Source organism: Castor canadensis, chromosome 19 (genome assembly GCF_047511655.1).
Source record: "Castor canadensis chromosome 19, mCasCan1.hap1v2, whole genome shotgun sequence".
Classification (NCBI taxonomy): domain Eukaryota; kingdom Metazoa; phylum Chordata; class Mammalia; order Rodentia; family Castoridae; genus Castor; species Castor canadensis.
In genome coordinates this window covers 22,269,351-22,407,711 of record NC_133404.1, presented here as the reverse complement: position 1 = coordinate 22,407,711, position 138,361 = coordinate 22,269,351, and the positions used below count along the sequence as shown (strand labels likewise).

At 36.1% G+C, this 138,361-nt stretch overlaps 1 protein-coding gene and 1 non-coding gene across 6 annotated transcripts; one reads left to right on the top strand and one right to left on the bottom strand.

Annotated features, from left to right (window-relative positions):
- Positions 1-27,973: 27,973 nt before the first annotated feature.
- Ube3a (ubiquitin protein ligase E3A) lies at positions 27,974-125,228 on the bottom strand. Of its 5 annotated transcripts, none has more exons than XM_020182937.2 (13): positions 125,091-125,228; positions 103,348-103,411; positions 100,723-100,842; positions 96,710-96,754; positions 60,400-60,701; positions 56,106-57,352; positions 47,380-47,524; positions 44,449-44,654; positions 43,668-43,832; positions 42,192-42,347; positions 42,011-42,084; positions 30,381-30,524; positions 27,974-29,443 (listed from the first exon to the last, which is right to left on the bottom strand). In XM_020182937.2, exons 3-13 carry the CDS (start codon positions 100,740-100,742, stop codon positions 29,323-29,325), a joined length of 2,625 nt encoding a protein of 874 aa, XP_020038526.1. In that variant the 5' UTR covers positions 100,743-100,842; positions 103,348-103,411; positions 125,091-125,228; the 3' UTR covers positions 27,974-29,322. The 5 variants fall into 5 exon arrangements, with proteins under 5 accessions (XP_020038526.1, XP_073917818.1, XP_073917817.1 ...); XM_074061717.1 differs by lacking the exon at positions 125,091-125,228 and adding an exon at positions 99,604-99,695; XM_074061716.1 differs by lacking the exon at positions 103,348-103,411 and having other exon boundaries at positions 125,091-125,225.
- On the top strand, positions 82,717-82,905 carry LOC141419364 (U2 spliceosomal RNA). Its single transcript, XR_012444140.1, has one exon. It is a non-coding gene; the product is annotated as a U2 spliceosomal RNA (small nuclear RNA).
- Positions 125,229-138,361: the final 13,133 nt, after the last annotated feature.

Sequence of the window (138,361 nt, the reverse complement as noted above, 5' to 3'; positions counted from 1 at the left end):
GAGTATAAGCAATAATAGGAAGGACCAAGTGTTCCTGCTAGTTGAGATAAGGATAGCTATACAGGCAATTGACTCTCATTGCTTTCCTGTACATGTGTGTTACCTTCTAAATTAATTCTTCTCAAACTAACCTTTTCTCTAGTTCCTGGTACCCTTCTCCTATTGGCCTCTGTCACTTTAAAGTATCTGCTTTAGTTTCTCTGCATTGAGAGCAACAAATGCTACCTAGTTTTTTGTTGTTCATATGGGAGAACATACGATTTTTGGTCTTTTGGGCCAGGCTAATGTCACTCAGAATGATGTTCTCCGGTTCCATCCATTTACTTGCGAATGATAGGATTTCATTCTTCTTCATGGCTACATAAAATTCCATTGTGTATAAATACCACATTTTCTTAATCCATTCGTCAGTAGTGGGGCATCTTGGCTGTTTCCATAACTTGGCTATTGTGAATAGTGCTGCAATAAACATGGGTGTGCAGATGCCTCTGGAGTAACCTGTGTCACAGTCTTTTGGGTATATCCCCAAGAGTGGTACTGCTGGATCACATGGTAGATCTATGTTTAGATTTTTAAGAAGCCTCCAGATTTTTTTCCAGAGTGGTTGTACTAGTTTGCATTCCCACCAGCAGTGTAAAAGGGTTCCTTTTTCCCCATGTCCTCACCAACACCTGTTGTTAGTGGTGTTGCTAATGATGGCTATTCTAACAGTGGTGAGGTGGAATCTTAGTGTGGTTTTAATTTGCATTTCCTTTATTGCTAGAGATGGTGGGCATTTTTTCATGTGTTTTTCGCCATTTGAATTTCTTTTGAGAAAGTTCTGTTTAGTTCACTTGCCCATTTCTTTATTGGTCCGTTAATTTTGGGAGAATTTAGTTTTTTGAGTTCCTTATATATTCTGGTTATCAGTCCTTTGTCTGATGTGTAGCTGGCAAATATTTTCTCACACTCTGTGGGTGTTCTCTTCAGTTTAGAGACCATTTCTTTTGATGAACAGAAGCTTTTTAGTTTTATGAGGTCCCATTTATCTATGCTATCTCTTAGTTGCTGAGCTGCTGGGGTTCCATTGAAAAAGTCCTTGCCTATACCTATTAGTTTCAAAGTATTTCCTACTCTTTCCTGTACCAACTTTAGAGTTTGGGGTCTGATGTTAAGATGCTTGATCCATTTTGAGTTAATATTGGTATAGGGTGATAAACATGGATCTAGTTTCAGTTTTTTGCAGACTGCTCACCAGTTTTCCCAGCAGTTTTTGTTGAAGAGGCTGTCTTTTCTCCATCGTATATTTTTAGCTCCTCTGTCAAAAATAAGTTGGTTATAGTTGTGTAATCCTTTGCTTTTAATTGGTGTGTGGTGATCATTTACATTATATGAACTATTGATATGTTAGTGCTTGAATATGCCTTTTTAAATTATTTGTCTTCTCTAGTTCCTTTCCCTCTGGAGTATTTTTGTTGTTTTTCGCTTCCTATGAATCACTTTAATTTTTTTGTGGTATTCAAGTTTGAACTCAGGATCTACACCTTGAGCTACTCCACCAGTCCTTTTTTGTGTGGGGCTTTTTTGAGATAGGATCTCTTGTACTATTTGCCTGGGCTGGCTTCGAACCACGTTCTTCCTGATCTCTGCCTCCTGAGTAGCTAGGATTATAGGTGTGAGCCAGCCACCAGTGCATGGCTAATTTTTTTAAAGCTTTCATGTCTTTAAGTGTATTGGTTTTTATATTTTCTTTAGTTCTAAATGTTACAGAATTCATGTACTTTATCAGTTTGATAGACATTCACCACTTCAAGTGGTATCATTACTTTCATTTAGATTCCCTTTTTTTCAGCATTTGCTCTGCATATTTTAAGAATCAAATCAGATGATGTATAATTTTTGCTTCCATTTTCATATATGATTTAAGTATCTTAGGACGAGAAGTATAATCTATCATATTTTTACTTCTCCAGTTACCAATTGCTATGTTCTGTTATTTTTGAAACTCCATGATATCTTTTGTCTTACTCTGTTACAGGATTTCCTATAGCCATTCTTTAATGGTGAGTTTGATTCTCATTGTTTTCCTTCATCTGAGAATGTTTTCATTTCCCCTTCATTCCTAAAGGATGGTTTTGCAGGATTTGTGGTTGATGCATCTGTTGTGCCACCTCCTCCATGCCTTCATGTTTACAGATCAGAAATATGTCACCATTTGAACTTCTTTTCCCTAAAAGCAATGTATCACTTCTTTCTAGATCTTTTCTCTTTTAGTTTTCAGAGTTTATGCTTGGGCATGAATTCATTTGGTTTAGTTCAGCTTCTTAAATGTATAACTTTATCTGTATTTTTTTTTCAAATTTGGGGAGTTTTTAACCCATTATTTCTTCAAATATTTTTTCAGATCTATCTCTACTGCCACTGTTATGTGAATATGAATTCTTTCATTATTGTCCAACATATCCCCAAACTCTGTTCATTTATTTTTTACTTGTTTCTGCTGTTCAGATTGTATAAATTTTTCATGTGTCATCAAGTTCACTCTGTGTGTGTGTATTTATGATGCTGGGATCCAACTCAGGGACTCCTGCATGTTAGCAAAGTGCTCTATAAGTGAACTGTATCTCCACTCCAAGTTCAATAAGTCTTTCACTCTATTTGAGCTCTTCCACCATGGCTTTAGTTGAACATTTTTTTCATTTCTGTAATTTGAACTTGTTTTTTTATAGCTTCTGTTGCTTTGCTGAAAACTATTTTTCATTTGTCACAAGATAATTCTTATTGCAATTTGTAGTAATTTGATAATGATTTAAAATCCATGTGAGATAATTTAAACATCTGATTCATGTTGATGGTAGCCCTTGTAGATTGTTATTATTGCCAGTCCCACTGACACCTTCCCAGCAAAACTAAGGCATCAGCTCAAACCACTTCATTGCCTCCAGGTGAGGATATAATTTCAGTTTCTTACTAGAACCTATTGGAGGGGGGATGTCCTTACCCATCCCACCCTGTCATGTTTATTTTAATTTGTCACGTTTGATTGGATGCTCAGATCCCCACTGGAACCACTGACATAGGATGTGCTTCAGGCAGGGTAGAATGAAGAGGAGTGATAAATAGCATTATTTAATTGCTAGTAAATAATATTAATAGCCTCACATTAATTCCTGTTGCTTGAAGGAGGGATGTCCAATTTCCCACTAAACCCTACTGACATTAGCCTGGTGGGAGCCAGGATCACTGCATTGCTGGTTAGCACTGGCAGGTGATGAATGTTCAGTTCTTTGCTCAGTCCAGCTGATGCTGCCCTGGCAGGGAAACTGACATACTCTCCTTTCTTCCCTGACATGGGAGATGACAGATCAACCTGCTAATACCACTCTGTGAGTGAACCAAGTTGTCACCAGTAATCATTTCCTAAGGCATAAATTATCCAACAGGACAGAACTTTATGCCACCAGAAAGTCTGTTACTCTAAAAACTGTGACACAATTTGATACATTGTAGCTTATAATACATTCAATACAAAACCATAACTATATATAACTGGAAGAAATATCTCAAGGTTAATACTGATCACAGAGGAGGAAAACAAATACTTTATAGGGAAAATGCTTCTTCACCCTCCTTCTCTATGAGCTATACAGTTGTATGCTTGTCCCTTTCCTCCTTTTGGTTCCTTGGGCCTGACATTATATCTAAACTTGGACATGGATCTGAACATTACTTAGACCTTTGCCTGTACCTAGATTATATAAGTGGGCCTTGGAAACTGAAACTTGAAGTTCGTTGTAGGAATTAGGAATTGGACTTGCACCTCAAATCTGGTCTCAACATTGGGTCTGGACCTTGACCCTGGATTTTGATATTGAACTCTTAATGTAGGAATTGGATATGTCTATGATCTTGAAAGTGCCAGTAACATACTTCCTTGTTTTGCACATGCACATGAAAATTGAATGTGAATGTGTAAAATAATTTTTTTTCTTTTTAAACGAGTTTTTACTATGTTGCCTAGACTTGTCTCAAACTCCTAGGCTCAAAGACTCACATGCTTTAGCCTCCCAAGTAGCATGAAGTACCATTGCTGGCTACAATGAACTTGAGCCTGAAATCTTTTTTTTTTTTCTTTTTTGTAGTAGAGCCTCAAATCTTTACCTCAACCAAGACACACACTTTGAACTTGGTGTTGAGTCTCTATACCAGACCTAAGACCTAGATTTGCCCTGGACCTTAGAATTGACATTATCTCTGACACTGGATCTTAAAACTAGACTTTGGACCTGACCTCCAAACTTATAAATGACCCCTAGGTCAGGATCTCCAACATGAATCTGAATGTGACCTTCAGTAAAGATACTGGGTCATAACCTGGGAGATGAGTGTGTATGCTTGTTCTTAACCTGACCTGTATTTGTACAGCATCTTGGATGTGAGCAGACCTGGACGTGGTACTTGGTTATAGGTCTGACATACTTGGAATTAACTGGATTTGGAACCTTGGCACTTAACATGGAACTCTAACTATTACAACCCAAGCCCTAAACTTAATGCCACCCATGACCTAAACTAACCCTAACCTACTCCCCTAAACCCTAACCCAAACTAACTTACAAAGAAGATATAATTGGTCTTTTACAAGGACAATTTTAAATTAGTCTCAAGCCTGTTCCCTATAATTTTTTCTATTCCCTGTTGACCATTCTTAAGAAACTTTAAAATTAACTGAATCAAAAACTCATTCAGCTGTTTTTCATGCATCTAGAAATAAACATTTATATATCTAAAACAAAAAGAATTTAACTTCCAAATAGACCTTAAGAAGCAAAATATTGCATATTATAAGGAATTACTAGCCAGTATAATATCAAGAAATAATAAGACATGTAAATTTGGAAAGGAATAAATAAAACCTTTTATTGCTAGATGCCATGATTTTCTACATGACTGTTTATAAAGACAATCCCAAAGAATCTTACCAAAAAACTCTCCTAGAACTAAATGTATAAGCTCATTGCCTTGACTGTGATTATATATATATTATATATATAAAACATATATAAGATATGAAATCTTGTCAAAATCTTTTCCAATTATTTCATTATGATGTACTCATGTATGTTGAATTAGGATCACTCCCTAAAACTGCCAAAATGCAGAGAGCTAGTCCTTGTCTTGTTTCTAACTGTAGACCAATGACATCACTCTAAAGCAGTCAAATATGATGCTTATATAAAGGAACAAATGCAAACTCTTTGGTGGTCTAGTTTCACCTACAGCTAAACTTAAGACACTAGAACTACTGTAATAGATGTCTACTAGGAAATCCCGACCTCTCATTTGCCAAAATCAAGATTAAAAAAAAACATCTCTATTGTCATATAAGATTGTACAGCTGGCAAGAAAAGCATTATATTCCTTATTACTTATCAAAGGGGATGTTTTAAGCATAAAACATTCATTTGAACAGAAGGCAAGACAAAGGAAAATTAAATGCTTTGAATGGGTGACCCAATAGCATAGAGGAACTTATATTTTTCACTTGTACCATATTTAGTTTTGCCTTTCTCTCAACTAGTCTGAATTTGGTCATTTGGTCTAGAATATAGTTGAAGTATGGTGTTTTCTTGTTGGTTTTCTGTCTGGATAATTGTGCACTGCCAAAAGTGAGGTGTTAAAAGTCCCCTGTTATTATATTGCAGCCTATCTCTCCCTTCAGATCTACTAATAATTGCTTTCTGTATTTATATGTTCTGATGTTGGGTGAATATATATAACTGTGATGTCTTCGTGCTGAACTGATACCTTTATCATTGTATAATGACCTGCCTGTCTCTTCTGTTTTTTGACCTGAAGTCTATTTTTAATCAAAGTTGCTTTCATGTGGTTTCCACTTGAATGGAATATCACTTTGCTTTCCTCCTTTTTGAGTTTACATGTGTCCATTCAAGTGAAGTGCATCTCTTGTTGGCAGCTTAAAGTTACAATTGTTTTTCAAATACACTCAGTGACTATGTCTTCATGTCATTTTTGTTGGCAGTACTGGGGATTGAAATCAATGCATCCTACTTTTTAGGCAAGCACTCTGTCACATCCCCAGCCCTTTTGCTTTTAGTTTAACCCAGACCAACTTTAGACCTTGATACTCATATTTCCATCTCCCCAGTAACTGGGATTAGACATGTGTCACCATATCCTTGTTTTGGAGATAAGGATTTGCTATCAACTTTTTGCCTAGGTTGGCCTAGAGTCACAATCCTCTTATTTCCACATACTGAGTAGCTGGGATTATAGGCACATACCACCATGCCTGGCTCAACTGTATGTCTTTTGATAGGAGAATTTAATCCATATACATTCAAAGTAATTGATAGGTAATGACTTAATATTGTCATTTTGTTCAGTGGTTTGCAAATCATCTTTCTTCATCTCTTATTGTCTTTTTTGATTTTCTGTAGTAGTTTGTTTTGGCTTTTTTGTCTCTATTGCAGCTTTTTTCTTCTTGATCACCAAGAAGCTTATTAAGAAAGATCTTATAGTTAAAACAAGTTACTAAAGTAACTAATAAAAAAGCTAGTAAAAATTTAAAAGTCCTTACACTTTTACTTTGCAATTCCCCATTTTGAGCTTTAATGTCAATGATTTACATCCCTTTATATTATGTACCCCTTAGCAATTATTTTTTTGGTGGTACTGGTGTTTTAATCAGGGCCTTTCACTTGTTAGGCAGGCACTCTATCACGTGTGCCATGCGCCTTAACCCCCTTTTGCCTTAGTTATTTTTCAGGCAGAGTCTCAAGTTCTTGCTCAGTGATGGCCTCAGAGTGCGATCTTCCTACATATAGCCTGAGCACATGGGATGCAGCTGAAGTTGTAGTCTTGCTAACTTTTTGCCCAGGATGACCTCAAACCATAATGCTCTCAATCACCACCTCTCAAGTAGCTGGGATTACGGAAGTGAACCTCTGTGCCCAGCTTCATAAATGTTTTATCTTTAAAACTTAATATTGAAGGTACCTTTACACCACCATTATAGTATTCTGAATTTGATTGTGTACTTACTTTTACCTATAAGTATTTTACTTTCAGGTGTTTTTTGTTAATCAACTCACTACTCCTTAGCACCCATTTCTTTCAACCTGAACTTCCTTCAGTTTATTTATTTATTTACGTGTGTGTGTGTGTGTGTGTGTGTGTGTGTGTGTGTGTGTGTATGTGGTAGGGGTTGTAGTGCTTGGATAAAACCAGGGGCCACATGTAGGCTAGGCAGCTGCTTTACCACTGAACTAAAAAGTCAGCTCCCTTTAGCATTTTTATAAGGCAGGTCTATTGTGAATAAAGTTCCTCAATTTTTTGTGCGTTTTGGGTCTGTGAAAATTTTTGTACTCCGTGCTGAGTATGTTATTTTTGGCAGATGAGTGTGTGTGTGTGTTACAGTTTGGATATAAGGTCTTCCTTCAAAAGGCTCATGTAGTAAAGGCTTTGTCCCCCAACTGGTGGGACAAACTTCTCCAATCATTGAGAAGTTATTGGATCATCAGGGCACTGATCTAATTAACGGATTAATTCATAATCTAAAGGCACCGGGAGTTGGTGCAAACTTTCAAAGGTGGTGCCTAATTGGAGGATATACGTTGCTGGAGACATATCCTTGAGGGATCTAACTTGTCCCAAGCCTCTTCCTGTGTCTCTTTCTGCTTCTTGGTGAGCAGCTCTAAGCCATCACATCATGATGTTCTGCCTCTCCATAGGCCCAAAGCAAATGACTCTGAGTTGAAACTGAGTAAATATAAATCTTTCCTCTTTATAAATATCTCTATGACATGGTAATGAGAAGCTAACTCATTCTTTCAAAATCTTGAAAAAAAATATATATATATACCATCCTATTTTCTCCTGGCCAGTAGTCTCTGTGAAGTTTGTTGTTATATGTGTAGAAGATGTACTTCTTTTATCTTGTTTTCAAGGTCCTCTGTTATTGTTGATCTGTGACAGTTCAATTACAACATGTCCTGGGCTATCTGATTTGCATTGAATCTGATTGGAGACATCTGACCTCCCTGTACCTGGATATTTCTTTCTCCAAATTTAGAAAATCATCTGCTATTATTATTTATACAGTTTTTGTAACCCTTTACCTCTTGAACATAAATCAAACACTTGCTTCTTTTTTTGTTTCCTTTTGTGCTGGGGATTGAGCCCAGGGCCTTGTGCATGCTAAGCACATGTCCTACCACTGAACTAACCCCCACGCAAACATCTGCTCTTTTAATGGTGTCCCACAAAACTGTAAGTTCTCTTCATTCCTTCGCAATATTTTTTTCTCCTCTTTTGTTTTCAAATAACTGAGTTCATAGATTCTTCTGCTTCATCAATTCTGCCGTTGATGTTCTCCTATTGCATTTTTAATTTCACTGGTTGTATTTTCAGCTCCAGGATTTGTTTGATATTAATCTCTTTGTTAAATTTATCCTTCTAGTCACTTACTGCTTTGGCCATTTTGTTGAAATGTGGTTTCTTTTTTCCTTGAAGTTTGCTGATCTTCTTTAAAATCGTTAATTTGAATTTTCATTACCTTCATGTCTATACATTTCCATCTCTTTAAGGTTACTCACTCATCCCTTGTTTTGTCTATTTTCTTTTGTAGGATTTCTGGGAAGTTTTTACACTCATACTCAAATATCAATATATTTCCCATGCATTGTCTACTTCTTTTGCATTTGCATGTTATTTGACTCTTTCCTTTCTTGTATTTAAAACAATTTGAATTGATACCAACTTAAAATACGCTGCATATAAAGTTTCTACTCCTATATAGATCACCTATTTATTTTAATGCCACAATTACATCTTTCTACATTGTATACATATTAACATGGATTTATAATTTTTATGTATTACTTTTTTCAAAAAATCCTGTAGAAAATACTGGGCTTTAATGTCAATGTTTTAGGCTTCACCATTCACAGTTACATCTTTATATGGGTTTGAGTTAGTCTTGTGTCCTTTCATTTCAACCTGAAAGATTCCACTTGGTATTTCCTATAGTGCAGGTCTAGTGGTAATCAGCAATCCTGGTTTTTACGTGCAAATGGCTTAACTTTACCCTCATTTTGAAGTAGTTTCCTTGGATATAGAACTTCAGTCTGCAAGTTTTCAGTTTTTTTCAGCTGTTCTGAATATATCCTTCCATTTCCTTCTGGCCTTCAAGCTGTCAATTGAAAGGATTTAGCTGATAATTGAGCCATATACATGAGCTGCTTTGCTTTTGCTGCTTTCAAGACTTGATCTTTGGCTTCTGATAGTTTGATTATGATGTATCTTGGTGTGGGTCCCTTTGGATTTATCTCAAGTTTGTTGGGAATTTTAAAAGGTTTTGAATTCATATCTTTGAAGATATTTTGGGTAGTTTTTCAGCCATTATTTCTTCAAATAATCCCTTCTCCTCTTTCTAGAGAACCTATGTTGGTTCCCTTGACGGTGTATCACAATTACCCGAGGCTACTCACTAATCTGCTCCTCAGACATAGTAATTAAATTTTTCTGTCTTTGAGTTTACTGATTCCCCTGCCAGCTCAAATTTTCTATTGAACCCTTTTCATAAAATTTTAAATTCAGTTACTGCATCTTAAGCTTCAGAGTTACTGTTTGGCTTCTTTTTGCAATTTGTCCCTTTGTTTTCTCATTTGCTTTAGTTTTTCTTTAGCTCTTTCAACATATTTAAGACATTTGTTTTAAGAGTCTTAAGTATAATGTCTATGCTTCTTCAGAAATGGTTTCTGCCAATTTTTATTCTCTTCAATTTGCCATGTTTTCTACTTCATGAACCACTCCACCAGCCCTTTTTTGTGATTTTTTTTTTCCAAGATAGGGTCTGTCAAATTATTTGCCTGGGCTGGCTTCAAACCAATCCTCCTGAGTAGCTAGTATTACAAATGTGAGCCACCAGCACCAGGCTACAACTTGAGTTTTGAATGAAAACTGGGCATTTGAAAATACAGCCAGTGTTCCCCTCTTTGCAGACTGCTTCTATACCAGAGATGGCCTTCACTGGTTAGCAGGGTACTAAGTGTAGGGATGAGCTGAAGTTAAAGTTTAAGGTTTTCTCATCATTCTTCTGTGCAGGCATCTTTCCTAGGACCGTGTGTGATTTTCTCAATTCCCCAACAGCTACTCTTTTGTGTCCTGAATTCATAGAGTCTCAATCTAGATTGTCTGGGCCTTAGATTGTTGTGTCTCCACCCAGTTTTTTGCCCCAGATACTTCTAGGTTTGTAATACCAATGCCTTTCACTACCAGTCACAACCACTCTTAACCCTCCAAGACCTGGTAGGCAAGACAGAGATTAAGCCCTTTCAACAGCTCCCAGACAGGCTAGAATGTTTCAGGTAAGGTCTCTCAGTCCCTCTGGACTGAGAATGAGAATTGGAAACTGTGTTACCATCTTTACCAGACCAAGACATACACTATGCTAGGAAGATAGTGGGGCAAATGCCAGCAAAATTGTAAATTCTTCTACCATTTTTTAAGGTAGCTTATATTTTTTTTGTCCTGTACTGGGAATTTGCCTGGTAGATCTTTGGTTTTCAGTGCTCCAACAAGGTTACTTCAGCCAGTTTCTGATTATCCTGATGACTCCACAGGGGACCATCATTTCTCTCAAGACTCTTATATTCACTTTTAAATATAATGATAATTATTTTAGGGCCCAGAATATTGTCTATCTTGGCAAATGTTCTATCTACACTTGAAAAGAATATTCCATTGTTGTTTTATGGAATGTTCTATAAATGTCATTTAAAGTGGTCTCTGTTATTAGGTACACAAACAGGAGTGTCATGTACTCTGTTAAATTAATCCCATAATGATTCTGAAGTAAACCTCATTATTGCTAATAGTCTTTGCTAGAAAACATACTTCACTATTAATATAGTCATTCTAGCTCTGACTAGATTTAGCATGGTATGTCTGTTTCTCTCCTTTATTTTTAACTTATTGTCTTTATATTTAAAATGCGTTTCTTTTTAAAAATTTTTGGCTTTTGGTGCAACTGGGTTTTGAACACAGGGCTTTCTGCTCGCAAAACATATGCTCTACTGCTGGATCCACATCTGCAGTCCAAAAAGTTCATCTCTTATATTTGAGTCTTTCTAAAAATCCAATGTGGGCATTCTCTGCCTTTTCAGAGTAGTTTTTATGTAATTTACATCCAATACATTCATTGTTATGGCTAAGTTTACCATTTTCTACCTGGCTTGTTAGACCCATCAGTTGTTTTTGTTTTGTTTGGTTTTTTGGCAGTACTGGGGTTGAACTCAAGGCCTTGTGCTTACTAGGCAGGCTCTCTACCACTTGAGCCATTCCTGTCTGCCCTTTTTACATTGATTATTTTTGAGATACAGTCTTTATACCTGGCCCAGCTTGGGCCAGAATTCTTCTACTGTGCTTCCCTGTCCAGCTGGGCTCAGCTGGGATGACAGACACGCTCGTGAACTTTTGCCCTGGCTGGTCTTGGATCATATGATCCTACCAGTCTCTAACTCCCTAGGAGCCAGGATTACAGACTTGACTACGACACGCGGCCAGGTTTCCCAGGACTGCTATAACAAAGCACTGTAAACTAAGTGGCTTAAAACAATAAAAATTTACTGTCTTGCAGTCTTGGAGACAAGTCATCGAAAATCTATAGGACAGAACCTTTCTTGTACATTCTAGGTTTTAGTGTTATCTTTGGCTCATAGATACATTGCTTCAGTCTCTGTCCCATCATCACAGGGCCAGCCTATTCTTATGTGTCTGGCTGTATTTCTCATTTAATAAGGACATCAGTCATACTGAGTTAGAACCCATTCTAATAACTGAATCCTAAATTGATCACATCTGCAAAGATCCAGTTTCCAAACAAGGTTATCTTCATAGGTATTAGAAGTTAGGACTTCAATATGTCCTTAAATGGGGACAGAATTCAACCCATGAAGTATTTTGCACAATTTAACTTTATCATTGTTGGGTTAGTAACTACAATGGTTTTAATTTAATGGTTGCTATCTTGAGGTGATATTATATCCCTTTGTATATAGTAGAAAAAATTTACCATAATGTATTATTATTTCTTCTCTCTGGCCTTTAGTCTATTGTTTTCATAATTTTATTTACACTAATTATCCCCACAACATGTAATTTGTTTGAAATCTCAGATTTAAATAAGATTTTATATATATGTGTGTCTGTGTGTGTGTTATGTATATACATTAACATATATACTCCATTCATTCATTGTGTAGATTCATATTTCCACCCTGTATCTTTTCCTTCTACTTGAAATCTGTATATAAAATTTTTCTCATTGCTATTTTTGATGATTGTGCATATTGATAGATTACTTCCAATACTTTGATGCTTTTAATTTTGTACACTTACAGTTTTTTTTATCAGATTTTAACATGTTTGGCTATTATTTCTTCAAATATTTTATCTGTGTCCTTTGATTTTTCTTCCTCTCATTAGACAACTCTGATTAATGCCTATATCAGGTTCCATCTTTTTTATCTCTGTGTTTTATTTTATGTAGTCTGATTTGTTATACTTCAAGTTCATTAATCTTTTCTCTTCCAGTGTCTAATCTGTTTTTAATCCCTTCCTGTGGATTTTTTTTTAATGTTAGGCATTGTGGTTTTAAATCTCTAGAAGTTTAAGACCTTAAAAAATCTCTTTCACATCTAACTTTTGAACATATGGAGTAAAGTCTGCGTAATTCTTTTTAATATTCTTACCTGTGAATTCTAACATCTTTTTAATATATCAGTGGCCATAAAACAAGTAAAAAGATGGATTATATAATTTGGCAACATGGCTCATACTTGTAATCCTAGCTACTTGAGAGGTGGGAATGGGGAGGATTGAGGCTCTAGGTCAGCCTAGGTAAAATGTTCATGAGTCCCCCATCATAATCAATAAAAAAGCTGGGCATGGTAATAAATGCCTATCATCCCAGGTCTACAGGAAGTGTCACTAGGAGGACTGCAGTCCAGGTCCATTAGGGCATAAACAAGAGATGATATTTGAACAATGAATAAAACAAAAAGGGCTAGGGGAGAGGCTCAAGTGGTAGAGCACTTGCCTAGCAACTTCAAATTCCTGGGTTCAAAACCCCAGTACAGCAAAAAAAATAAAATGTATATATATATATATATATATATATATATATATATATATATATATATATATATATATATATATATGTATGAATAGATTTTTAATTGGTTGACTTGGTAATGACTATGTTAGAAATTGGATTGCACTGGTGAAATTGAGGGCATTCAACATTTGTATCCTGGATAAAATACTTTTAGAGACAGTGTCCACCTTCAAAGAATAGGTATAGGAATAAAAGGAGGCATGTGGCCTGGCTCTCAGGCCTCATGTCAAACTTCCATTGAAGTGGAAGGCCCTGAATAGAAGACACAATTACAGCACCTCTTAGGTGAACACTCCTGTGTGTGCTTGCTAAGAGCTGTGTTCTAATACTGCATGTGGCACAATGTGGTGTGGCACTGGCTGTGTTTGCAGTGTGCTGCCAAGGTCTCAGAGAATAAGAATACCGAGCCCTTGCTTTCTGCCCTACTACACAGGAACCTATAGGTACCTACCACAAGTACTAAGAGCCAGCTATGCAGTCCAGAACCCCAGTGTGGTCAAAACACATGGACAGCAGAGCCAGGTTTAAGAAAATAAGTGTACCACAGTGTCCCACCAAGGGCAACTTTTTATAACTATGTAGGTCTTGAGTTTTAGACACAAGTGTTTCTAAGATTGTGGCAGACACATATTCTCAAAATTAAAGATGACTTCAAAACCATTTTAAAGTGTCACAAGAAATGAATACCTTATCAGGAAGGCTTCCAGTGCTCTGCCCAACTCCCTTAAGTGCCCCTTTCTCCATCCACCTTACAGCCCATGCCTCTCTCCCTATACTTACAATATTGGAGGGCAAAACTCACTGTTTAAGGAGGTGACAGAAGTGTGCTCCTTTCTCAATCTAATCTTTCCCTTTGCCTCCCCATTTCTGACATGATGTGTTTAACAAAAAGTTAAAAGACACTGGTAAATTAATAACATACTGAAGTTGAACTACATGAACAGGAGCAAGTATGCTTGAGTTGAAGGGTTTGAAGGATCTGTGCATTCTCTGGGGATCCCTTGGACCTGAAAAATCAGGTACTGCCTTTCCACAATACCTGTGCAGAAAAGGAAAGAGGAGACCTATACTTGTATTCGGTTTGAATAAAGGACTTGCTGTAGACACCTCATTGTGGACCTTGGGAGGTTGTTCCTCTGCAGCTATATTCATAAAGTGCACTCATGAGCCTTGCCTTGTTAGATGTCTTTCCAACAAGGCTATGACAGGTACTCAGTGCAGTTCAGAGTAATGGACTAGGAGCCTGAGATCAGGTATGAAATTCTAGATCTAGAGTTCTGTACAACTCTTTCAAGTTCTGTATCCTATTCGGGACATCATACACCCTCATAATTTGGATTATATGACCTCTAGTTGCCTTTCAACTTTCTTGCTATAACCTCAAAGCAGACTGGAGCTCCTGATGTCTTTAAGTTTTAGCAAACTATCACTAGCTAGAGAGAAGTTTCAGGCACTTTGTATCTTCTCAGAGCCAGCTCAGTGATAAGAGGTGATTTGAGTTGAATGCTGGATCTGGATATAGAGCCTGGATGATAAGGAAGGCCTAAAGAACCCCCAAGTTCTATAAACCTCCTCTCTGTGACTCTATTTTCTACTGACCAGCCTGGGGATATAGTTGGGTATACATTTTGGGTCATGTTCCAAATTGCTTGATAGTGATTCAGTAGAGGATGAATGGCCTGGATGTTCAGGGTAACCTGAAATCATCATGAAAACTCATTAGACTTATGTAACATTTTCTAATTTAGAAATCACTTTTACACAATCTAATTTTAATAATAAAAATACTACCTTTACCCTAAATATATGCCAAGGTTAGGATCCTCTTGGTAAGGAATGTGATGGAGCTCTTCCAGCTATGCACAGCAGTCACTATTAAGGAAGAACAAACATTGGTGGAGTCTTCTGTTGTGAAATTCGAGAAGAGACAGTTTCAAGGTTTTATGGGTCAAAGGACGTATTTCAGGAATACGGTGTTTAGGTAACAGAGACTGGGGTAGACTAGTCTTGAAGAGAATCTGGGAAATAGGAGTAAGTGGGATTGTAGGAGGAAGAAGAGTGTAGGTGATTTACAACTGCATGGACAACCATCAATGAACCCCAAGGAGAAGAAGATTATAGCTCTTTAAAGGTCAGACATTAAAAAGAAGAAGAAAGAAACCTTAACCTGTAAAAATTTTGAATTGCAAAGTAACTGGAGCCATACAATATACTACATATTTGGTAGAACAAATGCACCAGCTTATGTAACGGTACTCAGATTGATGGGGCTACAGTTTCAGGGATGACATAGCAGAACTAGGAATTCAGAGCCTCTATAGACTGGCACCTGAACCATCCAGGGAAACTGTGGTCCATCCTGCTATCACTGTGTCTGAAGACTACAAAAGATCTAACATTCAACCAGGGACACAGTTTCTGAACCTAGCATTCAGGGACAGACAGACAATAGCTGATGTGTCCTTCTTTTTTCTTCCTTTTCTGTCACTATTTTTTCCCCTACTTTTTGGGCAATTTCATCTTTGAATAAAGTTTATATTATAATAAATAAATAAATAAATTTATATATATTCACAATTATGGAAAGGGCCCAATTTCAACAACTTGATCAATTTCATCCTCAAAATATTCATACAATAAAACTACATAGTTACCATTTTCAACCAGGGTATAAAAAAAACTTTCCCTATTAGATGGTAACTCTAAATCTCTTATCTCTATTAATAACCTTTTTAACAACTTCCCTTCATCTCCTGCCAGGGAAATGCAGAGGGAGCCAAATTTATGAAATTTCCAACATCTGTAAGTAACCAAAAAGTAAACATGTAGGCTTTTCAGATGCAATTAGTCTCCCACCACAGAGCCATGGTAGATGGCCTTCAAATCCCCTTCCCCTGGGGTAGGAGACAGTTCTTGAGTGGAAAACAGGCCTGCAGTAAACAGGCCAATGAACAAGTATCTCAGGACCCCAACCCCCTAACCTTTGGGACAAATATTTGGCCACCAGAGTTTGAGTTCTGACAACGCACCACATTCTTAAGAACAATCACTGGAACCCAGAATAGAACCGTGGTCATGGTGCTCAAGGTTACTAAGCATCCTCATGAGTCTGATAACAACTCTGCCTGCCAAGTCCTCAGGTGGGCAGAGAAATGTCAGCAAGCCAGGCCCAACTGGGCATCATCTCATTGGAGGAGCAACCAGCAGAGCAACTCTCGGAGCTTGTCAGATGGTTCCATCCATCAGGGAAACAAGCACTATTGTGTATTTGGAGAAAGCATAAAGCTCATAGAGACAGAAAAGTCCTCCTCAATTCTGTCCTTCAACTGGAAAGAAGAGAAGCTGCTGAAAAAGAAACTCAGCTTTCTAGAGTCCATGAAGAAATATGAAGCCAATGCCTGGCTAATGGAGCAAAAAGCCTTTTATAAGCGATGTTATGCAAAGTTCCAAAGGTCAGAGTTGACACTTGCCCGGCTGCTAGGTGACAAGGAGCTAGTCAAGCAGATCACCTCCAAGAACATGTTCCCTAACTACAGCACAACCTTGGTGGATGAGACTGAGGCAGCAGTAAAGGCAATAATTAAGAATAAAGGAGGAACCGAATTTAGTCTCTACCCAGCTCTCAGGAGTGAGCCGCTTAATAAGGTGGAGGCCCAGGAAGCTTCCTGGGTGACCCTAAAGGCAGACTTCAAGAAAGCAGGCATGAAGGCAACTTTGAAAAAAAGGTCTCCCTCCAGATGGGAGAGAAAGCCAGGTCTACTTTTATCTTTACAGTCTCTGGAGAGTCCACAGAAAGGACAGCAACAGAAGCAGCTTTCTGTGGAGAGTAGCATACCACCATGGAAGGGGGAAAGGATGCTGAGGAACTTCTCCAGCAGGCTCTCAAGCACTGTGCAGGGTGATCTACCAGGTTCAGCCACTGGCAGAAAATCTAAAGACAAGCTTCTTAAATACATAATCCACGGAGAAAGAAGTATGGAAGATCCCAAAAAGAAAAGACCAAGACCCAGAAACAACCTCAATGGTCTACAGTATGTACAAATGGATCCACTACTGTTAGTATCTGGGGGAGAGATTCACAAGTGCCCCATGGCCCACACATTTCCACTTCCATGATTCCTTTTCAAGTAGTCCCCAGGGGAAAGAACCCGAAGGAGAACTTTGTGAAGGAGTCAGAAGGCATAGTGCAGGAAGAGGACAGAAAACAGTTCTTAAAGGCATTGGACATAATTCCATGAGTACAAAGAATGGACATTTTTTTCCCTAAGACATCCCTCCCCTTTCCATCCATTTATCACAGTAAACTGATTTTTAATACTTACCAATGAAAAATCTTACCCCTGATCTCAAGCCTGCTTCTGAACTCAGGGAGCAAAATGCTTTCCTCTTCTATAAAATCACAGCAATCAAGGCAGGACTTAACAGAAAGACAGTAGACCCAGTCTATGGCCGGCCCCGCGGCCCTTCAAATGGAGACACGGAGTTAAGCAGCTCTGAGAATGGGCAGCAAAGGAAGGGCAGGTTAGGCTGGGACCAGGGCATCTTAGACTTTCCACAACAGGCTTTATCCTCATACCAAATAGCTCTTGAGGAGAAATATCTACGAGGAACATGACTCTGGGAACTTTGTGGCAGTATTGCTCTTACTGTAAAAGAGTAAAATAATTTGGGGGATGTTAACAAATTTTATTCTTCAGGGAAGGGAATCTGGTTCTAATTTCTGATCTTTTAATAATAAAAACAATCCAATAAACGAAAGCCAGTTGATCAGAGAATTGATGACCCCCAACCCCCAAGCCATGCCCTCTGGGGAGCCTCCAAACTTTTAAGCAGGAAGTGCCCACTGAAGGAAGCTAAACTTAAACTGGCATACCACTGTGGGATGATCACTGAATGCAAGGCAGAGGTTCTGGTTTCCAGCTGCACGTATTTATATGTAATGGTCAGCGTGATCTTGGGCAAATGATTCATAGTTTGGATATTAAAATGAGGGTTGAGCGAGATGCTCTTTTAGGTTATTTTTACCTCCTTCATGAAGCTTCCAAAAGTCAATTATGTTGACTTGATACTGGACATCTGCCCTAGTGCAAACTAATAAACCAGTTTTTTTTCCCCTCCAGGGAAAAGTCAACATTTCAACCTTTTTCTCAAGTGTGATATAAGACAGTTAAAATCTTTTTATGAATTAGGTGGTCATGAGATAAATATGGGCAGGAATTGGTATTTGGTATTTAAGTGAATAGGCTAATGGACTCTCTTGACCATTATTTTTGTATATTTCCTAAATATTACATTCCATGAAGTAAAGAATAAGCTATGAAAGTTAAATTCACGTTGTAGAGCACATAAACAATTACAAGCTTAAAGTGTTGTATGTGGAATCAATGACTGAGGGAGGCCTCCCTGCAGGAAGAGGCTACCCCTATCCAATGGCATGGGCAATGTGCTATCCCACAAGGTTACTTCCACCGCACATGGACTCAGTGTTCACTTTATTAATTTTCTCTCTGGATTGGTTATGCAGAAGCATGGGTAAAGTAGATGGTTGGGATGAAAACAAAAGGTCATCCTTAAATGAATAATGGAATTACAAGTATGATGTGAGTGGTAGGGATACAGTGTTACTAGAGTAGACGGGTGGGGTGAAAGAAGAAACCCTTAAAATTAAAGTCACTTAGGAAAACATGATAGATTTACTTACCACCTTCATAGGAATATATGGAAAACAAGCTGGTTTTCCTTTTACTGTTTTTCCAAAACCAGGTGTGGTCATAAAGCAATGTGGGGTTGTGTGATCCCTGCACAGGGGGAAGAAGGTGTAAGGAGCATGTGAATGCCAGAAAAACTCCATCCAAGATGGCTCTTCACATGCAGGAACAAGTCTTGTACCACCTTGCAATGGTAGATTTGTAGAAATCTGGAAGTTTGGTTAACAACTCAAGCCCTTTATCTTTATAATCATAATGTTACTCATACATTCATTCAATAAATATGTATGGGGCATTGGGATAATGAAAATGAACACATTCCTACTGTCTTGGAGCTTACAATTTAAGGAGGCAGTTAGGCAACAATGAGGTCAAGATAGGAATAGATTGTGATGTAAATTCTGGAGAACACAATTTAAATTTGAAAAATCTTCCAGTCATATTATCCCAAAGATGAATACCATTCTGAGTGTAGGTGCTAGGTGCACACATATTGGGGGCAGCTTCTGAAATGCAGTCAAGAAATGAGACAACTTCCACTTGACAGGGCCCAAAAGCACACCATCTAGTTGTGGTGAACTGGAATCCTAATCAGTCTCATCTTGAAGCACTTGGAGGTTGCCTTCTTGCCTTAGGTGATTATCTCTAAGGCAAGGGATCCTCCTCATATGCCTCAAGAATAGATTTGAGGGCTTATGGCTGTAATCTCAGCTACTTGGGAGACAGGCCAGTCTAGTCAAAAAGTTAGCAAGACCCTGCCTCAACAAACAAGGCAGGCAGAGAGGCACACACCTATATTCCAGCTACTCAGGCACAGGTAAGAGGATCATGGTCCAAGGGTGACCTAGGAAAAAGCACAAACCCTAACTAAAACAAACAAACAAGGCAGCTAGCCACTAGGAAGTCAGAGGTCAGGAGGATCCGGCTTGAGTCTTGAGGGTAAAGAGCTATCGAGATTCCATCTCAGCAAAGAAGCTGGGTGTGATGGTGCACACCTGTAATCCCAGCTACAAGGGAGGAATCATAGTCTGAGGCTGGCTGCTGGCAAAAAAAACAAAACAAAACAAAAAAAAACAACCTTATCTGAAAAATAACTAAATGCAAATAATTGCTGAAGTGTGGCTCACCTGGTAGGGTACCTGCCTAGCAAGCTCAAGGCCAAATTCAAATTACCATACCACCAAAAAATAGAAACATCATGCAGGCTAGGGATGTGGCTTAGTGGTAAGTGCTTGCCTAGTATACCCGAGGCACCAGTTCCATCCCCAGTATCATCAAAAAACAAAGGGCTAGAGGCACGGCTCGTGGTATAGTGCCTGCCTAGCAAGTGTGATGCCCTGAATTCACACCCCCAGTACTACGAAAGCAAAAAAACAAAACGTCCTCCAGGACCCTCCCAAAAAAACCCCGAAAAGTACCCCAATCAGAACCAATCTGTGTTCTTTTGGATCCACTAAGTGAGACAAACATAGCAGTGACAAGGTGACGGGATCTAAACAGGTAACTGATGCAATTGATTACTGTGGAGTTAAACAATCCTAAATATTTTTATTTGGCTGATCTGTCTTTGTGTGATGACATTAAACATCTACCTGCCCTTTTTAATAACTACAGCAAGAATTGAGTGTGTGTGTTTGTTGGGGCAGGGGGTAGTCAATCAGCCAGCAGTATACAGTGACAGCAGGAAGGAAGAGGGGAAGTCAATTCTGAGACAGCCTGGCCATTATGTGGTTCCACAAAGCATGGTCACATTCTCATCTTGGCACTGGAGACATAGCCATGAGCAAGAATGTTTCTGTCTTCACGGAGCTTGGTCTGTTTATTGCAGAGATTAAAAACAAACCAATAAATGAAATTGCTTTTTCTCATTTCCCTTTCCAATGCTAACATTTCCAGGGACACTGTCCTTTTTATTGTCTTTCCTGGTAAAAAATATTCCAGGGAAACAGTGACATGATCAACATGCTAGGGTCATAGATTTTCATCTTCTGTATAGGCTTCTCTCCAAACCCATGTAATCTGCTTTGAGAGGTCCCCTTGGATATCTCAGGCACTTCTAATAAAACATGACCCAACGGTACTAATCCCCCCACCAAATCTCCTCTTCTGTTAGAACCAACAGCATTCATCGCCCAAACCAGGAATGTGGGAATTGTGTTTTGGTCTTCTCTTTCCAATACACTGTTACTCTCCCTTTTATCCGCAGGCTACCTGCCTTTCTAAAACTGTGGCAATAATCTAAACGCAAAGAACACAAGGTCACTTACTGTCTTCTAGTTCATAAGGGAAAAAGGTGCAAAATCAATCACTTTGCCTCTTACCATCTGCAAAATAAAGTCCAAAATCCTTGGTATAGTCTACAAAGTCCTTCATAATCTTATGTCTGCCTTTCAAATCAAGCCTTACACTCAGGGCTACTGAACACACTCCACCTATCTGACTATTACACATCTACCTATCTGTTAAGATTTAGCCAATCCTTCATTACTTATCTGAAAAAATTTTTGGATCTGAATTCTCAGCCCTAATTGCATTTTGTATATACATCTGGCCTGATAACATTGTCTATGTTATCCTAATAACATTATAATGTTAATATCCTAATATTGTCTTGATCCAACAAAGCAGCTCTAAATCAACCTGAAGGCTGTAGCACCCTGCAAAACATCAAACATTCAATAGTGCCTGAAAATGTTAAAGAACTTTCACACTTCAGTTGTAATAGAAGAAGCAAGTTTTGAAATCTCTCATAAAGATGTTTCCTCATGATAAGTATTCTTGTAAGTGTCCCCTTAATCAGTACATAGGTCTGTTGAATCATGAAAATTCTGAGTAAGTGTGGTATGCTAAGTGGGTTAGGTGCAGAACACAACTTTTGTCATTTTACCAGCCTACGGTTTTCTGTGGATGAAACCTCAACCCATGTGGCTTTTCTGGCCACTTTCAGGAAATAAAACATTTATTTTGCAGGTACCAAAAAAGTCCACAATTGTGAAACACCAAAATGCCAAACTCTCTTCATCAAAGGCATTAACTCCATCCCTTGGTCAGGCCTTCTTGCGGATGGAAAATCTAAATGGGTGTATCAATCTATTCTTTTCTCTTTCTCCCTCCACCTTCCTTCCCACTCAACAGGTGTTTCTGGCCCTTCTACAGTGAAGGGAATTAGAGAAAGGAGCTTGCATTACACCGAGTTGTTGCAGTTATGGCACTGAGCCATCCATAGTGAGAAGAGAGTGTTAATGACTTTCTTTCATGGAGTACACCTTCCTGGGAAGCCCAACTGAGATTTTCTGGTTTAACTGGTAGCTTTCAATCTCCCCTCCCCTGACAGCTTCTACACTGGATAGCACTCAGCTGTTGGGTGCCTGGTGTGAGGAAGGAAGCCTACTTGTGGCAAGGTAACTGTCAAGATGGCTCTTCTCTTAACGGTAATCACATGTGGTCCATGGGAACATCTGCCAGAGGCCACTTCACGTGTATCTTACCTTGGAACCCTTGCCAGAGTCAAATAGCATTTCTTATGTTCCCCAACACCGAAAGATCACAGCTCAAGGTATACTTCATTTGAAAAATACCTCACTGGGTTTAAGAACAGGGGAAGATCCCAACTTATGCTATGAGACCAGTATTACCTGATAGCAAGACCAGACAAAGACAACAAGAAAACTACAGACCAATATCCTTTATGAATATAGATGCAAATATTCTGAACAAAATACTAGCAAACCAAGTCCAGCAGCATAGAAAATGGTTTATGTAGCATAGACAAGTGAGATTATTCCAGGAATGCAAGATTGATTCAATATACAAAAATCCATCAATGTAATACAACATATCAATAGAATAAAGGACAAAAACTACATGACAACCTTAATAGATACATAAGAAGCATTTGACAAAATCCAATATCCTTTTCTGAAAAAAAAAAAAAAAACACTCAACAAAGTAGGAATAGATGGGAATTTCCTTATCTTGAAGCATCTATGAAAAATCCACATCTAACATCATACTTAATGGTGAAAAACTTGAATGCTTTATACCCCTAAAATCAGGAACAAGAAAAAGAGGTCCACTCTTGCCACTTCTACTCAATATTGTATTGGAGGTGCTAGCCAGGGCACTTAGGCAAGAAAATGAAACAAAAAGAATCCAGACTGAAAAGGAAGTAAACATATTTCTATTCACTGAGGCATGATGCTTTGTATAGAAATTTTTTAAAAAGCAACTAATGAGTTCAGAATAGCTACAGTAAACAAGGTCAATATACAAATCAATTGTATTTCTAGACACTAGCAATGAATAATCCAAAAATGAAAATTAGAAAATAATTGTAATAGCATCAAAAATAATAAAATACTTGGGAAAAATTTATCCAAAAAGGTCAAAGACATACATTGAAATCTATAAAACATCAAAGAAACTACAGACCTCAATAAATGGAAGGACACTCCACATTCATGGATTGGAAAATTTAATACTGTTAAAATAGCAACATTCTTCAATCTGATCTATGTAGATTCAACACAATCACTATCAAAATTCCAGGTGCTTGTTATGCAGAAATGAACAAGTTGATCCTAAAATTCACATGGAATGCAAGGGACCCAGAATAGACAAAATGATCTTGAAACAGAACAAAGTTGGAGGACTAACGAATCTCAAATTCAAAACTTTTCACAAAGCTACGGTAATCAAGACAGTGTGGTACTGGTGTAAGGACAAACATAAAGAACAATGAAATAAAATTGAGTCTAAAAATAAAATCTTATATTTATGGTCACTTGTTTTTTGACAAGGGTGCCAAGACCATTCACAAAGAAGTAAGCAGTCTTTTCAACAATTTGTTCCACTGGATGGGTATCCACGTTCCAAAGAATGAAGCCAGAACCCTACAATGCACCACATGCAAAAACAGATACCTAAATATAAGAATTAAAACCGTAAGATGCTCAAAAGATGTAACTAAGAGAAATAAAAACTTAGGTCCACAAAAAAAAAAAAGTGTACACAAATGTTCATGGTTGTAGTATTCATAATAGCCAAGAAGCAGAAACAACACAAGTATCCACCAACTGAATAAACAAAAAAATACAATATATAAATACAATGACATTATTCAGCCACAAAAGAAACAAAGTACCGATACATGCTACAACACAGATGCACTTTGAAAACATTACTAAGTGGGGGGGGGGGGGAGACAGAGAAGAGATACAAAAGGCCACATGTTGTATGATTCCACTGATATGAAATATCCAAAAGAAGCAAACCCATGGGCAGAAAATGGTTACCAAGGGCTGGGGGTTAAGAACAGGCAGTCACTTCTAATGGGTACAAGATCTCTTTTTACAGTGATGAAAATGCTCTGTAAGTATATAATGATGACAACTGCACAATTCTGTGAATATACTAACCACAATTTTTACACTTTTAAAAAGGGTAAATTTTATGGTATGTGAATTACATATTAATTAAACAAAGATGAGGAAAAGCACTCCTCATGAGAAGGTCAACTGTTGCAAAATAAGACTTTCTTACAAACATTTCCAATCTCAATATTTTTCCTTCTCGTGTTTAACTGGCCAATGTTGGGAGAACCCATCTCAGTCTCTCAGGATGTCTTGCAAGATGTTGTCTATACTGAATCTGAATCCTGAAAAACAGTGATAAGGTAGAATTGGGTATAATTCAAGCCAAGGGAATGGCTGGGCCAGAAATGAAAGGCAGAATCATGTCTTCTGCACCTTCAACCACTGTGTAGTTTCCCAGATACGTACCATCCCATTTTCAATGGTTTCCTGGGGACTAAAAGACAAATAGGATAAATATTCCAAGTTCTGTTCAGGTGAGCCTAACAATCTTGATTCGATGGCTGATTTTTGGCAATGGGAAAATGACAGATTTTAGATGGTGTAGGTTTAGCCCTTTGTTCATCTGGCTGACTTTGGGCAAGGTGTATACCTTTTGAGTCACCATGAACTAGTCTGTGAAGATGAAAAATCGTGTATATAATCTATTTGATGTGGACTGGAAGTTCCCTTCAGAACCTAAGTTAGTTGCTAAATTTGACTCATACAGAACAGAATTCGGTGGCAACAGCAGAATGGTGTAAGGTACCAGCCCTCAGCTTCCCTGGGAGAGAAAGTAAAGAGTGTGGCCACAGAGAAGTTGGCTGCAGAAGCTCCTGTTTGCTGGAGTACACCAGAAGGGCAGGGTGAGGAAAGTTACACAAAAGCCTTGCTTTCAAGGTCCCAGTCCTTTTCACCCCTCTTACTCATCTTCCTTTCCACAGGCTGATATGATACAGCCAGGAACTCCAAGGAGCCTTGTCTTTAAACAGTAAATCTCCAAATATTTCAAAATAAAAACCTATTTGGGGAGAAAGGAAAAAGACAAGAGGCCATGTTTAGTGAAAAAACAGGGAGCTTCACTAAGCATTCTTTTTCAATTATTGTGTTATCAGTGACAATCTGGTAGAAAGACGAAGACAAGCCTTTAATAATCCTAACGCACTCATTAGGTGTAGGCAAAAAGATTTAAAATTTCCACCATGATTCACTTCAACTCCAGGCAAGAGTATAAGAAAAAACTAGAGAAAAGGCTCAAAAACAAAGCTAAAATGTGGAAAGGATCTTATCAAAAGCAGCCCGAGAGACTCCCTAAGACCTCTCATTGTTTGGCTAATAAATCTGTACTACCATGCTGGGCTATCATGGTTGTGTAGACCGCTTGGAGACACTTTAGAGGATCGATGAACTCTTTATGGGCAAGGTGTTTTTAAAATCTGGTCTTAAAGGATATTTGAGAAATACAAAATAATTAAGCATGACAAGTGAAAATGCTGGGTAGGGATACATGGGGAGGTGCCTGTAATAGAAGGCAAAATTGGGAAGGTAGTGCAGCTACATCTGTGGAGGGTACTGGATGCCAGAAGTGGAGATTCATTCAAAGGGGAAAAAGTTGGGGGGCAGAGGGTATTAAAATTAGCCAAACTTCGTTTCAGCAGAATGAAAGGGATTAGAAGAACAGTTAGAGTCAGGGAGATAATCTGGGAAGCAAGCAGAATCAGAGGCTTAGGTCCTGACATGAAGTATGATGAAGGAGGAAGGATGAAGAGACCCAAAAGAGTTGACCACCTATGCCAATTAGGGGTTTCTATGATTAGGGTAAATATGGTACTTTTAAGGAAGCAACAAGAATAGCTGGCAGACTTGCCAAGAGGTACCAGAAAAACACCCTGGAGACAGAGTTCTGAGAAGATGATATGGAATTGGGGATGATTTTAGGGGAGTGCCTGAGATTGACCAGAGAGAACTGGTCAAGTGCAGACAAGAACTTTAAGTAGAAGAGTAGTGTTCACCCAAGAGCTGGATGAGGTAGGATAGAAGAGAAGCAACAGCCAAGTTTAGAGTGTTATGAAGGTTTAAAATGAAGAGTTCTTGATTTTGGAAATCAGGAGAATATGGATACCCTTGAACAGTGAATTTTAAGTGAAACAGATTTTCCTACAGTGAAATACAGCCCACACATGCATCACAAATCTTCTTGCTATGATTATAAATGCCAATCCACTGACTGGAATAGGAAAAGGAAAAAAAGGCCTAAGACCCTATACTTGTAAACCCTTTCCTCCCCAAACAATGCAATTTCTTATACACTGACAATGCGTAAAAGAAGGCAAGACAAGAGAGGCAGGTAGTGGAAGCTGTTGATTCTTTGGTGGTCCAGGGAAGGTTGGGAAGCAAACAGATAATCCTTAGATAGAGGCTCATGAAAAGTCAGAAAAAAAAGTTTTTGAGGTAAGCAGCTAAATGGATCAAGATCACAGTGCCTTAGGAAGACATCACTGGTGGTTATATGGATTAAGAACATTCTTAAAAATGGGCTTTTCAGTCCAATTACAACCATTTGTCCTTTTCAATAAGATATCTGTCACAAGGGAGAAATAGCAACAAAGGCTCATTTTCAAGTTTCTTTTTGCTATCTAACTCCCTACATGAGACCATATCCCAAAATAAGGCTAAAGAAATTGTAATTATATTTTATTACACAATTAACCACAGCCCAAGAAAGCAAAGTATAGTCTGGACATCCAACTCATTTGCTAGAGCTGCCAGGCTCCCAAAAGTTTGGCTGTAGGGTGTTTTCATTTTGTGTGTGTTGGAAAGGTTTCATAATACTAAAAGGTAAGAGAAAGCTTACATTTTATTTAGAATGCCAATCTGGTTTATAGTTCAATCCCCTGCCCACTAGGGCTTCCTGGAGATTGTGGGCCAATTCAAAGAAAACCAAAATATGTAAGAGTGACATTCTAGTAAATAATAGTGAAAAGGCAGTCACACTAAGTAATAACATGCCTGAATTAACTGATTACTAAAAAAGCAAGAGCAATGATCTTTTTTCTCTCAAAAAAAAAAAAAAAAGAACCAAATTTAAGGATTGGCTTATTTTCAACACTTTGTTGTATCTACTGATGTGATTGACTTCTGTATCTGATAACCTATACTTGATTCACTTTCAAACTTTTCACAAAGATACATTATTTTCCATTTGTAGTTAATACTACAGTGACAATAAATTTGAGAACTTAAGAGCACAAGTTTCTTCATGAATTTATTATATAAAATGTCCCCAGAGCAATTTAATTTCTCCTTTTATAGTCATAATACTAAGAAGCACAGTGGATGAGAGGCCCTTTAAGATGACTGTAGTCACATGAGGGTCCCTTGCATTAAGGTAGTGTATATACCATAACAGTGTTCTGAAGGCTGGCCCAGAAAAACCCCATGTTACCTTATCACAAGATGGAAAGCATTGTCTTCTTTTTCCATTAAATAATGGAGAAAATGCCACTGTTTTATTTAGCATTGCAGTACATAACAATTCTGTCTCAATTACTAAAAATTAAAATAATCCTGAAAGACATCCTTTTTCCCCTCCAATGATTTGTAAGCTACATTTTTCACGCCAATTTCAAACAAATTATCAGGATGATCTGCAGTAATCAATTAAAACAGTCAAGGCACAAGCTAGCACATTAGCTGTAGCCCTGTAGTAAAATGATTTATCAATATGTCTCTCCTTAGTTAAAAATACATAATCCTTTTATTTTATAATGCAATAAAAGAAATTAACATCACAGACACAGAAGACTAGGAATGGGGAAACTACTACCTTAAGTATCCAGAAATTTAAACCTATTTATACTTTTCTGTAGTACATGAAAGTAATCTTTAACACTTTTTGAAACAAAATTTATTCTTTGGGGATATACAATGTAATTCTTAGGAGTAATAATTCCATTCATTTCCAGGACTACTTACGGTATGACTAAGAAACACAAGGCACAGTAGCCATCCTGTCTATTATGTTGCAACACTGATCATGTGCCTTGATAAAGAGCTGATTAAACAATATGATGGCAAAATGAAGGGGAGACTTTGGATTGTCTATTTAAAATCTAGGTAATAATAGAAAGTTTATTTTAAGTGCACTTTCACATGCTTTTTGTTTATAATAAACAATGAACTTCCTAAGTTTGTTACAATAGGCTTAACTACCATATCATTTGGCCAAATGCACTTTCCCCAGTAAACTTAAAACAACAACAAGAAGAACAACAACAAAAAAAATCCCTGTCCTTTCATGTACTAAGAAAGAGGATTGGCTACTGAAACAGTTCATTGCAAGACACATGAAGACGACATACTGTGGCATGAGTTGTTTTTAATTTGTTGTGCTGTTACTAAAGTAAAGTTCTGAGGGTTGCGGTTTAAACATTCCAAGTTCTCCCTTCCATCTTTATTGATTCTCAAGATTTTGCACAGAAAACTCTTTGGGGGCTAGAACAGCAGTACTTGCATCACACTGTTTCCAAGACTTCAAGTTTCAAAAGCAAATCATTAAAAAAAAAAAAAAAAATACAGTTCCTGATTTGAGTTAGATACAGGGACAAAAGATAGCACAAACTTGAAGGTTACATGGTCTACAAATGGTGGCAATGTTTTCTTGGGAGAGTAGTTTTGTTGGTATATATATTTTAAATACTCAAAAAGGCTCAACCTCAAGCAGTAATAAACACAAGCAAAAGTGATTTAACCCTTAAAATAAATATTCAGAAAAACCTCTCTGTACATACAAGTGAAAGAATATGTAACACTTTCACGCAAAAAATAATTATAATAATAATAAAGGATTTGTTCATATATGTAGCTGAAATCTGCTGTTCCAGCCCACACGTCTCCAATAAAGAAGGGAGGCACAGACATGGATGACTACTGTGGTTCACTATCTTACAGCCTTTTCGTACTGTGATACTATCACCACCAAAATTTATCCCTCTTGTTATATTTATTTTTTTTTTTACTTTTTCTTTTTTTCTTCCTTCCTTTTTTGTTTATTTGTTTTGTTTTGTATTGATTTGATTTTGTTTTACAGCATGCCAAATCCTTTGGCATATGTGATGGCCTTCAACAATCTCTCTTTAAGTTTTTCTTTGCTTGAATATTCCGGAAGTAAAAGGACATTAAAGCAAGTATGAGATGTAGGTAACCTAAATAGAGAGAAAGGGGAAAAACAGGAAAATAGTAAGTCATGGCAAATATGCTCAGTATTAAATACTCCTATTTTTAGATGGTATATATAGTTAGGATGGTTTGCAATGAAGAACTATACTTTAAGGCAAATCATAAACATTTTGCTGTGCATCGACCAAGAACAGTGATGATAACATACTGTATCCATTGAATTGAGTTAGCACTCCATACCAGCTACTGTTTTACATATTTAACCCTTATAGTTGATTTAACTGAATCTTCTTACAACAAACGTACAGAATGGATATTACTAAACCCACTTTAGAGTTGAAGTCACTGACAAGTGTTAGACTTACTCTAAGGTGGAGAAAATATTCAAACCTAGTTTTAAAAATTACAAAGACTGTGTTCTTTAACGGTTATTAACCTGTTTGCATTATGATGATGAAAAATTCATTTAGTAACAAATATAAATTAACCATGTTAGCACCATGATGTACCAAAAACACCAAACCATAACATAAATGTGTCTATACACTTAAACTATTAAACATGGTGTTACTGATATATGGTCCTACCCCTCTAAAACCTTAAGGTACACAATAGGAAGAGAGTATAATTAAATAACTGAGGATTCTACCATAATCTAATGCTAAACAATCTCTTAAACCTCAATTTAACCATTCTACACAGATTATTATATAATGTGGCTTTCAATTAATAACTGTGAACCAAAGAAAGGAATCAAACCAATTTGAACATAGGCCCCATAATAATTTTTTAATAGGCCAGTTATTTTTAAAGTTCCTCAAATAATAACAAAATAGTCTCTCAACCTCATATGATTTGGAGATTTCTATATAAAACCAGAGAAGCGCTAAGAAGCTACAAGGACAGCTCCATGTGCATGATGTGGGATGCAGTTTTCAGTAGGTATGCAGTCACAATAATTACCTTTCTGTGTCTGGGCCATTTTTGGCTATAATCATCTTCAATTTTCCTAGTCCTCCCACAGGTGCTCTATCCGTGCCTGTTGTAAACTGCAAGAAGAGTCTTTTCTGCTCATCTGTAAATGAATGAACAATTTCCCAGAACTCCCTAGGGAGAAAAAGAGATAATATTGATTTTAATTTGGCATTTTTTGTAACTAGCACTAACATAACTAGCACTAACATAAGTTTATTGTGTGTTTTAAAACAATATTAGGGGACAACTTTAAAGGTAACACTGAGAATCAAAGATTCATACCTAGGCAAATTAATCTTAAGAAAGAGTGCTGAATCCATAAAACTTACTTCCAACACTACTTCATTTAGTAAGAATAAAAAACTGGTAAAACCTAGTAAGAAACGATCATGTAAACTACGTTACAATCATAATCTGCAGTTAGTAACAAAAAGCAAATCCTATGAATTGAAAAATAATGACAAGAATATTGTTAAAAATTAAGTCCCAACGAGGCCTTTCTTTACCCTTCCTCCCTACTCATCTCTTGCTCAATTTTATAGGTGAAAGGTGATATACATTAAGAACAAAAGAGAAAAACACAAAATTAAAAAGTAAAAAACTGATATTTAATAGCAGTAATACAAATGTATATAATTTTATAGGAACTAAAACACTTTTATCAAATAAAATGTACTGTGTGTAAGAGAATTATTTCGATAATAATATCACATGCAGTTTTTTTAAGAGAATGATTCAATCCTTGGCTTCCTAAAACATATGTAGTAAGTGTTATGATAGCTATGTTATTCTGAGTTCTAAGCAAAACACAAGCTCATAAAGAGTTTGTTATGTTTGTTTGAATAATTAGCTATCTATAAACTAAGTCACAACTAAAACTTTAAAAGATTTCAGGAAAAAAATCAAAGGTATTTTAGTTGGTTGCAGAATGCCCTTTAGCATTTATTTCAAAAGCTTTTTCCAGAATTGTGGCAAAGAATGCTATACTTCCCAAATCAGTAATTTTTAAAAATATTCCTGCATACTACTTTTATTACCAAAATGCTGACATTTTAATTGCTGTGACACCATTATTCTGATATATATCACAGTGTTTCCAAGACTTCAAGTTCCAAAAGCTTTATCAGACTTCTTGACTTTTTCCAATGTATTGCCACTTCCCTCCCCATCCCCTACCTCAATTCCTTCAAACCTATCTATCACTCACCTAGAGAAAACAAGATAGATATACCCAGTGACAGGAAACTGGACATTGAACTTGTAGAAGCATCTCTCAGTTGAAAAGGAAAAGACTCAGACCTCAATTTATGTCCTTCCTTTTGGAGGCTAACAAGAGAAAATGAGTTTGCTATAGCACTGAAACTTCTGCAAGGGCAAAAAAGCTTGGCTGCAGAGACAATAATACAGCCTCTTTACATTGCTGGCATACTGAGGCCTGACTAAGCCAACTCTCCCTGAGGAGGCAGAACCATAGGCACCACTGAAGAGAAACACAGACCCTGATGAAGTGGCAGACGAGCAGTGATCACAGATGATCATGTCTGGCTATATAATTTAAGAAGTGATTTCTTTGGCTGTATTTTCAAAAAAAATAAGAACTTAAAAAACTAATCACTATTAATGCTACAATTACTGAACAAAATTCTTCTGTGTTATGTGCCATGTTAAAACCTTAGATCGAACTAGAATGCATCTATTGAGAAAGCTAAGGAGGAAAAGAAGCTTCCATGTTTCTAAATCAATCACACATCCTACTCACATTTCCAAAATGTACCCAAATGTAAAAGGAGAGAAAATAAAATAAAAACACTCATATAACTTATGCCTACAGTAAAACAAGGAAATAGAATAATGAACTCCAAATGTGATATAATTTGGGAAACAAACACTCAAGTATCAGCAGAATTAGGGACCAGGAAGGGATCAGAAATGGCTGATGCGTTTGGAGAGGCACAGTACAGGTGTCCCTCGAAAGTTGTTTCTGGCTACAAAGAGTTGGAAAGTAGCTGGTGAAAATGGTGAAAAAGAGTTTTAATTAACCATGATCGAAGTGAAGAATTAGAAGTCACTGGACAACATAAAACAGAACTATATACCAAAGGAATGCTCTTTTCACAGTAACAGAGGACAGGTCCCTTCAACTGAGACCACTAAAGCAACTTAAACTCCTCCCTGCTATCCAATGAGAACCAGTAATAGCAAGCCCAGACAAAATAAGTGGGAAAAAACACAACTGTGAAGTCCAAATAAAGATGTTATGAAAGCAACTGAGAAGCAGAGCTTTCTAGCAGAAATGAAGTTTACCACAAAAAACTGAAGTCATAAGCCACATAACCACATACCAACATGAATGGAAAATGGACTGCAGATATTAAAGAACACCATTGACCAAAATATACAACTCTGAGAGACAAATTGGAAACCAATGATAATATTAAAAACTACTGAAGAAATATGGAAAATAACTGGAAAAAAGGATAATTTATGAGATGATCAAAAGAGAAAGAATATGACCAAAATTTCTGAGTCTAGGAACAGAAAAAGCAAGAAATAAACAAATCACTAAAGAAATAGGCCAGCTACTCAGGAGTCAGAGATCAGGATGGTAGTTCCAGGCCAACCAGGGCAAAAAATTAGACCAACCAACAAATTGGGTGTACTGGTATGTGCCTGTAATCCCAGCTCCTGGGAAGCATAGACAGGAGGATTGTAGTCCAAAGCCGGCCCCAGGCAAAAACAATGAGACCCTATTTGAAATAACTAAAGTGAAAAAGGGCTGGGGGGCAGGGCCCAAGTCTCAGAGGCAACCTAGCAGACAGAAGGCCCTGGATTCAAACTCCATTACTACCAAAAAATAAATAAATAAAATAAAGGAAAAATGGAAAAACGTAACAAAGCAGAATAGTGAGAAAAAAATCATTAACTATTTAAGTATATATATTTTCACATGGAAAAATATCAATTAGCAAAGTCAAAAAACAAAGCAAAAAAAAAAAAAAGTCTTTAAATTTATCAGAGGTAAAGAGCTAAAGAAAATGAACAGCCAGGTGTGGTGGTGCAAGCCTGTAATCCCAGGAACTTCAGAAGCTGAGCCAAGAGGACCACAAATTACAGGCAAGCCTGGGTAACTTAGCAAGACACTTATTCAAAATAATAGGGCGATCACTGACACAGTGCTTCCTAGCATGTGCAAGACCACTGGTTCAATCCCAGTACCACAAAACAAAACAGAGAAGAAAGAAAAGAGAAAGGATCTATAAATAGTAAAATGAGCAAAAGACTATAGAAAAAATACAACTAGATCATAAATACAAGAAAAGATAAATGCACTTATTTATAATGAGGTAAACTGAAATTACAGCCACACTTAAATACTTTTTTTCAACTGACAGTATCCAAGTTTAACAACTTATTTCTGTTTAGGAACTTGTAGGAAAAGATATACCCCTATATCCTACTGGTGGGAAAGCAAAATGTTACATTTCTGTGAAGGACAATATGGCAGTATCCAGCAAAATTCCACATGCATCTATCATTTGATGCAACAATTTTATTTCTAGCAATTTATTTTAATGATATATTACATATGTGATGAAAGATAAACACATAAAAAGATTCACAATGACATTACTATTAAGAGCAAAAAGTTGGAAATAACCACAATGTCCATGAATATTAAAAATCTATTCTGTATCAACACAGTGTGGTAGTATTTAGTTATACAAAAGGATGTGGAAGATACTGCGTGTACTGATACGGGGTTACTTCTCAGATATACTAAGAAAAATTTCTTTTTAACTTTGTCCCCTGAGAAAATCTACACGTACACACATTCAAGAGCAAATCTGACTTTCCCAACAATTTCATGGACATATGTTTCATTCCAGGCCAAGGAATGAGAATATTCAAGGTGAGCCAAATTTTCATAATCTAATGGAGTATGTTAAAAACACACCAAGACTCAGCAATTTGAGTATCATTAATAGTGACTGTGAAACACATCAAATATTTAAAAAAAAAAAAAAAAAAAAAAAAAACCACCCTCAGGTGGATTTATAAGATTCAAAGGCAAAACTCAATTTTTTTTAAAAACTGACACTATTCAAATTATTGTATTAATTCCTTACTCTACAAAACTTAAAATATAGTTTTATTTTGCCTTTTCAGTAGAACTGTTTTTAAGGTAATCAAATGCTACCCACTGATGAGGAAAAGGATGGCAAAATGGTATATGTCAGACAAATAGATGAAAAGAATGACTTTCTCCAAATCACCACTGCTGCAATCTGCAATTAATGGATTAACGTAATGATACGGATAGAAAGTATTATCAGGTGAAAGATCAAGAGTTCAGGGAAGATGATGGTGACATTGATAGTTATTTTGTTTTTGCTTCTTTTGCTTCCCAACCTCTCCCATATAAAGAGCAAACTGGATGGGACACCCAAACACCAACAATGAAACAAGCCAGTATATCATCCATGAATCCTTGCACATCAGTGTAAAGAAACAAAGCACCGATAGCCAAGTCCTGGTATCAGCATCTGTGGGTAAGGAAGCAAAATGGAAGTAACTGGGTTTCTTACAGTTCCAAAAACAAAGACTCTCCGAACTGCCTCCCATTGAAAACAAAAGCCAATGTGAGAAGAGTAGCTAAAAGTAAGGACTTCTACAAAATCCAATTTGCAGATGACTGCAAAGAGATAATAATTCAGTGAGCTCTGGATCTTCAAAACTCTTGAACAACCAAAATCCCCTTCTAAAACATATCTTGAACTAAGGAAAACTACTGAGAATAACATCCACATAGACCAGATCAAGAATTAAGAAAGATAAAGTTAAAATGCATATGGTCTAAGGGAGCAAAGGAGGCAATTTCAATTAAGTACAACCCATTAGTTTTTATCATTTTATAAAAGTAAACCTAGAAGCCTCCTGAAGCAAGACAAGCTATCTTGGTTCATCTCTGTCTCTTACAAGTATGGGAATGCTAATTTCATTAAAAAAGAAAAGAAAGCAAAAAGGACTACAGTAAAACACTGCCCAAGTTATTATTAAAGAGTTTGTGTATGAGAAGGATGTACCTTATAGAGAACGAAAGTACACCAAAAGATATGCCAATAAAACAGAAGAAAATTGTAAACAAATTTCAAACTGAGCTAAAATAATTTTAAAGCAATAGAGGGTATCAAAGAACTAAATCAGAAAAGAATTATTTTAGAAAAAGGCAACTGAAGAAAAGGAAGGTTTCAGAAGATGTGACACAACTAAGGAATAATTAGAAATAAATGAAAAAAAAATGTCAAATATACAGAAACTAAAACCAAACTAGTAAAAAACATTAGGGTAAATAGGGTTTCTAGAATGAAAAAAAATATCTTAAGAATTAAAAAGCACTGAAGAACCTGTAATTCCAGCTACTCAGGAGGCTGGGTGGATAACAGGATATCACAGTTTGAGGCTGGCCTATGCAAAAGTTAGCAAAATCCTATCTCAAAAAATAATCTTGGTGCAGTGGCACTTGCCCATGGTCCCAGCTATTCAGAAACCAAAGGTAGGAGAATGACAGTTTGAGGCTGGTCTATGCAAAGCAAGCACAAGACCTATCTAAAAAACAAACTAAAAGCATAAAGACTGAGGGAACAGCTCAAGCAGTAGAGCACGTGCACAGCAAGCACAAGGCCATGAGTTGAATCCCTAACACTGCACAGCACTACATGGGGTGTAAGGAGATCAATGAAGTTATACAAGATACTCTCCTAGATCCAGAGACAGAGTGCTGCTGAATAGTGGCAGGAGGAATTATGCTATGATTGTCTCTGGGCCTAAAAGTGTCTCTGTGAGCCTTAGAGTCCCCTCCTACATCAAAGAAATCAAATGGTAAGGAGCACTGCCACGGACGCCAACAAGGGAGATCTTACATCAGGCACAGAGTACATGAAGCATTCTCCAGCCCACAGAAAGCTGGCAGGGGGTGCTCTTCCTCCAAAGACATGATGCACAGCTCACACCCTCAAACAGCACAGGGGTGGGGTAGGAAACAGGGAAAAGAATATACACAAATATGTCAGGATGACTGCTTGTTAAAGTAAAAAAGTTAAATAGGACCCTGAATCTCTTGACATAATAGCCAAAATGTTCTTGATATGACAGATGATTTTCAGATTATAACCTGAACCACAAAAATCAGAGGAAGGAAAAGAAAATCAACTGACGCCAACACAGAGATGAATAAGATGTTTGATTTATCTGACAAGGGATTTAATGCAGTTATCATAAAAATGATTCGACAAACAATTACAAGTTCTGTTACAGAAACAATAGGTAATCTCAGCAAAGAAATAGAAGTTACAACAAAAAAGAGCCAAATAGAAGTTATACCCCTAAAAAATGCAGCAAGAGAAAAACAGTTATTGGATGGGCTCAACAGCAGAATGAAGATGACAGAAGACAGAAATCTGAACAAAAGAGAGAAAATAAGACTGAAAAATGAACCAAACTTCAGGTACGTGAAGAACAATAACAAATGACTCACCACTCTTATCAACAGAAGCCCAGAAAGAAAGGAGAAAAGAGAGTGGGACTGAAAGAGCATTTGAAGAAACAAAGGCTGAAAACTTTCCATGTTTGACAAAACACACAAACTCACATCTTAAACAGAGCAAACACCAAATAGCATAAATGAAATCATTCTTCAGGAACACAAAGGAAAATAAAGTCACCTTCGTATTAAAAGAATTTGTCAATAGCCAATGAACTTTGATGATCACTTAAGTGATAAAAGATGGAATCCTGAGGAATGAAAATAGACTACCATTCTTCTCTTGAATTCTATAAAAGATTTCTCATAACTAATGCAAAAATTTTAACAATATTAAGCTGGGAATGGTGGTGTACACATGTAATCTCAAAATGTGTGAGGCTTAGACAGGAGGATTACAAATTCAAAGCCAGACTGGGCTATATAACAAAACTCTGTCACCAAAACAAAACAAACGAAACAAAGTAAAACTCAAAGCAAAGCACTTAAAAGGGAAGATTTTACCAAAACAGAAGCAAAATTTCCACATTTTACACAACACAGTATTGAAATCAGTGAAGTGACAAGTCACATATGTATAATGCAATATGCACAATAACCACAAAGAAAACTATAGAAGGCAAAACACAAATAATGAATATAATAAATAAAGAGAAAATCCTTTAAAATGTTAAAATAACCAATTAATCCACAGAAGACAAAAGAAATAGACAAGGTACCAGAGAGAAAAGAAACAGAAACAAAATGATAAAATCACAAAATGAAGTCCTAGGAAATCAACAATATCCTTAAATGCAAAAATTACCCAACTATAAGCTCTTTACAAGAAATTCATTTCAAATTCAGCAACATAGGTTGAAGTAAAATAATGGAAAAATATCATGCAAATATTAATTTTAAAAACAGGAGTGGATTTAGTCATGTGACATTCAAAGCAAAGAAAATTACTAGATATAAAAGAGGCCTTATATAATGAATTATAAAAAACCAATCCACTGAGATGAAATAATGATTCTAAATGGGTAAGTACTAAATGACAAAGCCTTTTTAAGCAAAATCCAATAGACAGAGACAAATCCCAGAAATGTACCAAAACTAATATGCCTGAATGATTTTTGACATATGAGTAAAAGTATTTCATACCTAATACAAAATCCATTCACCAGCCTACCGATCAGGGAGTATACCTTCAAATTTCAAGTCTTATTAAGATACACATTGTGAAAAGCTGTTGCTGCCACAGTACCTCTGATGGATCTGGGCAAGGTAAACTGACAACTTTCTAGACAGAATTCACAATTGTGTATATTATTAAGAACATTTGTGATTCATGGAAAGAGGTCAAAATATCAACCTTATCAGCAATCTGGTAGAAGTTAATTCCAAACTTCTTGGATGACTTTAACAGGTTCAAGATTTCAGTAGAAACAAAACAAAAACCTGCCAAGCTGGTGGAAAAACAAATATAAGTAGGAGTCAAACCTAAAGATGCTGCATCTCAGGATAAAACCTAATAGGTAAGAGGATGCTTCTTATAAATAAGCAAAGAAAGTGGTTTCTTGAGTGGACTCTATTCCTGTTAAAGATGCTTTGAACATTGTGAGATGACAAGGGATTTATAGTAAACAAGCGTAATTGATAAAGCAGAGATAGGGTTTGAAGGCATAGACTCTACAGTGGGTAAAATGCTATCTAACAGCATCACATGCTCAAGAGAAATAATTTGTGAAATCAAGAGTCAATGTGGCTAATTTCACTGTTGACTTATTTTTAAGAAGCTACCACCGCTACTCAGCCTAACCAACCACCACTCTACTCAGTCAGTAGCCATCAACATCAAGGCAAAGTCCTCCATCAGCAAAATGATTAGGACTTGCTGAAGGCTCAGGTAATTAAGTTGATTTTTTTTAAGGAATAAAATTGTTTAAATTAAAATACACAGAGAGAAATTGTTGAAGGTGAGGCTCAAGTGGCAGAGGGTTTGCATAGCAAGCAGGAGGCCCTGTGTTCAAACCCTGGTAATGCCCCTCTCCCCAAAAAGACTAGTCATAATACTGTTGTACACTCCATAAACCACAGTAAGATGTAAACATAAAACTCATGCGACTCATTTTATTGGGATATTTGCTTTTTTAAGTAACCAGTGAAATACAGAAACTGTATTTTATAACATTGGATAACAACTGGAAAGAAGTAAATGTGCATGAGCTATAGGTGATTTGACGATTTAGAAATGAAATCCTCATAAATCTGTCAAAAAACACAAGTCAATATATGAAAATCCATTTACTTCCACCTATGAGCCAAAAAAACCCAAATGGAAAATAAAAAAGGACTAGTGATAACAGCAATGCTGAGAGAAACTAATGGCGATCTAAAATAAATGGAGAGGCATACCATGTTCAAGGTTTGGGAGGATTCACATTGCTAAAAATGGCAATTCTCACCAAAGTAACCTACCCAAATCAAAATCTCAGCAGGCTTCCCTCGTGTGTGTGTGTGTTGTGTGTGTGTGTGTGTGTGTGTGTGTGTGTGTGTGTTTGTAAAAATTAACAAATTGACTGTGACACTTAAATGAAAATAAAATAACCAAAGCAATGAAGCACAGTGAAAATAAGGATTCATAACATCTGATTACTTGCTCTGTAAAGCTAAAGGAATCAACATAGTGTGACTTAGGCAAAAGGAAAACTAAATCAGTAGCACAAAAATTAAGAGTCCAGAAGCAAGACTCATACCTAAACTGACTTTCAATGAAAATGCAGAGGCAATTCAATGGGTAAAGGAAGCTGCAGACTGGGGGAACATATTCATAAGATACATATAAGAAATGGGTATTCTGAATCTAGAATAGATTTTAAAAGAAAAAGTATATAATCAGTGGAAAGGCAAATGCTAATTAAAAATGGAGAAAACCCTTAACAAAGGACTAACTGACTAATAAACACATAAAGGTGTGTTCAGCATCATTAGTCATCAGAAAAATGCAAACAGAAATACCATTTCACATTCACCAAAATGACTAAAGTAAGACTACCACTACTGGAGAAGATGTGGAGCAACTAAAACTTTTAACACTGCTGGCAAAATGATATGGTCACTTTGGAAAATCATTCTTGCATTCTTTTACAAACAAATATATACCTATACACGACCCAAAACCTCCACTCTCTCTACATATTGGCACAGAGAAATGAAAACACTTCAATGGTAAAATTGTATACAGCTTTATCATAATAGCTCCTACATGGAGACAATCCAATTGTCCAATAGGAGAATTTTGAACAAATTTTGAACAAATTTCATTCATGCAACACTACTCTGCCAAAAAAACCAAACAAACAATGAACTATAAATTAATGCAATAACATGGACAAATCTCAAAGCTGTACAATGAATGATTCAACTTATATGAAATTAAAGAACAGACAATACTAATATGGCAGTAATCAAAACAGCGTTTGCCTGTGAGGGATTGAGACTGACTAGAAAGATGATAATTTTGCAACCCTTAATGGATTAACAGACCCAGGTGATCATAATCCACGATAAAAATTACTAAAAGAGCTAACCAAACTTAAAGTTGCTCTAGATAGAAATACAAACCAAATCCTATATAGTAGTTGGGAAGAAAACCAATTTCAAATCTGAACCTTTAAAATCAAGCCTTTGAAAGAGAAACTCTCAGTTTCTCCCCCCCACCACCACAAAAATGTGAGGGGGGAAGATGATTTGAAAAGATGTGTCTGATTAGTCAAAGAAGAAATGAAATCAAGAAAACATATGCACAAAACTTGCTTATACATTTTATTTTTATGAATTCTGCATATATGAAATAAACAGCAACCAAGATATTTGTGTTGTCATTTTATTTCTGGTATTATAAGCACTATTTAACTACTTTACTTCCTACTGGCTCTATAGTACAGAGAACATTTTCAACATATTTACAGTGACGAAATCAAGAAGCCTTTCATCGACTGTGAGGATGATTTAGAAGTTACTATATTGTCCTTTCACATAGTATTAGCTTGCCTTTCAACCATGCATTCATAAATGATCTTAAGGTATGCTTCAAGTAGTGAATATGTTGTTATAAAAGCTAAAGACTTTAAATTCAAAATAATTTCTCTATAAAGAGTATGATATTTCTATTATTCTCAAATAAGTATTAAGATGCTACTTTTCTCATAATAACTCTAGAAGTCCTATCTGTGAGCAATAATATTAGGGATACTGATGTGATACTACTTGTGGTTGACAAGTGATGTTTTCCCATCACTATGTTATCAACTGTTTTATGAACCACTTTGAAATTGAGTCAGTAGTAATATAATGTTCATTAAGAGTAAATACATTCACAAATGCTAAGAAAAATGACTTACTGTGTACCAGAATAGACAAAGTTTTGTACCAGAGTTACAAACCAGAGTTTGTACCTTCCTACAAACCATGATAAAGAACAAACATAACAAAATAATATAAAATAATATTTAATGCCAGATAACTAATATTCATTCTAATGTTTATATACTTTGAGTTGTAAAGCAATAACCTTCTAGCAAGTTAAGCATTAAAATGCCTTCTCACCTCACCCTACCATTGGGTGCGAAAAGGGCATCTGTTCCTTTTATCAATCTCAGTAGGGGATAGGGAAGTCTGCATCTTTCAGGATTGGATGACAAAGAAGTAGACAATACAACAGCAAGAGCATTTAACTGTGGGAAGAAAGTACTGGGAACACCTGCCTCGGAATTACTTGGAAATATGAGTAAATATAGTTCTTGCCATATTATTTTATGAATTAAATGAAGGAATGTACCATTTCACACAACACCAGGAATATTAGATGGCTTATAACCCAAATACAGAAGAAAAAATGATGCATAAAATACTTCCTTCATTAAATAAAGCATGAGTAACTATAAAAATGGATAATAAATACAGTTCTATGTTTATAGATAAGAATTTGAGAGTTTGCTTATTTGGGAAGTAGTACCTAGAGACAAAGGTCTGAAGCACAAATCACACACATTCTTATCAATCAAATCTTCGTTTTAAGAATTAAGCACCTTACCTAATCACAACAGAGTCCCTGGTATAGCCACCGTCATATTCTGTAGTTTCTTCTAGTGCCTGGAAATCTAGATTCTGCAAATCCAAGAAAATACGTCTTAACATCTTCTACACTTAATATCTTCTACATTACAAACAGTAAATCAATATACGATCATTTTTGCAGATATCTGCTTTCTTACCCGGCTTCCACATATAAGCAATTCAATTTCTTCTGGTCTGAATAAGTACTTTAAGGGAGATTCATTGGTCACCATATGAAAACCTCTACGAAAAGCCTTGAATTGTTTTTCTACTGATTTGTTGAGAATGTAGTCAGAATACAGATTGACAAATTCCTGTAGAAAACAGTAACCACAATAATTTCTTATAATATGCTATACAAATAAAACACAAGTTACTGAACTGTGTAACATTTTTTTCCTCAAGGAAAATACATTCAAGAATATTTTTTAAAAATAAAATTTTATATACACAAATAATCCTTATATTCTTCCCGTTCTCTGTGATAGTCAATATCACACTATAAAAAGGACATGTACATAAAATTGTTATATATGTAAAGTTCAATTTTGGTAATATCTCAAACAAGATTGAATAGAAAAGGTTGTTTTATGTTCCCCCAACTATGTATGCAAACATAGATTTAAGCCCTGTATAAACTTATAAAATTCAATTGCTTTAATAAAGTACAATGTACTGAATTTGACCAAACCACAAAGTCATGTTTTCTACTATAGATTAATTTGGTAAATTGTCTACTGTATCCAGTTCAGCAAAAATGCTGGAGTTTTTGCTTGATAAGCTAAGCTAAACTACTATACCAAATCATAAAAGGAAAAGGTACTTTGTATCCTGACACAGCATTTTTTATCAAAAAATTATATTGATATAAACATATTTCTTAAAGGCACACTATTTATTATAATTTTCCTGTTAAGTTCTGGGTTATACCCTATTTTCAGATGAACACTTTTTAGCCATTTGAAACCCAATCTGATGTAAAGAATGATTTTCAGAAGTACATTTACAGCTCAAATGGGAACTACATATGTACACTAAATGAAATTATTAGTTTTGTGATAAGGAACTTAATCTTGAAGTCCTGTGTACCTCTAAGCCTAATATGGGAAGACCGTATTTCTTGCTTTATACTGTAGCCACAATTAAGCTATTCGTTCTCTCCTACTCAGTGCCCTCTTTCTCTAAAAGGGGAAAAAAGTGCTCAACTATGTGCTTTCATATATTCTTATATCCAAGATTAAGCAAACTGTAGCTTGACCATTTATAAGAATTTGGTTACTTGATTTCTTTGGACTTTTTTTTTAAATTTTTTATTTATTTGTTCATTCATTCATTCATTTTGTGGTACTGGGGTTTTAACTCAGGGCCTATTCATTGGGCCACCCCACCAGCACTTTTTTAGGTGTGAAGGGTTTTTTCAAGTTAGGGTCTCATGAAGTATTTGCCCAGGGTGACTTCAAACTGGGATCCTCCTTAACTCTGCCTGAGTAGCTAGGATTATAGGTGTGAGCCAACGGCATCTGGCAATTTTCCTTAATTTTGGTTTGAACTATGTATTAGATGCTTCTTCGAAAACTACAAGCATAAATGCTTTGTATTTGTAAACAAAAGCAATGACATAAAAACTTTATTACCTTCCTGTTCTCATTTGTAATTGGAATTTTATCACCGTTTTCCTTTAGATCATACATCATTGGGTTACCAAAAAGATCTGTCTGCGATATCTGGAAAGTGATCATCATATCATCTTCCACATTCCCTTCATATTCCAGCAAGTCTTTTAAACTCTGATATAGAACCTAATAATCAGAAATGGAAAAATGGGGTTACCACAGAACTCTAAAATATAACAAATTAGCTTGTTTCACACTGATTAAAAAACAAAAAACTTAACAAGACTGAAAGCATAGACAGTATCCCTTCTGTCTCTTAAATAATTCATAACCAACAAAAAAAAAAAAAAACAAAAAAAGAAAAGAAAAACCACTGTCAGTCTCATTCTCTGCTAAGAAACATGATACCATCAATTCAGCAGCATATTTTACATTGTGCTCTATGAGAACCTCTGTGATGTCTCTGGTCTGGAGGTCAGAGTAAAGGGAGAGAAACAGACATACTAACTGTAGCCAACAAGTAGCCAGAGCAGCTGTTTTCATCTGGCAGACTCAAACTGTATTTAAGAACACTTTTCTATGGACTCAGTCTTAGTAAATTTGCCTGGTGACAGGAATCTATAAAAATTTCCCTGTTCAAGTTTTTAAGTGTTCATGGCACCTAAGCAATATTAAAATAACTTTATCAGGTATCAGTATCAACAAAGATTCCAAAGAAGAATGCAAATTGTTACATAAATTAAATTTTATCTTATCATTGAAATAAAATCTAAGAGATTGAATAAAAAAATAAAGAACTTACTGGGTGAGAGTCTCCCAAGTCACGAAAAGTTCCTTTTTTCCCCATTAGCTTCCTGTAGACAACCATGGGAAAATGTACATCCAGTATACAATTATTGTAAATAGCCAGACCCAGCACTATGCCAATCAGAGTAAACTGACCCTCAGTTTCAAAAGAAGATGGATTAAACCAAAATAATTTTGTAGATTCATCGTATGTGAACATACCTAAAAAAAATTATAAAAATGCATAATTGTTGTATTTTATGAAAGTCTAATGATCAACAAAACAAATGTAAACTTGAAATAATTATACATGTCAAATTTAAACATGGTTGGTATGTAAAAATTTTCTTCTATAACATTTGTACCTAAGAAAACAATATCCAAATATAGAATCTGATTGTTATAAAAGTGGTATAGAAAATAAAGTAATAAGTAATGTTAGTGGCATTTCTAGGAAAGTAGAAAAACTATTTCATTAAATTAAGTTTTCTAATCAAATAAAACATATGAAAAGTTAATTTACATTCATACTCTATCCACTCAATGGATTAAACATACAGGCAGAAACAATGTTATATGACTTCATGTAAATAATATTAGATGAACTTGATAAACCTGCATAATCAAAGCTACTTAATGTTAATTATGAGCCAATATGTATGTAAAACAAAAGAAGTTTTGTGGACTTTCAGCTTAACATAGTCTTCATTACTCAAAAATCAAACTGAGAAAGCTTTGTAATACTACTCTTTAGAAAAGAGAATTATTAATTTTATCTATTGAGTATTACTAATGATTTGTCTTTTTTTTACATAGAATGTGCAAAGGAAAAATTAACTCAATTTCTATATTCTTTTACTAATTGTTTCTCAGTTGTACTATGGATTTCAAAGAAAATATTTTAAAATTATGTCTGGAAAAAATTCGTAACTTTCAATAGAAAACAAAAGAATCTAGAGGCCAAATAATATAGCACATAAGTTTATTTTAAAATCAGTTTGTAAGAATTTTTAAAAGCATTAAAAATGTTCCTTCATTTTCACTTTCAGTTTAAGTTACAAACAAGAATTTTATAATGCCCCCTTGATCATGAGAACACAAATTAAGCCTAGAACGGTTTTTTAAATTTTAATTTAATGTTCATAAGTAATGAATAAACATTTTTAAAATGATCCAATTTGTAATTGAGTCTCAGTTTAGATCTAATTTTTTCTTAAAACAGGCCAAATTTTATCACCCATGAAAGTACTAAAAAAGCTTCAGTTGACAAGTAATAAATTTTATGAAATGTCACCAATGCATGTCTTTGGTCTCAACAACAGTATAGCCATTATCCTACTCTCTATATATGAAAGAGAACAATTGTGAAGGTCAGAAAGTTCCATTTTAGACATATTTTTGTAGACCCTGGAAGAAAAATACCATAAAGATTCCTAAAGTAAATTTGATATTCTGATTGTCATCATTTCAATTACCGCCTTACTATCAACTGGCTACTTAACATGTTTTTTTTCCTTACAACTATTTCTGCACATAATGCAATTATACTTTACAACTAAGGTTTAATATTCCTAGATATATTAGAAGCTACTGCTAAGGTTTACCAAACCCACAAAGTTCATGAACTAATTTCTATCTTACAAAAAGGGCATAGTTTTATATGTCCTTGGTTTACTGTGAACAGAACATGGACTTGTGATTAATAACAAACATTAGTTAGAATATAGATACTAGGTTTACCTTAACTGTATTTATATCATGAACCTAAAAATGTTTGCTTCTCTTTGTACATCTACACAAATAAATATATGATTAACAGTAGTAGAAAGGTCAATTTAATGTACACACAGTAGTAAGAATCCACAGGCTCAACTTTCAAAGCTAATATGAAATGATATACATTGTTCTATACTGTGTTTCTCACAATCTGATGGTACCTTTATTGGAAATTGTTTCCTAAAATATTCCTCAATTTTAAATGCAAACAGGCCCAATAATTATATGGTTATACTGTAGAAACTGAACAAGTTCAGAATTATCCAGTTAAGAAGACTATTCAAGAGGCTGTCTTTTCCCTATTCTACTTTGTCACATGGAAGAGGGATAAAAAACAAACTCTCATTCTTCATTTTGAAACTGATATATGTAATATGCCTTTCTCAAACTGTGTTCAAATAAAAATTTCAGAGGCAAATATTATCGGATATGGGGTGGAGAGTTCAGGAGTGGGCTGGAGGAAATATTATTATATTAAGCCCCAAGAATGTTTATTTGGTTTCAGGGATTGAACCCAAGACCTTGCAGATGCTGGGCAAGTACTCTACCACTGAGGCATATGTCGTGCCCCCTCTGCCCCCCTCCACCAAGAAATGTTATAGCAAATAAACTTAATTAATTTGATATGAGCTAGTATTTCTGAACTTTTTAGTATAATATACTTTGAAACAATCTCTTAACAAGTATTTTTAAACCACTATAGTTTCAGAAATACCATTAATTTGGTGACTATTTCTTTGCTCTAACAAAGAACAAAGAAATTCTTGCAGCTGTACTAAATATACCATTCTAAGGTAGTTCCAATTAAGTTTACCAAAGAGAGAATTTCCTTCATTAGAATATTTGACTAAGTGATCTAAATAAGACCTTGAATAAATGAATGATACAGATCAATTCCTAAGCACAAAAATTTAGTTATCTGTGATTAGATAATCCATACCAACATCGTTGTTCCTTTTTATACCTTAGAATATTTATATAAAACAAGGTGGACAAAATCTTAATTCAAAAAGATGTAACATGGCTGGTGGAGTAGCTCAAGTGGCAGAATGCCTGCCTAGCAAGCATGAGGCCCAGAGTTCAAACCCCAATACCACCAAAAAAGAAAAGAAAAGAAAAAAAAAAAACCAAAAGGATATAACACCATAGTCATAATCACTAAAACATTTACCAATATCTGGATTGAAGATTTCCTCCACGACCAGTTGAAAAAATTCTTTGGAAACACCTCCCTCATCCACTCCTTGCTCTCCTTCAAATTCAACATATAACTGTTTCTTCAAGTCTGCAGGATTTTCCATAGCAATCATCTCTAGCTAGTGATTGGAGAGATAAATGTAAAGATGACTGTCAGTACAGAATAAAAGCAAAATAAAAACAAGGAGCAGTGACAGGGAACAAATAAAAGATTTTGACATTTTGTTTCTACATGGATAAAGGAGGCAAACTAATTAATACAAAAGTGAAGACAGATTCAGTCTCACAAAAAAAAATGAAAAAAATAGGGTGGAAAGGGACAGAAAAGAAACTGGCGTAATAAAAATGTTATTTTCTAACTTTGATGATTTGTTAGGAAATTAATATATAGTAGAAAACTAGAATTAGATTTTCAGCTATTCTGGTAATAGGACATGGCGTTAAGACAGAAAAATGACTATTGAAACTAAGTCATTTCAGTAAAAACAATGTAGTACAGGAGCTTGATTTCAAAGTTGTTTAGAAGTAGGGCTTTATGTTTATTTGAAGAGAAACTCAAAAATTAAGTCTTATTACCCATTAAGTTATAAGTAAATTCATTTCAATTAAGAAAAACACACTGGATGAACAGGAATGCAGTTTATGTTCTCTCACAATAGCATTTAATATAAATTACCACTTTTTAACACATACAATGCATCTTATACCCACATTTTCATGAAAGCAGGTGAAACATGCTCTAGATGATGTCCCTACTGTTCTCAACTAACAGTTAACCAACACTACTATCTAGCATTTCTTAAACTATAAATCTTTTACCAGATACATTTCTATCTATATATACAGTAATTAATCTCAGTCCATTAAGGAAATAACCATCAATATGAGATTCTAATGCAAAGTATTTACAATAAAATTTATTTTATTTTACATATTTAAAATTTGTTACCAATATGCCTGATTAGTTATCCATACTATTTTCTAAATGGCTCTCAAGTATCTAATAAAAAAATTTCATTCTTCAAAATGAAAAGTTGCCAAAACAATATCTAAGAATGTTCAGGATATTTTAACTATTCGAAAGGGAATTTTAAGCATGGTTTTACAATGCCAGCTTTGGTAGGACGAGTGTATTATCTATAAAAAATAAAATCTCATAAATCCATAATCAGATCAGGTTGTCCTAAAAACCATGTTTTTCAAACCACCAACTACAACTTGTTAGTGGGTAGTTAATCCATTTAGTGGTTTGCAAACTATCTAGGTGAAAAAACAGAACAAAAAACAGGATTCATTCTGCCTAGTAACAGTACCTATAGTTTTGTGAACGTTTTGTTTCAATTAAGAGGCACAGATGAATATGCACTGTGTAAAATATTTCTTAAGAGGAGATATAGTCGAAAAAATTCTGAAAAACTGGCTGAAATAATCTCCTGGATATCTTCAAATCCAGGGTTCTATGGCTCTGTGAATTTAGTCTGTAGTGTTAAAGAATGAATGTTCTTATTCAACAGTGGTCTCTAATATCTACAAAATCATTTTTAGGTATCATTTTTTGGTTAATATGAATTAAGATAATTTATTTTTAACACAGCACTTTGTTGTTGAAAGACTGAGATTCAGAATATTCTTTACTAATCCCAACTGTCACTTAATGTAACTTTTAAACTTTAGTAAACTGCTCAGCCCCATTTTCTTGTCTGCAAAGGAAAACAAAACAAAACCAAACAGTACTCTTCATACTCCCAAGGTTGTAAAGGTTAATAAGAATACTGAGAAAGAATTCTAACAAGCAGGCAATATTATTAAGATAACACATTATGTTATCTTTTAAAATAACTTTGCTCTTTGAATAAGAGTCACAATTTTATGTCCCAAAATGAACCTGGGCTAGAACAGTTCCATAACACTAAAGTCAAATAAATGTATGACTTGAAATTAACCTTAGGGTAGGAAAATGTTTCAGCTGGAAGCCTGACAAACTATAGAGCAAATAAAATTTTGAAGTCTAAAATGACAATTACCATCTTAGCTCAAATTTGGGACCAGGACATCTCATATTGCTATATAATCCATTCCTAGTTTTCTCCTCCCGCTTCTCAGTTTGCTAGGTGTTACGGACGTAAGCAAATGGTTTTATTTCCTTTTCCATCACAATGTCAAACAAGCTTACATCAAATACGAATTCCAAAGTGAAAAAAATTAATGTCTGATATTCAGACTACACATTCTATTGCTTTTCCCATTTACACTCATAACTGAAACGGATTCCTTATCAATGTGAAATCTTTTAAAGGTGAATTTCTATAGGATTCAGAAGCCCTATGTTCTAGTCTTGGCTCCACTTAAGACATGTCATACGACAACTGAGACAATTTACCTTCATCCTTAATAAGATATTATATGTCTGTCTACTTCCATCAATCTCTACTCTGTGTTCTCCACCTTGGGTGCCAAAAGAATTTAATGCAATAAGTTCAGTTATGGTCACTATACACATATAACTTCAACCTATCTTTGCTTCAGCTTCATCTGTAAAATAAGTATAATAATATACCATTAAGTTAACATATATGAAATCTTTAAATTCCCTGTACAAAGTTAGTACTTACAAGTTTCTTGCTACTGTAATTATTACTTTGTTGGTTCTAAAACTTTTTCCAGGTTTATGTGAAAGACTAATCACCATGGTATTACAAAACATTGCATGAATAATAGAAACAATATATAGAATTTACAGAGCACAACTCATTTAATCTCTATAACAACCATATCAAGTAGGTAAGATTACTGATCCCGTTTTACAGATGGGGACCCTGAAGTAATGAAAAGTTAAATAACTTGCTCAAGTCACAGTAAACTGCAGAAGAGATTCCAATCCAGGGAGCAAGCTCTGAAATACTGTGCTTTACTGCCACTCCCTTCTGAGTGACTTTGGTTTTTCTATTTTTTTCATTTTTTTACAATAAATATAAATTGCTTTTAGAATACAGTCAAATGAAAATATTTTTTTAAATTTCGTAAAACAGTTAGCAACTAAAAATTTCCAGTTATATATTAAAGTACTATTTTCAAATGCACATTTTATAAAATAATGCATCATTTAAAGATAAATGGGTAGCTTGTCTTTGAAATTTTTCTTTTAAGTTGTGATAAATACAAAATATAAAAATTAGCAGTAACGACTTTGACAAATCCATTATTACGTAAGGGATGCATTTACTTTTTTCTTAAAATAGTAACTTTCAGAAATCCACTATTTAGTAATAAAATGATAGAGGAACACAATTGTAAATGTGTATTACTTGATGTCACAGCTTTCATTTAAAACTGAATTTTTAAAATCAAGTTGTTTTAAATATCTTACAATATTTGGAAACTATTCAATGTCAGTAAACATTCTGAGGAGAATCTGTAGACACCCCTGATCTTATTTAGTTGACCCATGAATTTTTTGACATACAGTATTTCTTAATAGTAGAGCATATATTTTGCATTTATTTTAATAGAGACTATTGGAGAAAATAAATAAAAATAGACTGGATATAATGACATCTGCCTCTTCCTTGTATGGCTTTTCTTACTAAGACCTAATTTCATCAATTGTCAGATAAAATGATTTTTAATGTCTGGACTTTTAGTTGGCCATGATTACAAAATCCTAGAGAGATGATTTTTACCAAACTGACCTGATTTGAAAGTATTCTCCGAACTCCTAGGTAGGATGACATCTCAATATAAAAATATCCTATACCAGATTTACAACAATCAAAAGAAAAGTCTATCACTTAGAATCTTTAATTATTCTGGGATATTACCTCAAATTCCACCTTATCTGTAATTGAAAAGGAAAAAAAAAGATAATGGTATGGATGTCTGAGTAGAAGTAGTACTCAAACTAGCCCTCTAATATTTAAGAATGCTTAGGAATTTTAAGAAGGCTGACTTAAACTAACTACTACTTCCGTCAACTGTTAAGTCTTCAAGGACAATAGTTTGCTAGCAAACAGTCTTAAATTACTGTTTAGAATGGGACTTTCAGGTTATCCAGAGATATTTTATTTTCTATACACAAATGGAGACCTGTTTGCTATGTCTTATATATAAAGTTTAAATGTTTGGGTAACAGCCAAACATGTAATTACATTTGTCCTTCAGACGTGGAATCCTGAGTTATACTTCCAACTCCAACATTAATTTTCTGCAGGTAAGACTGTCTCTCGATTTGTTTTCCTCACATGTAACACTAAGGAGATGGATGAATTTCATTGTTTTAAGTTATTATATGATACTGAGAATTTATGATGCTGGCTACTTCATTCTCATTCTAGTTATAAGAAATTCCTTTGAGGACATAAATCAAACAGGAAGTTCTTCATTTCAATTAGAATAAATCATAAGAAACAACGCAGCTGCATTAAGCACAGTAACAGAGAATAACATGCACATAAACACATTTAAATATTCCTATAAAACACTACTGGTGAAACAATGAAAGAATCAAGTTTAAGTTCTAATAATAACTGAAAGCATTTCACCAAGGATAATTACTGAAGCTGGGTTAGATGGTGCTATGAGACCTCAGATAAAATGAATCAGTGACTTTTAGAGAGGACTGAGCAGAATTTCTTGGTAGTGGGCCTTTGATTTGTACCAATCACTTTTATCTGTGCTGGCTTCTATTTTTGAACTTACCCATCTACTTGTATATCTTAGTCATTTCTTTTGTTTTTTAGGCTAACTACTCAAAAGTCCAGAACTCACTGACTAATCAGAGCAAAGTCTCACACCACTATCAAGGGCTATTCTAAGCATGTTGTCCTCATTATCCTCTTAAAAAGTCTGGCATCATCTTCTAAACATGTGTCTAAAAATGGCTTCACTAATATACAAACTGTACTATAGCCATTTTCCCAAATATTAGTTTGCAACCTCGTTTAATCTGAATATCTGGGAGTATTACTAGAAGTACAGATTCATAAGCTCCCTACCAAAACTAATATGAAGCTCTAGGGAGGACAGATTTTTGGTTTTGGTTGTTTTTGATAACTTTGCCATTCAAGTTGTAGAAGTTTGAGGCACCTCATAGGTAGCAAAACTGTCTTCCTCCATGATACAAAATCTCAATCTCCTACTCCCTCAAAAAATAATTTTTAAATTTTTATATATACACTATCCTTGGAATGCTTTGTTAAAATGATATAAGAGAAATCTGTAAAACCCACATCACAGTAAGACTGTTTTCATTCAAATGAAAGCAGAGCTCTAAACTCGTATTTACTACTGTATTATTTTCTAAGGAACAACAACAAAAAACAGTAAAAATGAGTCCTAGGAGAGATAACCCAGAAACTTAAGTGGGTGTAGGGTGGGAGGGTTCTTAATTCTGAGATATCTATAATTAAGATATATTTCACTAACTCTAAATTCACTTTCCTTTTCCACATTTTAGTATCTCTGAAACCAGCATATACCATACAATTAAAGAGCACCCTTACAACTGTTGGTAATTTTTCTTTCTTAGTAGAACTAATACTATGCCTTATAACCAGTGGTATCTTAAATTTAGTAAGATACTACAAATACTAATTCTTCTCTTGTCATCAAAGACAATTCCCCAGCTGGGGAAAAAAAAAGTTGCTAGTCTAGTTTGAATTTCATAGTACATGAGAGCAATAAACAAATTTTACTATTCTGAAAAACCTGTAATTATTAATTCAAGTTACTGACCCTCATTCTACCTCCAAGCCAGTCTTAAAATTAAAGTGAAAAATAAGATCCAAGAGAAAACTTACTCCTGAGTGTCAAATAATGTAGTCTCTACTTTGTAGACCTCACCTAGGAGGTCACCTTTAGTTTTTGAGGTCTGGGATCCTGTAACTTTAATGTAAGCTTGCAACAAAATTTCTCATTCCTTCTTCTCTGAACAACCCTATAGTGCAGTTCAAAATTACTCTACCGTAAGAAAGTGAACAATAAGTATATTCTGTTTGTCCAATTTTTATATGAAAGGATGAAGCTTACAAGTCAAAATAGATCCCTGGAGAATAAGCTGCTGAAAGAGTACTGGCTACTGTGAAAGCTCACCTGAGGGAATGGTCTTCAATCACTATTTGCAAAGAAGTCAACCTTCTGCTTTGTGATACTAAAATAATGTCACTTTATCACAATCACCACCTGTTGCTAGTTTTTTTTTTTTTTTTAAGGCAGATTATCAACTTGACTTCCAAGGCCTGTTTTGATTATTATTTTTCTAACCCTTTCACATTCTAGAGGGGAAGAAAGAAGTGCGGGAGAATAGGAGGGGAAAGAAGGGTAGAGCAAAAGGGGGAAAAGGGTGAACAAGGAAACTTAAGAGTAAAATCTGCTTAGTGTAAGCATTCAGAGCCTGTAAGAAGCTTTGTATCTCTACTGCTTATCAAAGTGCCTGTGTGTTAGGCAGTTTGAAGTGAATCGCTTTTATGGGCTGGCAATATTCTAATACAGGTAGGTATTATCGAGTAAATCCTGATTCATAACAGGTCAAATGACAATATTCAGTTTTGGCACAATTAAGCAGAACTCATATAAAAAAAGGGTTTGTTAGCATAATTATAAAACTCACAGTTGGGCTGGTGAAGTGACTCAAGTGGTAGAGCACCTGCTTAGTAAGCATGAGGCCTTCAGTTCAAACCCCAGTACCACCCAAAAAGCGAAAACAAAAATAATTTAAAAAAAAAAAAAAGAACTCACTTAATTTTATTCCAACATCTGTGAGAAGAAGGCTTAAAAACTGATAATGGTATTTCCTCAAATTTCTAGAAGATAATTTTTGAAATAAAATAAAGTATACAACACATACCTAAACTTTTATTGGTTATGAGGATTTACTTAAAAAAAAAAGGGGGGGAAGCAAGGAAGAAAATAAGGCAGGCAGGGTACAAGGAGAAGGCAGAAGGCAGATAGGGAAGGTGTATAATTCTGTTTAACCCTGAGTTGAATTTTACTAAGTTAGTTTCATTGGTTTTTAAGGCCACGGGCAGCTTTTACTGAAGATAGCTGAAGGGATCTCACCTCAAGAAGTGAAACATAAGCTATACAATTTTGGCATTTCAATCTCTGTTCTAACAGTGGATTTGCATTGACAGATCTCAAAGTACTTTACATAAAGTACTTATATTATAAAATACCCTATCATTCTGGTAAATTATGTAGAGTAAGTTTCTGATTGCCTAATGATCAATCACTAAGCATATTAATCATTCATGTAGCATAAAACTATATTAAGTAAAAGAAAAAGATCACTAGAAAGTAAGCAGTAATTATTATATTGGGCAGTTAAAACTCTCTTGTCTACTAAAAAACTGCTTGAGTTTCTTCAATAATGCAGAATCTTTCTTCAACACTAAAAACATATCTGACATTTTTTTAAAAAGTAATAATGAGGGCTGGGATGTAGCTCGGTGGTACAGCGCTTGCCTAGCATGTGTGAGGCCCTGGGTTCGATCCCAGCACCAAAAAAGAAAAGACAAAAATAAAACATCTCCCCAAAAAGTAACAATGAAAGGAAGCACAAAATCTGTAGTTTTTTAATTTTTGAGATGTCAAAAAACTTTTTTCCATTGGTTTATACTTTTGTGAATTCTTTGATTTAGACAAATCCATTCTAAAACCAAATATATTTTAAAATAAATACCACTGTTTACTAGTTGTTTGTCACAGGTTGATGCTTTAATTTTAGTTGATTTTAAATTTTACTTGAAGCTGATGAAAAAGAATTAGCAATGACAGGAATACCTAGTGCCCTGAATGCAGTAAAACCCTAGTATGTAACAAATGTAATTCTGGTTAAATGTGTCTGGACACTGGTTTCTGTTACTGGCCAACTCTACATTCTCAAATAGGGACACTAAAATCCTTACCATTTGTGGGAGAAACAAAGGAGCAAGGTGACATCAGAATCAAAACAAGATGGGGGCAGAAATGACCCAAACATTGTATGCACATATGAATAAAAGAAAAAATAATAAAAAAAAGAAACAAAACAAAAAGTTAGAAGATGGGAACTTGACGTGCAGTATTTTCCCTGCTCAATCTCCCTGAATTTGATTCATTATTCCAAAATTCTTGGTCCCCAGAAGTTTCAATACTTAAAGAGCTGTCCCTATAAATTTTTAAGTGAGAAAAACTACTGCAACCACAGTGTCAAAATACAGACATTCTGAGTGGCTCAGGAGGACTCCAAAGTCTTACTGTTAACATGCACTAATCTGCCCTGGTCACTTCATCTGGTTCACAGTAACGGGACTCTAAATTTTACATGCTGAAATTTGCTAGGCACTACCTACACCTTCATACCATGCTTTACTGTATCACTTCTCCTAATTGTATCTCCCCCTCCAAACTTAATACTGGGTACTGCCACATTTCCCTTATTCTTGTGTTGCATAGTTTCCCAATATTCTCTTCACTTCTGAATGGAGAAAGTTTTGGGACTCATTTTCATGATTCAGAAAATCTATTAGATAAGACCAATACCTTTGGTTATGAGCAACAGAAGTATAATGCTTCATATGGGTCAAAAACATCCAAGTGTTCTTAGGCTATGTAACTCACCACCTTTCTCGGTCATTTATCCAATGAATTAACTCAACTGTATCTCAATATCCCCATCATTAGATTTTTAATTTAGTACTGATTATAACCAGAAACTCAACTTACCCGAACAAGTGCATCATCTATGATATGGTCACGCCTGACTTTGAGTCTCAGATACGGATTCAACTGCTGTCCTTGAACTAGGCTGTAGAGAACAGTGATTCTTCGTTCACTGTACATGCGAATTCTATTGTCATAATATAATCCCAAATTCTTTGTGACAGCATTCAATATAAAGGGACATGTCATAAAAGAGAACTTGTTCTCTGTTTCTACTTTGAAAAAAGTATAATCTTTATCCATTTCTAGAACATCATTCAGTGGTTCATTAATGAACTCTTCAAAAGAGATAAGTGGTTTTCGACAATCCAAAGTTTTAACACCAAGTTCAGTTTCTAGTGGGTCCACTCGAGGACCTTTCTTGTTTCTTCGTTCCTCTCCCAAAAGCTCCTGAAGTGTCAATTCGCTTGACTCGGGGATGGGTTCTTCATCATCTTCTTCATTGTGATTTGTGTCCACTTCCCCTCCCACTACATTTGCATAGTAAACCATTTTCAAGCACTTTGAAGCAGCAACAATAGCATCATCATCATTCACTAGATTTCGACTGTTAAATTCATTGCTTATGACTTTGTAAGTAATAAGTTGCTGAAATGTTTCCATCATTCTCCGAATTTGGTCTGCACTATATTTAGACCACAGTCTAATCAGTTTGCCTTGGGCTGCAAGGGGTAGCTTGCTCATAGCTTTGCAAAATAATGGCAATGCCATTTCCAGATATTCAGGACTATGGAGATTTCTATTCTCCATTACAATAATGAACAAATTCAGATAATTAGGATCTCGGGAGTATACATTATGATACGTCAAGTCACATTCCACATTAGGTGACAAATATACAAGTGCATTGAGAAAGGCAGTTTCTATTTTTTCATTAGAGAGCAATCTGGTATAGACCCTTCGAATAGCATCAATATCCACAGAAACATCATCAGGGCCTAATTTTTGTAAATTGTTGTCTCCCTGTGAGCTATCACCTATCCTTGAGGAAGATGCTTCTGAGTCTTCTTCCATAGCAGCAGCAGAACATGCAGCTTTTTCCTTTTCATCTTCATCTTTGTCTTCATCCTTTCCTTGAAGAGATTTCAGTTCTTCTTTAGTATGCTGTTTGACTTTCCGAAAGCTCTGTACCAATGCCTCAGCACTTGAAAAAACTCTTCCAATAACACGGATTAAAGGAGAATAATCCTCTCTCTCTCTACATAATTCAAGAATTTCATATACCAGCTCTTCAGTTAAGTAATTCACATCTAGAAAATTAGAGAAAAAAAAAAGAACATTTGTTTTCCTAATACATACATGTTGAATTTTGCTGTAATAAATTCTGGTGAAAAGTAAAACAGCCAAACATTTTGGACTCAGTATCATTTATGAGTTAAAATTCTTAAAAAGAAAGTATCTATTATTTAGATTCGCATATCCAGATAGTATGCTTACCTATTCTTCTTTCAATGAATCACTAATACCAAAAACTTCACCTGTTCTTTCAACAACATATACTATTAACAAGATCATGATAGTTCAAACTCCCTTCACAAACAAGGTACATGTTGCACTAATTGAAAATATGAACTAATATATCATGTGCTGGTTCATGATAATGCTCTATTGCAACCTTGCTATAGAGCAGAAATAGTATTTTTCTGAAAGTTTTATCTTTTCTCTTTCTGTTTTCAAAAGGCAAGGTTTTAACGAAGGTTTTTTGTTGTTTGTTTTGGGGATTTTTTTGGTGGTATTGGGTTGAACTTAGGGCCTTGAACTTGCTAGGCAGGTGCTTTACCACTTGCGCTATGCCCCCAATCTTTAACAAAGATGATCTTTCAGAATCACCATTTGGAAACAGCTTTTTCTACTTCTGTCTGTATTAAAAAAACAAATTCGTTGAATTGAGGTATTCCTACTTTGCTCTAAGACTGTCATTCTGTGAGTAAGAAAAGACTATACCATTTCTCATAAACTCTGAATTTAAAATTGCTATCTGCAACCAGGAATCAGGTCAGAATCAACCTTAACAGAGTCACTGGAAATAGTCTGGGAACAATTAAAAACAAGCAGTGGGAAGAAGCAAGGGAAGTGGAGAATGTAGTTACCAAATTTGCAATCCTCCTACCTCAGCCTCTGAAGTGCTGGGATTAAAGCATATGCTACCATGCGAGGCTTTGAAGGTGTCTTTTACTGAACACTATTCCTCATCAGTGTGAAAGCACTAACTGGGAAACTATTTCTCATTATTCCAATTTGGAAAACATTATAGTTACTCTTACGTGACAGTGAAAAGGCCTGTCTTAATTCCTAAAATGTTAACAAAACACAGAAAATATTATAATAAGCAAACTGGGAGTTTAATCCCAGCACTAGAGAGGGAAAGGCAAGCAGATCGTAAGTTTGAGGCCTGCCTAGGCTACATACCATCCTGGGTTCCAGGCCATCCTGGGTTATATAATCACTCTGTCTCAAAATCAGAAAATAAACTGGACATTAAAACATTTTTGCCTCCTAGTCATCAAAATCATAAGACTAGCTTTGTGTGAAGTAATATAGCCTGAGAAAGACCAATAGAAAGACCCTCTACTGACATGTCATGCTTTCAGAAAATACTCATTAATTGATTCTGACATTCTACTAATCTACCTCAAATCCTATGGGTGTATTCTTAAATACACCCATACTTTTTCCAAGTAGTGTTTATTTAAAACGTTGAATTTAGTGCATGTGTAACATAATCAAAGAAACATTTATGAAATCTGGGTGTTAATAAAAAAGTGTTCTACTGAGGAAAAAAATAAAATAAAGGTTCATTTTTATAAGATTTATCTGTCCACATTAAGATATATGTGTGTTCCTGAAAAGTTTTTTTTTTTTTTTTGTTTCTTGGGTATGAGGGGCAGGGTGTATTTGTTTCCTTTGAGACAGGATCTTGCTATGTAGCTCAGGCTGGCCTGGCATGCAAGATCCTCCTGACTTTGCCTCCCAAGTGCTCCAATTAAAATGTATACCCACTCCTAGTTTGAAAATAGTCTTAATTCATAAAATTTTGCACTTAAAAAAAAATTTCATGCAAAGAGAGACTTGGGATAAACTAAACCATTGAATAACTTTGTGACTGGAGCTACCAGACAAAATAATCAAAATAAAAATAAAGTATGATTAAAACATCTCTAATTGTTAATAGAAAAATACTACAGGGAACAGTAGCATACTGAAGAAAGGTCAATATTTTTTCAATTATGTACACTTAAGCAAAAGTAGGAGAGGGGCATAAAGACTGGGAAGAGCCACAAAACTAAATACCAGTAAGAAGGAAAAGATGGCAAAAACAACAATAGGGCATCCATTATGTACCATTTTCCCCATGGCTGGCTACATTCAACTATGGTGGCACATTCTACTCTAGCTACTATTACTCTGGGAACATTCTTATTGGAGAGCTCATGCAGCTTCCGCCTTCTATGTACTGTCAACACTCAAGCATTCATCCAAAGCATGTGAGCTAATTCATGAAACAGAACAAACTATACATTTTGATTAAAAAAGTACTATAAAGGTATGAAAGCTGCTCTTATGTAGAAATGGAGAAGTCAGAACACAATTCCACTTCTCTTAACTCATTTAACATCAAATTATAATGTTACTAAAAAATTTAAAGGAATCATGTAACTTATACAGGTGCTAAACAAAAAGCTTCCTCCTTTAAAATACAATTCCCTCCAGTGGGATAAAGTCTGCCCATCTCAGAAATTCAATTACCTTATTGCTAATATTAATTACCCTTTGCTGAGGGAAAGAAAGGTTAGGAAGGAGAGGAAATTTTAAGAATTTTCAGAATATAGGACCATTTACAAAACCAAAGATGAGTGAACGCTGTCACTGGTAGGTGGTGAGTGTTGGCAGCATGTGTACACTAAATGCCAGGATGTGGGAAGGATGTATCAGAAGGAAAAGTAAATTATTTTTCATGTTGCTGTGAAATGTTGCCTTGTTCTGAAATGGAAAATGACTGCTTTTGTCTTTCTGCTTCTTTCACTGCAGAAATTTAGTCTAGCTATACTATAATTTAAATACACTTTGTGACCTAGTTTAAGAGATTAATTACAACTTCATATATCTGTTCTAGTGGAAAAAATTTTAAAGTTGTAATCAATTCATTAACAAATGATTAAATGTTTCTGATTAGCAATCAATTGGTTTCACTGTACTACTATGACTAAGGTCATATAATAAGGCAAAATGACAACAAAAACTCACACGTAAATTTTTAACATGGTTTTCAAGCCATTCTCCAAAAAAAGAAACTTACCTTTAAAATCAATTCTAGCTCCTTTTCCTTCCTTCTTGTTCATTTTTATCTCAGAGTTGTTAGGGGCACCTTTCGAGTTCTCAAGGTAAGCTGAGCTTGCTCCTTTCTTGGAGGGATGAGGATCACAGAGTTTTGCATTAATCTTATAAAGCTCCAGGGCTTTAATAGCTGCTGCATTGTTATCCATACGAAGAAAAGTTGGGCAGGAAGCACAAAACTCATTCGTGCAGGCCTCATTTCCACAGCCCTCAGTTAACTGGTGGTAGTAGCGTTCTATTAGATGCTTTGCAGCTGCTCGCTTCCTGTACCAAACATTCAAACAATAAGCACAGTGATTAGTACAGCTCAGAAACAAAGCTCAAAAGAGTATCAAGGCAAAAGTTAGTCAAGCACTGAAGTAATAAACTTGCAATATAAGCTGAGATGTAAAAAATGGAAATCCATTCTTTACCCACAACTTTAGAGTAGTGAAATATTTGGTATTTCCTAAGAAACTAAGATAAGGAATGTCAATCTTGTCAAAAGCATTGTTAATACATGATGCTCTTCTTTGATTAAAAAAGGGAAAGGGGGCTTATTCGGTGGTATATGTGCCTATTTATTTAGCACAACACCTGAAAACACCACAAGGTTCATAGCTAAGAGTTTTGTCACTTTATCACTTTAAATATTAACATTTAAAAGGTGAGACACTACTTAAAGTAAACACCAATCCAGTCCTTCCATCCCCATGGTGTTATGGATTAAATTCAGGGCTTTGTGCATGCTAGGTAAGTGCTCTACCACTGAACTACATCACCAGCACAGTTTTTCTTCCGTATAATCACTATTTCATTTCAGTAATTTGTAACACTTGATTTGAAGTTAAAACAGAATTTCTATCAGAAGTTTTTTAAAAAGTTATTTTTCCATTTATCAACCACACAAGAGATTTAACAATAACTTTACAACTATTACCTAAGACTTGCGTTACGGCAGGGCATGGTGGCTCACACCTGTAATTCCAACTATTCAGGAGGCAGAGATCAGGAGGACTACGGTTAGAGGCCAGCCAGGGCAAAAAGTTAGTGAGACACCCCCCCAATCTCAATACAGAAGCTGGGAGTGGTGGTACAAGTAGGAGGACTGCAAACAGAGGTAGGCCCTGAACTAAAATTCTAGACCCTACCAGAAAAATAAGCCAAAAAAGAAAGAAAGAAAAGAGGGCTGAGGGGCATGACTCAAGTGGTCCAGCACTTACCAAGCAAGCAAAAGGCCCTGAGTTCCAAGGGAAGGAAGGGAGGAGAGAAGGAAAGAGGGAGAGGAAAGGGAAAGGAAAGGTACTTCAAGAAAGTGATTCCAAATCATACACTACAAAACTTGTCACTAAATCTCCACATTAAATCCAAATTATAAAAACACTGAATATTTTAAGTCCATTAGGGCAAAATGTAACATTCCTTTTCCTTTTCTTGTGAACTTAAAACATATAGAATTAATGTTCTATTATAGCTATTCAAGCAGAATATTCTGTTCAAGAAGAATATTCTGTTCAAGAATACTGAACAAAGGATTTCATCAAGTTCTAAATTTCTATGCTTTTACTAACTAATGACATGAGATTTACAATAATTTAATAGTCTACTGGAGCCAAAGAAAAGTAATTCTGTTCCTTTTTTGTCCCAACTCACAAGCATGGAAAAACTAGAAAAGAATCAAATCTGTAACAAAAGAATTCACCGAATATGATTTCCAAAACATTCCTTGTAATTATCTTACTAACAGATAAGACTAAGTGGTCAAAAGCAGTGGAGTTTACATCATTACTCCTGAGAAAATCAAGAAAGTGACAAGTAAGGGACAATAGTAAGTTCAATTTTGTGTGAAAAGTAGGACTTTGACTCTAAACTTCCATGGCAGATGACAAAGAGTGACAATTCAAAATATCCAGTTCATTCCAGCGGTTATATTTCAAAATGTTCCATGCAAATTTACCACTCATGGCATTCAAACATATAAAAAAGAACCCCCACACACAGAAAACACACCAAAAATACATGAAGAAGACTTAAGAGATATTTTACTATATGTAGCCATAAACAATCCCATTTTTTAAAATAAAAATTACTAGTTACCACTATGCAAAATATGAAAACGACATGTAAGAAAATGATAGATTTATACATGTTCTCTCAAACTGTAAATAGATTTCCCTAAGAACATAAATACGTATATCCTTCCAGAAAGTAAATTATGAACACATGTCGAAAGTGTTACAAATATGAGTATCAGATGAATCAGAGATCCAAATTACAGAAAATAATTGGACAATTTACGAAAATGTTTTGTTTCTGTGAAATCTAGGAGAAAATCAGCATGCCCACCCAACAACAGAGGCTTTACGTAGATGAACTGGTAAGAGTTCACACAATAACTACAAGATCTGAATTTGTAAGTCTTCCTGCTGCATCCCTAACAAGAGTCAGTTACAAAGTTGTAGGTGTACAATGAACCCATTTTTATTTCAAAGTATTACATCATTTTCTCTGAAGGATCTGATTTGAGTTTTTAAATTCTTCCATATTTTGCTCCCAATTTATTTTTCTATAATAAGCTTATATGATAAAGATGAATTGGTACGAATGGTGAAAATGTTAGCAATTTCAAATGTTCATATATATATACTTAACTTGAATGTTTAAGTATCCATGTTCTTTTTTAAATTCAATTGTGAAATTCAAAATAGTAAAATACTCTATTTTTCTTGATAAGAATGCCAGATTTTGTCCTAATAAAACTAAAATATTAAACAAAAAACATCTGTCATATACATAATGCTTCTACATGTACTGAATAAAGGAGAGTTAACAGTGAAAATAAAACAAGACCAAGAAATCGAAAGAGCTCCAGTAAACATCAACTCCTTTTAAGTAAGTACATGATCTTCAATTAATTATGTAGGTCTCAATTTTCCAATCTTTAAGAGTCCCTTCAGTTTACTAGCAGTTGTTAAATGCCTGGTAACAAACTCAACAAACTGCCAGGCACTTTGACGTATTATTTCATGTGAATCCCATAATCCTGAATTGAGTCTATAGTCAATCACAGAGCCAGAATTAAAGGAGTCAGATTTTTTTGGTAGTGGTGTTTTTTGTTTTGTTTGAGACAAGGTCTCACTACGTAGCCCAGGCTGGCCTTGAACTCCTAATTCTTCTGCCTCAGCACCCCTGACCAATCAGTGTTGACATTACAGACTGGAGTCACCACACACAAAACAAGGGTCAAATCTTGTACCTAGTCACACAAAGGAATAGTACACAAACAGAACCAGAAGTCCAGAAGTCTTCCACCTTCAGAGGTAAAGTCATTTCTACTACATTGTTTTACAGATGATTTCACAATAACAAATTCTCTTCTTTTTTTTCACCACTTTGGAAGCTCTGGGATTTGAACTCAGTGTCTTGTGCTTGCTAGGCAATCACTAGAGCCTTGCTGCAATCTCTCTTTTGCTTATTTTTCACAGAAGGGTCTCATGTTTTATCCAACTCCTACGTACCTAGCATTGCAGTTGTGGAACACTATGACCAGCCTACAATAACTAATTCTTAACGCAAGTATTTCAGAGAACTTCTATGTGGAAAATATCATGTAAATAACCTGCAACTGAAAAAGAACTCAAAAACTTCTTTAAAAAAAAAAACATAACCAGCTGGGTGGTGGTGGCTCCCACCTGCAATTCTAGCTACTTGGGAGGCAGAGATCAGGAGGATCGCAGTTTGAGGACAGCCCAGGCAAATAGTTCTCGAGACCCTATCTTGAAAATACCTAACATAAAAAAAGGGCTGGCAGACTGGCTCGAGTGGTAGTGCACCTGCCTAGCAAGTGTGAGGACCTGAGTACCACACACACACACACACGCACACGCACACGCACACGCACACACACCCATCCACCACCACCACAAACAACAACTTGAATCTTCTATTTATGCATGTTAGCTGGTACCACATAGGCGTTTCATGAAGAAAAGGTAGCATTATATTCAGTAAAGTTAATGTATGTCTCATGAAGACCCATGTGCTAGAGTGTCCCACTCTAGAGGGCAGTTAAACTTTACAGTTAGAAGCTCCCACTCTTGAGTTGAGACTGCCCTTTCATATGCTGGCCCTGTATCTTATTAAGTATATGACCTTGAATGAGTTACTCAGCCTTCTTGTGTCTTGTTTTCCTCCTCATTATAATGTTTGTATATATGAAAATCATTGTGGTTGTGAGAATTAAATGTGTCAAAATATATAAAACGCTTAGAATATTACCCAGCACATTCTAAGCCCTATGTAGGTGTGAGCTTACACTATTGTAATTGTTACTATCAGTCTTGCAAGTGTGAGTTGGCTATAATAACCCCCATTCTGATACTCAGAAATTATATAAAAAGTCTAACATCTAATAAAAGAATTTAATTCAGGCTGTTGTTCAAAATTTGAACTTTTAATACTACTATGGGGAGGCTGTAGAGTTAAACACTTCAGATTGTTTTGTTTGTGCCCAGGTTACAAATAACAGCTACTATGATAAAACAATTAAAAGGAGATCAAGCCAGAACCTCGATACTGGTAGAAAAGACCATTATTAATTTGTTTGTTTGTTTTACTCCAATAACAACTTGAATTATCTCAGTACATCTAATTTAGGGCATATAAAAGGCCTCTAAATTGGAAAGCTGTATACTATTATGACTATCAAGGTGAATCCCTGACAGCAGGAGTCATCAAATCTAATTCCTCAGCCAAAACTCATCCCACCACCTGTTTTTCACAGCTCACAAGCTTATAGTATTTTGCATTGTTAAGCGGTTAAAAAAAAAAAAAGGGTGTGAGAATATTTTGTGTTCTGCCATGTAAAACTGTATGAAATTCAATTTTTGGTGTCTGTAATGTTTGTTAGAACATAGCTAATCTCATTCACTTACATATAGGCTATAGCTGCTTTCACAGTATTAACAGCAAGGTTCAATAGTTTTTAACAGAGACGGTGCAGCCTGGAAAGCCTAAAATAAATACAACATGGCATTTCACAAAAAGTTTTGCACACTCTTGAAGAGTTGCTCTCCAATGACCCTTTCATCTAATCATTTGGCTTTTCACTTTTCTCCTCAGCAAATAAATGCAATAAAATGTATGCCTTTCTCTATGAATTACTAAAGAAAAGGAAGGAGAGAGAAAGGGAAGTTAAATGTGAGGAAAAGACAAGAAGGTGAAAAGCAGCAGCAGAAAAGAAAAAGGAAGGAAATGACGTGAGGCATTTACTTGATACAGTCCCACTTGTGAAACCTTACCTGCCATTCACAAACAAAACTCCCCCAAAGGGGAGCTCTAACTTGCTTTCTATAGTTTCCTCTCATTACAACAACTTTGCTTACAAATCAAAAGACAATATACTTTACAATATACAAGATGCCTTTCTTATTTCATAAATAATGAAGACTGAGACCTTCCACTGAAAGTGCTAAAAGATAAGACAGTTGAAAACACTTATCCATTTAAATCAGGCAATATTTTTCATTTGTTTATTTATTTAATTTCTGTAATTGAATGAGTGAGGCTGTCCTCAAACTAAAATTCTATTAATGCTCAAATCTGGAACAACTTGACAGCGGTCTTCATAAAAAATAGTTTCACCTTGAAAAATGTGATGTCAGCAATTTACTGTGAAATGCATAAGAACATAAGAAGGATAAGTAATAAAAGGATAGATGTGGGATAAAGCAACATTAAAAAAGTTGGCAGTACTGGGGTTTAAACTCAGGATCTCATGCTTGCTAGACAGGCATTTTACCACTTGAACCATGTATGGCAAGTCTCCCAACACCCTTTTTTCTTTTTTTTAACTGAAATTATTTTTCAGCTAGAACCTAGTGTTTACTTGCCCAGGGCTAGCCTCGGACTTCGATTCTCCTAGGTATAGCATTCTGGTAGCTGGGATCCCGCAACAACACACCTGGCTTATTGATTGAGATGGGATCACCCTAACTGTTTTGCCCCAGCTGGCTTTGAACAGAGACCCTAAATCTTCACTTCCCACATAACTTGGGGTTACAGGAGAGAGCTACTGCACCCAGCAACAAAACACAGAAATAAAGTAACTATTAATAGCAGTATCTTCTGGGTAGCAGGCCCTTATGGGTGTCAGCTGTAAATTGTTTTGCTGTGTGCTTGGAAAGTTTTACAATAAAATGTAGAGAGGAAAACACTATTAACACACTGCAACTTTCTAGAAAGCATATCAGGTAGTAGACAAGAATGGTTTCCAGAGTGGCAGAAAAAGGAAAAATAACCTCAGTGTCATCAATGGCACTGATTCCATATCTGCCACTCTATAATTTGGTTTTTTTTTTCATTTTTCTTTTATTATTCATATGTGCATACAAGGCTTGGTTCATTTCTCCCCCCTCCCCCGCCCCCTCCCTTACCATCCACTCCACCCCCTCCCGCTCCCCCCCAATACCCAGCAGAAACTATTTTGCCCTTATCTCTAATTTTGTTGTAGAGAGAGTATAAGCAATAATAGGAAGGAACAAGGGGTTTTGCTGGTTGAGATAAGGATAGCTATACAGGGCATTGACTCACATTGATTTCCTGTGCGTGGGTGTTACCTTCTAGGTTAATTCTTTTTGATCTAACCTTTTCTCTAGTACCTGTTCCCCTTTTCCTATTGGCCTCAGTTGCTTTAAGGTATCTGCTTTAGTTTCTCTGCGTTAAGGGCAACAAATGCTAGCTAGTTTTTTAGGTGTCTTACCTATCCTCACCCCTCCCTTGTGTGCTCTCGCTTTTATCATGTGCTCATAGTCCAATCCCCTTGTTGTGTTTGCCCTTGATCTAATGTCCGCATATGAGGGAGAACATACGATTTTTGGTTTTTTGAGCCAGGCTAACCTTACTCAGAATGATGTTCTCCAATTCCATCCATTTACCAGCGAATGATAACATTTCGTTCTTCTTCATGGCTGCATAAAATTCCATTGTGTATAGATACCACATTTTCTTAATCCATTCGTCAGTGCTGGGGCATCTTGGCTGTTTCCATAACATATCTGCCACTCTATAATTTGGCTTTTAGAACAGTCTAGTACTACTTACTTAAAGAAATTACAATAAAATCGATAGTTACAAGCTGACTATAACTGTATACAGCAACTTAATTTACCCATCAAGAAGATACATAACAGAAAGGTACATTTAATGCCCTCCTATAAATGGCAAGCCATGAGGATGAGAACCACTGAAATGGCTGCCACTGACATTGGAGGCAGAAACTGACAAAGATCTTAAAGCGAATTAAAGGACAGAATATAAGCAATAAATACAAGCACTAAGAAGTCAAACAAATAGCAGCTGTCAAAAAGTGAGGACAAGACAGTGAACAATGAGCCAACAAATGAAATTAGAATTAAAACAGCAATGACAAAATAGATAGGGATGGAAAAAAAATGAAATATTTAGAAGTATATGGCTTAAGCAGTGTAATGTTTGTTGGTGAAGAAGATTGAAAATGTGAGGAATTTAGAAGACAGATAAGAAACAGAAATGATCCAAGCCTTGTATAATCAGTCTGCAAGGCAAATAACCACTGGTTAGTGGTTTCTCATAAGTGAATGACTATTTTGTTCCTTCTGGGATGTTGCCTTTTTTTTAATAACTCAAGTTCCACCAGGTATGTCCTAGTATTCAGGACAGTGAGATAGGAGGATTAGAATTTGGAAGACAGCCTGGGGTACACAACAAAACCCTGTCTCAAACAATCTAAAACAAAGACAAAAAACCATTCCCACTTCTTGCACCAAAGTTATTTTTAATGTAAAAACTTGAAAAGTGAGCAATGATATCCTAGACAGCCTAGACAGTTCTAGGCTTTATAAAAATAGACCTAAGGGCTATCTTGACATAGCTATATTCAGTATAAGGTAGAGTCTGTTAAAATAGGATCAAGTGAGTTTATTAAGTCTCAAGATAGAAACCTACAAGTATGAACCATTTAGTAACCATAAACCACCAAAAGGCCCACTAGGTATAGAACACGACAGACTTTTCATTTTTAAAAAAAAGGGGTGGATATAAATCAATAGTTTATTAGAACAATTAGTAACAATTCTATAACCCTTAGAACTATTTTATTCATATTTATAGTCTCAATGTCCAAGTGTTTGTTGTAAAAACAAACTTGTAACACTATTTACATAACATAATTCAACTTTAAAAATGAAAACCTGTTTTTTTAAGTACCATACATAGTTCATAGTTGGGAGAAAAATCCTAAATGGATAAAAAAAACAAGGTAAACCCAAAGCTAGCAGAAGGAAGGGGAATAATAAAAAAATAAGGACAGAAAAAAATAGAAAAAGGCAAACTCAAGAGTTGGTTTATTGAAAAACTCAACAAAATTTGACAAACTGTTAGCTAGGTAAGAAATAAAGACACAATTTGCAAAAACTCAGAAAGAAGAGATATTACAATTGCCACAGAAATAAAAAGGGTATGAGACTAATATAATATCTGAACAATTTTAATAAACTTGAAGAAATGGATAAACTTCTAGACACAAAAAAACCTAAAATGAATCATAAAAAAATAAAAACTCTAAAAGGACCTGTAATTCATAAATAAATTGAATGAGTAATCAACCAGACAAATTTACTACAAGAAAACTACAGGCCAATTCAGTGATAGTCCAATTCTGTAATTTTAGTACTTGTGGGGGCTGAGAAAGGAGAATTTTGAAATCCAGGCTAGCCTTGGCTACATAGCGAGAACTTGGAGAAGAGAAGGGAGAGGGAGGGTAGAAAGAGGAAAAAAAAAGAGAAAGAGAAGATAACAGGCTAATAATATCCCTGATGAATATAAATGGAAAAAATCCAACAAAGTAATAAAAACAATCCATTAAAAAGACGATACTTCATAAATCCCCATGTGGAATTTACTCAAGAAATTAAAGAACTACTCAACATACAAGAATCAATCAATTTCATATACTGCATTAACAGGTTAAAGGGTTAAAAAAAAAATCACAAAATGATCTCAACTGATGCAGATTATTCGATAAAACTCAATATACTTTCAAGATAAAAACATTCAAAGTAGAAAAGAGGGACATTCCTTCAACAAAATAAAGGCTACAATGTGGAAAGCCAACAGCTATCATACTAAATGGTGAAAACTTTATTAACGAGTTTCCCTCTGAGACCACTAGTTAAGACAAGGATAGGATACCCACTCTTACCATTTCTAATCAACACAGTACCAGAAGTTCAACCAGAGCAATTGGGCAAGGATGAGAGAAAAACAAAACAAAACTCAGAATAAGTAATGAAATCACAAACTGTTGCAGGATACAAAACTTAACATATAAAAAACAGTTGCTGGCCTTGCATGGTTGCTCATGCCTGTAACATCAGCTACCCCTGAGGTAGAGATCAGGAGGATCATAGTCTGAGGCTAGCCCCTGATGAAAAAGCAAGACCCTACCTAAAAAATAACTAAAGCAAAAAAGAGGGGTGAAAGGCCATACAGCTCAAGTGATAGAGTACAAGAAAATATAAATTGGAAGACTTATTATTCTAAGGTGGCAATACTACCCAAAGCCAAAATAATCTATAGATTCAATACGATCTATAAAAATACGGAATCATATTTTTATAGAAATACGGAAAAAAAAACACCTTAAATTCACATAGAATATCAAAGACCTTGAAAAGACAGAACACTATTGGAGAAAAACAAACCTAGAGGCCTCACATTACATGATTTCAAAACATTTTACAAAGTTACAGCACTCAAAACAGTATGATTATTGCATAAAAACAAACATTATAGAGCAATGGAACACAGTACAAAGCCTAGTAAACTCTTGAACTGATCAAAAATTTTCAACAAAGATGCTAAGGTTACACATGGGGGAAAGACAGGCTCTTTTGACAAACTGTACTAGGAAAACTGTATACCTCATGGAAAATAATGAAATTGGACGCTTACCTTACATCATATTAAAAACACTAATTCAAAATTGATTATAAAACTAAACCTAAGACTTCAAACTAAAATTTCTAGAAGAAAACAAAGAAGTTTCATGACATTACTTGACAGTGCTTTTTTGAGTATGATAAAAAAAAGCACAGGTAACCAAAAACACAAATAGAACTGGGGTGACAATAAAACTAGAACTTTTTGCACAGCAAAGAAAACCAACAAAATAAAAAGACAACCTGCAAAATGAAATTATTCCTATACCATCTATCTACTAAGTGGTTAATATCCAGAATATATGAAGAACTACTACAACTTAGCAATCAAAAACCCAAAAGATCTAGTTATAAAATGGGTAAAGGATCAGAAGCCATTTTGGCCAATAGGGTAAATGTTCAAGTCATGAATCATTAGGGAAATGCAAGGCAAAACAAGACATACCCTTCACACAAATGAAGGATGTGAAGGATGACCAATATCAAAGAAGCAAAACAGCAACTACTTGTGAAGATATGGAGAAATTAGAGCCCTTATGTACTGCTGGAGGGAATGTAAATGACAAAGGACACCAGGAAAAACTATAATAAAGTATCTTCAAAAATTAAAAATAGAATGGCTTCTGCTTTCATATGTAAAGAGCCTAGAACTCACCACTCTCCTAACAATAAGCAAAAACTGACAAACTGAAACACTTAAATCTTACAACTGTAAGAGAAGTGAGGTCACAGAGCAAATGTCCACAAAATCAGAACAGATGGACATGGGAAAAACAGAGAATCAAAATTTATCTGAGCCCAAAAAAAAAAAAAAAACCTATAAGCAGAAAGTACCAAGATAAGCAGCAGTGCGGAAACAGAAAAACCTCAGCTGCTATTGGTGAATTAATACAGACCCACTGTGAACAATTCTGAGAGCTAAAATAAAACAAAAAACTCCAGGAGACCTAGTTGTAGGGGGAACTCCACAATGGTATGTTTTACCTCCAGGAATATGGAGAAAAACCTCCAAAACCTCTCAGACAGTGAGGTGAAAAAGAACAATTTCAAAATACACCAGATTATGCTGCTTTTAACTAATTTATCTACTGGAATTGTATCAAAACCTAACTAACTTAGAGGCGAGGAAATAGAAACTCCAGGCCACTGTATTCATCTTTTTCTACCTAAGGGGACAAGATGAGGGGATAAGACTGAGAAACACTTGGGAAATTCCCTCATCCAAAACACCGGGTCACTAAAAGACTTGCATGGAATCAGAGATATAGAATGCTCTACCACACATTACAAAAGGGTCATTTACAGGAGTGCTTCTTATCCAGTACATCATGTCCCACTATCAAAAAAAATTATAAGGCAGAATAAAAGGAAAAGAAAAGTTTGAAGAGTCAGAGCAGTCATCAGATACAAACATGGTAAATATACAAAATTAACAAGCTGCACATTTAAACCAACTATGATTAGTATGGTAAGGGTTCTAATAAATTAAGTAAACAATATGCAAGAAAAAGAGGGGTGACATCAGCAAGATGGCCAAACAGAGTTGCCTGTCATTCCCACCACCCAAAAAAAGGAACAAAAAACTACATTCCAACTGGAATGACTGAGGAAGTATGCTGGAAGTAGTAAGAAAGTGGGGAGATCCCAGGGGAGCGTGGAAATTCTGGAGGGCACTGCAGGAGAGTGAGGCATACTGCCTAACAATGCGTCCCTCCCAGATCTGCTCAGAGCCAAGACAGACTTCTCCTTACAAGAAAGGGTAAGCTGAAGACTGCCGACGGTATTCACCGCAGCTGCAGATGCCTGCAGCCTTCATTAAGAGAATCATAAAATCATAAAAATGGAAAATACAATTACTACACTAGATGAACAGGTATCAGCATAAAAAAGGAAATGGCACCCAGACAACAGAAATACTCCCCAAGAAAAGGAAATTTACAACCTGCTACTTGAAAAGGACTTCAAAATAATCATCTCAAGGAAGCTCAGTGAAATACAAGGACCAACAAGAGATCAGAGGAAAAAAAAAATAGATCCAAATGAGAAATGCAACAGAGACATAAGAAAGAACCAAAAAAAATCTTACACCTGAAGAATTCTATGAATGAAATTAAAAACTATAATTTGAAATGACAACAGACTAAATCAAACAGAGGAAAGATTTTCTGAACTTGAAAAAAAGTCTTTTGAATTACCCAATCAGAAGGAGAACAAGGAAAAAAAGACCAAAGAGTAAGAAAACCAATGGGACCTATAGGACCTTATTTGTATTATGGTACTTCTGAGGGAGATGAGATGAAAAGCCCAGAAAGCACAGTTAATGAAATGTTAGCTGTAAACTTCCCAAATCATGGGAGATAAATGGACACCCAGATCCATGAAGTTCAAAGAAGCCAACTGTATTCAATCCCAAAGTCCTCTTCTAAAGCACATTATAAGAAAGCAGTAAAAGGAAAAAGGCAATGAGAGAATTCTGAAAGCAGCAAGAGAAAAATGTCAAGAAATGTATGAGGGAATCTTCATTAGACTAACAGCAGATTTCTCAGGAGAAACAGTACAAGTCAGGAGGGAATGGAATGAAACGTTTAGTTCTGAAAGGAAAAAAAGGGGGGGAGGAGCCATCTAGCAAACATTATTACATACAGAAATAAACTCTAAGACAAGCAAAAAAATGGCAGAATTCATCTCCCTAGACCAGCCCTAAAAGAAATGATTAAGAGAATGCTAGGGCTGGGTGTGGCACCTCACAACTATAATTCCAGCTTCTTGAGAACTGGAGGTCAGAAGTATTGTGCTTTAAGGCCAGCTCCTGCAAAAGTTGCCAAGACTCCATCTCAACCAATAAGCCAGACATGATACCTTTGTGGTCCCAGCTGCATGAGAGAACAGTTGAATGGCTGTCCAGACAAAATGGTAAGACCATATGTAAACAAAAAACAAAACCTGAAAACCCAAAGAGCTAGAAGCAAGGCTCAAGTGACAGAATGTTTACCTAACAAACTTTACAAGACCAAGTTCAAACCCTAGTACCACCAAAAATAAAACAAAACAAAAAATGACAACAAAAAGAGCCCTACAAAGAAGGAAAAGGAGAGAACTACTATCTATTATGAACACACAAAAGTATAAAATTCACTGGTGGTAGAGATTAATAAGGTAGAACACAGACACCCAGTACTTTCCTGTGTCTCCACTATTCTAAGATGTGTGGGCTCAGGGAGAGCACAGTGACAAGAAAAGGCTAGGGGGCAACAGCAAGTAGTTATTAACTAGATAAAATGCAGTAATACTGATCTTTCAATTTTAAAAGAAACAACAAACCCTAACACAGTACACTGCAAACATAAGAGAAGGGGAAGAACATCTGTCAGTGGAGTAACAAGAAAAAAAGAAAAGACAAGTCTCAGGAAGATGAACAGGTACACACCAGGAGGTATACAAAAAAAAAACAATTTAAGGCAGGAGGTTGACATACAATGCAATAAGCAGACACGAGTAGATGAGCCCATTAAACTTCCTAGCTCACTTACTGGTTCAAGTGGGGGGAATCATTGCACAGGAAGCAATTGCCAAGCTTCTTAGCTTGGGAGAGCAGTAGACTCTGCTCACCTTTTTACTTTTGCTTTGTTTTGTTTTGGTTTTTTCTTGTATTTCCAAACCCCAAAGACTTCCATTCTTTATTGCCAAAGTGTACAACCACCCTGAGAATTAGGTGTGAACCTAGAAAACTGGGTGTAACTTGGTCTCAGATTTATCAACACAATCTACATGAGTGAAAAATGCCAGCTGGAGCCTAGCTACAGAGCCAAGGACTAAAACACCAAAACAACAGTGCTGGAGCTACAACACAAACTGAACTCCAGTAAGAAGAGAGAATCCAGCTGTCTGCTGAAGAATATAAACCAGAATGCTAAGACAGAGAATTGTGAGGCTAAGATAATGTGATCAATTACAGTCCACTGCCTTGCCAACCTGGACAAGCAAATAGCTTTCTCTTGACTGCTTTGCATATTTCCAGAGGTACAAAAGAATTGGTGGACAGTAGGCAATGCTTAGGAATCAACCTGGGAATTCCTCCAGCTCAAATGGCACCAACAGTTTGAGGACCTCCACTGAACTCCCTGCATCAAAAGGCTTCATTATATTTAAACACATTCCTGAATTCAACCTAGCAGAAAAAGCAAGTCAAAGCTCAGTCTGCAAAAAAGCCCTCCATTGCTCTGACTTGTTGTAAGTTCAGAAAATAAAACAAAAACAAAAAGCTGCCTATCAACAAAAGAAATTGAAAAGATAGGTGGGGTGGGGTGGGGGGTCCACACTCTTTTCCTCATCAAGGGAGAAATACTGACTGGTATTTGTCTACATTTTTGTTTTTTAAGGTTGTTGCTGCTTTGTTGTAGTCATTTTTATTCTTTTCCATTTTTTTCTCTTTTGACCATTTTGCATTTGCTCTACTTATTAGCCTATTTTCACTCACCATTATTCTAGTATTTCCTATATCTCCACTCCATGTTCCCCTTTGCTATTTTGATCTTCTCTCCTTTCTCCATCACCCTTCTTTTTAGGACTTATTAAAACCTCCACATCTAATAATTTTTAAACTACTAGTATGTCCTATAGCTACTCTAGTTCCAAATATGTTGTGGGTATAATTCATCCAAATTGTTTTTGTTACTGCTGCCTGCTTTCTGTATTTTACGTAATAGTAAGAATTGTGGCCCCAAGAGAAGACTCTTCACTGAGCATACAGGAAAAAAATGAATGAATGAGTGAGTTATTAAATACATCATCAATCCCAAAAGATATGTAACTGGCAATGTAGAAACATGAAAAATATAACAATCAAGATAATATAATTCCTCCAAAAGTTAACTCCCCAAAAACTGAATCAAGACATACTAAAATGGCTGAAATGCCAGTCAAAAAGTCTGCTTATAAAAATAATAAATAAGTCAATGAGGAGTCAAACCAATAACTGAGTGAAGTAAGGAAGTAAACTCCAGACGAGGTAACAAAGCAAGTAACATGGATAAGAAGTTCAGCAACAATGTTGAACCCAGAAAACTACAGTTTATTGAATTTATTAAAATTAAAACCGCACTGGAAAGCATCACCAACGACTACACCAAGAAGAAGACAGAATATCAGGGATTGAAATCAAGCTCAAGAAAATACTAAACTCAGCAACAAAGAAAACAAAAAATAAGCAGGTATGAACACAGCCTTCAAGAACTTGGAGACTCGAAAAAGAGACAAAGCCTAGGAATCCATGAGGTTCAAAACAGAGCTGAGATACAAACTAAAACCATATAAAACCTATTCAATGAAACTAAGGCAGAAAATTTCCCAAGCTAGGGAAAGATAAGGATATTGGAGTACAAGAGGCATTTCAAATCCTCAACAGACTGAACAAGCAAAGAGCTTGTCAGTAGAGCTTCTCTACAGACATTACAGTTAAAATGCTAAATCTAGAGAACAAAGTCAGGACACTGAAAGCTACAAGAGAAAAATGTTACACTACTGAAAAAAGAAAAAACAAATCACAATCACATCAGACTTCTCAGCAGAAACCCAAAAGCTAGGAAAACATGGAATGACCTATTTCAAGAAAGTAACTGCCAACCAAAAAAACTACATCAAGTAAACTTAAGACCTCATCAAACACTGTTAGAAATAATCAAATTCAGTAAATTTGTAGAATACAAAATCAATGTGCAAAAACCATTACTGGTTCCATATACTTAGCAATGAAGTAGATGAAAAAGAAATCAAAGACAAAAAACCATTTAAAGCAGCAATGGAAAAATTAGAGCATTTATAAATAAATGTAACCAAGCAGGGGAAAGATCTCCACATTGAAAACAAGAAAACACTAATGAAATAAACTGAAGACACAAATAAGTAGAAATACCCATGTTCAAATATTGGAATAATACTTAAAATGTCCAAAGCAATCTACATATTCTATGTACTCTATCAAAATATCAATGACACTATACACAGAACTAGAAGAGGCCAATGCTAATATTCATATGGATTTAAAAGAACAACAACAACAAAAAAAAACCCCAGCCAAACCACCAAAGCAATTTTGAGTAAAAAAGACCACCACACTACATAACTTCAAAATAAGACTACAAAGCTACAGTAATTGAAACAACAGGGTATTGCCATAAAAAACAGAAACATAGAACAACGGAACAGAATACAGCCTAGAAAAAAGTCACATATGTACAGCCAACTAATCTTCAGCAAAAAGTACAAGAACATGTATTGAGAATATAGACAATCTCTATAATAAAATGTACTGGGAAAATAGGATATCCACATGCAGAAGAGCAAAAGCAGACCCCAGTCCTGTTACTACAAATAAAAATCAAGCAAAATGAATTAAAAACTTAAAGAGGGAAAAAATGGGAGCCATCAAAACAGATATTTCTCGGGGGCAGGGGAAAGAGAGGGAGAAATGATACAAACATTGTATGCACATACGAGTAAAAGAAACAAAAATAATAGGTATTTCTCAAAAGAAAACATACAAATGTCCAATAAGTATATTTCAAAACAAAACACTCAATGTCACCAATGATCAAAACTATAGTGAAGACAATAAAAAACAAAACAAAACAAACTACAGTGAAGTACCACTTCAATCCAGTTAGAACGCTATTATGAAAAATACAAAAGTTAACTAGGATATGGAAAAACAGGGAACCCTTAGACACTGGTAATGGGAATATACAATGACACAGCAATTATGGAAAAATGTATGGAGGGTCTTCAAAAAAGCTAAAATTAGAACTACCATATGATTCAGCAATCCCACTCCTGGGTATATACTTCAAGAAAATAAAACCAGTATGCCAAAGAGACATTAGCATTCACTTGTTTATTCCACATTATTTACCATAGCCAAGAAATGGACAACCCACAACCGAAATGTCCATCAACAGATGAATATGGAGTGCCATATACCCAACAGAATACTATTCAGTCACAGAAAATAATGAAATGCTGTCATTTGCAAGATACAGAGATAGGCAAGGACTTGATCACTCAGGAAATAAAATCAAGAATTGATAAGTGAAATTGTATGAAATTAAAAGGCTTCTACACAGCAAAACAATCAACAGAATCAAAAGACAGACTAAAATTTTGTCCACTATTCATCCAACGGCAGATTAATAATTACAACATATAAAGAGCTCAAAAAAATTAAGCATCAAAATAAATAATGCTATCAGTACATGGGCAAATGGACTGAACATTTTCCAAATGAAGAAGTACAATAAGCCAAGAAGGCACTGATGGCTCATGTCTATAATCCTAGCCATTCGGGAGGCAGAGATCAGGAGGATCGCGGTTCGAAGCCAATCCAGGCAAATAGTTTGCAAGACCTATGTTGAAAAACCCTTCACAAAAATAGTGCTGGTGGAGTGGCTCAAGGTGAAGACCCTGCTGAGTTCAAGCCCCAGTACCACCAAAAAAAAAAAAAAAACACAAAAAAACAAAGCCAATAAGTAGATGAAAAAATATTCAATATCCTCACCTATAAGGGAAATACAAATTAAAACTACACTGGCAGCCAGCCAGGTGCCAGTATTTCATGCCTGTAATTATAGCTATTGCAGAGGCAAAAAAAAAGGAGGATTGGGGTTTGAAGCCAGCCCAAGCAAATAGTTGGCAAAAAACTATCTCAAAAATATACAACTCAAAACAGGGCTAGCAGAGTGGCTCAGGTAGGTAGAGTACCAGCCTAGTAAGTGTGAGGCCCTGAGTTCAAACAAACACCAGTACCACCAAAAGCAACAACACTGACAACCCGCTTCACCATAGTCAGAATGGCTATCACCAAAAAACGAAATACATAATGACAAATGTTATAGGATGGGGGCAGTAAGGAACTCTTATTTACTGCTGGTGGGAATGTACATTAGTCTAGTCACCTTGGAAATCAGTACAGAGATTCCTCAAAAAATTAAAAACAGATTCCCTTAGAGTCAAGCCACACCACTTTTAGGTAGATACCCAAAAGAAAATCAGTTTACTGCAGTCACCTGTATGTCCATGTTTACCATAGTACCACTCACAATAGCAAAATAATGGAATCAGCCTATGTATCCATCAACAGATGCATGAATAAAAAAAAGTGTACATACATAATGAAGTTTATTCAGCCATCCCAAGAATGAAATTTTGTCATTTGTTAGAAAATGGGTAAGTAAAATAAGCCAGTTCCACAAAGACAAGTAATACATGTTTTTCTCTCATTTATGGAAGCTGGGGGAAACTAGCTAGTCATGAAAGTAGTAGGGGAACTATTCAGGAGGTGGAAAGGGAAATGTGGGGGAATTATATGATCAAAGTACATTATATGCACGTATGGAAATTTCAATATGAAATCCCTAACTATGCATAATTTAATATACACCAATGGAAAAAATAAAATGTATAATAGCAAGGGGAGATCAAATTCTGTAAGAAAAAGACTACTGACTGAATAATATGGTATAGTTTAATCCAACTATATTAATAAACACAATTGATATCAATGATCTAAATCTACCAATTTAAAGACACAGGTTATTAGACTGGACCTAAATATAAACCGAACTATGTTGTTTATAAGGAACCTACTTTAAATATGACATAGATTAAAAGTACTAGCATGGAGAAAGACAACTAGTCAAAAGAAAACAGGGATTACTACCTTAATTTCAGACAGCAAACTGTTAGAACTACAAGGAGAAATAGATGAATGCACTAATAGTTGGAGATTTCAACACCCCTCTACCAGGGGTATACCTACGAAACAGATACAGGGAGCAGCAAACCAGTAAAAACATAGTTGAATCCAATAAGATTAGTCAACTAGATCTAGTTCACATTTATAGACCACTTCATCAAACAATGACAAATTACTCAGTCTTCTCAAGTTCACAAGGAACATTCACTGAAACTACATTCTGAGCCATAAAACAAACACTAATAAATTTAAAAGAAAAGAAAATCATACAATGTTTGCTCCAAGACCATATTGGAATTAAACAAGAAATCACTGACAGCAAAACACCTAAAATACTACAAAATATCTGGAGACCAAAAAACATTCTTCCACACAACTAATTCAAAACCACTTGCACTAAATGAAAGAATAAACTCAACTTATCAAAACTGTAGAATGCAGTGAAATCAGTACTTAAAGGGAAAGTTAGAAGATCAATGCATATACTGGAAAAGAACATCTAAAATCAACCATCTAGGTGAGCACCTAAAGAAACCAGAAAAAACGATTTTTAAATCAAGTAGAAGAAAATACAAATTAGAGTAAGAAATTAATGAAATTATAAATAAAGTATCAATCCGTAAGAAACCAAAGGCTGGTGGTTTGAAAGCTCAAAAAAGCAGTAAACCTCTAGCAAGGCTCAGAAAAAGAGAAAAAGAACACAAATTATTAATATCAGAAAATGAGAGAGGAGACCTCTCAATAGATCTCATGAACATTAAAAGGTTAATCGAGGAATGCAATAAATAACTTTAAATCCACAAATCTGATAACCTAAATGAAATGGGAAAAATTCCTCAAAAGACAAAATCAAAACCTGGTTAACAAGGGAGGGGTGAGGATAGGTAAGACACCTAAAAAACTAGCTAGCATTTGTTGCCCTTAACGCAGAGAAACTAAAGCAGATACCTTAAAAGCAACTGAGGCCAATAGGAAAAGGGGACCAGGAACTAGAGAAAAGGTTAGATCAAAAAGAATTAACCCAGAAGGTAACACCCACGCACAGGAAATCAATGTGAGTCAATGCCCTGTATAGCTATCCTTATCTCAACCAGCAAAAACCCTTGTTCCTTCCTATTATTGCTTATACTCTCTCTACAACAAAATTAGAAATAAGGGCAAAATAGTTTCTGCTGGGTATTGAGGGGGGGGGAGAGGGAGGGGGTGGAGTGGGTGGTAAGGGAGGGGGCGGGGGCAGGGGGGAGAAATGACCCAAGCCTTGTATGCACATATGAATAATAAAAGAAAAATGAAAAAAAAAACAGATAGGGGCTGGAGGTGTTACACAATGGTAGAGTACTTGACAAGCATACAGAAAGCTCTGGGATTAAGCCCCAGTACGGTAAGAAAAGAAGAAATTATCTTAATAAGGATTTAGTTATCTCTTAAAGAAACTGAGCCAATAATTAGTAACACTCTGATACAGAAAGCACCATACCCAGATGGGTTCCATGGTAAACTCTACCAAACATTTAAGGCAAAAATCATATTGATTCTCTACCATCACTCTTAGAAGGTAGAGAGAGGCAGAGGGGACGCTATTTCATCCCACAAAGAAAAAGGTAGAAGAAGTTGTTGTTCAAGGGATGCAGGTTTTCGGTTCTAGATGCCTGCACAATGTATGGTTAACACTACTGTACTGTATGTTAAAAATCATTATTAATATGGTAAATTTTATTTACTTAATTTTCTTCAAAAGATATTCAAACTTTCTTTGCCTCTTGCATAAATAAACAGATGAAAACCTGGTTTCTCCTAATTTATTATATGTATACTGCACCCTGGAGAAGAGACATATGAAAAAATATTACTTATTTAGTCTTTTTGGGCTGAACAGTACATGTCAGGAACTACAGGATTATAGATGGAAAACAGTACACGGCCCAGGACATCTCTCAAAAAAAGGAAAAGATGAAATAGCAGAAGACAATTTTAAGAAAATGAGAAACACCCAAAGACTGAAATCTAAAGAAGACATTTTCATTAAAGTTTAAGGGTTTGTAAAAGTATCAGGTTGCATGCCCATGGGTATGAGAAATAGCAGTGAAGCACAAGCGAAGCTTATTGCAAATAAAATTGTTGGCAACCTGGCATGACAGACATAAACACAGATGACAGCAGAGTTTTAAAGTTAATAAAGAACACAAGTTCAGGTATCAATCTCCAAAAACTGAGAAGTTACTGTGAGCTCCCTAGACAATTAAGATAGATAAAGAATGACCAACCAGGGCATAAACTTCAAAGAAGCAGGATTTTTTTTTCTAAAAGAAAAGCAGAAACACTTCAAAGCATCACTGGGCAAGAATAACAGGATGTGGGAAAGGAATAGCCCGAGGCCTCACATCCCCTACAACCTAGCTTCTGTCCTGGAAAAGTTATCATGTTTCACTACTTCTTTTACTTGATTTTTTTTTTTTAATTACTGACTGGGTTTCTATGACATTTTCCTGGTTTATTCTGTTCTCTCTGGCTATTTCAGAGATTTCTCTTTCGAATCTAGAAATCTATGTAAGTCCCAGGGATCCACCATTAGGAACTTTTTCTTTTAAATTTCTCTTTGGACAGTTTCATCTTCTTTAAAGGTTTCATAACCAAATGACTTCCAAATATGTACTTGGTAAAGATCAAATTCTGTTTGAGAATCTACTACTATTCCAGGTCCTCAGGTTAGGTGAAATGAACTTCATAAGGAGCTAAATGTTTAAAAGAAAAAGCCATATGATTGTAATGTCACAGGCATGCCTAAAGAGGTATACCAATATAAAGAGAACCAATTCCCAGAGATGAACCACAAAAGATGTCTTGGAGCTGATGACACAAAGAGTAGGAAGAATGTTTCAGATACAGGAAAATGTGTGAATAAAGAATGAGGCAAGACAACTGCAAGCAGTTGAGGAACCTAAAACTCAAGAAAAGCTCAACTAATAAGAAAATAGACAGACAGGGAGAAGCCAGGTCATGGGAAACTTTGTAAGGCAAAGTTATTAACTTTTGCCAACAGTGGAGTAAAAGTTAATGACCTTTTCCCCATAAAATGCACAGTAGTTCATCGTGCCAGAAACTTCGCAAGCTCCATAACCCACTGGTTAAGAACCAATGCAGGTAGTCACTAATGGGTTTTAAGCAAATAAATGACTAACTGAATTTGACTTAATAGTAATTTCATTTGCTAAACTGGGACCAAAGTGGGCAAAGCAGGAGGCAGGCAATCCAGTTAGGTCATGAGTACTATAGAAGTTACCAGCAAAGAATGCAGCAGCAGTAGCAAGAATGAAGAGGAGGAAATTAATAAGAAGTACTTAAAAGTAGTTCATACATAAGCAGGAAGAGCTAAAGATAATGCCTAAGGTTCTGGTACAGGCAACAGGGTAGAAAGTACAGCCAAAAGCTGAGATACTAACAAAAGTACAAGGGACAGGTATGGTGGCACATTCTGTAACCCCAGACAGAGGTAGGAGGATGAAGCAAAAGGATGAGTTGGAGGCTATTCTGTATCACAAGGGAAGACCATACTCTCCCCCTCCAAAAAAGAACAAAAAATGCTTCTCAGCTTTTTGGCTAAGATCAAGTTCAGTATCTGCTCATTAGTTTAGTATCTGATGTTCCTCTATCCAAGGACAATATAGGAAATGGATTTTTGGAGCAGGGAGATGGAATAGGCACTGTTCCATCCACCCTTTCATCGACCTGTCATCACAGTACCCCCCCAAGTAATGGTGCACCCCCACTGGAAGAGTTAAGTAAAACAAGAACAAGGCTAGGGATGCAGCTTGGTGGTGGATCACTTGCCTCACCTGTGCAAGATCCTGAGTTTCATCCCAGGCACTACAAAAATAAAAATTAAAAAAAAAAGCATTCTTCAAGATTTAGTACATGACAGTTGTGATGGTACATGCCTGTAATTCCAGCTACACAGGAGGCATAGGTAGAAAGATTATGGTCCAAGGCTGGCTTTGGGCAACAGTGCGGGACCCTAGCTGAAAAATAAAAGCAAAAAAGGCCTGGGAGATGTGACTCAAATGGTACAATAATTACCTAGCAAGTGTGAGACTGAGTTCAAACTGTAGTACCACCAAAGGAAAAAAAAAAAAGTGACTTATATACATTATGTCATTTAATCCTCATAATAAGGATAGATAGGCAAGATCAAAAAGTTATGGTTTTAATTATTTTGGGAGAATAGCATTTCTTTTATTTTCATTGACCCCTTTGGACTGACCTGCATTAACAGCAAGCAAACTCTAAGTATTAAAGAAAACTATCCCAACTAATGTTTCCTAAAATCTTCTGAGGGACTAATTAGATATGAGTAAAATTCAAGAGTTATGTTAATTTTTAAAAACCTTTCTTTAGATTAAAGCTAAACAGGATACCCAGATTTTAATCATTCCGCTTTCTGAGAAGACTCAAGACAAAAGCACATTCATTCAGTCATCCCTAACCTCAACTATGAGTGTATTTCCTCATATGGAAAAACAGAAGATATAGGTTTGTATCATGCTTCATGTGGTAGAAAAGTGGACATATTGTGACTTGTGTCACTTCCGTGACCAATGCCTTTCACTGACTCCCTGTATCTATCAGGAAAAAAAAACCAAGAACACATTGTCAAGGTCTTTCATGATCTGGCTGTGAATTTCTATTTATAATTACTATTTTTAGACCTCTTCCCATCACCTGGCCCTACATTTCATTAATGGCAGATCAGTGAACTTGCTCTGTTGTTTTTCCTAACTCCAGGTCTTAGAAGTGTTCATTCTTCTTGCCTGGATCACAATGGTCCTTACTTATCCCCAATCATCCTCGAAGTTGCAGCTTAGCTATCACTTCCAAGATAACTGGGTATCCATCTTTTGTGCTCCTGTACCTTCTCCATTACTCCATTATTATACCTTGTCATAGTTGCCTATGTATTACATGGTAAGCTCTCTGAGGCACACAACCCTGTAACTTATTACTGCTGTGTCTTCAGAACTTAACAAATTGCAATGCCTCAATAAAGATTCTTCAGTTTCTCCTCTGATATTGTCTAGATAGTAACAGTGTGACTTGACCCTCTTTTTCTAGTTATTTGACCTTGAAGAGAAACATGTAAGAATACCATCCAGTTTCCTGGGTATATCAGAAGTACAGATTGGGGGTAAAGGATGTACAAAGGTTCAAGCTAGTGAAAAAGAGTAAGATGATAAAATCCAGAGGAGAAAATCATGAGAACCTATGTAATGAAAGAGGATTTCTTTTACTTCAGAGTATGTATTGACATGTTATTTGGTCCATAAATGCTTACAGAAATGAATATATGCTGAAATTAGAAGTCATATATAAATTAAAAGTATCCAAGCTCTATTTCCATAGCCTACTCTGACTAAAAGACTCACCTTTAAAAGGAGCAACGTGACTAGCCATATAGCAAATACTCAAGATGTTAGATGTTATCCTTCATATTCTATGGGCCATGAATATTTCAGTTTATTTACACATAAAATGATGCTAAAAATTTCTTCCTGTGTTTCTCCAAGGGAATTAAAAAGGCAGAAACAAGTTTTTCCATAAATTTATTTTATTCCTTTATAAAATAAGTACTTACTGACTACCCATTACTGTCTCTATGCTTCCATTCTAGTAATGCAACATAACAAAGAAATCAACATGAAAGAAGTCCAACAACACTAAATTGTATCAAGAAAAATACAAAAAGGTAAGAGGAATAGAGAAGATGGAACATGACCATTCTTTGACGAAGTTGATCAGAGAAGGCATCTCTAGCAAGGTATCATCTGAGAGTTCTGAAACAAATGAAGAAGGAAATCATGTGGGTAACACCAAGAAGGGTCACAGACAAAAGTCCTAAGAATACAAACACACAAGGGCAAGAGCATAAAGCAAGTGCAGAGATGAATGAGTAAGAAAAGTAGAGAGGTTACAGAAGTAAAAGGAAGCCAGTTAATACAGGGCCATGTAGATTTTTAGGTGTTATTTTGAGAATGGGAAATCTTTGAAAGGAAACATGGTTTAACTTCAATTTTTAAAAGACTACTCTGACTGCTGCTAGAAAATACAATGTAAGGGGCAAGACTTTTGGGTTTTTTTTTTTTGACAGTACTATGGATTGAATTCAGGGACTCAAGTTGCTAACACTTGAGCCACACCCTCACATTTTTGTTTTAGTTTGTTTTTGATAGGGTCTTGCCATTTTGCCCATGCCAGCCTCAGACAGATCCTCGTACCTCCACCTTGAGAGTAGCTGGGATTACAGGCCAGAGGCAAGACGATTATAAAACAATTACATTCTTTTGACCAAGGATGATTGCTTTATTCAGGGTAATAGAATTTGAAATGTAAAAAGAGGCAGAATTATGGATATTTTCAAGGTGGAAGCTACAGGATTTAATTATTGAAGTACATTAGAAAAAGAGAAATTAAGGAGGCTTCTGAGGCTTTGGCTGAAGAATGAGATGACAAAAAAACAAACAAACAAACAAAAAACCTGTAAGACAAGAAGACAAGTAGATCTGAGAGGTCAAAAGCTCTACTTTAGATTGTTTAACCTTTTTTTTTGATACTTAACTCTGAGAAGCAGCCATCCAACTGTTAGATAGATAAATCAATAGCTCAGAGTACAAATCAGAGTTGGAGACAGAAATATGAAAGTTGTAAGAATACAGACAATAGAACTCTTACCTGGAGAAAAAGGATAAAGATGGCTTTAGGACTGGTCTGGGGCATTCCAACATTTAGAGTAAATTGAGGATTTATTTAAACAATCTTGCTTTAATGAGCCATAAATCACTTGACACATTTACCCTTGCTCCATTTATAGTAATACACCTGAAAATATAGCCTTAATGTTAGAGACGGGCAGGGAGTAATTACCAAACATGAGAAATTTGAAGTTACTGAGAAACTGCTTTCTTTGAAAATTATGGAAACTAAATACTTGCAGAAAGACTCTATTATGTGGTATTTACGAATTTGAACAAAATCCAGAAAGAATAAACATGTGATTGAATAACACATGGGTTATTATGTTATAGTTCTACTTCTAGGCTGAACTTCAAAATGATATGCCACTGTTAAAAACCTTTACTATGTATTTCTGCAATCCAAGAAATAGGAAATACTATGAATTCCCTTAAAAATAAGTATGGACCTTAGGTATAGATAAATCCACTCAAAGTGTCTCTCAGGTATATGTTTATGCAAATGTGTATCAAAGTGCCAAAAAAATGCTTTAGTAAATGTAGGATGTTGTTATCAATGAACCACTCTCAATAATACTTAGATAAAACCAGGACTACTTCATTACCTACTTTGTAAATTAAGACATTATTATGGTAGAACAAACCTGGACCTACTCACCTTACTAAGGTGCTTCATGGTTTCTACATGTATACGAACTCAAGAAATGGTGGCAGATGTGAAGGCTTAGAGCTGTATCCCCACAGCACTTATTTAAGATCTTAGACAGCTCTGTTGAGACATCATGGTAGGTCTAATTCGCTGTTACTCTACTTTAACATGGTCAAGTTAAAAAACATGAAAGCTTCCTTAACACAACTTGGACTTTACACCAGAGATTCATATGGATCCCTGTGATAGGCATCCCATCATACCTCATGTCATCATGTCTAGTTTTTACTATAAATACAAGTTTCATCTACTCTCTGTCAATCTGTAATTTTGATTCATCCAACATCCCACCAAGATCTCTACAAACCCACTTATCACACAAGCTGTCCCTCATCTTCAACTGCTTTTTTTAATGGCTCTTCAACCTCTAGATTTCATTAAAGGCTGGTTCTCTCCCAAAGGCAACTCTTTTATATAAAGTATCAAGATTCCTAAAACCCCTAAGTCCACCATTATTCTTCTAAGATTCTGTATTAAAATCAAGCAATGCCCACTTCCCCACACAAAACAAAAACAACTTCTAATGTGAATCTCATACGATCTACCTAAGTTCTTTCTGTTCTATTATACTCAAATGCTAAAGGCATTATTTGTTCTCCATTATACTATCAGCAAGATGACTTCAGTGCTTGTGTGTATATGTTCTATTACAATAAACTGTTCCTAAATATTTAACTTTCTTAATTTGAGAGCTCTTTCCCTTCTGTTTCAGATGATCACTCCTTTGTCTATCTTAGGCATATTAAACACCAAACCTATGATCATTATCATCTCACATAGCTGTGTAAGACTTTCACTCATACAGAATGCTTTTTCTTGACATCAAGACATCAGATTTTTTAAAAATTTTTTTATTTTAATCTAATTGACAAATAAGAATTGTATATATGCATCATGTGCAACATGACTTATCAAATTAATATATGCAATACATCACATAAACAACATTTTCGTGATGAGAACACTTCAAGTGTACTTTCTTTGCAATTTCCAAGAATATATTGTTATTGACTACAGTCAACATTTTGTACAATAGATCTCTTGAATAAATTCTGTGCAACAGAAATTTTACATTCTTTATCCAACATTTCTGCAGCCCCTGAAAACCACCATTCTAGTCTCTACTTCTGGGATTATCAATTGTTTTACATTCCACATGTAAGTGAGACTATGAGTATCTGTCTTTCTGTGCCTAGTTTATGTCATTTAACATAATGACCCTAATGTTATGTTTAACGTAACTTTCCTCTATGTTGTCAAGGAGACAGTATTTCAGCCTTTTACATGGCTGAGTAGCGTATCATTGTGTATATGTACCACATAATTTTCTTTACCCATTCGCCCAATGATGAACACCTAAGTTTAATTCTGAATTTTGGCTACTGTGACTAATGAACATGAAAATACAAATATTTCTTTCAACACTCATTTCATTTCTTATGACTATACATGAAGTAACTGGATTGCTAAATCATAGTAGTTCTATTTTTAATTTTTTGAGGACTCTACATATTTTCCCCATAATTAACTTACATTCCCTCAAACTGCACAAGGTTTCTCTTTTCTCCACATCCTCATCAGCATAACATTCATATTTGTTTTAATAACCCCTCTTAATAGGTATGGGGTGACATCTCATTGGTTGAGTGCATTTCCTAGATGATTAGTGATGTTGAGTACTTTTTCATTTACCAGTTGGCCATTTGTATTATTTCTTTTGAGAAATATTTATTAAAGTCTTTGCCCATTTCGTCAATAGGTTATTCTCTAACTACTAAGTTGAGTTCCTTATACATTTTAGATATTAATCCCTTTTCAGATGTGTGGTTTACAAATGCTTTCTCACATTCCACAGACTGTTTTATCACTCATTTGATTATGTCCTCTGCTCATACAGAAACTTTTTAGTTTGGTATGATCCAAAATCCTCCTGTCTCCCCTCTCCTGAGTAGCTAAACTGCTATCGCTAGTCTGGGTCTTCTATGGTTCCCTGTAAATTTTAGGTGTATTTTTTCAATGTCTGTGAAAAATAACATTGGAATTTTAATTGGGATTACAGTGAATAGATACATTACTTTAGGTATTGTGAACATTTTAGCAGTACTGAATCTTGCAACCCATGCATGTGTAGTATCTTTCCATTTATTTATGTCTTCTTCAATGTTTTCTTGTCTTAAACATAGAGAACTTTCACCCACTTGGTAAAATTTAGTCTAAGAATTTTAATTTTTGTGTAGCTATTTAAAATACAATTGTTTTCCTGATTTCTTTCCAAATAGTTTAAGTGCAACTTATTTTGTATCCTGAAACTTTATTGTATTTATTACTTCTAATAGTTTTTTTTTCCTTTTAATGAAGTCTTTAGGGCTTTCTTTGTTGTTGTTTATTTTGTTTTGTTTTGTTTTGTTTATTATTGAGACAGGGTCTCGCTACAGACCCCTGGCTAGCCTCAAACACATGATCCGCTTGCTTCCATCTCTCAAGTGCTGTATTACAGTTGTACACAACAGCCTCTTTAGGGTTTGCCTGTATAAAATCATGCCATATGCAAATAAGGAAAATTTAACTTCTTCCTTTCCTGCTGGGATACCTTTAATTTAGTTTGCTTAACTGTTCTGATAAGGACTTCCAGTACAATATTGAATAGAAAGTGAGAATGAACATTCTTTTCTTGTTCCTGGCCATAAAAGAAAAACTTTCAACTTTTCACAAATGAGTATAAAATTAGGAGTGGTTTTGTTATATACTGCCTTTACTGTGTTGAAGTGCATTCACCATATACTTTATTTGTTGAAAGAATGCTTAGCTTTACAAAATGTTTTCTCTGCATCTATTGATACAATCATATATTTTGTACTTTATTCTAATAATGTGATATATAACATTCACATATGAGTATGCTAAGCAACCCTTACTTCCTTAAGTCCCACTTGATCATAACAAATATTAATTCTAATATGCTGTTTAGTTCAGTTCACTAGTATTTTCTTCAGGATATTTACAAGAATATACCAAGAAATATCTAAGATATCAGCTTGTGATTTTTCTTTTCCTGTTGAGTCCCTTTCTGGCTTTGGTATCAAGAGTAGTGCTGCCCACATATAATGAGTTTTAAAGTATTTCTTCAGATGCTTAGTAAAATTCAGCAGTGAAGCTAGCAAGACTTGGGCTTTGTTTGATGGGAGACCTGACTCCTGGTTCCATCCAATTATTCATTATTGTTCTGTTCAGATTTTATATTTTTCATACTTAAGTCTTGGTAGACCTCTTATGTATCTAGAAGTTTATTTATTTTTCTTCTAGGTTAAAGAAACAAAAGTAAGTTCTAGGTAAAACAATTTGTTGGTGCATAATTATTCATCATACTCTCTTACAATCAATCCTTTCCATTTCAGCAGTATCAGTGGCCTCCTTTGTTTCTGATTTGTGTCTTTTTCTTAGTTGAGTTAAAGGTTTCTTGATAACATCTTTTCATAAATCAACACTTAGTTTTGTGAATCTTTTCTAGTAGAATCTTTTCTAATAGAAATTCTTCATTGCATTTACTTTTGCTCTGATCTTTACTTTTACTTCCATTCACAATCTTTGAGGATAGTTTGTTCTACCTTCAGGTGCCAACATCAAATCATTTGAAATCTTTCTTTTTTGATGTTAGCACTTATTGCTATTTCCTTCCCTCTTAGAAATGCTTGTGCTACATCCTGTGAGCTTAGATATGTTGTGTTTGCATCTTTCCCTCCAGAAATTTTTAGTTTCCCTTTTAATTTCTTCTTTGGCCCATCAGCTGTTCAGTAAGTAGCAGGCTATTTAATTTTTATGTGTATAAATTTGCTAAAATTCCTATTATCTTGTTTCAACATTGTGAATAGAGACCATTCTTGATATGATTACATTACTTAAAATTTGTTAAAACTTGTTTTGGTCCTAGCATCTGCCACAGTTGGGTGAATGTTTTGTTTATGTCTCTTAGGTCCATCTGGACTGAAGTATAGCTTATGTCTGGTGTTTCTGTAGTGACCTTCTTTCTAGATAACCTGAACTATTATTGTATTACAGTCTATCTCTACCTTAAGATCTATTAGTATTTCCTTTATACAATTAGGTGGTGGTGTTATGTGTTTATATATTGACAACTGTTTTATGCTTGAGGAACTGATTACTTTACCATCGCATAATGACCTTTTCCTTGTTTTACACTTTTTGACTTTGCAACTATTGCTTTTGTGATGTATATACAGCGATCCCTGTTCTTTTGGTTTCCATTATTTTCTCAATCCTTTTACTCTCAATCTATAATTGATCCTAAGAGTCTCGGGCTGGCAGAGAGGCTACAGTGCCTTTCTAGCAAGCGTGAGGCCCTGAGTTCAAACCCCAGTACCCCCAGAATATAATTTAAAAAAATTAAAACTAAAAAAGATGAGTTTTTAAATTATTATTATTATCTATTCGGTCACTCTCTTGTGTTTTGACTGGAGAATTGTATCCATTTGCCTTCAAGGCAATTACTGGTAGGTAAGGAGTTAACTACGCCCATTTTATTGTTTTCTGAATTCTGTTCTATCACTGTTTTTAAATTCTTTGTTCCTTTCTTAATCTCTTGCTGTCTTTCTTGGTGATTTGATTAGATTTTTTTTTTTTTTACTAGTTCACTTTGATTCCTTACCTTTTTTGTGGTATTTGAAGTTGAACTCAAGAGCCTCATGCTTGCCAGGCAGGAGCTTCTACCACTTACGCCACTGTGCCAGGCCTTTTTGTGTTCAGATAGGGTCTTGCTTTATGCTCAAGCCAGCCTAGACTATAGCCCTCCTACTTGTGCTTTAGGATGACAGGTGCACACCACCATGACAGACATTATATGAGATGGGCTCTCAGAAACTTTTTGCCTGGGCTGGCCCTGAATCTTGATCCTCCTGATCTCCACCTCCTAAGTGCCCACAGTATAGGCTTGAGGCACAATGCCCAGACTGATTCCTTTTAGCTTTTGTGTATCAATCACAAGTTTTTATTTTGTGGTTACCATGAGGCTTACCTAAAATATCTTTTTTGGGGGCAGTACTGGGGTTTGAACTCAGCACTTCATGCTTGCTATGCAGGCACTCTACTGCTTCAGCCACACTTCAAGCCCTTTTTGCTCATTATTTTGGAAAGAGTATCTCACTTTTGGCTGAGGCCAGGCTGAACTACAATCCTCTTCTTAGGCTTCCCACAGTATCTGGGATGACAGGTTCATGTCACTACACCCAGCAATTGGCTGAGATGGGATCTTGCTAAGTGTTTGCCAGGGCTGGCCTCAACCCATGAGCTTCCTTGTCTCTTGTCTCCAGAGTTGCTAGGATTACAGACAAGAGTCACTGGTGCCTGGCTTATCCTTCATTTCTGAAAGACAGCTTTGCCAGGTAAAGTATTCTTGGTTGTAGTATGTCATTTATTTAATCTGACTGCTATCTAGCTATCTAGTCCTTTAGTAGGCTAAATGTATCATTCCATTCTCTCCTGACTTGGAAGGTGTATACTGAGAAGTCTGCTTCTAGCTTTATTAGAATTCTCTTATATGTGGAATAATCATTTTCTTTTCTTCTTTAAGGACCCTTTCTGGCTTTGGTTTTTGAAAGATTGTTTATAACATGTCTTGATGCAGACTTATCCGAACTAAATCTTACTGGAGATGTATGACCTTCCTGTACCTAGACATCTTTTCACATTATTCTTTAAATAAGCTTTCTGTTTCTTTTTCTTTTACTTCTGGAACTCTTATAACCCAAATATTTCTTCTCATACTATCTCATAAACCCTGTAAGTGTTCTTCATACTTTTTCATCTGACTGTATATTTCAAAATAAATTGTTTTCCTATGCAGATTATTTCTTCTGCTTGATCAATTCTGCCACTGATATAATTCCAAAATGTGATTTTTAAAAAAAAAAAAACTCCAATATTTTAGCTGACTTTCTCATTTGGGTTACTGTTTACTGATTTCACTGAATTATTTATTATTTTTTAAAAATTCACTGAGCTGCCTTAAAATAATTACACTGCCAGGCATGGTGGCCCATGCCTGTGATCCCACTCAGGACAGTCATGACTTTAAGTGCAGCCACTTTGAGACCCTGTCTAAAAAATAAAAACAAAAGGACTAGGGACATATCTCAAGGAGGTAGAATGCTTGCTCAGCAAACACAAAGCCTTGTATTTAATCCCCACAACCACACACATGAAATGACTTATATCTATTTCCTTAGTATTGGTTAATGGTGCTTTACTTTGTTCCTTCGATTATGTCATGTTTCTGATTATTCTTGATCCTGTGGCCTTATTTGGTGTCTCAACATTTGAAGAAGTATCGACTAATTCCAGTCTTTGAAAGCTCTTCACTAGTCAACCTGTCCACAGATTTTAAAGACACCATTTGGTATGGTCCACAGGCAGACTTGCAGCTTGAAGCCCTGAGCAGCATAATCCGGTTGCTGATCAGCAGGTAGGCAGGTCTGCAAGGTTAGAAATGAAGCCTGGATCCACTATGGTGAAACCTATTGACTGGGTTATGGGAATATACCTGGATCCACCCTATTGAACCTGTTAATTGGGTTATGGGTGTAGGCTGGCCTAGCACTGGGGTAGGCCTAGAGCCTGCGTATGTAGAAACCAGTCAGGTATGGGGATGGGCCAGCACAAAAGTCCACTGGGACAAGTCTGAAAGCTGAGCCCAAAGAGGTTGACCTGGAACCTGGGTCTACAAGGAAGGTCCTAAAGCCTCAGTATGTAGATACTGCCCTGGTAATAGTCTACTCTTGGCCCAATGGAGCCTGGGGACACAGGGATGGCCTAAAGCTTGCGTCCAGCATGAGATAAGCGTGCAGCCTGAGTCCAAAGGAACCAGCCTGGGGGCTGAGTGTGGGGTGATGGCCTGGAAGGTAGTTTCACGAAGGGTACAGTAGGTCATGAGGCAGCAGAGGCTGACCTGTTACCTGGTACAACAGGGAAGATCCTTGAGTCTGGGTACCGAAGGGGCCTCGAATCTACTGGGACTAGCCTGAACCCTACGTCTGCTAGAGCAGGACTGGACCCTGAGTCTGCTGGAATGTGGGATCATAGGAGTCAGACAGGAGGGTAAAACTGCAGGGTCCAGCCTGGCATTGGGCAGGCCTGGAGCCTAGAGTGATGGGATATGGTCTGGAACTGGGAAATTGAGGTAGACCTAGAGGCCCAATCTGGGTACTAGCCTGGAGTATGCAGTCAAGGGGTATGACTAATCCTGAGTTTTACTGGGGTAAGACCAGTGTCGGGATCCACAACAAAGTCTGATGCTGAGATTGAAGGACAGAGGAAGCAGGTAAAGTAAAACTGCCTTCCTACCCTTTCCAATGCATCTTCTCTTATTTCTGACACATACCAGTGCTATAACCCCTCACTTGGTTTTCTTAGCTCTTAGGAAGGCATTTTTATTGATGGATAATTGTTCAAACTGATGTTTCTACAATGGGACAAGTACTACAAAATCCAGTTCCACCATCTTGCTAACATCTGGACCTCAAGACACTATGGTCTTCCAAAAAAAAAAACATCCAACACCCTGGTCTGGCACCACAATCTTTCCAGTCATGGCCATCATCAATAGCATATGAATTCAACTAGTCCCATGTTAAAAATCCTATGCGCATGCCTCAGTGAGAAGTTCTGCCCCATCTACTCTGCTAAGACTCAACGTGAAATACCATGCATAACCTTCTGGCTATTGGAGAAGTCTTTGAATTCCAAGCATTACAAGGTTTCTAACCTCAGCAGGCCATTCAGCGCATGAGGCTTTCAACAGTATCTGGTCATTTCTTAACTCAAAACTCTCTATAACTTTCTAAGTATTCTCAAATCCCCTAATTAAACCATGTTAAGTATAATGTTCCACAAAACACTATTAAAAAGCATTTCCTAAAAAGGTACACAGTCACTAAACCACAATGAAATATCACCTTACATCCATTAGGATGACTACTAACAAAAAATAAATTTAAAATGTTAGCCAAGACACAGAAAAACTGTAACCCCTGTGAATATTGGTGGGAATGTAAAATGGTGTAGAAACTGTGGAAAACAGTATGGCAAGTTCTAAACATATTAAACACATAAATACAATTTGATTCAGTAATTCAGCTTCTGGGTACATACACAAAAGAATTTGAAGCAGGGTCTCAAAGAGTATGCTTATGTTCCTACCAACATTATTCAAAATTGCTAAAACATGGAAACAACCCAACTGCCCATTAACAAATGGGTGGATAAGCAAAATGTGGTATATACATGCAACCAAATGCTATTCAGCATGAAAAAGGAAATTCTTATATATGCTATTACATGGATGAACCCTGAGGACTTTATGCCAAGAGAAATATGACAATCACCAAAAGACAAAAAAATGTGTAATTGCATTTATACAAGGTACCTTGAAGTAGCCAAAAGTCACAGACAGTATATAGAATGGTGGTTGCCAGAGGTAGGGGGAATGGAGAGTTATGGTTTAATGGATACAGAGTTTCAGTATTACAAAATTAAGAAGAGTTCTGGTAGTGACTGCATAATAATGTTAACATTCATAATACTACTGAAATGCATAATTAAAATACTAAACTTTTTATGTGTATTTTACAGTATTTTAAAAGTTACCCAAAAAATTACATGGTCACATAATCATATAATTTGAAGGGTATACTTTATAGTCCTTGGAGATTCACAATGTATACAAGCATTTAAAAGGATGTACTCTATTTTTAGTAGAGAAAATCAAGACTTTGTAAACCTCACTCACACACAAACATCATGTATCCATCATTATCTCCTTCTTTTAATTTCAGAAGATGAGTCTTTCCTCTTCTTCAAAGTCAACTCCTACATCAGTATTTTTCAATTCAACCCTTACTACCTCCAAAATCTTGCTTTAATAATTATAACCTCTACTATCTTAAACTTCGTAATTCCTTATAACAAATCACTCAGGTCTTAATTTCATTTTTCTTAATATTTGCCTTAAATCCAAAAAACCTGATCTTCAATTCACATTTACCATTGCCTTTAGTAAAGCCTTTACTTGACTCTAACTACTATTGAAGCCTTGGTCACCCTAACAGCACACATTTCTCCTCAAGCCTGTTGCTCTGTCATTAAATTTATTTAAAACATGTCCGGACAGGGTTACTAACTCTCATTAAGCAAATTCTTTAAGATTCTCAAATATCTATGAAGCTAAGACCCTTCTCATAACATGCAAAGCCCTACCTAGTCCTTTCTACCAATCAAGTCATCTTCATTTTTCATGCTTCTAGAAATCTATGATCTAAAAGGCTTCAACTGACTACTGTTTGCTAAACTAAGCATGTTGCTTCATAACCTTGCTGCTTCTGCTTCCCCCTGGAAGAGCCACACTCACACTTCAAGCTGCCTAACTCCCATAAAATTTCAAGACTTAACCTAGTCAGTGATACCCATTTTTCTGCCATGTAGAGTAGGTTCCTACTGCATACCTGGGAACTCTGGCACTCCTGTGTTCCCACTACATCCCATGTACCGTTCTAAGTCAGTGACTGAAAAGATTTGCTTGGGCATCTTTCACTCTGTATATACTATTTCTCTAACGTAGGAACTAACTCATGCATCTTTGCATCCACAACACAGAATCTGAGGCAATTAGAGTAAACTGAGAATATATTTTAACAATCTTGCTTTGATAAGCTAAATTACTTAATAGCAGGCATTAGGTTGTTAAACTCAGCTTTCCCCACCCTCTCCTTTTTTCTCCACAACTGCTAGAGGAGCAAAGATGTAAGAATTCAGGAATATGCAATATAGATGCATGAATACATAAAAATTATCTATGTACTAGATAATTACTAGTAAATCATCAGTTAGTAGATAATTGTTACTAGTATACATCTAGTGACTTGCTACCAAAATTTAGAGTTACTTGATATGGAGGAAAAAAAAAGTAGGTATATTCCTATCTCTTGATATACTTTTAAACCACTACTTCTTTTACCTGAAAATTATTTAAAATAATATGACAGTCTAAGCACCTAATAATGTGGCAGTCAAAAGCAACTTAAAACACACCACAGCCTCAACCAAGTTATACTTACATTCGGCTAGCTTCAGTGTCGTCAGACTGAGGTTCTCCTGGTGATCTGTAAAATGCAATTAAGGAAAAGTTAGGAAAATATTCTGTGTTCTAACAAGGGGGAAACATGTAACTTGGAAAGACAAATCTGAAAACAAGATCTACACACTCAACAGAAGTTTTAAAGGTAATTAAAAGATTTCAATCATGAAGAAAAAGTGGTCAGATCAGATTGCCATACAAAATATTTATTTTAAGGACTAATAAAAATTCAATGCATTTATTTAAAGGAAACTGTAACCACTATATTTAAATATCAACAGACAAACCAGTATAAGCCATAATTATTCACAAAGTCAAATATAATAAAAACACAAAAGTGTGAAAATTTCTATAGCCAAGTATTGGTTATTGACATTAAAAAAGTGGTATTCAAAGTCTTAAGCTTTAGATCAGGGGGTCAGCCTGGGCAGACAAGACACACTAAAGATTCAGCTAGCCAACTGCTTGTGTAAGTAATACTTTACTGGAACAGTCACATTCACTCATTTAGGACTATGACTGTTTTCACATTAAAAGAGCACGACTGAGTACCTATGGAGGAACCATATTGCCCACAAAGCCTAAATATTATGTGGCCCATTAAGAAAAAGTCTACCAACCTCTACTCTAGACAATTAAAATTAAAATCTAGTAGCCATGGTAAATTTTGACAACTTAAATTAGAAGTAGCATTCTGATTATTATTATCTTGGTTTAACAATGAAATTAGATTTCCCTAAAAATACACTGGCAAGAACATCAGTCAAAAATGTATCATCTGGAGTATTAATATTTTTCTCTAGATAATTGCGAATTAACTTTAGTTTTAAATAGTTGCCAATTATATGTATATTTTGATTACAAATACTCAAATTCTAAGGTATTAAGAAGCACTTCATTTTGAGACAATTGGTCCTATCTCTAGCATGTTGTTAATTAAAAAGAAAAAAAAAAATCCCTGAGGCAGACATTATGGCCCACACTTGCAATCCCAGCACTCAGGAGGATGAAGCAAGAAGATTTCAAGTTCACAGCTAGCCTGGGCTACAGAGTGAGTAAGACCTGCCTCAAAAACTTTTTTAAAATCCCTATTACCTATTTTTATAAAAACCATCAGTACTGTATGATGAGATTCAATGTAATACCTATTTCTAACAATTTCAAACTTCCAAAATAGTTTTTTAAATGTTTAGGCAAAAAGTTAAATTTTTCAAACTGGCATACAAGGAGTTGATTTGTGCATTTATGACTGACTGTAGACTTCCAACTTTAAAATAAATGGTTAACAAAAGAATCTTAAGACCTGGGGGCATGGCTCAAATGGTAGAACACTTGCCTAGCATGTCAGAGACCGAGGGTTCAATCTCCACTACCAAAAAAAACCCTTAAAATCAGCTGAATTTTAAATTTCCTCACTTAAAAATAATTCTCACTCTACTACTGGAGCCATGCACCCCCAGCCGTTTTTCCACTTTAGAAATTTTTCAGATAGAGTCTCCTGTTTTGCCAAGGTCTAGCTGCAGTCCATGATCTAAGGCCTTCCTTGTACCTGGGACCACAAGCACATGCCATACCTGGCTTACTAAGATGGAGTCTCACTAACTTTTGGGGGAGAATTATGGGCTGGCCTGAAACTGGATTCTCCTGATCCCTGCCTTCAGAGTAACTAGGGAAAAAATTCTTACTTCTTTTATCAGGCTTTGAAAATTACACACACTGTACTTCATTCAGATTCCAAGTCAAGAATGCAAAAAAAAAAGTTTTAATTAAAAAAAGACCTCAGCAGCTCGAATATTTATTTTAGATCATCTTTGTAGTATATTTATATTTTCAATTTCGCACAAAATTATGTAAGAACTAAAAAATAAGGCATGTTGAAGGTCACGGTGACTTGGCAGTGACATACGTAAGTTTACTCGACCCTGTCCCCAGGTAGTAAGCAAATCACCTCTGTGACACACCTGATATCCACCAGCCTTGTGGGTAAAGTACCCTAAGATTGTTTCCAAACTTGTATCTCCCAGACAAAAGAGTTAAAAATCAATGATAACCCCATGTAACACCTGACTCACATTTGAAAGTGTGACCCTCTAGCATCAGATGTCATATTGTTAAGAAATAAGAGATGGCTTGCAAAACATAAAATAAACCTACTGGCACTGAGGGAAGGGAGACAGATTAGAAGCTTTTAAACAGGTAGGCAGCAAAACTTTCCAAATTAACAGAGAACGAGGAAGAGAAAAAACAAAAACAAAAAAAAAAGCAAGGACAGGATGACAGGAAAAAATACTACTGCAACAGGTAAAGGGAAAACAAATCCAAGTCTCGGAACATGTAACTGCTGCAAAATTTTGAAATTTTTAAAATAGGATAGAAATATTTCATCAAATAGCAACTACATCTATTTTCCCAATTTCAAAATGTCATCAAATTATTGTAAACATTCCAGATTACTACTTAATGTTTACATTTATTAAAGTGAGCTGTTAAAAAACATTTAAGTTAAACCAAGTAATTTTATCAAAGTCTAGAAGGATAAAAAAGTAAGAAAGAACTGAAATGTTATTAACCTAAAATAAAATTTTTGTAGGTTCTCAGAGGTTCAAACTGCAAACATTTTTAATTAAGAGAAAAGTAAATATACACAGAACTAACAAAATTATGTTTCTTGTAATGCTGTATCTCCAAATAAATTTCTCTAATATTCTAAATAAGTTATTTTAAAATTATTCTGGGTCCAGGTACAGTGGCTCACACCTGGAATTCCAACTATTCAGGAGGCTGAGATCAGGACAATGACAGGTGGAAGCCACTGGGACAAAAGGTTAGCAAGACTCCATTTCAACAAAATAAACTGAGCATGGTTGCACACACCTGTGATCCTAGCTATGAGGGAGGCATAAGTAGGAGGACTGAAGACCAACGCTGACCCAGGCAAAAACATGAGACTTTATCTGAAAAAATAACTATAGGAAAAAGGGTTGAGGGTATGGTTCAAGAGGTAGAGCACTTCCCTATCAAATTCAAACCTACATACTGGGGAAAAAAAAAAAACAATTAAAATTAGAACTCAAAGTCTCAAAACATGTATGAAATATACGTAACATCTACTAATAGTTCTAAAGCTATATTTTGGCTCTTAAATATGTTATTTACTGTTTACTGCCAGGATGTTGGAAATAAGAATCTAGTACATGCTCCTAATTTTGCCAAATTCAGAACATTTAAAAAGGGGAATGAAATTTAAAAAAAAAAACAACTAGTGATTTAAATAATAAAGCAGAGAAGAAATTTTAAACTGAAACATTACAAAACAAAAAACAGATCTTAAAAGAGTCTCAATTTTACGTCTTGATTTGAATCACAGAAAATATGATCACGGAACACCCACTAATCTGAACCCTGCAACAAGAGCTAGCAAATTTTAATGATGGCTCACTTCCAATAACACTGAGTATAACTTCTCCATTCTGTAAGCCACTAGGTTTTAACTAGGAGAGAGAAATATACTAGTTTTATTAAAGTTGTAAAAAACTTACAGAAGTATTTAGACTTCCACCACAAAAAAGGCATACTTTAAAACACATAAAAGACATTTTCCACATCATATTTAATGTTTATAATGGAATATTTAAAACCCTGAAATTCTTGAGACTTTGTTATTTATCCATATAGATAGGTCTTTGGTGGTGGTTATTCATCTCTTCAATGGAAACACTAAAATATTTTCGGAATGGAAAATTAAGACAAATCTTAAGTCCTCTATTCTTTTTTTTTTTAAATAAACTACATTCATTATACGGGGGGGGGGGGATTCATAGTGACAATTCTGATTAGACTTATATTCTACATTATTTACATTGCCCCCATCATCTCTCCCCCTCTATTCTTAACAATATTCTTGCAAACTATACACTGTTTTCATTTCTAAAGCATGTATTGCACTTTACAATGACAGCCTTTTAAAGGCTGTAAAATAACATTCAAAATTACCTTTTACAAGCTGTGGCCATTCGGTGACATCAGGGTGATCACAGCTTTGAGTCACTGATTAAAAACAGGTTGTCACACCAGTCTAGTTGCTAACTTGATCTGAGCGTAGACTTAATAACTCTAATAAATTAAACAAACCTTTAGTTAGAACACTTTAGTATATAAATCAAATTCATCGTTCAAATAATAATCTTCAAGCTACAAACCAAGTGTCAATACAAAATTTATCGGAAGAGTATTTATCATAGAAAAGTTTTTAAGGACTATTTTCCAGCATGTTTTCTTAAACAGTATCTTCACTTGAGAAAATGTGGTACAGTTTAAGCATCCCTAACCTAGACATCCAAAACGCTCCAAAATCCAAAATGTTTTAAGCATCATGTCAACATCTCTAGTTTTGGATCTGGGGGCATTTCAGTTTTTGATTTTTGGGTTAGGTAAAGCCTATACATATATTCCAAAATCTAAAAAATAATAAAATCTGAAACACATTCAATACCAAGCATTTCAGATGAGGGACTCAACCTGTAATAATCCCTTGTACTTTTTATGTAGTGTTAGAGTTTGCAAAGTACTTTGGTCAATGGTACCTTAAGTCTCACAATAATTTTTCTCTGATTAAGGCAGATACCAAAAGAATTTAATAACAATAATAATAATAATCAGCCTCAGAGTAATTAATTAACTTGCCCAAGATTTTAGAATCAGTTTTAAAACTAAGACTAAAACAAAATCTACTGACTTTCTATTGAGGATCTAATTTTTTGTTTTGGTTTAGTTTGCTATACAGTTTCATGATTTAAACATGCATAAATGACAAAGGATTTAGAACATGAACTGACACCTCACAATTATGACAGAAGTTTAAATGGGACTAATTTAATGATACGATTCTTAAACAGTAGGAGAAATCAGCCACCACAATTTTTTTTTTTTCTTTTTGGGTGGGACTAGAGTTTGGCAGACGCTCTACCGCTTGAGCCGTATCTCCAGTCCATTTTGCTCTGGTTATTTTAGAGATGGGGGGTCTCTGAAAATATTAGTCCGGGCCAGCCTCAAGCTCAGATCTTCTCAATCTCAGCTCCCAAGTAGCAAGGATGACAGGTATGAGCCACCAGCGCCTGGCTTAGACAAATTCTTAATGAAATAGCTACACACACCTAAGTCTAATCCTACTTATTCTGCATTTAAGTAAAGTCATCTAAATGTTGCATGAAAATGTGTTCCACTCTTTCTTAGTCACAAATCCACTAGATTTAATTGTATGAAATACAGCAAAATATGATAGTATATCTCTCTCTACCAAATATCTTCTTACTCCCACACATAGACTTAACCAAACTTTCCTGATTCAAGTTTAACAGGACTCCTTAATCATACTAAAATCCAGAAGAAGACACCATACATCTAAAATATCCCAGTATTGGGAGACAATTTCATGCAACTACTTTTTCCACTCAAAACACACTTAACAAACTACATATCCAAGCCCAATCTGAGGAGCAAACTAAGGAAAGATTAAAAGATTTGAAGAGAGAAAACCCCTACTAATCAACATCTTCAAACTAACAATAGGCAAGCATAGAGAATGGTTAATAGCATGGACCCAGAAGTCAAAACTAAACAGCAAGGTATTCTGAGAACCCCAAAAGAAAGAACCGAAACATCAATGCTCAAACCGGTATTTCTGCAACTATGAACATAGGGCTTCAAATCCAGTAAATTAGGGTTGGCCTACCTTCAGGGAATTTCTATAAATCCTATAAACCCTGTAGGAACTCAATTTCCTACATTTTCCTATCACTAATGTGTCTCCTAGTAAGGACTTAAGGGTCACTGAAGTAAGGGAAGGAGGCAACAGCATCCCTGAAGTGAACAATGTGGTCATGATACAACCTTCCTCGGTTTCCTCGTGAGACTAATAAATTGTGTGTGTGTTTGGAAAATCCAAGTGAGTCTAACTTCCAACTTATAAACACACAAAAAAATGAGAAGTTAAAATATCTTTTAGCTGATAAATTAATTGAGGTTAATTAATTAAAGAGCTGCATATATTTTGAAAATTGCTAAGTCAAGTGCTCTCCTCCAGTGCCCTCTCTTATGAGGTTCAGTGCTCAATAGGAACAAACAGGTTCCAAAGCCAGTCTGGGATACATGTCCCTGCTTGGTCACTTACTAGCTGAGAAATCTTGGGCAAATTACTTAACCTCTCTGAACCTCAGCTGCCTTAAAAATCAAATGAAGATAACAGAAGATGAGCTGTCATGAGAATTAATGAACTATCTAAGTAGCTCAGAACGGTGCCTGGCTATAGATATAATGTGCTTATAAATGGAAGTGGAAGTGATTATTAACATCCACAGCCTAACATTCAAACCTACCCCCTCTATCTTCTTATGGGTATTATTTTATACCTCATATTGTACTAATCTCTTGTAAGTTCTTCCAGCACTCCACTTTGGTTCCTCATATGCTACCTGGTAGCATAGTTATTTATTTAGCACCTACTACAATACTTTAAAAATGATAAGCACCCAAACTTACTGAACGCCAAGTCATTACTCTTGCTGTGACATTAAGATACTTCATGCAATATCAATTTCAAAAAATAAAACAGAAACATACCATATTTCGCCAAACTTCTGAGGAGCTGGTGAATTCTAAAATCAGGGTCTTACAGATTTTTAACCTAAAATATAAAACACCTCACTCAATTCTTTTTACAAAATCAACTGGGTAAGCTTTTAGAAAATTTACTAATATTGGTTATAAAATAAAACCAAATGCATCTTCTGTAATATTTATGAACATCCAAAAATATAAGGAGACAAATTACTCTACTGCTGTTGCCGCGTGGCAGGGTAGGTAGGCAGGCCCTGTGGCCTGAATGTTTTCAGGCAAGCCTTGTTTCTCATTTTCATACACGAAGTTAATGCTTTCTATTTCTTTACCTTCTGTTACAAATAGTCTGAAAATATGAGAACTGCCTACATACCACTAATCCTCAAATATCTATAGTAAACTTTCTTTTAAATAAATTCTATATGCTGAACATCTGCCATGTACAAACACAGATATCCAGTCACTGCTATTGTTTTAGAGAATGTACTAACACAACATTGAATAATGTCTGCCTAGCACATAACAGAGCTTCCATATACTGTGACAATTATCATTTCTTAAACCATAAATCAAAACTTAACACTTCACCAAACCAAAAAAAGAAAGAAAAGAAAACCTATTCTGAAACTTAAAGCAAGAGCCAAAACAACTTTGTAAATTCTTAACTCTTTTCTAAACAATTGGAGCATTCCTCAGTGGAAAAGGAATTAAAGTCTTTTAATTCATCTTATCTTATAATGAGGAAATCAAATCCCAAAGATTAAGAAATGCACACCCAGTATCCAACCAGCTGATGGAAGAAAATGGATACACTGCATTAAATATTCTTGATAAATAGACTTAGTCCAAAGACTTTTAGAGGACTGGGTCTCAAACTTCAGTCTGTAATAGAATCACCTAAGCGATCTATAAAAATGCACCTAGTCGAGCACAGGTGGCTCATGCCTGTAATCCTAACTACTCAGGAGGCCAAAATCAGGAGGATCAAGGTTCAAAGCCAGCCTCAGGCAAATAGTTCCCAAGGCCCTATTTTGAAAATACTCAACACTAAAAAGGACTGGCAGAGTGGCTCAAATGGTAGAATGCCTGCCTAGCAAGCATGAGACCATGAGTTCAAGCCCCAGTACTGCAAAATGCACCTGCTTAGGCTCTACCTGCAGAGATTCTGATTCAGTGCATGAGGTAGGGAATGTGAATCTGTATTTTTAGCACATGTTTCAGGAGAGGTGAAATCCCATTTCCAATGTAACTCTATATTTAAGACCCTAACTCTACATGTTTTTAAGCCCTTATCCCTGCAATTCCCAATTACCAAAGGTACACAACCATTTAAATGTCTCAGTATCTAAAGTCAATGTTTTTAAAATCAAACTCAATTATTTCTTAAAGACAACAACAACAAATAAAGACACCTCATTCTTCTCTCTCTATTCCTAATCTCACTGTCTGTTAGTTATGGACTAAAAAAAGCTGATGCCATTCTTCCTTTCCTCCCCTTATTTCATTTAGCCTAAGTACAACTTGTCAACTCTTCAAATTCTTAGTAGTCATTCATTCAAAATACATCAACTAGATTGAGTGGCTACTACCTGGACAGAAATACAGTGATGAAGAAACTAGACATACTCTCTTGTCCTTGTGTTGTAAAGGAAATGAGCACAACTATTTATGCAATTACAATGCACAGGTGAGTTATGAAGGAGAAACACAGGGAATGGTGTACATTATACTAAAGAGTCCTGATTTAATTTGGGGAAAATACATACTTCAAAAGAGATGAGCAAGATTTATTTATCAGACACACTAAGTAAATCCTGTGAGGTAATGGTAACACTGCTAGTTCAATTGCCCAAATCAGAAAAGCTTGAGAGGTATTCTAAAGTCTCTCTTTCCCAGTATAACAAACTGTTCACCAAGTGCCAGTTCTATCTCCAGAATTCCTCCACATTCCAATGATCCTCATGTTATTCTTCCAATGACTTTAAGTTGCTTCTATCATGTCAGATGAGACCATAAAGAATCTGGCCAAACCTGCCAATCCAGCCTCTTCTTCCAAACAAAACAAAATGTTGAGAGAATATGTGGATCAGGGCTTAAAAATGTTTAAAGACTAAAACATCTTACAAAAGAGAAAGTTTTAGGTAACTAGCTTTAGGTCCTTTACACTTAATGCAAGGTTAAAACTCCAATCCAGATTTGCCTGATTCTAAAGACCATGCTCATTCCCTTGTACCCCCTTCTAATTTACATTAAAACCCTGTAGATTTTTGTCTTTAAAACAGTTCTGGGTCTTTCCTTTTCCCAAGCTTACCAATATTGTCATTATTTTATCTGGTTTCCATTTTGCATTTATCCTGCTAGAAACAGTACTAGCTGCTAGAATTATACTCCTAAAAATTAGAATTTGGCCATATCACTTCCATATTCAAATTTTTCTATGCCTTGCCAATACCAACCAATAAATTTCAAACTCCTTGACATTCTGAGGACCTTCCCACACGGCCCCACACGGCCATCCAAGCATTACTGCTCATTCCGTGCTATCATCACCAGGTACCATATCTAGTCCTGTCATCTGATTACTGTCTATCACATGGTAGCCATCTGTACTTCTGATCGCAATGGTTTTGCTTCTTAGGACATTTCACTTAGAAATGTTTCCCTGTGCTCTGCAACTTCCAAATCCCAATTTCCACCTCTCAAGCCCTGTTCGAAACTCTATTCTCTTCCCCTATACGTATAACCACTGTCTTGTTGGGTGGGTCTTACTATATATTTCCAATATCATTATAAAATTGTTAATTTTCACACTATGTTTATTATTTTATACCTTACATTATAGTCATCCATACACATTTGTCAGTACCTCTAGATATAAGCTGGTTGATATCAGGGATCATCTCACTCATATTTTTACACTCATAGTAATGGTAACTATATTTTCTTGATACCACACCTCTCCCATATTTTAAAAAGAATCAGGATCCATGGGCTGACAAAATATCTAGAGCTATTCCAAATGCAATTTGTGGAGCTGGGTGTGGTGACAAACACCTGTAACCCCAGCTACTTATAAGGCAAAAGCATGAGTTTTTTGTTGTTTTTTTTTTTTGTTTTTTTTTTTTTTTAGGAAGAGGGTATGTGGTTTTTTGTTTTGGTTTTTTTTGTACTGGGATTTTGAACTTAGGGCCTCAAGCTTGCTAGGCAGGTGCTCTAACCACTGCTCCCTAGCCCTAGGCAAAAGCATGAGGATAGAGTTTCCAGACCAGACTGGACAAACATAGCATCAAAATCCTGTCTCAAAAACAAAAGGGCTGAGGGCACAGCTCAAATGGTAGGGCACCTACTAGGAAATACAAGGCCCTGGGTTCGATCCCCAGAACCTCAAAAAAAATTCATTGACAAACAAACAAGGAGATCATTTCTTCCCAAATTAACATAAATTTAATCCAATGCCAACCTAACAAAAGCTTATTTCAAAAATTAAATATGTAAGAATAGCCAATAATGTCTTGTTTGTAATAGAAGAATAATGTCTCTTTCTTCAAAGGAACTTACTACTGGGTTCCAAAGTACAGTATATTAACTTAGAAATATGATTAAAATCAGTACAACTCCTTAAAAAAATCTTTGTCAGTATAAGCTAAAACTAAACATAAGCATACCCTATGGCTTGAAAATTTCACTCCTAAGAATAACAGACACAAGAATATAAGTATGTTCACAAGTTCAACCAACAATAAATCTCACAGATATTTTAAATGTTTTAATATTTTAAATGAAAGATGCCAAACACACCCCCAGATGCTTCTTGACTCATGACAGAGGGTGAAAACCATTATATGTTGAAAATGTCTTAAGAGTGTACTTAATACACCTAACCTTTAGAACATCAGACCTTAACAACACAGAAGAGTAAGTAGTATGCCTTTTATCTACAGAGGATAGATTCTAAGACCTCCAGAGGATGCCTGAAACCACAGATAATACCAAACTCTAATAAAACTGAATTATACCAAAATATTATAACAAAAATTAAGTGAATCTTGAAATATCTTACTGATACTGTACTCAAACCTTTTTTGTGTGATGTTAAATGATTCTTAAAGGAAACACTTTATGCCTTCTTTTTGGCATATTCATATTGCTGGCATCACTCACTGCTCTTGCACTTTGGGGCCACTGGTAAGTAAAATAAGGGTTATTTGAAAAAAAAGCACTACAAAATTAAGGCTATCGTAAAAGTTATGCTATTATATAGTTACTGTACTTGTCTGCTCATCTCATCAATTCATTCATTTCTGAGTCTGTTGATTTTCTCTTGGTTATGGATATTTTCCTTTTTGTTGTACAGTGAGTAATTTTGTTTTTTAAGTAATACTGAGGGTTGAACTCGGTTCATGCTTATTTAGGTAAGTGCTCTACCACTTGAGCCACTCCACCAGCCCTTTTTGCAATGGTTATTGTTGAGACAGGGTCTCCCTTTATAATTGCACCAACCTGGACCACTATTATCCTCTATTTGTGCTTCCTGGCACAGCTGGGATGACAGGTATACCACCATTGGTTGAGATAGAGTCTTGCAAACATTATTCTTAGTCTGGTCTCAAACCATGATCCTCCCAATCTCCACCTTCTATGTAGCTAGGATTATGGGCTGAAGCCACTGTGCCTGATGTTAAGTAATTTCTTACTGACTGTTGAACAGTGTCATATTTTTTGGTGACTAGATTTTCTTTTATTTTAGAGTGCGGAACATTGTTTTGGCAGCCAGCTAAATAACTGTTGACAAAAAGACTGAAAAATAATAAACAGGATGCTAATGACCCATAGACAACATCAAATGATTTAGTATAAATGGTTTCTGTGACTAAAAAAATAATTGACTGACAATTTTCCAAATTTGATGAAAACCACAGATATCTACACATATCCAAAAGAAAACACACACACACACACACACACACACACACACAAAACAACAACTCTCAGCTGAATAATCACAAAGAAAAATGGTGATCAATAGAAAGCCTTAAAAGAAGTTAGAGTCAGAGAAAAACAACTTTAACTGCAGGGAAGGAAGGTAAGCAGAAACACAGACTTTTCATCTGGAACCAAAGCTGAAAGAAAAAATATTCTAACCTAGAATTATGTATCAAGAGAAAACACCCTTCAAGCAAAGAAGACATTCACCAGAATGGCTCAATTAAAAAAACTGACCACCGGGCACCAGGGGCTCATGCCTATAATCCTAGCTACTCAGGAGGCCAAATCAGGAGGATCAAGGTTTAAAGCCAGCCAGGGCAAATAGTTCACAAGACTCTATTTCATAAATATCCAACACAAAAAGAACTGGCAAAGTGACTCAAATGGTAGAGTGCCTGCCTAGCAAGCATGAGGTCTTGAGTTCAAACTCTAGTACTGTCAAAAAGATTGGGAAAGAAAAAAACCATCCCAAATATTGACAAGAATGTAGAACAACATGTACTCTCTCTCACAAATTGTTGGTGAAAATACAGATAAAGCAGCCAAGATGATCTGGTAATAAAACTAACCTATAATGCAGTATTTGCATTTCTAGGTATTTATCCTCCAAAAACCATACATATCCACACAAATCACACATTACTTGCAGCCTTATTTATAGCAGCTAGGAACTGAAAACAGCCCAAGTGTCCCTTAATAAAGAATGAAGTTACAAACTACTGCAACCTGCAATAACATGGATATATCCCAAAAACATTATGCTGAGAGTAAAATAAACCTTTTATTTTGTTAAGTATTGTATGATCTATATGCATGAAGTTCTACAGCAAGTCATATATAATGAAAATAATCAGAACAATGGTTAACTCTGGGAATAGTGCTGGAGCAAGGACCTTCAAGAAAGGGTTATAGGTTTTATATGTTGATGAGGACTCTATCACAAAGGTGTATATAAATACTGGTCAAAATTCAAGACATGGTGTGGCAGACTGTAATTTACAGGGGCCATCCTGATGTACCTCGCCCCACATGCTCTTTTTAACAGTACTGGCACTCTCCCTTTACAGAGTGGAATCTATGTCCCTGCCCTTGAACTTCCGCAGTCTCTGTGATTCTTTCAATCAGAAAGTACAGTGTATGTGCTCTGTGACTTTTGATGCTAGGTCACAAAAATGCCACTTCTACCTTAGTCTTTTGGGATGGTCACTCTTGGAATCTACTCAGCCATGCTGTAAGGAAGACAGTCACATAAAAAGGAAGTTACATATCTAGAACACATAAATGTTCTAGACCAGAGCCTCAGCTGAAGTCCTGATACCCACAACAATCTGCAGATGTGTGAGTGAGCAAGCCTTCAGATGATCAAGTCACTTTAGCTAACAGTCTTTTTTGGTGGTACTGAAGTTTGAACTCAGGGCTTCATACTTTTGCTAGGCAGGTGCTCTACTGCTTGAGCTGTGCCTCCAGCCTTTTTTGTTCTGGTTATTTTTGGAGATAGGGTCTTGCTTTTTGTCCAAGCCGACCTGGACTGTTATCCTATTTTATGCTTCCAGCTATTAGTGGGATGACACATGTACCACCACATCCAGCTTTTTTCTGTTGAGATAGGGTCTCAATCTCAGCCTCCCAGGTAAGAAAGACTACAAGTACTGTAGCCTGGCTTCCAGCTGGTATTCTTGAAATCAAGACAAGCTTGTCTTGGCAATCTTGCCCAAATCAAAGATTCATAAGCAAAAAACAATCATTACTGATGGTCACAGCATTTACATTTAAGGTGATTTGTTACACAGCAGTAAATAAGTGAAACGGTATGCTAAATCCTTGAATAGTAAACTACTAAAATTTTAGTTAACAATATGCATGCTGAAGTTAAGGGTACACTAACATCTGCAACTTTTTTGAAAAGCTTGCAAAAAGACAAATTAATAGAATGATAAGAGCTTAGGTAGATTCAGACATGAAACAAAGCAAACAATAAAATGATGATTTTGGAATTACATTCCACAGTTATTTTAAAGCCTGCGTACGTTCGAATTATTTTTGTAATAAAATGTAGAAAAGGCAAAATAAGGGCATTTCATTACAAATAAAAGCTGAAGGCTGGTGGAGTAGCCCACCCGCATGAACCAGCAGAACACCTGCCTAGCATCCATGAGGGAGGCCATGAGTTCGAACCTCAGTATCACCCAAAAAAAAAAAAAATTTGAAAGATTTTTGTAGCCAGTAAAGCTACATTTCAGAAATTAAAGTTCTTCATACAGGAGGAAAATAGGAGGCAAAAAATTTGGATTTACAAAAAGAAAAATACATGAATCTTACCAAAAGAAATGAAAATGGTTAATGAGGGTAAATACAAAAAAAATGTATTCTTACTTTTTAAATATCTTTACAAAAGAAACAACTATTTCTTTATAAGAAATAGTTATAAACTCTACTGTGGAATTTAGAACATGTAGAAGTAAGACATATCTTGTGATTACAATAGCAAAAAGAATGAAGAGAAAATGTTCTTGTATTATACAGCAAGAGGTATAACATTTTTGAAAGTACACTGAAGTAAGTGTGCATACAGTAAATCAAAGAATAAGCACTGGGGGAAGGGTGCAGTAAGTAACAAGAGGCATAAGCCAATAGCAGAGACAAAACAAAACCCAAATGCTCAATTAATCCACAAGAAAAGAAGGGAAACCTTTAAAAGAAGATAGGACAAGTAGAAAACAAAGTGTCTTAAATACCACTACATAGACAATTACAATAAAATGTAATGAGCTGAATGAACATTCAAATTAAAAAAGAGATTATATAACTCAATCAAACACCAAGATGCAAATTTGCCTAGCATGTTCAAGGCCCATTCATCTGACAAGGAATTAATATCCAGAATATATAAAAGATCTCAAAAAAAATCAAACACCAAAAGAACATTTAATGAACCAATTAATGAATGGACAAATGAACTGAAAAGACAGTTCTCAAAAGTACAAATGGCCAACAAATGCATGGAGGAAGGTTCGACATCCTTAGCCATAAAGGACATGCAAGTCAAAACCACACTGGGATTCCATCTCACCTGGTCAGAATGACTATCATGGAGAAAACAACAACAAATGCTGGTGAGGATGGGGGAAAGGAGAGACTATCCAACTATGGGTAGGGGGACAACACAAAAGGATACTGGTTCTTATACACTGTTGGTAGGAATATAAAATTAGTGCAGCCACTACGGAAATCAGTGTGGAAGCTCCTTAAAAAACTAAAACTAAACTACCATATGATCCAGCTATACCACTTCTAGACATATACCCAAAGGAATATTAAGTCCACATACAACAGATAAACCTGCACATTCATGTTTACTGCAGCAACTATTCACAATAGCCAAGCTATGGAATCTGCTTAGGTGCCCATCACCCAATGACTGGATAAAGAAAATGTGGGATGTCTACACAGTGAAATATTATTCAACCATCAGCATGAAAAAGGATGAAACTGGAGATCATCATGTTAACCAAAATAAGTCAAACTCAGAAAGACAAATGTCAAATGTTTTCTCTCATATGTGGAATCTAGACTTTAAAAAGATATATATGTAAACTATATACACATATATATGTGATATGTATATTTGGGGGAGAGGGGCCAACCAGAAGGGAAGGGGGAACGGAGAGAGTGAGAGAGTGAATATGATCAAAGTACATTATATGCACACCTGAAAACACCATAACAAAATCCATTAAAAAATTTTTAAACAGAGGAATAGGAAAGAATAACAGAACAAATACGATCAAAGTATATTACTTGCACATATGGAAACATCACAATAATATCCTCTGTAAAATATGTACTAATAAAAAATAGTTAAAAAATATAAGTTTAATAAAAGCAACACGCAACTGCACCCTATCTAAAACAAGGACATTACATATAACAACAGATTAGTTGAAAGCAATGGATAGCAAAAGAACATTGTATATTATATATATATAATAATCACAAGAAAGGAAGAGTACCTACATTAATACCAGACAAAGGAAACTTACGACAAGGAACATTATCAGAGATAAAATGGGACATTTTAGAAAGATAAAGAGGCTAATTCATCAAGGAGATCTAACAGTTCTAAACATAAATGCACCTCACATAGTTTTAAAAACAAATGAAGCAAAATGGACAAAATAGAAGGAAAGATGGCAAATTCCAAACTATAGTCCTATCTTAGTAATTAATAATAAGGAAAAAACAGTAAAAATGCAAAAGAAATACATGCATCTGACAAAGGCCTTATATTCTGAGGCAATGTGTAAAACATTTGAACAGACATTCACAAAAGAAGGAAACTTCAACAACAACAACATTAATCATTAGGAAAATGTAGATTAAAACTCTAATGACACTTTTACACCCATTAGAACAGCAATTAAGCAAAAGAGAAGCAGGGCTATGGTGTACATCTGTGATCCTAACTACTCAGGAGGCTGCGGCAGGACTACAAGTTGGAGGCTAGCCTGGGCAACTTAGCTTAGCAAGACCCTGCTGCAAAATAAAAGGCTGGGGATATAACTCAGTGAACTACAAGACCATAAAGCTCAATCCCCAACATAAGAAAGAGAAGAGAGAGGAAAAGAAAAAGAGAAATTAGTTTTAATGAGGCTGTGGAGAAACTGTAACCCTTGTGTACTACTGGCAAGAACTCAAACATAGTTGTACACCAATATTCATAACAGCATTATTCATACCACCAAAAAATAAAAACAACCCAAATATCCACCCACATAAATAAATAAAGTAAAATGTAGTGTACATACACACAATGGAATATTATTCAGCCTTAAACTGTCAAATTCTGAACAACTGGGAATGTAGCTCAGTGGTAGTGCTTGCCTAGCATGTGCAAGGCCCTCATTTAATCCCCAGCACCACCAAAAAAAAAAGTCAAATTCTGACAGGTAACAATATGGATGAACTGTAAAAACATGCTAAGTGAAATAAGCCAGATACAAAAGGACAAACATCATGATCTCACTTACGTGGAGTACCTAGAATAGTAAAATTGACAAAGACAAAAAGTGCAAATTTAACAGGGGCTAAGGAGAGGAGCTAATGGGGAGTTACTGTTTATTAAGTTCAGTTTCAGTTTGAAAGGACAAAAAAGCTTCAGGGATGGACAGCAGTTATGACTGTACATGTAAACTTACTTTATTCCACAGACCTGTAATTTAAAAATAGTTAAAAAGGTAAACTTTATGTATATTTTTACACAATTAAAGCAAAAAACTGCTGAGGGACATCATTACATACCCATCAGAATGTCAGCAATTAATGACTAAGTTTTTGCTGGAACTACAAATCACATATACACTGGTTAGAATATAAAATGGTATAATCATCTGGAAAATAGTCTGACAGCTCCTTATACAGTTAAAACATAAACTTACCATATGATCCACTAATTCCAAAGTAAGATGTTTATTCTAGAAAAATTAAAACGTATGTTGATTCAAAGACATGCACAGAGTACAGCCTAAAACTGTAAACAAAAAGATAAGTAAATAAACAAACTGCAGTACAGCCATATAGTACTAAAAAAAAGTTACTAATAGACACAAAATAGATGAAATCTCAAAACCCAGGGGCTGGTGGAAAGACTCAAGTAGTAGAGTGCCTGCCTAGCAAGCACAACACCCTGAGTTCAAATCCCAGTGCCGCCAAAAAAAAAAAAAAAAAAGACCTAAAAGCAAAACCCAGATGAACAAAGAAGAGTATAAACTGTAGTCCGCATTTATCTGCAACTGGCAAAACTAACAAGCAAACAGATAATTGTCTGGGGCCAAGAAAAAGGCATGACTTCAAAGATATCCTTGGAGGTAATTCAAATATTCTATATTAAGACTGTGGTTGCAGATAGAGTGTAGGTATTTGTCAAAATAAAAGTATTCAATTAGAAATGGGTATATTTTATCTAAATTATACTTAGATAAGCCATTACGTTCAAGATTTATGAAAACAGCATAGAAAAAGTTGGAGTTTTTAATCAGAAGAGAAAGTATGTCATAACTAATCAACACAATCATCTGCCTAAACTGAATAAAAGGTAATACAAAAATATGTCAAATTCAATCCCTACCTAAGCCATATCATACCTTATTGAAAAGTTGATTCTTCTGAGATCTGAATTCATAAACCTATAAAGTACAATCTTTTTATTTTTCTTTTGGTGGTACTGGGGTTTGAACTCAGGGCTTTGCACTTGTGAAGCAGGCGCTCTACCACTTGAGCCACTTCTCCAGTCTTATAAAGTACAGTCTTAAAAGTACTAAGGAAAATACAAGACATTATTTTTATATATTAGCTTTGTAAGCATACTAAAATGCATACCCCTGTAAATGGTCCGATTTACAGAAAATGGACAAAAAAAGTTACATCAGTCTTCCTACAAATACTTAAGTATTTGGAAAGATTTTAGCCAGGTTGTGGTAGTATACATCTTTAATCCCCAGCACTCAAAAGAGTCTCAGGCGGGGAATTATGAGCTTAAGGCCAGCCCTGTCTCAAAAGAAGATATGCACATAAAATAAGACAACAAGACAAACGAATAGTCCCACAGTATTTTAGGAGAATGAAACTTACTTAAAAAAAAAAGTTTGAAAGTTAAACTGATAGAATCTATCAAATTTATAAATTGAGATAGCCTAATGGTCTTACAATCCTATTTGTCAGAAGCAACCTTATAGACATAATAGGTGTCATTATGTGTAACAGCAAAAACTGAAAGCAATCTAGAGTCCACAATAAGGAAAAGATTTCATGACATATTATGAACTTTTAAGTGTTAGTTCCTGCTGTCAGGATGGTTCAAGTAGTAGAGTGCCTGCCTAGCATGTGTGAGGCCCTGAGTTCAAACTCCAGTGCTGCCAAAACAGTAAAGTTAGTTCCTAGTTTAGTTCTAAAGACTGACAAAAAAAAAAAAAAAAATCACATTTATAGTCTTCCATTTAAAGGTTACTACAGGACAAATGTTCATTAAGGCATAATTTCCCACATTTTAAAACATTCAACCATTATATTCATTCCCATAGATTCTCCCTCCCTCTCCATTTCCATATCACTCTCCTTCTTCTTCTCTCCCTCCTTCCCCCCCCCCCCACTCTGTCTCATCATGTGGGCACGTGATGTGATGCATAAATTTAATGCAGCAATTAAAAAGAATTACTCAACTCTATTTTCGCAGTTGCTCTTGTCAACACTTTGGTGTCATGCTTTACTCCTCTATTTCACTTTCAGTTCATCTATTACCAAATCCTGTGGATTCTATTCTATTTACAACACATATCAAAAACTTAACCACCATCTCCACTGGCATCACCCAGTCCAACCCACACTGGAAACTACAAAACAAGAAAGAAGGCTGTGGGTATAGTTCAGTGGTAAAGCACCTGCCTAGCATGTGCAAGGCCCTAAGTTTGAACACCAGTGAGGGAGGTACAGAGGAGGGAGGCAGGGAGGCAGGAAAGCAGGAGGGCAGGAGAGCAGGAGGACAAGAGGGCAGGAAAGCAGGAAGGCAAGAAAGAAGGCAGGAAGGAAGGCAGGCAGGGAAGGAATGAGGAAACTAAAGACGTAAAGAAATAGAAAAATATCCCATGCTCATCGATCAAATGATAGGCATGGTGGCTTCAAATGAAAACCTTGTATTTCAATAGCTTCAAATGAAACCATCATAAAGTAAAAAGACAACCCACAGAAAACGGAAAAAATATTTAGTCATTCATCTGATAAGGGACTTATATACAGAATAGGTAAGGATGGAACTCTTACAATCCAACAATAAAAAGAACCCAAATTAAAAATGGCAAAAGATTTAAATAGATATTTCTCCAAAGAAGATGCCCAGTCAGCAAATGCAATGATGAAAAGCAAAGTCATAAAAACCACAGAGATACCTTAATGTCCACACAATGGCTAAAATAAAAAGGACAGGTAAGCACTAACAAAAAATTGAGAAATCAGAGCCCTCAGACATTGGTGGTACAATTGTAAAATACTGCAGCCACTTTGGAAAAGAGTTTAGCAATTCATCAAATGTTAAACAAAGACTTACTCTATGACCTAGTAGTTTCACTCCTAGATACACTTGGTTTACACAAAAGCTTGTAAATAAATATTCATAGTAACATTATCTATAATAAAAAAGTGAAAAAAACCCTGAATAAGCAATATGTAGTTTATCCATACCATACACTATTCAGCCATATAAAAAGGAATGAAATACTGTTACACACCACAACATGAATATATCTCAAAAATATGCAAAGGACTGGCAGCTAAGCTCAAATGGCACAAGACCGTGAGTTCAAACCACAGTACCACCAAGGATAAAAAATAAATGCAAACAATAAAAAAGCCACACAGTACTTGATAAACTGATTTTTTAATAGTAAAGGTCCAAGAAAAGCCAAGCAATCCTGAAAATGAATATAAAGGTGAGGTTTGGATTCTTTTTATAAATAAAACAATGCATCACTGGTACCAAAAAAAATTTATTTTGGAGGAAGTAGGGTCTGAACTTAGGGCCTTATGCTTGCCAGGCAGGCAGTCTAACTGCTTGAGCCACACCCCAACCCCTTTTGCTTTTTAGTTATTTTTCAAACAGGGTCTGACTTTTACACTCTGAATGCCACAGATAGTGATCCTCCTCCTAGTTATGCTTCCTGTGTAGCTGGGGTAACAGAAGCATGCCATCATGCCCAGCTTTTTAAGGAGTCTGGCTAACTTTTTGCCTGACCTGGCTATGAACCATTATCCTCCCAATCTTGATCTTCACCTCCCAAGTAGCTAAAATTACAAGGGTGAGCCAATTCTTCCAACTGTTAAAATATATTTTTAAATAGAAAAAATATATTAGCATATAATGTCCAAGCTAAAAATTGCCTCAGGACCTATTAGATCACCTAACCCAATCTTCTTACTTTATGGAAGAACTGAAGAAAGATACCCTAATAACAATAGAAAGTAAAGGGCTGGGAGTGTAGCTCAGTAGGAGAGTACTTGCCTACCAGATTCAAGGTCTTGGGTTTGATTTTTGGTACCACAAAAAAAAAAAAAAAAAAAAGAATATAATGTAAAATTACTACTGTAACATGATAATTTTAGATCCATACTAGGTATCCAAAATAATACTTAAAAGTAATTACATATTGACCACTAAAGAGAGAGATTAGACCCAATCTCTCAAAATTTCGCATCAAATAGCAACATGGAAAAGACAGGCACACAAACACCTTCACCCTTCCTAGGAATGCCTTCTCAAATTCAACACAGGCATTAAGCAGTTCAAGGTCTTCTGTCTATACAGGCTGACCCCTCAAGTCCTGCCTATTTCTACTTAAAATTACATTAAGTTCTAGAGCCTAGAGAATTGATCTTTATCATACATAAAAGCAGGCCTGAACAAACTAGAAAACAGTTCATTCATTCCAGTATTTACAAATGCCTAAGTAAGGAGAACAAGAGGAAAAAGGAGGGAAAGGGAGATGAAAAGGAGAGAGAGAAAACTCAGGAACATTTACCTTTCTCATAGAATCTTCAATCCAGGAATAAACAAATTACTAAATTTTTATTGAAATCAGTGACCTGCCTATTTTCTAGCTCAGATCCATCTATTTTTAACTTCACCACTCTACCTTTTATTCTGTCCAAAAGATGGAATAAGAGGAATTTTCAGGGTTGGAGTGGAAAGATAATATCATACTGAGTCAAATAAGATCACAAGACCTTTTATTCATTTTTTAAATCATGTGAAATACGGTATACTGGACAATAATTATTCATAATTTGAAATACAGAAATCTAGCTTTACATGTACAATAGTAAAACTGAACTGGTTATTCTCTTATACTGAAGTGCTTATTTCAATACTGCTGTCCATTTTTAAGAAATATTTCCAATGTGTATGGCAGAGTGTATTCCTACCTTCGTTATCAAACTTAAACGTGTTATGTATTAGAGACAGCAAGTGTCATTTAGACATTGAATGCAAATAAAGCAGCTTTAATAATTAGAGTAACTTTTATTTCTTAAACAAACTCCCATCACCAACACAGAATACACTGTCAGCCCATTTCAAAAAGCTAGGAAAGAAAAACGTTACCCAAATAATTTTTGTGTGAAATGGTATTTATCAATACATGTCACATACAATAAATTTTTAACTCACAAAATAAAAATGTAAAATATTTTACAAGGACAAATATGCCTTACTTATGATACATTGTATGGTTAGCAAAGTGGTGAATACACAAAGGCAGAATAAATAAAATTCGTAAGAAAAAAGTACTTGGGAGGGACGAATATGATCAAATTATACATCTGCATATGTCATAATGAAACTTACAAATTTGTACAATTAATATACACTAATAAAAAATAAGAAAAAAGAACTACGATCATTAATAGACTGGGAATAACCCCTTACCTTCCCCATACTCATTAGCTTTATATAGAATACATTATGAGGATTTCATCCTTTCCCTTCCAAAAAAACAGCATTATTACAGAAGTATTTGATGAAAATATGAAGAAATTCTTACAGTGGAATCTATAGTGCTAAAGGTATCAGCTGAGAAGAAAATAATGTGAATTTCAGAGAAGGAACTAGAAAATGTAAGGAAATAAAAAATGTGAGGAATGTCCATAGGAGTATACATATACTCCTACTCTGTACTCTGTACTTTCCATATACTTAACTGAGGAAGGGAGGTAAGGAGGAGTCAGAATTTATTCTGCATTACAAAGAATATAAAAATAAATGAACTGGGTGATGGTGAGGCATGAGAATCAGAAGTTCAAAGTCGGCATGGGTTCCAATAGCAAGTTTGAAGTCAGTCTGGGCTGCACAGTGAGACCCTGTCTCAAAAAACAAAAAAGTTAATAAAAATAAATGCATTATGGTGGTGGTTACACTCCACAAGGGCAATTCTAATACTCCTTTCTCACATTTGAGAGGAAGGCTGCTGGCACAGAAGTCCATCAGAAGCTTGAAATAGGTAAGTCATCCCTTTTGATACAGAAACAGAAGTCATTACATGAAAAGAACCTGTGAAAGGTACAGAACTGAACTGACAGCATCTTCATTCAGCTCACAGCTGTGTAATTTATGTGCAACAATGCTTATCATGTGAAAAAGAACATCTTCAATTGCTTGAAAGTATGTACAACAGGAACACGTTAAGAACTAGGAAAGAGCTACAAGGCTATATAATATAACATAGGTCAAAAAAAAACTTTTCAAGTTGGGGATGTAGCTCAACAGTACAGCACCTCCCTAGCATATGCAAGGCCCTAGGTTCCACCTCCAGCACTGGGGGAAAAATTTTCATGTTTGATTTCTATAACTTAATAGGATCTGTGCTACACTACTTAAATGATTGTGACAGGTACAGAAGACCAATTTGTGGAACATGCTAAGGTGCTAATAATAACATCATCAGACTCCACACAGGCCAGTCAACATTTTCATGTATGGAAGATTTTATCGTACTTGTGTAAGTATTCAGGGCCTACCACTAACTACCTCTGTGCCTTTACTTGCAATACAAATGCTGAATTTAATAAAATTTTAGGAGAATTATCTTTCTTGATCCTGAGGCAATACCTTATGCAAGATTCCTGTTCAGATATCCTGGAACTGGACTTCAGAAATTATCTTAACCACTATGATTCTATGTGCCCTAAAACTTCACCTTTGGGATCAATCTTATGGTTATTTCATTTGCCATTTATCAAATTAACTATAATAGGTCAAGTAAAGCAAATTACAAAATGAATCTGACTTTGGATCAGTAATACCACCCAAATAATTTATCACTAACAACTAAAATCAATTGTTCATTCAAATTGTGGTTACCAAATTTAAAATAAATTTACACACTATAAATGTCCCAAAATAATTTTTCTAAAAAAAGAAAAGTTAACAATGTTAACAGAAAAAAAAAAAAAAAAAAAAAAAAAAAGCACAAAAAAATACAAGGATTCCAATCACCTGTCTACCACCAACTGTTTTCTTAGGCAAGTCACTAAATCAGTTATCAGGTCACTTTGTAAAGTATTAATCTACCTTCATGGACAGTAACATTTGAAAAGTACAATCCTCTCAAACAATAAACCAAGTATCACCTTCACTTGACAGATGAAGGAATAAAGACTTAAAAGCTAAGTGACCTGTTCATGACCAGCTAGAAAACCAGAAAGACACAAATAGAAGACCTTCCGACACCAAAGTTATTGTGCTCCTCCCTCCACTTCTCCCTCCATTTCAATCATCCTTGGTGGTTTTTGTTCACAGAACCTGCTGAAACTTTGAAACACTTTAATTTTTATATATAATTTTAAGGAGGTAAGTCACAAGTCTTAGAATCAAACAGTAATAACTGACTTATAGCTCAACTTCATGTACAAAGAGCAATTATTTTTTTTAAATACTAACTTTATTTCATTCCTGGACAGGCCTAACCCTAAAAGTCTTTCCAAATTGTCATCTAATTGAAATCTACTTGCTAAAGATAACTTAGATCAAAGTACTACAAGTGATATTTTGAGATTAAATGATAGCTGGCAAAAAACCTATGTATTTATTAAGTCATTTTGTTAAAAAAGAACACACTTATCTTTAAGTATCTTATGTCTGAATATAGGGCATAAGTTTCTAGAAGATTAACACTTTCTATTTAATGTAAGTTTACCTCATTTCCTTTATTAGAAGAAATAAAAGGTCCACTGGTGGCATCTAGTATGGGAAACACTGACGTACCTCCACAAAGGTGGGTGGGTAATTACCACAGTAAGGATAACTACTCTTTCTTTCCAACAGGTAGGACAGAACTTGTGCCAGTGCAAACAGGAACCTGAAGTAGAGGCTAAAGACTGGTTTGGCTCTACCACCTAGGTGAAAAGAAAACCATTTTAAAGTTTTATACTTTTAACTTCCTCATTCATAAAGTGAATGGAGTAGCTGACCTCAAGAAGAGTCCTTCTCAGGTTTGCAACACCTATGAGTCTATTATCAGCACACAAAATGATTGCTCCCATCACTTTTAGTATTTATAGGAGAGTGCCAGAATACATTTTTATTTTATGTACACACACACACACAAACGCTAACACATCATACTGATACTGAGTGGTAGGCTAGGACCAAGATGTGAAGTAATGCATGTGCCAGATGATTGTACAAAAAAAAGAAAATGGGAGGGGGGTGAGAGCTGCAGCTGGTTAGGTCTTGAGTCTATAGAACTGCCCTAAGACAGAACATCCCTAAGACAGGGATGGAAGAATGAAGTTCCATTATATGAGAGGACTTCACAAAAAATAGTGTTACATGGAGAAAGTGACTAGACTATCAGGTTTTTGTGGTCCCTGTAACCTCACTCAGCTCATAACCACCACAGTAGGTACTTGACAAGTGTTAAGTTTATCATTTGCTAACTTACTGGTAACTCCAGCGCTATGGTCTGAATATACGTGTTCTCTCCACCCCCCAAAATATTCCTACATTGAAACCTCTAAGGTGATGGTATGAGAAGATGGGCTTTTGGCAGAATATGCCCTCATTAATGGTATAAGTGTCCTATAAAGGAGACCCAACAGAATCTCTTTCACCCTTCCACTACATAACATGACACTGGAAAGGTAGCTGTCTAAGAACCAGGCCCTCTCCAGACATCCACGAATTTGCCAGCAATTTGATCTTCGACTTCTCCATAACTGTGAGAAATAAATTAATTAAAAATTAAAAAAGAAAACAGAGTGGGCTGGGGATGTAGTTCAGTGATAGAGCAATTGTCTACCATACACAAGGCTGTGGGTTCAGTCCTAAGAACCACACACCATGGGGGCTGGTGGAGTGGTTCAAGTGGTGGTAAGCATCTGCCAAGCAAGTGTGAGGCTCTGAGTTTAAGCCCCAGTACAACCCAAAAAAAAGAAACCTTTTTTTCCTTCTGTAAGCTACCCAGTCTCTGATATTCTGTAACAGCAGCATGAACAAACTAAGATATCTGGTAAGATACTCTCTGGTAAACACTAAAAGTCCTTGCCATTTTAAGAGTGAGTTCACAGTGAGAAATGAAACAAGCATAATATGCATAATGCTATAGCATAAAACACTGGTGCTTTAAGACCATTGAGGAAAACAGGGTAGGAAGGTTTCTAAGGTAACACTTAATGGGTGCCTATGTACTAGGTATTTTATGTACTTGAATCCTAACAAATCTGAGGTAGTTCCACAGATAAAAGCAGGTTCTAACTGCAAAGCTATTTCCCCTGTACATACTATGTTATCTCTCATTAACATTATCTGTACACTTGGCAGTCAGGAGGAAACTGACAAAACCACCCAATACTCTGTTGTCCTGAACCTCCATGAAAAGAACATCAAAGATTTTTGTGTACATCCCTCTGGCATGTACATTACTGACTTGAGACATCACTTCTGAAAAACTGTCTTCACTCACAAAAATCACAATTGTTAATGTTCTTAATAGCTTCATATACACTTGATAACAATGTTTTTACATTTAGGCCTATACAATATAGACTTAAATTAAAAAGAGTGCAACATAATTAAAGAAAATGACCAGTAATCATGTAAGAGAAAAGACTTTTGGAAATATCATTTCAAGTGCTTGGGTGGAAAAAATTAGATAATGACCCATAATTTTGGCTGCAACTGGCTACAACGTTGGAACAAATTATTACAAAAATTTTGTACAGGGGAAAGAGGACACTGAAATAGAAATGATCTAAGTTTCTGAAATACAACTGATTAACTGACTAGAAAACAACTTAAATATTACATGTCAAAGACACTGTAGGCACCCAATGAATCCTGTTAAATGGACTGGACAAGTGGGATGAGTAAGTGTTTTTCTCACACCTCTGACTGGTAAGTACCCTTAACTTAGAAAGCTATTTTTTAAGCCATGAATTTAAAAAAAAAAAAAATAGACTGTAAGACAGATAAAATTAAAGCAGCCTACAAAACCTTTGAAAAAGTATCAAAATGGTATTTTCAATCTCTGTATAAACTCCTCAGGGTTGGGGGCAATGTCCAGAGGATGGTGTGTACACTACTTAGTACACTAATGCAAGTTAAATATTGACACAGTAAGACTTTCATAGCTTACATTCTAATGTTGCAGATAGTGATTACAAGTTATTCCTTTGTATTACGTTTTTGTATTCCTAAGTATATTACAAATACATAAAGACTAAATTATTTATTGAGGCTATTTCTTGTTTTGTTCTGGGTTTGGGGCTTTTGGGGGTTTTTTTGGTTTTGTTTTGTCTTGGTTTGGTTTTGGTTTTGGTCATGCTTAGGGTTTCTAGTCGTCCTGAGGAATTATCAACAGTATCAATAATGGACTCATTTCATTAAAAATGTGATAAATAGCTTATATTTAAAAGGAAGATCTAATTCAAAACCATTTCCACAATACATAGCCAAACAAAATTCTAAATTTTACGTAATTTATCAAAAAAAAAATCTCTTAAGGATATTTACTAGTCAGAGGTTTGAGGAAACATTTCTCATTCCACTTTTCCAATTTAGTCAACAAGACCTACTGAGTACCTGCATGTCTTCCACACAACTTTTTAACAGCTTCATGTATTAAACTTGAAGTCATCTGTATTTCAAACCCCCTTTCCTCTCCAAAAAATTCTGGAATCATCTTCTGCTTCTCTCAATACAGCAGGTAGTGGAATGACCCACAATTATGGGTCATATCCATATTCTTTCATGAGTGAAGGAAACCTCGGGCTGTAAATCCCATATGTACTTACGTTTACATTTGCAACAGTAAATATGACCCCTGATTTCGTACTTTCTATGTTAGCACGCTTAGCGGAAGTCGTTAAAAATTGAGAGACTAAATTATCTTTCGAGGATTCTAAGATGAACCAGTGTCTGTATATTTTAAGAACAAAAAGCATTTGTCACATTCAAGGCTGACTTCACCAACAAAAGCCTCCACACCAAGATAAGGAAAGCGGTCCTTTTCATTTTGTCAGCTGAAAAGGGAGAAAAGGGGGGAAGGAGGGGGGCCACTGCTTGCTGGTTTGCATTTAAATTTAACACAGCAGTCTGTGGCAAACCCATTAACTCACGTCAACTCCAGAATCCCGATGACCAGCAACACATGAGTAATCTATGAGCACAATCCTAGGTCTTGATATGCCACTTCATACGCCCTCCCTCCCCACCAATCCACCCCCAAAACCCCAAGCCACTAAGCACACGTCTAAATATGTCTTCCCTGAGAGAGCTCAAAACCTCTAAAAATGCTGAAAGAGCTCCTCTTTGGGAAAAAAAAAAAAAAAAAAAGGCCTGCCCTTCTCAGCCTGGGGACCGCGGCTGACTCGGCGATCCGTGCTTCCGAAAGGCCCAAATCTCGACGCCCTGCAAGTCCGCCGCGCCCGGGGTCCGCTCGGGTCCCCTTGAGCGACAAAAGCCTCCCTCCGGCGCTCAGCCAGGACTGGCAGTTAAGGCTGCAGCAGCCGGGGCCACCAAGGGCCTACTGCTGGCACCGGCCCCTCCAGACCACGCGCCCCCAAACACTCGCTTTCCGCAGAGGCCGGGGGGTGGAGGAAGGGACGCCTACCCCGGCTGGCCAGAGCCGGCCCTCTGAACCGTGGCGAAGGCGAAGCAAAGCAGGGGACGAAGGATTCGAGGAAGCGCGCCCGACCCCGGCCGCGTCCGCAGCAACACTGACCTGTCGTCGCCCCCGCGCCTGGGCTGCGGCCCTCGCAGCTGCGGCCGCCTCACTGGTCGTCGTCGCCCTCGCCCGCCGCCTCCGCCCGCCACCTCCTCGTTCCCTTTCGCTGGCGCCACCGCCGGGGCTCATGCGGGACCCGCGCTTCCTTCTCCGGAAACCGAGGCCGGGAAACGGGGCGCTTGGGCCGCCGAAAACCCGGCACTCGTCGCCAGCCGCTGCGGTCTGTCCACACTTGGGGGGATGGGGGGTGCCGGGCCCTTTTGGCAAAGACTATCCAGGCCGCGAACTACTTCGAGGAGGAGCTAAAGGAGGCGCCACCACCGCCTGCGACCCGGGTCGGCAGAGGTGAAGCGTACAGTCGGCAGCTGATGGCGAGCGCCCTTGGAGGGGGATGGGTAACGCGTTTGCGGTAGGGTGCGCGAGCAAGCGAGCGAGCGAGCGAAGGGCAGTGTGTCGAGATGCTGGCGAAAACGAAAAGGCCCTCTCGTCTCCTGTAGTCACCCCGAACCCCGCGCCACCATCTTGGGAGAAACACGGATCTCGCGACCGCGGCGCGCAAGACGGGAGGACTGGCTGGGCGGGCCGAGTATCCCGGCAGGCAGCGCGCGCCGTGGCCGGGCTAGGGTTCCAAGCTGCGACGCGAGGACGTGGGGCGGGGCTAGGACGCGCGCGAGGAGGGTGACCCACTCCGCCCCGCCCTCTTCGCCGGCTTCGCCCGCCTCACGCTTGCGGTCGCCACTGGCGCAGGGGCCGGTGGGAAGGGGAGATGGCTCGCGGCTCCGTGGAGTCCGATCAGGGTGGGTCGCCATCTTGACACTGAGCGAAGAGGTGGTTCGGGGGTGGGAGGAATAATGGTACTTTTAGTCCCCGCTCTCTTAGGTCCGACAAAAAGAATGGGGTCCACTCCGGAAACACCCAGACCCCTCTAAGACAGTTGGACAGCACCCATGGTCTGCCCGCCCAATGGAGAGATGCCCTCCCCCGCGGCTTCATTGGGTGCCGAATGGGCTCCGAATCGGTAGCCCCCAGGAAGGGCGAAGCCTCCAGTTACTGGGTGCTGACCCCAACCCGTTTTCACGCGCAGATGCCCTTATAAACATTGCAGGGGTTGCTGAGAGTGCGGCCCAGCTTCGAGGAGACCAAGGTCATCTGCCTAGCCTCTTGCCAGCACAGTGTGTGTCACTAGTTTACTTGAGACTAGAAGGTAAAAGCCTGCGTCCTGCCGTGTTGACTTGGAGTAGGTTGTCTGTAAGGGGACGTGGTTTACCCCACGCAGACACAGGCTAATTTTGATCCATCTGACAGGTGAACCCAGGTAAAGCCATGCACTGTCATGTTTAGCACCAGAGTGACCTTTTTATTAAGATTTTTTTAAGGACTTTGGAATACTTGCTAGCAAAGTTTTGTTTTTTTTTAAAGTCAGCTTTCAACTTTGTAGATAAGCCCGTATGTGAGTCCCCAGTGATCTAGCATTTACATTTTTTTACATCAACAATCATGCATTGCAGTGATTTTTTTTCACTGCCTTTTTTTTTTTTTTTTTTTTTTTTTTGGTGTTGGTGGTACTGGGGTTTGAACTCCAGGAACTTCACACCCCACTTGCAAAGCAGGCACTTTACTGCTTGAGCCACACCTCCAATCCATTTTGCTGTGTTGGAGATGGAATCTCCGAACTATTTGCTCAGGCTGATCTCGAACCTTAATATTTCAGTTCTCAGCCTCCCAAGTAGCTAGAATTATAAATGTGAGTCACCAGCACCAGACTTTTCCCTGTCATTCTTACAGCATCTTTGTGTGTGTGTGTACAAAGTATGCTGTATATATGTATGTATATGTATATATACATATATGTACATGTATATCCCATCTCCCAACCATAACCAGCTGTAGAAAAAAAAAATTAAAACAAGCAGGAATAATGTAAGTTATTCTAGGATAAAACAATGATAAATGACAGTATTAAGCCATGTCAGATTTTTAAGATATCTTTAAAAATCTCTTTGTTTTTCATTTCTCCCCCCATTACAGAACCACATTTGGAAACTTTACTGTTACATTTTATGGAAGGGACTAGTTAGAAACAAAGTCTTTAAAGACTTTATTAGAATAAGGTACAATGTTACTACTGTATCTGCCTGTGAAGCTTCTTTTAGCTTCTCTAATTCCTCAATTAGAAGCTGCCTGAATAAATATAATTATAATTTTATAAAAGCATGAAGTATCAAACTGTGGCCGAAATCTCTGAATTATAAAAAGGCTAAAGACTGAAGAGAAATAAATTTACTTCTAGGTGTCATAATGATTATCCAGTTCATTAAGATCAGGGAGGATCCTAATTTTTCCCAGGAATCTGGAGAAATTACACATATCCCTTTTAGTTCATTAGTGTTACTATGTATTCTTACATGCCACTGGTGTTCAGCTTGATTAAAGAACTCACTGCATTTTGGTTTATCTGTTTTCAAGTTTAGAAATGTTTATTTGGTCATGGTGTTGTACATATATAATTCCAACACTCAGAAAACCAGAGCAGCAGGGTCCAGTTCTGGGTCAGCCTGAACTACAAAGAAAGAACCTATCTAAAAAAAAGGAAAAAGAACAGAGTGTAGGGAAGAGAAGGGAATGTTTTCCCAAAAAAATAAACAACTTAGTATTTAAGTGTACAGTGAATTCTTCAGATAATTCTATTCTAAATGAATCACAGTAGTTTCTAATAACTTTTTCACTTCCGGCATAGCGTAAAAGGGGAGTTTATTTATTTTTTGGTTTATTAGGTTTTGTTTTACTTTGTTTTCTTTGAGGCAAGGCCTCACCAATAGCCCAGGATGGCCTCTGCCTCCTGAGTGCTGGAATTACAGTGCACAGATTACAGGCATGTAGTGTCACACCCAGCTAGAGAGGTTTCATTTTATAAGCACATACACTAATGCTCTAAACAAACTTTGAATTTCTACAGTTTACTCAGAATTGCGAAAGCAATTAAAAAAAAAAAAAAAGTCTTATACCTGCCCTGAAGAAGTCATTTCAAGCTGGGTGCCAGTGGCTCACACCTAAAATCCTAGCTACTCCGGAGGCAGAGATCAAGATCAAGGTTCAAAGCCAGCCCCAGGCAAATAGTTTGTAGAACCCTATCTTGAAAAAAAAAAAACTCAGCAGAAAAAAGGACTGGTGGGTTGGCTCAAGTGGTAAAGTGCCTACATAGCAAGTGTGACTGCCGGAATTCAAACCTCAGTGCCACCAAAAAAAGAAAACAAGAATCATTTCAGGAAGAAGTCACACCTGTAAAACTGTGGACACTTTCAGAGTAACCCAACTAATATGTATCTGCTAATCCTAATAAGCTTTATAAAATGAAGCATTTTGCCCTAAACTGCCAGTGAAGTTGATTTTTGACAAAGCTGTTTTGTTGCTCGATTTTTTGTTGACATGAGTCACAACAGATGAATCAAAGTGCAAAAACACAACTTTTATTACCCAGCATGCCCCAGAAACAGAATATGAGAACATAGAAAAGGAAAGAGTCAGATAGGATGATATTCACTATTGCTATATTTATGCTGTATCAAATTATTACATATACAACTGTTGAAAGACACTAAGCTTTCAATATATGAGTAGCTCTTAGTATTTAAAAAATATTTTTGAAGCCAAATTAGCTCCCTGAAGAACACTGTCTGGCATATGATAAGTGCCTGATGAATGTTAGTGCTTAGTAGTAGAGGTAATGTTATGTTTTGAATATGAAGTGTCCCCCCCAAAAGCTTATGTTGAAAGTTTGGTTGGCAACTGATGGGCTTCGGGGAGGTGAGGGCTCTGAACTAATTAATAGATTAATCCCTTAATGAATTTAAAACACCATGACATTATCGTGAGATGGTAGAAAGTAGGAAATGAGACCTGGTTGGAGGAAGTAGGTACTAAGGACATGCCTCGGAAAGATACCTTGTGCTTGGCCCTTTTTTCTGTCTCTCTTTCCTGGCTGCCATGTGGTAAGCAGTCTCTGCCACATGCTCCTCTGCATGATATTCTGCCTTGCCTCAGACCCAAGCAATGGATTCATCTGACCTTGGACTGAGAACCCCTGAAACCATGAGCCAAAATAAATCTTCCCTTTAAGTGGGTTTTCTCAGGTATTTGTCACAGTGACAGAAAAAAAGTAACACATCTAGTAATATTACTATTTGCATTAAATATTGTTTAGCATTACCTTTGACAGGCCTGGGCACCTGTATTCCCACCTTTATTCCTACAGACCTATCTATATTTGTATTCTTTCTGACCTGTGTTAAAGTAGAAACTATCATTCCTCCTTTCTACAGCTAATTTTTTGTGGAGGAGGGGGCAAGTCAAGACTCTTAGTCCCTCAGTTTTTCCCTTTCCTGTTCATAAATTCTCCATCTATTGGCTTGGTCCCTTCTATTTAGAAGAGCTATGTATGTTCAGATTGCCATTTCTTCCCAAGACTTTCTTCAACTACTAAAATTTAGCATCTGCCTCCATTTTACCATATACATTGCTTATATCAATGTCACCAGCATGGTAGCCAAATCCAAAGATTACTTCTCAGTTTTTATAGTATCTGACCTCTCTTCAACCATCTACAGGCTAACCACTGCTTCCTGGAAACCACTTCCTTGGCTCTATCACCTTACATTCTCTGTTTCTCCCACAGTCTTAAACCACTCTTTCTCAAGTCTCTTATGCAGAATCCTCTTCATCCTTGATTCTATTTGCCTACTACATTAAGCAGTCTTTTGACAGTACCATTTACATATACTCTTTTTCTGTTACTTCAGTCAGGTATCAGGTCTGAATCTTGAACACATACCTCACACAGAAGCTTCAGACACAAAATCTTCAACCTTTTTTGGAAATTTGCACAGGATGTTCCACAGGCACCTAAAACTCAACATATCTAGACTTAAGCCTCTGAGTTTGTCCCATTTTCCACCATTAACTGAGATAAGAATGACTGCAGAGGAACAGGTTTTGGAAAAGCAAGAGGGAATTTACTTTTCATAACATTAAATTTGAAAAGTCTTTTAGATATATCTGTAGTAGAAACTGCTCGCTAGTTGACCTCTAATATGCATTATCTAGCAAGACACGTGGTTACTTGTAATAAAGCCTAAGTGTGGCCATGTTGCTAAGTTCTGGCCAGTGGGCTATGAGTGGAAATGATGTTTGTAATTTCTAGATCACACTGTAAAAGAAATGGAGCCTGTAGTCCCAGCTATTCAGGAGGCTGAGACAGGAGGATGGCTTGAACCTAGGAGTTAGGGCCAGCCTAAGCAACAGTAAGACAGCATCTCAAAAAAAAAAGAAAGAAATGGAACATGTCCCTTGCCTTTTCTTTTTGTCCCTTCCTGATGATTAGAATGTGATTGGAGTGGTGAGCTATGTTTAAATGGTGGTGTCCTTTCCAAAATTCAAAATTCATGTTGAAACTTGAATCTCCATTGCGATAGGATTACAAGGTAAGGCTTTTGGGAAAGTGAAGTCCTAAGACCTCTGCCCTAATGAATGGATTAGTGCCTGTATAAAAGGGCTAGAGATAACTACTCTTTGTCCTTCCAGCTCTTTCACTATGTCAGGACACAGCTTTTATCTCCTCCAGAGGATGCAGCAACAAGGCACTACCTTAGAAGTAGCAGTCATCAGACACCAAACCAGCTGTTGCCTTGGTTTGAACTTCCCAGCTGTTGGAACTGTGAGAAAATAAATTTTAGTCCTTTATAAATTGTCCATTCTTAGGTATCTTGTTATAGTAACACAAACAGACTAAGATAGAAGGAAACATTGCAGGGCTCACAGAGTAATAAAGTAAGTCCCTGAGGATTAATTAGGGAGATCTTGTGCACCAGCTTGAACTTTTGGTGTGAGGCAGCTAACTACTATGGCTATTCTAGATCCCTTTTACTACATCTGTCCTTGTATCCTAATATCCAAGTAAAGATTTCAAAGACCTAGTTGGATGTAGGAGGCTGGAGTTATGGGAGAATAAATCCAACTCATCCTGTATTTCTTGACTTGATTGATGACTACCATCATTGGCAATACCCAGTCACAATTTAGCAATCCTAAACTTCTTTGTGTCCTTCAATTAAGATGCAAAGTCATATATCCCTTAAAGAATTGAGGTTTTTTTTGAATTATGTATATAGCAAAGTGGTTAATGGCACAGGCTCCTAATTTACTAGCAAGTGCAAAAATATTAGGCAAGATCATAAATCCCTCTCTGATTTAGTTTCCTTATCAGTTGTTATGAGGATTAAATGATAATATTCAAAAGGCACTTAGAAGAATGCCAGGCACATAGTACAAGCTCAACAAAGGTGAGCTTTTATATCCCATGCAAATCCCTGTTCTGCCCTTTACTTGAGCTAGTGTAATACAGTAGTATATCTTTAACTATTTTGTCTTATCAAATAGGTCAAGACAAACAAGGTCCAGAAGTGCCTGCTTATGCAGTTCAGTGGGGACAGAAAAATGCAGCAAATTAATTTACTGTAAGAAATCTCAACTTGGTAACTCCAATAACTAAGTTAGCAACAATGAATAAATCTTTTAGAACTTTAGTATATGATGTGTAAAATTTACACATTGAACAAGATAATCTATAAAGTTTTCTTAAATCTATGACTTACTCAACTACTAATTCCACTAATCACACACATTAGAAGGTATTTAAGCAAAAACCTGGAAGTCCTATCAAATCATGTTTTGACCTTGGTCATTTTAGTCTTTGTGCCTGCCTTCCCAGCTGGAGAGTAGGTGGAAAAGGAAATCATTTCATTGAATATCAGCTGCTGTTGCAACTAATTTGAGCTGTTCTGAATAAAACAATTACGCTCAGACCAATGTAGGAACTTTTTCGTTCTAACAAGTACATCATTTGAGTTCTGTGAAATCACTCATGCTCTATCAATATGTCTAATACCATCTTAAATATGTATCATACTGTTTCTGGTATTCTAACAAAATACCTTTTTAAATCCAAGGAATTTCATTGGTTAAATAAAATCTTGGTATTAAAGATGGTGCAAACTCCTATACTAAACTTTAAGAGTTTTTCTTCAGGATCTTCCAACTAAAGAAAACGACTGGCTGGAGGAGAAACATGAATATCATTCACAATTGATAGGCATTTTTAAAATTTTTTTTATGGCACTGGGAATTGAACCCAGGGCTTTTCACTTTTGAGACAGAGTCTCAGCACTGCCATTATGAATGCTGTCTTTGAACTTGGAATTCTTCTGCATCTACCTCCCTAACAGCCTGAATTACAGACATGTACCACCACACCTGGTTTATTTCTTTGATCTTGCTTAACACTGACAATACAACATTCTGTTACTGAAATGATTAAATTTACTATACAGACTATTGACATAGCTTCAAACAGAATTTTACACTTAAAGTTTGCCTTTTTATTTTTGTTTTGTAACATTAAACTAGCATTGTAATATATTAAAGACCAAGATTTTCATTTTTTCCTCAAATGATTATATGCATTATTAAACATCAAGGTTTTAAATGATGCATATATCATTCATGACAAAACATTTTATGTTACTTCTTTTTTTAAGTTCCTGCTAAGCTTGGTACTGATTGCATCTATATAAATTTCAGTAGTTAACACCAAGTTCCTGAAATGATAGTATATTTCCACAAGTTAAGTTTGTGTACTCGTTAAGTGCCAATTGCTTGAATAAATCACATTAGCTCTTACAATAATAATGGGTTTTGTACATTTTATGGATTAGAAATTTGAGCTTAGGATAATAGGTAAGCAACTTGCCCGTGTCTCACAACTAAAAACTAGGAGAGTTAGGATTAAAACCTAGGGGTGTTTGTGTGTATGTGTATATGCACAGGCATGCATGCGTGTGCTCTGTGGGGTTTTTTTTAATGGAATGTTGCTTTCCCAGAAAAAGAAAGTAATTTTTTTGAATTTCAAAAATGTTTCATGAAATGTTTCTTAATCATTCAATATTCTCTTTTTAATTTGTTTCTTGACACTATTATACCATAATAATATTCTCAAATATCTCCCTTTCCATATTGTTCAGTGCAATACTGGGCATTTTAGATCCCAGCCAGCCTGATCTGCACCCTATCTCAGTTCTGTGATATTGGGCCAGCTGCTTCACTTCCTTAAGCCCTGATTTCTTCATCTGTAAAGAGGGTGATATGTGATGACTAAAGAAACAACGTGTTGCTAAAGACGTGACTCAGTGCCTGGAACATACTAGATTAGATGTTCAATAAATTTTGATGAATAAATTAATGAAATTGTCTTAGTTTCAACTTCTACAGAAAAAAATATCTTGGCACAATGATTTGAATACAAATAATTTATTTGGAAGTTACTCCCAAAAAATCTTTGCTAAGGAAATAAGGAAGTAAATTAAAGAAGAAAGGCAGCCAATAAAGGGTGCATTGTCAATGAAGTGTCCAATGTGCGCAGCTAGAATTCACTTCTGCTGAGGAGCTCTGGGAGCCAGTACAGAATACCCACTTCACAGTTATCCTGTGAGTGTATAGCAGGTTTCTTTATTCTGATGGTTTGCTGTCAGGGCACTGGAGCTCCTGCTGATCAGAGAAAGCCCTAGTCAAGAAATGCATTTTTAAAAAAGGCAGGAGCTAGTGGCTCCTAGCTACATAAGAGACTGAGATTGGGAGGGTTGCAATTTGAAGTCAGCTCAGGCAAAAAGTTGGCAAGACCCCCATCTCAATCAATAGCTGGGTACAGTGGCACATGCCTGTCATCCCAAGCTATGCAGGATACTGAGATGGGGAGGATGGTGGTTTCAAGCCAACCTGGGCCCTCCCAAAAAAGTATATTAAAAAAAAGTGCCTGTCATCCCAGTTATACAGGAAGCATAAAATAGGAGGGTCATAATTCAGGCTGGCCTGGGAAAAAAGCAAGATCCTGTCTCCAAAATAATCAGAGCAAAAAGGGTTGGCGACATGGTTCAAGTGGTAGAGCACCTGCCTAGCAAGTGTGAAGCCCTGAGTTCAAACCTCAGTACAAGAGAGATGAGAGAGAGAGAAAGAGAGATAGAAGAAGAAAGAGGAGGAGGAGGAGGAGAAGGGAGACGGAGGAAGGGAGGGAAATGCAGACTACTGCCTTTACAGCTATGACTTGCATGAAATGCATTACTAAGATAAGATGCTACACTAACGAATGAACAAGCCAAATCTGATGATGAATTTTCCTGGTTCCCTGGCCCTTATGATTACAGTCTTAAAAACCCACCAATCAAATTCACACTAAACAAGCTCAAAAGATGGGATTATAAATCAGAATCTCAGTTTATTGTTTTAGATTGAGAAAGAGTTGTTATGGGGACTGGAATACTGGAAAGGACTTGAGTGTATTTGACCAGAGCATCTTTTCCCTGTAAGAAGATATACAGGGCCCCCAAATAACACCAGGTTGCTTAGAAAGCTTGAAATGTAGAAAAAAGCAACGGGAGGAACAATAAGCCTTTTGATGGCAAGAAGCTAAAATACCTGATGCATCCAACTTCCATTAAGGATTATTTTGACAGAGGAATGAGAATGTTTGGTACATTTTGGGCAACATTCTTTGAGAGGGTTATAGCCAGTATTTTCTAGTCTAATTTTATCCAGTTTTTCTACTGATGACTAACCCTCTTACTTAGAAATGTCGGGTTTCAATTATGTCTGGCAAGCCTAGAAGCCAGTTCCTTGTTTTTAAAGTGATTTGTGTCAATCTCTGTTCTGGTCCATTATTTTATTTATCTGAAAGCTTAACACTCAAAAGGCAATCTTATTTCCTTTTTTGTTTTTGTGGCACTTCTCACTGTAGATACCAAGTATCAACAATATTATACTTTATTTCTTGAATGATTGTAATCTTTCATCCAGAAGTCTTTTTTGTAATGTGTATATATAAATATATATGTGTGTGTGTGTTTATATTTATATATACATGTGAACTTTTTCATGTCTCTGAAATCTATGAAACTTACCAACTTGCTCTCAGACTTTCTCTTATTTCTCTTTCAAGTCAAATATTTCTCATAGGAAACTACGTATTGTAGAACCATTTGACTTAAATTACAGATTTCATAACACTTTGTTCCTAAATCCTTCCATATGTTTTTCCTAAGAACATGGGAATTCTTGTATATTACCATAATATCATTTGACATTTAACATTGATTCAACAATACTATATAATATATAGCCCATATTAAATTTTCCTCAATCATTCAAAAGTGTTTATAGATTTTTTCTCATCTAGAATACAATCAAGTATCATGTATACCTTTATTTGTCATGTTTCTTTGTTTAACTAGACACATCCATAGAGCACTTTCTCTTTTTGATCATACTATTTTTAAAGATTCCAGTGTAGTCATTTTACAGAAGTTCCCACAATCTGATTTGTCTCATTATTTTTCATCATTATATTCGTGTTATACATTTTTAGAAATGCATTACAGAGGTGATATTATATATTTATCATTGCATCACAAAAAAGAGGCACACAATGGTAGATTTCTCCATTACAAATGTATATAACTAGTAAGTAATACTTTGAAAAATGAGTAAATATTCCAACATTTTACCAGCTATTTTTGGTACCCTGTGCAAATCACTGTCTGAATCAACTTTACATTGGTAGTTGCACAATGGTAATTTTTTTTGCATTTCTTCCGTATGTATCAGCTGAGTTCTTTAATGAAGAAAGGCTTTTTCTCCTACCCACTACTTTATTTTAGCATTAGTACAGATTCCATTTGTATTTAGTATATCAATATATCATGATTCTAGTGCTCACATTGATCAGTGTTGGCCAATTGGAGCTTCTTCAGTCAGTTTTGTGTTTTCTTGATGTGTCTCCTTCAGTCTGCTTTGCTTTTTTGGCACATTAAGATGTCCAGGCTCATTTTGCCCTAGATCTGGACTTGGCCATTTCTCAGAGGTCTGCTTCCTTTGAGTAAATCTGGGCAATGTTACTGCATCTAATTGTCATTGCTTCAATGGCCATATTTATAGAATAAATGAATTTTACAAGTGTGTGTCTGTAATATTTCACATTCAACACTACCAAGTTCTTTCTCATATTCTCCCTTTCAACATTTATTTCTATTTCTCCCACACTGAGAACCTAATATCTTATGATCTATTTCACAATACATATAAATCACCAGTAGCACTTCAAACAACAGCTTTACTGAGTAAATTCATGATTTCTTTGCAGTTCTTTTTGACCTGAAACTAAGTTCCCCTAAAGGTATTTAGAGTATCATGTTCAGAACTTTCTTGAATTCATTCTTCTCGTTTGATATATAATTAGGTTTATTTGTTTCCATGTGAAAGATCTTAGGGTTTGATTCTTGCATCTTTATTAATTTTAGTTTTAATATGTAAAATGTTTTGATGTTTCAAACATCAAAACAACATAAAACATTTACTCAAAGATATTTCACTTATAATTCCCACACCTTCAACCCTACTCACATCCACTTTCATTCTTTTCACTTGGCCCATTCTGAGAATCAAACCAATCTGAGTTACCTCTAAGACTCTTTATTCTGTCAAATTCATTATCATTCAATAAAGTGGTTAGCCCCTGACCACGAATCAATCACAGATCTGTAACATAAAAATTCATAAAATCTCATCCCATAACATAATAGGTATAACTTCCCAAAGAGGGGGTAGTATAGATTATTTGTGATGATGCAAACAATTACTTTGAGCGAATCTGGGCCTCCTTAAATGCAGTGTGGTGGAGGCACAACTTGGATGCCAAAGACAACCAGAGTCTGAGAGTCAAAAGTCCCACTGGGCCTTTCATGTTCTTCTCTGTAGGCTGATTTCAATATTTTCTACCAAAGAATTGCTTCATGTTACTGTTAAATGAATAAGCAGGCAACTTTAATTCTCTCTTTCCTGTTCTCCTCTCCTTCTCCTGAATTAAAGGTTTCACAAAAAGAAAAATGTTTAAACAATAAAATAAAGCTCAACCGTATGCTGGTATCTTAAATATAAGGATACAGGGAAGTGGAAAGGAGAAGAAAGAGGATGAAGAATTATATAATCAAAAAGTCAAAATTACCAACCACATGTGCTGGCTTATGCCTGTAATCCCAGCTGCTTGGGAGGCAGATATCAGAAAGATTGAGGTTCAAGGCCAGCCTGACAAAAATATGAGACCCTATCTGAAAAATAACCAAAGCAAAAAGGGTTAGGGTTTGGCTTAAGTGGTGGAGCACCTGCCCACCAAGCATGAGATCTTGAGTTCAAACTTTAGTAACACCAGAAAAAGGCAACGGTACCATATTATTAGTAATTTCACTAAATAAGCTTACATAGAAACATATTACATAGTACGTAATGACTTACGTATTAGTATTACATAGTAACTTACATATTTGCACAAAATTTATAAAATAAACTTTAAGGCAAAATCCTAGCTAGACATAAAGAGAAATATATCATGACTAGTGGCATGGCTCAAGTAAGTGATAGAGTGCCTGCCTAGCAAGTGTGAGCCTGAGTTCAAACTCCAGTACTGCCCCCTCCCAAATAAAATTCAACCAGGAGACAGAATTGCTCTAAATTCATTATTATTAGATTATTATTATTATTATTATTAGCTTTAAAATACATAAAGCAAAAATTGACACAACTCAGACAAATCCACAATCAGAGAGGAAGATGTTAATGTACTTCTCTTGTAAATGATAAAAATACACAAAAAGTTTGAAAGAACATGAAATATTTGAGTGCCACTGTTAACAACCTAGGCCATATTAACACAAATGTTTTTTTCTCACTGGACAGTTACTACATTCTTAGGCGATGTCTGAGATCTGGAAACCTGAGCCTGAAAGGCAGAGCAAAGTCTCCCATGGTCTCCTAGTGCTAACTTCCAGTTAGAAAAAGGGAACTAGCTGGGCATGGTGGATCATGCCTATAATCCCAGCTACTCAGGAGGTGAATATCAAGAGGATTGAGGTTCAAGGATAGCCTAGGCAAAAAGTTAGCAAGACCCCCCCCATCTCAATCAAGAAACCAGCATGATGGTGAGCACCTGTGGTCCCAGCTATGCAAAAAGCCCAAAGTAGGAGAGAGGATCATGGTCTGAGTCTGGTCTCAGGCAAAAATGTGAGACTCTACCTGAAAAATAACTAAAGGAAATAAAGGCTGGGTATGCAGCTCAAGTGGTAGAGCACCTGCCTAGCAAGTGCAAGGACGTGAGTTCAAACTCCAGTAGCACAAAA

Bases quoted from the DNA above. Each gene is read 5' to 3' on its own strand.
- Ube3a (XM_020182937.2), bottom strand. From the start codon at position 100,742: ATGGCCACAGCTTGTAAAAG. The intron at 42,085-42,191 runs GTAAGAAAGCAG...TTGGATTTGCAG, and splicing joins TGCTTATATGTGGAAGCCGG to AATCTAGATTTCCAGGCACT. The intron at 29,444-30,380 runs GTAATTATTGTG...CTCTCTATTTAG, and splicing joins AATGGCCCAGACACAGAAAG to GTTACCTACATCTCATACTT.